This window comes from Oncorhynchus mykiss, unplaced genomic scaffold, assembly GCF_013265735.2.
Source record: "Oncorhynchus mykiss isolate Arlee unplaced genomic scaffold, USDA_OmykA_1.1 un_scaffold_119, whole genome shotgun sequence".
NCBI classification, from domain to species: Eukaryota; Metazoa; Chordata; class Actinopteri; order Salmoniformes; family Salmonidae; genus Oncorhynchus; species Oncorhynchus mykiss.
Genome location: NW_023493660.1, coordinates 170,934 through 277,914, shown reverse-complemented (window position 1 = coordinate 277,914; position 106,981 = coordinate 170,934). Strand labels below are relative to the sequence as shown.

General features: G+C 46.2%; 4 protein-coding genes across 5 annotated transcripts in view; 2 read left to right on the top strand and 2 right to left on the bottom strand.

Annotated features, from left to right (window-relative positions):
- Nucleotides 1-1,616: 1,616 nt before the first annotated feature.
- Nucleotides 1,617-5,136, bottom strand: LOC110531292 (ubiquitin-conjugating enzyme E2 D4). The gene is made up of 7 exons (XM_036972055.1): nt 4,924-5,136; nt 4,090-4,153; nt 3,807-3,838; nt 3,585-3,662; nt 3,376-3,481; nt 2,984-3,077; nt 1,617-2,775 (listed from the first exon to the last, which is right to left on the bottom strand). Exons 1-7 carry the CDS (start codon nt 4,945-4,947, stop codon nt 2,730-2,732), a joined length of 444 nt encoding a protein of 147 aa, XP_036827950.1. The 5' UTR covers nt 4,948-5,136; the 3' UTR covers nt 1,617-2,729.
- A 3,728-nt stretch (nt 5,137-8,864) lies between these two features.
- Nucleotides 8,865-12,174, top strand: LOC118947022 (putative glutathione-specific gamma-glutamylcyclotransferase 2). 2 transcript variants are annotated; one of them, XM_036972053.1, is made up of 3 exons: nt 8,865-9,265; nt 9,440-9,475; nt 10,304-12,174. In XM_036972053.1, the coding sequence occupies exons 1-3, from the start codon at nt 9,092-9,094 to the stop codon at nt 10,781-10,783; spliced, it is 690 nt and encodes a 229-aa protein (XP_036827948.1). In that variant the 5' UTR covers nt 8,865-9,091; the 3' UTR covers nt 10,784-12,174. The 2 variants fall into 2 exon arrangements, with proteins under 2 accessions (XP_036827948.1, XP_036827949.1); XM_036972054.1 differs by having other exon boundaries at nt 8,870-9,226.
- A 15,457-nt stretch (nt 12,175-27,631) lies between these two features.
- Nucleotides 27,632-99,335, top strand: LOC110514389 (thrombospondin-2). Its single transcript, XM_036972057.1, has 21 exons — nt 27,632-27,692; nt 37,838-37,891; nt 49,163-49,281; nt 50,451-50,621; nt 50,799-50,892; nt 53,565-53,735; nt 54,105-54,281; nt 54,361-54,534; nt 65,096-65,223; nt 66,198-66,332; nt 67,176-67,394; nt 69,930-70,037; nt 70,105-70,264; nt 84,581-84,699; nt 86,350-86,584; nt 89,831-90,058; nt 90,190-90,320; nt 90,410-90,550; nt 92,757-92,854; nt 98,571-98,710; nt 99,200-99,335. The coding sequence occupies exons 2-21, from the start codon at nt 37,840-37,842 to the stop codon at nt 99,205-99,207; spliced, it is 2,808 nt and encodes a 935-aa protein (XP_036827952.1). The 5' UTR covers nt 27,632-27,692; nt 37,838-37,839; the 3' UTR covers nt 99,208-99,335.
- A 4,344-nt stretch (nt 99,336-103,679) lies between these two features.
- Nucleotides 103,680-106,981, bottom strand: part of LOC110514391 (ectonucleoside triphosphate diphosphohydrolase 1) — a 69,742-nt gene continuing 66,440 nt past the window's right edge. Inside the window, exon 10 of the mRNA XM_036972048.1 lies at nt 103,680-104,080. Within this exon, the coding sequence (XP_036827943.1) occupies nt 103,874-104,080 (207 nt within the window). The 3' untranslated portion in view covers nt 103,680-103,873. The remainder of the gene's footprint in view (nt 104,081-106,981) is intronic.

The following is a 106,981-nucleotide window of genomic DNA, read 5'->3' as shown; positions in this document are numbered from 1 at the left end:
CAGGTAGGCCAGTTGAGAACAAGTTCTCATTTACAATTGCGACCTGGCCAAGATAAAGCAAAGCAGTTCGACAGATACAGCAACACGGAGTTACACATGGAGTAAAACAAACATACAGTCAATAATACAGTAGAAAAATAAGTCTATATACAATGTGAGCAAATGAGGTGAGATAAGGGAGGTAAAGGCAAAAAAAAGGCCATGGTGACAAAGTAAATACAATATAGCAAGTAAAACACTGGAATGGTAGATTTGCAGTGGAAAAATGTAGAGATAGAAATAATGGGATGCAAAGGAGCTAAATAAATACAATAGGGGGAGAGGTAGTTGTTTGGGCTAAATAATAGATGGGCTATGTACAGGTGCTGCTCTGACAGCTGGTGCTTAAAGCTAGTGAGGGAGCTAAGTGTTTCCAGTTTCAGAGAATTTTGTAGTTCGTTCCAGTCATTGGTAGCAGAGAATTGGAAGGAGGAGGCCAAAGGAAGAATTCGTTTTGGGGGTGACCAGAGAGATATACCTGCTGGAGTGCGTGCTACAGGTGGGTGCTGCTATGGTGACCAGCAAGCTGAGATAGGCGATAAGTATGAGGCGAGGGCCATCCAACAAGAGCATTGGTGGGTAGAAAATGGGGCTTTGGTGACAGTGGGGCTTTGGTGACAAAACGGATGGCTGGCACTGTGATAGACTGCATCCAATTTGCTGAGTAGAGTATTGGAGGCTATTTTGTAAATGACATCGCCAAAGTCAAGGATCGGTAGGATGGTCAGTTTTACAAGGGTATGTTTGGCAGCATGAGTGAAGGATGCTTTGTTGCGAAATAGGAAGCCGATTCTCAGTTTAGCTTTGGATTGGAGATATTTGATGTGAGTCAAAAGCTCGATTGGAAGCTTGTTAACACAGTGTCCAAAGAAGGGCCAGATGTGTACAGAATGGTGTCGTCTGCGTAGAGGTGGATCAAGGAATCACCAGCAGCAGGAGCGACATCGTTGATATATACAGAGAAAAGAGTCGGCCCGAGAATCGAACCCTGTGGCACCCCCATAGAGACTGCCAGAGGTCCGAACAACAGACCCTCCGATTTAACACACTGAACTCTGAGGCGTAGTTGGTGAACCAGGCGAGGCAGTCATTAGAGAAACCAAGGCTGTTGAATACGGTGATTGACAAGAGTCGAAAGCTTTGGCCAGGTCGATGAAGACGGCTGCACAGTACTGTCTTTTATCAATGGTGGTGTAAACAATCAGCTACTGGGTTAAGACAGCCTGATGCCCCTTGGCCATACCCAGTAACAGGGGCAGACAAGCCCCCATCACACTTTCTGTAAGACAGCCTGGTGCCCCTTGGCCATACCCAGTAACAGGGGCAAACCCATCACACTTTGTTTGATCAGTTGAGTAACCCTCTGAATCTCCACCCATTGGTCTGCACTCATTTCCCAGGGAGTGTCTTTCAGGAGTCAGCAGTTACAACTCAACTCACTGTGAGCATCATTCACTCCACTGAACATGTTGAGCCTTTACACTGGTTTAATATTTAACTCATAATAAAACTAACTCATGCTTACCTCAGGACAATTTTCCATGCTTTCAACAGCAGTAAATTAGAACACATGAACATTAATAAAAAGTGTACCATTCTTTAATTATACAAAAGTGCTAACTAAACAGCATAAGCCATAGTCATAACTGAAGCCCCTAAATCACTGTTAATGGCAGAGAATGTATTTCAATGTTTTAATGATACAAGTTCTGACTTAATGCTAAAACAACTAAAGTAGGTCCAGAATAGTTTGATACAATAAAAAAAACTGTAAAATTGGTTTGATTCCTCAATTTCCCTCTTTATGGGTGAGTCAGCAGAGCCATGAGTATGTTGTACTGTAGCAGTAGGCCACAGTATTCTGATGACTAACAGCAGGCTACAGTATTCTGATGACTAACAGCAGGCTCCAGTATTCTGATGACTGGAACAGCAGGCTCCAGTATTCTGATGACTGGAACAGCAGGCTACAGTATTCTGATGACTGGAACAGCAGGCTACAGTATTCTGATGACTGGAACAGCAGGCTACAATATTCTGATGACTGGAACAGCAGGCTACAATATTCTGATGACTGGAACAGCGGAACAGCAGGCTACAGTATTCTGATGACTGGAACAGCAGGCTACAGTATTCTGATGACTGGAACAGCAGGCTACAGTATTCTGATGACTGGAACAGCAGGCTACAGTATTCTGATGACTGGAACAGCAGGCTACAGTATTCTGATGACTGGAACAGCAGGCTACAATATTCTGATGACTGGAACAGCAGGCTACAATATTCTGATGACTGGAACAGCGGAACAGCAGGCTACAGTATTCTGATGACTGGAACAGCAGGCTACAGTATTCTGATGACTGGAACAGCAGGCTACAGTATTCTGATGACTGGAACAGCAGACTACAGTATTCTAATGACTTCCTCTTCCATTCATGAGACGAGAAACAAAAGTTCCCAAAACCAGGAAGTAGGGATAACAACAATGTACAGTTGTTGTCCCCCATATCTATCACCCTTAATGTACATATGTGCAGTGTATACCCCCTGTAAACACAAAATCATCTATAGTTCATGGGTTCACATGATAAATGTTGACAGTACAATGTGTTCCATATCACCTAAGTTTACTTTCTATTACCAGAATGTACAGTGTTTTGTGACTTTAAAAAAAATCTTCAGGAGGGCCTTTACATTGCATACTTCTGAGTCCAATCTCTTGCTAGTCTGTTGTATCTGGAAACAAAATAAATACGGTTATCTCACAATAACAATGGCAGAAATAATATGAAACAAAGTTTAAATGTCATCTCTGTTGATTTGCTATAGAATGTTCAAATATACTGCAACGATCTAAATAGGTACAGCATTATTCAAAGAATTTGGTTCCAGCAGCTCATTGGAGAAATAGGCGTAACACTTTACACAGTTACAATATACTCACTTCTCTTTGTCTAGTTTGTAGATCTGTGCTATGTCTGGAACTAAGGGGTCGTCCGGGTTCGGGTCACAAAGCAACGAACATATGGACAACAGAACTGGAAAACAGATGAAGCGACAGATGAAGTTGTGTCTTAAATGGTCATCGGCATTTCACATTCTATTCACAATCAGTGAGATTGTTCATTCGGATTTAATGATCAGGTTAAAGTTATAGAAGGGTTGTAATATTGTGATTTAATGATCAGGTTAACGTTATAGGAGGGTTGTAATAGAACATTCTACAAGTGTTGGCTGGAACAATGTTTTAACATGGAACCAGGTGTGTCATTTATACCAGTTAGCCAGCTACATTGTGTCAGCATGTGTAGTAAAGTACCAGCCCAGTTAACTCACCTTTTGATACAGTTAATGCTGGAGACCACTGGGATCGCAAAATGTCCAAGCAAATGCTCCCGTTACTGTTGATGTTTGGATGATAGATCTTTGTTGTGAATGCTACCTGTAGAAAGATGGACATGTGTTTATGTTCAATTTATCCACGAGGACCATTCTTTAGCAACAGTTTAATGATGTAATGACATGCATAACAAATCAATTCTTACCTTTGGTGGCTTGAAGGGATAGTCGGTGGGGAAGTGGATTGTGAGAAAGAAGACCCCACTTTGGTATGGACTATCACCCTAGGAATAACAGGAACAGATATACATTGTTATAAATTATGAAAAATGTACAATAAAATGAGTTCAATATCCATTCATACCTATTGTTCAGATGACCCATGTTGCAATCATTAAACACACACGTCTTTTTGAAGTCATACTCACTGGCCCCATTATTGTTGCTTGCCAATGGAACACTGGAATATAGAAAGAGAACATGTATTAGGCCTATACAACCGGCCCCTCCAGGCAGGGGCCTGTACAACCGGCCCCTCTAGGTAGGGCCTATACAACCGGCCCCTCTAGGTAGGGCCTGTACCACCAGCCCAGGTCTCTCTAGGTAGAGCCTGTACAACCAGTCCCTCTAGGTAGGGCCTATACAACCAGCCTTAGTCCCTCTCCCCTTCACCGGATATAGACTGCATTACCCTCAGAGTCATAAACTTACAGTCCTCTCCCACGGGTCCAGCAGAGCACTGTGCTGGCGGATCCCTCTGCAGGTCATGAAGCTCCTAGGGGACAAAACAAGTCAGACAAGTAGTGCTAAGGGTTACACATGGAACTGAAAGCTGTCCTTGAGGACTAGGTCAGATACATTTTACATCCACGAAATAGCTGGGTTTCTTAACATGTCCCTAGTCTTAGCTTTATTCGTAGATATATTTGACTGTAATAATGATAGGCCTACTTCATAATGCCCTGCCTTAGCTACAACCTCAAGTCAAATTAGACTAGTTATCATTACAACATGAACAGGTGCTGCACCTAAATAAGTGTATTTAGCATGAATAACTGTGTCCTGGAGAGGGGTTGAATGGCTGACAAATCTAGTTTAGACGTGGTGCCATACCATGATATGTAATGTAATGCTAAACATTAAGATTGTGGGCCGTGTTAATTCATTGTTAACTAGCCTCCTCGTATGTGTGCAGTCTAGCTCGATAGCTGGCTATCTGGTTAGGATTAGAAATGAACCAATTATCTAGCAAGCGTAACATTAACAAACAATAACTTCCGATAGATGAGGTCCGGTTCGGTGACGCTAACGTTAGTTATCCAGCCACCCCGGCACAGCCGGCCGGCCACCCTGGCACAGCTAGCCACCCCGGCACAGCCGGCCGACCACCCTGGCACAGCTAGCACAGACAGCTACCCCGGCACAGCCGGCCGGTCACCCCGACACAGCCGGCCGACCACCCTGGCACTGCCGGCCACCCTGGCACAGCTAGCTACAGCTAGCCACCCTGGCACAGCTAGCCACAATGCTAGCTAAACATCTTACCTTCTGTATTCTTTTCAGTGCCATGGTGACCAACTTAGTAAAATGCCCCTAAGTACTCGTCGACTTCGTATTTTCTTAGATGTCTATTTAATAGTATTGCTTAAAAGGTAAAGGTATTTTATTTCCCTGAGTAGATCGCCAAGACAAGGGTGTGTGTTTGTGGTTCCCTATTGTTTCCGCTTTCTGTTTACGGTCGGCTTTAAAGGGGATTTTGGGGATTGTAGTTCCTCTTCGGAAAATGTAGTTTTGTTCCAGCTCCCAGTAGCATTATGCACAATGCATTTCTCCCTTTCAACAATGATTGATTATTGAAATAACATATTTATTTCCCACTATCAATTCATTGATTATTGTATTTTTAAATAGTTTGCGTGTGTGTTTATTACTTTTAAATAAGAATAAACCTACTTGACAAAGCACATTTCATAATTTTATACTCTATATAATTTTATACTCTATTTTATACTCCTAATGTGTTGAGAGCTTCAAGTTCATTGGTGTCCACATCACCAACTAACATGGTCCAAGCACACAAAGACAGTCGTGAAGAGGGCACGACAAAACCAATTCCCCCTCAGGAGACTGAAAAGATTTGGCATGGGTCCTCAGATCCTCAAAAGGTTCTACAGCTGCACCATCGAGAGAATCCTGACTGGTTGCATCACTGCCTGGTACAGAGGGTAGTGTGTACATCACTGGGGCCAAGCTTCCTGCAATCCAGGACCTCTATACCTGGTGTCAGAGGAAGGCCCTAAAATTGTCAAAGACTCCAGCCACCCTAGTCATGAACTATTCTCTCTGCTACCGCACTGCAAGCGGTACCGGAGCGCCAAGTCTAGGTCCAAGAGGCTTCTAAACAGCTACTACCCCCAAGCCATAAGACTCCTGAACATCTAATGAAATTGCTACCCAGACTATTTGCATTGCCCCACCCCCTCTTTTACGCTGATGCTACTCTCTGTAATTATATATGCATAGTCACTTTAATAACTCTACCTACATGTACAAACAGTTGAAGTCGGAAGTTTACATACACTTAGGTTGGAGTCATTAAAACTCGTTTTTCAACCACTCCAGAAATTTCTTGTTAACAAACTATAGTTTTGGCAAGTTGGTTAGGACATACACTTAATTTTTCAAACAATTGTTTACAGACAGATTATTTCACTTATAATTCATCGTATCACAATTCAAATGGGTCTGAAGTTTACATATGCTAAATTGACTGTGCCTTTAAACAGCTTGGAAAATTCAAGAAAATAATGTCATGGCTTTAGAAGCTTCTGATAGGCTAATTGACATTTTTTTAGTCAATTGGAGGTGTACCTGTGGAGGTATTTCAAGGCCTACCTTTAAACTCGGTGCCTCTTTGCTTGACATCATGGGAAAATCAAAAGAAATCAGCCAAGACCTCAGAAAAAAAATTGTAGGCCTTCACAAGTCTGGTTCATCATTGGAAGCAATTTCCAAACGCCTGAAGGTATCACGTTCATCTGTACAAACAATAGTACGTAAGTATAAACACCATGGGACCACGCAGCCGTCATACCGCTCAGGAAGATGACGCATTCTGTGTCCTAGAGATGAAAGTACTTTGGTGCGAAAAGTGCAAATCAATCCCAGAACAACAGCAAATGTCCTTGTGAAGATGCTGGAGAAAACAGGTACAAAAGTATCTATACCCACAGTAAAAAGAGTCCTATTTTGACATAACCTGAAAGTCTGCTCAGCAAGGAAGAAGCTAAAACCCCCATTAAAAATCCCAAACTTCGTTTTGCAACTGCACACAGGGACAAAGATCGTACTTTTTGGAGAAATGTCCTCTGGTCCGGTGAAGCAAAAATATAACTGTTTGGCCATAATGACCATTGTTATGTTTGGAGGAAAAAGGGGGAGGCTTGCAAGCCACAGAACACCATCCCAACTGTGAAGCACGGGGGTGGCAGCATCATGTTGTGGGGGTGCTTTGCTGCAGGAGGGACTGGTGCACTTCACAAAATAGATGGCATCATGAGGAGGAAAATGTGTATGGATATATTGAAGCAACATCTCAGTTAAAGCTTGGTTGCAAATGGGTCTTCCAAATGGACAGTTTGGCCCTGTCCGGGGGTGTCATCGGATGGGGCCACAGTGTCTCCTGACCCCTCCTGTCTCAGCCTCCAGTATTTATGCTGCAGTAGTTTGTGTTGGGGGGCTAGGGCCAGTTTGTTATATCTGGAGTACTTCTCATGTCCTATCCGGTGTCCTGTGTGAATTTAAGTATATTCTCTCTCTTTTTTTTCTCTCTCTCGGAGGACCTGAGCCCTAGGACCATGCCTCAGGACTACCTGACATGATGACTCCTTGCTGTCCCCAGTCCACCTGGCTGTGCTGCTGCTCCAGTTTCAACTGTTCTGCCTGTGATTATTACTATTTGACCATGCTGGTCATTTATGAACATTTGAACATCTTGGCCATATTCTGTTATAATCTCCACCTGGCACAGCCAGAAGAGGACTGGCCACCCCACATAGCCTGGTTCCTCTCTAGGTTTCTTCCTAGGTTTTGGCCTTTCTAGGGAGTTTTTCCTAGCCACCATGCTTCTACTCCTGCATTGCTTGCTGTTTGGGGTTTTAGGCTGGGTTTCTGTACAGCACTTTGAGATATCAGCTGATGTACGAAGGGCTATATAAATACATTTGATTTGATTTGACAATGACCCCAAGCATACTTCCAAAGTTGTGGCAAACTGGCATAAGGACAACAAAGTCAAGGTATTGGAGTGGCCATCACAAAGCCCTGACCTCAATCCCATAGAACATTTGTGGACAGAACTGAAAAAGCATGTGCGAGCAAGGAGGCCTACAAACCTGACTGTTACACCAGCTCTGTCAGGTGGAATGGGCCACAATTCACCCAGCTTATTGTGGGAAGCCACCCAAAACGTTTGACCCAAGTTAAACAATGTAAAGGCAATGCTACCAAATACTAATTGAGTGTATGTAAACTTCTGACCCACTTGGAATGTGATGAAAGAAATACAAGCTGAAATAAATAATTCTCTCTACTATTATTCTGACATTTCACATTCTTAAAATAGTGGTGATCCTAACTGACCTAAGACAGGGAATTATAATTAGGATTAGATGTCAGGAGTTGTGAAAAACTGAGTTTAAATGTATTTGGCTAAGGTGTATGTGAACTTCTGACAAATTATTAGGACATGTAAACACCTTAATTGGCGTCCCATCAGTGTATTTAAGGTGTTTACATGTCCTAATAATTTGAAAGATTGCTCAGAAAACCAGGTGTTTTAACCAGTGTATGCTTCGATTTTGTCCTTATGGCAATTAAGACAAGCAGAGTAAGGTGCTAACATGACTATTGTATAATCTGCCTACTGCCATAATTTAATATCAAATTATTCCTGGTCATATAAACAAACTCATTGAGGCTATCTCCATTTTAAAGTAGTCCATGTTCTTCAGTAGAGCAAGCTTCCCTCTAGCGCGAGTAAAGTGAGTGCGGAACAACTGAAAGTATGTGTCTTAGAAATAGTTATCATCTACACACAAACTGAGAATTAAATATACTTCCCAAAAATAACGTTGTCGCTATGGTAGAACATTTATTTGGATTTCTGTATTTATCAGAGTACCATTATGTATGATTTGATTTCAGATGTGTCCATGTAAACATGATTATTAGGCAAGTCGTTCTTGCAAAGCATGTAAACGTTTTAATATATTATATTAATCCGACTATCCACAATAATCGCATTATATGCATGTAACCTTTCTCATTGGCGCTGCCCATGTCACAGATACAGAAACGTTTTGCAACAGAATCGGCATAATGATTACACCCCTGCTGTATCCTGTGCACGTGACGATAAAACTTTGATTTGATTTTGAGTGCAGATTGAATTTGATGATGATTGATTACTAATGCCTGGCAAGTAAAGTCTGTGCTTGCAAGTTCTGTCTGACTATCACGTGACGAGTTGCTGGTTGCTTGAGATAGAAGTAGCTGGTCGCGACATTGAGCTCCGTTGTGAATGCAGTACAGTATTAGCTGCCACTAACAGAAAAGATGGTGGTGTATAGTGCTAAAAACTAAATGTTTGACAGTACATGCTACGTGAGGTGTGACAGTTATCCAGCCAGGTGGAGGAGCAGGTACAGTAGCTATGTGGGTGTTCGGTTATGGCTCTCTGATCTGGAAGGTGGATTTTCCCTATGAGGAGAAGCGGATCGGCTACATTTTAGGCTTCAGCCGGCGCTTCTGGCAAGGCAGCACCGACCACAGGGGAGTGCCAGGCAAGGTGACGTATCTATCTGTATGGATGACTAGTGAAGGGAGTGTAAGTTTATTATTAAGTAACAGTCTATGTTGACTAGTGGTGATATCCAGCTAGCTACATAACTGCTCTACAGCATCTGAACTGTAATACGGTGACTGGAGGCTCAATGCTGTTGACCTCTAAAGGTTGTATTTATTAAAGCTCAATCAGCTCCTCCCTGTCTTCTCTTTTCAGCCTGGCCGAGTCGTGACTCTGGTGGAGGACCCAGAGGTGAGCTGCCACATAGTTACTTACACCTGTGTGTGTGTGGTAATGTAACCGGTGTGACATGGCAACTAGTCCAACACTCTAACCACTAGGCTACCTGCCACCCCATGTGCCGAATACAACAGGTGTAGTAGACCTTACCGTGAAATGCTGAATACAACAGGTGTAGTAGACCTTACCGTGAAATGCTGAATACAACAGGTGTAGTAGACCTTACCGTGAAATGCTGCATACAACAGGTGTAGTAGACCTTACCGTGAAATGCTGAATACAACAGGTGTAGTAGACCTTACCGTGAAATGCTGAATACAACAGGTGTAGTAGACCTCACAGTGAAATGCTGAATACAACAGGTGTAGTAGACCTTACAGTGAAATGCTGAATACAACAGGTGTAGTAGACCTTACCGTGAAATGCTGAATACAACAGGTGTAGTAGATCTTACCGTGAAATGCTGAATACAACAGGTGTAGTAGATCTTACCGTGAAATGCTGAATACAACAGGTGTAGTAGACCTTACTGTGAAATGCTGAATACAACAGGTGTAGTAGACCTTACATATCCAGCACAGCGTCTCTTTGGCTGTTAGCCAATCCAGCACAGTGTCGAAGCTAGCTAACAAGACCCTCCTTCCTCTGATTTAGTTATTGCACAGTTGTCGCTGCTAATTTCCATAAACCTGGGACTTTCTGAGCTCTGGTCACCCGAGCTCTTCGCCGCCAACAGTCACTGAATGTCTTCCTGTGTCTCCTTCAGTGACTGGTCTCTGGTAGTTTTATTGGTAAAGGTCGTGCCTGGTATAACTGGGCTTCTCTCTCTCACTCTCTCAGGGTTGTGTCTGGGGCGTGGCATATAAGCTGCCGTCTGGCCGAGAGCAGGAAGTGAAGTGTTTCCTTGACTACCGGGAGAAGGGCGGTTACCGCGTCATCGCAGTGAACTTTCACCCCCGACCCTCCGTGACCCCCACACGACACACTGACACTCTCCCTGAACCCAGCCAGGCTCTGCTCTACATCGGTTCTAATGACAGCCCTGACTACCTGGGTCCCGCCCCCCTGGAGCTGATAGCCAATCAGATTGTAGATGCTGTCGGACCAAGTGGACGGAACACTGAATACCTGTTTTCATTGGCTGAGGCGCTGAGGACTCTCCTCCCTGAAGACTCAGACACACACCTCTTCTCTCTCGAAGACCTGGTTAGAGAGAGACTAGCACACACACTTACTACATGTGTGTCAGTAAACCATCGCAGGGATGCTGTAGATTGTCAGTCATGTGATTGTCTCCAGGACCATTCAGAGCTGGGTTAAGGTTAGGGTTAGGACCGTTCAAAGCTGGGTTAGGGTTAGGACCTTTCAAAGCTGGGTTAGGGTTAGGACTGTTCAGAGCTGGGTTAGGGTTAGGACTGTTCAGAGCAGGGTTAGGGTTAGGACCGTTCAGAGCTGGGTTAAGGTTAGGACTGTTCAGAGCTCGGTTAGGACTGTTCAGAGCTGGGTTAGGGTTAGGACTGTTCAGAGCTGGGTTAGGGTTGGGACTGTTCAGAGCTAGGGTTAGGGTTGGGACTGTTCAGAGCTGGGTTAGGGTTAGGACTGTTCAGAGCTGGGTTAGGACTGTTCAGAGCTGGGTTAGGGTTAGGACTGTTCAGAGCTGGGTTAGGACTGTTCAGAGCTGGGTTATGACTGTTCAGAGCTGGGTTAGGGTTGGGACTGTTCAGAGCTGGGTTAGGGTTAGGACTGTTCAGAGCTGGGTTAGGACTGTTCAGAGCTGGGTTAGGGTTAGGACTGTTCAGAGCTGGGTTAGGACTGTTCAGAGCTGGGTTAGGGTTGGGACTGTTCAGAGCTGGGTTAGGACTGTTCAGAGCTGGGTTAGGACTGTTCAGAGCTGGGTTAGGGTTAGGACTGTTCAGAGCTGGGTTAGGGTTAGGACTGTTCAGAGCTGGGTTAGGGTTAGGACTGTTCAGAGCTGGGTTAGGGTTAGGACTGTTCAGAGCTGGGTTAGGGTTAGGACTGTTCAGAGCTGGGTCAGGGTTAGTAGAATATGTACCAAACCTGCCAGGTCAGTGTTACTTTTTGCGGCGTTCAAAACAACTGGGAATTCGATAAAAAACGAGCTCTGACTGGGGAGAAATCGATTTGAACGGTCATCCAACTCGGGAACTCGGGCCTCTTTCTAGAGCTCACTGACGTCATGATTTGACCTTATATTTTTACAAATTCCCAGTAGTTTTGAACGCGGCATTAGTCCTATCTCTAAGGACTGGTTTACTGTTCGAGATCTCTCACTTTCCAGCGATGTCATTTAAACCTGTCTCACGCTCCAGTGATGTCATTTAAACCTGTCTCACGCTCCAGTGATGTCATTTAAACCTGTCTCATGCTCCAGTGATGTCATTTTAAACACTTGTCTCAGTCTCCAGTGATGTCATTTAAACCTGTCTCATGCTCCAGTGATGTCATTTAAACCTGTCTCACGCTCCAGTGATGTCATTTAAACCTGTCTCACGCTCCAGTGATGTCATTTTAAACACTTGTCTCAGTCTCCAGTGATGTCATATTAAATAGCTGTCTCACTCTTCAGTCCATATAGACAGGTTGGTTATTTAGCAACAAAACTGACGCATTGAGGTAGTATGTACAGTTGAAGTCGGAAGTTTACATACACTTAGGTTGTAGTCATTAAAACTTGTTTTTCAACCACTCCACACATTTCTTGTTAACAAACTACAAACTATAGTTTTGGCAAGGAGGTTAGGACATCTACTTTGTGCTTGACACAAGTAACTTTTCCAACAATTCTTTACAGACAATTCATTGTATCACAATTCCTGTGGGTCAGAAGTTTACATACATGAAATTGACTGAGCCTTTAAACAGCTTGGAAAATTTCAGAAAATGATGTCATGGCTTTAGAAGCTTCTGATAATTGACATCATTTGAGTCAATTGGAGGTGTACCTGTGGATGTATTTCAAGGCCTACCTTCAAACTCAGTGCCTCTTTGCTTGACATCATGGGAAAATCTAAAGAAATCAGCCAAGACCTCAGAATTTTTTGTTGTTGAACTCCACAAGTCTGGTTCATCCTTGGGAGCCATTTCCAAACGCCTGAAGGTATCACGTTCATCTGTACAAACAATAGTACGTAAGTATAAACACCATGGGACCACGCAGCCATCATACCGCTCAGGAAGGAGATGCGTTCTGTCTCCTCGAGATGAATGTACTTTGGTGCGAAAAGTGCAAATCAATCCCAGAACAACAGCAAAGGACCTTGTGAAGAGGATGGAGGAAACAGGTACAAAATTATCTATTTCCATAGTAAAACGAGTCCTATATCGACATAACCTGAAAGGCAGCTCAGCAAGGAAGAAGCCACTGCTCCAAAACCGCCATAAAAAGCCAGACTACGGTTTGCATCTGCACATGGGGACTTTTTGGAGAAATGTCCTCTGGTCTGATGAAACAAAAATAGAACTGTTTGGCCATAATGACCATCGTTATGTCCGATGGTCACTCTGACAGAGCTCCAGAGTTCCTCAGTGGAGATGGGAGAACCTTCCAGAAGGACAACCATCTCTGCAACACTCCACCAATTAGGCCGTTATGGTAGAGTGGTCAGATAGAAGCCACTCCTCAGTAAAAGGCACATGACAGCCCGCTTGGAGTTTGCCAAAAGGCACCTGAAGAATTTCAGACCTTGAGAAGCAAGATTCTCAGGCCAAAGATTGAACTCTTTGGCCTGAATGCCAAGCAGAGGAAACCTGGCACCATCCCTATGGTGAAGCATGATGGTGGCAGCATCACGTCTGGAGGAAACCTGTCACCATCCCTACGGTGAAGCATGGTGGTGGCAGCATCACGTCTGGAGGAAACCTGGCACCATCCCTACGGTGAAGCATGATGGTGGCAGCATCATGCTCTGGGGATGTTTTTCAGTCGTAGGGACTTGGAGACTAGTCAGGATCAAGTGAAAGATGAACGGATCAAAGTACAGAGAGATCCTTGATGAAAACCTGCTCCAGAGCTCTCAGGACCTCATCCAAACCAGCCAGAACTTGAGAGGATCTGCAGAGAGGAATGGGAGAAACTCCCCAAATACAGGTGTGCCAAGCTTGTAGCGTCATACCCAAGAAGACTGGAGGCTGTAATCACTGCCAAAGGTGCTTTAACAAAGTACTAAGTAAAGGGTCTGAATACTTATGTAAATGTGATATTTTGGGTTTTTTTGCCAACTTTTCTAAAAACTTGTTTTTGCTTTGTCGATATGGGGTATTGTGATGTCATTATGGGGTATTGTGTGTAGCTTGATGAGGGGGAAAAAAACATTTAATACATTTTACACTAAGACTGTCAATTAACAAAATGTGGAAAAAGTCAAGAGGTCTGAATACTTTGCGAAGGCACTGTAGATGGATATACAGAACCATATCTATCATTTGGCTGTATGTATTTTTTAATATAGGCCTGTTGTAAGTGTGTATTATTGTTGCTCCACCATCTTTATTGCAAAAAGAAATACAAGTACAAACAACTTCAAGTTACATGTTATTTTGGTAATAAACTGTCCATTGATCAACACAGCAATTGATAAAACAAGACCTAGTTTGAAACACAAGTGGTTCTGAGCTTATGTCAATATTGCACAGGTAAGCTAATCATTCAAAATGTATTCCAATCACTCACGCAATACAGAAACCCAGCCTAAAACCCCAAACATGGAGAAATGCAGATGTAGAAGCATGGTGGCTAGGAAAAACTCTCTAGAAAGGCAGGAACCTAGGAAGACACCTAGAGAGGAACCAGGCTCTGAGGGGTGATCAGACCTCTTCTGGCTGTACCGGTTGGAGATTATAACTGTGCATAAGGCATAAGGCTAGATTCTTCTTCAAGATGTTCAAACGTCCATAGATGACCAGCAGTGTCAAATAATATTCACAGTGGGTGTAGAGGGTGCAAAAGGTCAGTACCTCAGGAGTAAATGTCAGTTGGCTTTTCATAGCCAAGCATTCAGAGGTCGAGAGGTGCGGTAGAGAGAGAGAGTCAAAAACAGCAGGTCCAGGACAAGGTAGCACTTCCGGTGAACAGGTCAGGGTTCCATAGCCGCAGGCAGAACAGTTGAAACTGGAACAGCAGCATGACCAGGTGGACTGGGGACAGCCAGGAGTCATCAGGCTAGGTAGTCCTGAGGCATGGTCCTAGGGTTCAGGGAGGGAGAGAGGGAAAGAGAGAGAATTAGAGGGATCATACTTAAATTCACACATGACACCTGATAAGACAGGAGAATTACATCAGATATAACAGACTGACCCCAGCCCCCCAGCACATGAACTATTGCACCATAGATACTGGAGGCTGAGAAGGGGGGATCGGGGGACACTGTGACCCCGTCCGACAATACCCCTGGACAGGGCCAACCAGGCTGGATTTAACCCCACCCACTATGCCAAAGCACAGCCCGCACACTACTAGATGGATATAAACAGACCACCAACTTACTACCCTGAGACCAGGCTGAGTATAGCCCCCACACCACTAGAGGGATATCTACCACCCTACTACCCTGAGACAAGGCTGAATATAGCTTCCACACCGCTAGAGGGATATCTACCACCCTACTACCCTGAGACCAGGCTGAGTATAGCCCCCGCACCACTAGAGGGTTATCTACCACCCTACTACCCTGAGACCAGGCTGAGTATAGCCCCCACACCACTAGATGGATATCTACCAACCTACTACCCTGAGACCAGGCTGAGTATAGCCCCCACACTGCTAGAGGGATATCTACCACCCCACTACCCTGATACAAGGCTGAGTATAGCCCCCACACCACTAGAGGGATATCTACCACCCTACTACCCTGAGACCAGGCTGAGTATAGCCCCCACACCACTAGAGGGATATCTACCACCCTACTACCCTGAGACAAGGCTGAATATAGCTTCCACACCGCTAGAGGGATATCTACCACCCTACTACCCTGAGACCAGGCTGAGTATAGCCCCCGCACCACTAGAGGGTTATCTACCACCCTACTACCCTGAGACCAGGCTGAGTATAGCCCCCACACCACTAGAGGGATATCTACCACCCTACTACCCTGAGACCAGGCTGAGTATAGCCCCCAAACCACTAGAGGGATATCTACCACCCTACTACCCTGAGACAAGGCTGAATATAGCTTCCACACCGCTAGAGGGATATCTACCACCCTACTACCCTGAGACCAGGCTGAGTATAGCCCCCGCACCACTAGAGGGTTATCTACCACCCTACTACCCTGAGACCAGGCTGAGTATAGCCCCCACACCACTAGATGGATATCTACCAACCTACTACCCTGAGACCAGGCTGAGTATAGCCCCCACACTGCTAGAGGGATATCTACCACCCCACTACCCTGAGACAAGGCTGAGTATAGCCCCCACACCACTAGAGGGATATCTACCACCCTACTACCCTGAGACCAGGCTGAGTATAGCCCCCACACCACTAGAGGGATATCTACCACCCTACTATCCTGAGACAAGGCTGAATATAGCCCCCACACCACTAGAGGGATATCTACCAACCACCACCCTACTACCCTGAGACCAGGCTGAGTATAGCCCCCAAACCACTAGAGGGATATCTACCATCCTACTACCCTGAGACAAGGCTGAGTATAGCCCCCACACCACTAGAGAGATATCTACCACCCTACTACCCTGAGACAAGGCTGAATATAGCTCCCACACCGCTAGAGGGATATCTACCACCCTACTACCCTGAGACCAGGCTGAGTATAGCCCCCACACCACTAGAGGGTTATCTACCACCCTACTACCCTGAGACCAGGCTGAGTATAGCCCCCACACCGCTAGAGGGATATCTACCACCCCACTACCCTGAGACAAGGCTGAATATAGCCCCCACACCACTAGAGGGATATCTACCACCCTACTACCCTGAGACCAGGCTGAGTATAGCCCCCACACCACTAGAGGGATATCTACCACCCTACTACCCTGAGACAAGGCTGAGTATAGCCCCCACACCACTAGAGGGATATCTACCACCCTACTACCCTGAGACCAGGCTGAGTATAGCCCCCACACCACTAGAGGGATATCTACCAACCACCACCCTACTACCCTGAGACCAGGCTGAGTATAGCCCCCACACCACTAGAGGGATATCTACCACCCTACTACCCTGAGACAAGGCTGAGTATAGCCCCCACACCACTAGATGGATATCTACCAACCTACTACCCTGAGACCAGGCTGAGTATAGCCCCCACACCGCTAGAGGGATATCTACCACCCCACTACCCTGAGACAAGGCTGAGTATAGCCCCCACACCACTAGAGGGATATCTACCACCCTACTACCCTGAGACCAGGCTGAGTATAGCCCCCAAACCACTAGAGGGATATCTACCATCCTACTACCCTGAGACAAGGCTGAGTATAGCCCCCACACCACTAGAGAGATATCTACCACCCTACTACCCTGAGACAAGGCTGAGTATAGCCCCCACACCACTAGAGGGATATCTACCAACCTACTACCCTGAGACAAGGCTGAGTATAGCCCACAAAGATCTCCTCCACCACACGGGCCCGAGGGGGCGCAAAACCGGACAGGAAGATCACTTCTGTGACTCAACCCTCTCAAGTGATGCACCTCTCCTAGGGACTGCATGGAAGAGCACTAGTAAGCCAGTGACTCAGCCCCTGTAATAGGGTCAGAGGCAGAGAATCCCAGTGGAGAGAGGGGAGACAGCCAGTCAGAGACAGCAAGGGTGGTTCCTTGCTCCAGTGCCTTTCCGTTCACCTTCACACTCCTGGGCCAGACTACACTCAATCATATGACCCACTGAAGAGATGAGTCTTCAGTACAGACTTAAAAGTTGAGACCGAGTCTGCTTCTCTCACATGGATAGGCAGACCTTTCCATAATAATTGAGCTCCATAGAAGAAAGCCCTGCCTCCAGCTGCTTAGAAACTCTAGGGACAATAAGGAGGCCTGCGTCTTGTGACCGTAGCGTACGTTTAGGTATGTACGGCAGGACCAAATCAAAAAGATAGTTAGGAGCAAGCTCATGTAATGCTTTGTAGGTTAGCAGTAAAACCTTGAAATCAGCCCTTGCCTTAACAGGAAGCCAGTGTAGAGAGGCTAGCACTGGAGGAATATGATCACATTGTTTGGTTCTAGTCAAGATTCTAGCAGCAGTGTTTAGCACTAACTGAAGTTTATTTAGTGCTTTATCCGGGTAGCCGGAAAGTAGAGCATTGCAGTTGTCTAACCTAGAAGTGGCAAAAGCAATGATACATTTTTCTGCAATATGTTTGGACAGAAAGTTTCAGATTTTTGTAATGTTACGTAGTTGGAATAAAGCTGTACTTCAAACAGTCTTGATATGTTCGTCAAAAGAGAGATCAGGGTCCAGAGTAACGCCGAGGTCCTTCACAGTTTTATTTGAGACGACTGTACAACCATCAAGATTAATTGTCAGATTCAACAGAAGATCTCTTTGTTTCTTGGGATCTAGAACTAGCATCTCTGTTTTCTGAGTTTAAAAGTAGAACATTTGCCACCATCCACTTCCTTATCTCTGAAACACAGGCTTCCAGAGAGGGCAATTTTGGGGCTTCACCATGTTTCATCGAAATGTACAGCTGTGTGTCGTCCGCATAGCAGTGAAAGTTAACATTATGTTCCAGAATGACATCACCAAGAGGTAAAATATATAGTGAAAACAATAGTGGTCCTAAAACGGAGCCTTGAACACCGAAATTTGCAGTTGATTTGTCAGAGGAGAAACTATCTTGTCTCATCGCTACAACTCCCGTACGGGCTCAGGAGAGACGAAGGTCGAAAGTCATGCGTCCTCCGCTACAAAACCCAACCAAGCCTTACTGCTTCTTAACACAGCGCCATCCAACCCGGAAGCCAGCCGCACTGCTTCTTAACACAGCGCGCATCCAACCCGGAAGCCAGCCGCACTGCTTCTTAACACAGCGCGCATCCAACCCGGAAGCCAGCCGCAATGCTTCTTAACACAGCGCGCATCCAACCCGGAAGCCAGCCGCACTGCTTCTTAACACAGCGCGCATCCAACCCGGAAGCCAGCCACACTGCTTCTTAACACAGCGCGCATCCAACCCGGAAGCCAGCCGCACCAATGTGTCGGAGGAAACACCGTGCACCTGGCGACCTTGGTTAGCGTGCACTGCGCCCGGCCCGCCACTGGAGTCAATGGTGTGTGATGAGACAAGGATATCCCTACCGGCCAAACCCTCCCTAACCCGGACGACGCTAGGCCTATTGTGCGTATTTGTAGGTATTTGGTATTTGTAGTTGTCCACATATTCTAAGTTAGAATCGTCCAGAGAGTGATGCTAGTCGGGCGGGCGGGTGTGGGCTGCGATCGGTTGAAGAGCATGCATTTAGTTTTACTTGTATTTAAGAGCAGTTGGAGGCCACGGAAGGAGAGTTGTATGTCATTGAAGCTCGTCTGGAGGTTAGTTAACACAGTGTCCAAAGAAGGGCCAGATGTATACAGAATGGTGTCGTCTGCGTAGAGGTGGATCACCAGTAGCAAGAGCGACATCATTGATGTATACAGAGAAGAGAGTCGGCCCGAGAATTGAACCCTGTGGTACCTCCATAGAGACTGCCAGCGGTCCGGACAACAGGCCCTCCGATTTGACACACTGAACTCTATCTGACAAGTAGTTGGTGAACCAGGCGAGGCAGTCATTTGAGAAACCAAGGCTGTTGAGTCTGCTGATAAGAATGCTTTTTTTTACCTTTATTTAACTAGGCAAGTCAGTTAAGAACAAATTCTTATTTTCAATGACGGCCTAGGAACAGTGGGTTAACTGCCTGTTCAGGGGCAGAACGATAGATTTGTACCTTGTCAGCTCAGGGATTCGAACTTGCAACCTTTCGGTTACTAGTCCAACGCTCTAACCACTAGGCTACCCTGAGTCGAAAGCCTTGGCCAGGTCGATGAAGACGGCTGCACAGTATTGTCTTTTATCAGTGGCGGTTATGATATTGTTTAGTACCTTGAGCGTGGCTGAGGTGCACCCCTGACCAGCTCAGAAACCTGATTGCACAGCGGAGAAGGTACGGTGGGATTCGAAATGGTCAGTGATCTGTTAGTTAACTTGGCTTTCGAAGACTTTAGAAAGGCAGGGCGGGATGGATATGGGTCTGTAACAGTTTGGCCGCGGCAGCTTTCCAATCTTTAGGGATCTCGGACGATACGAAAGAGAGGTTGAACAGACTGGTAATAGGGGTTGCAACAATCGCGGCGGTTTAGAAAGAGAGGGTCCAGATATTATGTGTACAGTGACTGCAATTCAAAGGCATCATGTTAATGTTACTACTTATCTTTGGCTGGTGGAGGTCCTGATGAACCACGTCCAGATAAAGCATCATGTTAATGTTACTACTGGTTGGCTGGTGGAGGTCCTGATGAACCACGTCTAGATAAAGCATCATGTTAATGTTACTACTGGTTGGCTGGTGGAGGTCCTGATGAACCACGTCCAGATAAAGCATCATGTTAATGTTACTACTGGTTGGCTGTTGGAGGTCCTGATGAACCACGTCCAGATAAAGCATCATGTTAATGTTACTACTGGTTGGCTGGTGGAGGTCCTGATGAACCACGTCCAGATAAAGCATCATGTTAATGTTACTACTTATCTTTGGCTGGTGGAGGTCCTGTAGAACCACGTCCAGGTAAAGCATCATGTTAATGTTACTACTTATCTTCGGCTGGTGGAGGTCCTGATGAATCACGTCCAGATAAAGCATCATGTTAATGTTACTACTTATCTTTGGCTGGTGGAGGTCCTGTAGAACCACGTCCAGATAAAGCATCATGTTAATGTTACTACTTATCTTTGGCTGGTGGAGGTCCTGTAGAACCACGTCCAGGTAAAGCATCATGTTAATGTTACTACTTATCTTCGGCTGGTGGAGGTCCTGATGAATCACGTCCAGATAAAGCGTCCGAGGGGAAAAAATTGAATGAAAAAAGTTGAGCGAGGGTAAAAAATGTAAATATAAACAGTAATTAAAAAGTACAAACCGTAAAGTTGGCAGGTAGCAAAGTAAGGTTAGCAACAAACCGCACAGCAGCACGTAAACAAGTCTACAAGTTGTGACCGGAAATGACTACAACACTAGAACTACAACACTAGAACTACAACAATTGAACTAAACTATTATAATTATTAGAACAGTAGATCTAGAACAGTAGAACTAGAACAGTGGAGCTAGAAACAGTATAACTACAACAGTAGAACTATAATTAGAGCAGTAAATATAGAACAGTAGAACTACAACAATTGAACTAAAATATTATAATTATTGGAACAGTTGAACTAGAACAGTAGATCTAGAACAGTAGAACTAGAACAGTGGAGCTAGAAACAGTATAACTACAACAGTAGAACTATAATTAGAGCAGTAAATATAGAACAGTAGAACTACAACAATTGAACTAAAATATTATAATTATTGGAACAGTTGAACTAGAACAGTAGATCTAGAACAGTAGATCTAGAACAGTGGAACTAGAACAGTAGAACTAGAACAGTAGAACTATAATTAGAAGAGTATATCTGGAACTGTAGAACTACAACAGTAGAGTTACAACTAGAACAGTAGATCTAGAACAGTAGAACTAGAACAGTGGAACTAGAACAGTAGAACTAGAACAGTGGAACTATAATTAGAAGAGTATATCTGGAACTGTAGAACTACAACAGTAGAGTTACAACTAGAACAGTAGATCTAGAACAGTAGAACTAGAACAGTGGAACTAGAACAGTAGAACTAGAACAGTGGAACTAGAACAGTAGAACTAGAACAGTAGATCTAGAACAGTAGATCTAGAACAGTAGATCTAGAACAGTAGAACTAGAACAGTAGAACTACAACTGTAGAACTACAACAGTAGAGTTACAACTAGAACAGTAGATCTAGAACAGTAGAACTAGAACAGTAGATCTAGAACAGTGGAACTAGAACAGTAGAACTACAATTAGAAGAGTATATCTGGAACTGTAGAACTACAACTGTAGAACTACAACAGTAGAGTTACAACTAGAACAGTAGATCTAGAACAGTAGAACTAGAGCAGTGGAACTAGAACAGTAGAACTAGAACAGTAGAACTATAATTAGAACAGTATATCTGGAACTGTAGAACTACAACTGTAGAACTACAACAGTAGAGTTACAACTAGAACAGTAGATCTAGAACAGTAGAACTAGAACAGTGGAACTAGAACAGTATAACTAGAACAGTAGAACTATAATTAGAGCAGTAGATATAGAACAGTAGAACTAGAACAGTGGAACTAGAACAGTAGAACTAGAACAGTAGAACTACAATTAGAAGAGTATATCTGGAACTGTAGAACTACAACTGTAGAACTACAACAGTAGAGTTACAACTAGAACAGTAGATCTAGAACAGTAGAACTAGAACAGTAGATCTAGAACAGTGGAACTAGAACAGTAGAACTACAATTAGAAGAGTATATCTGGAACTGTAGAACTACAACTGTAGAACTACAACAGTAGAGTTACAACTAGAACAGTAGATCTAGAACAGTAGAACTAGAGCAGTGGAACTAGAACAGTAGAACTAGAACAGTAGAACTATAATTAGAACAGTATATCTGGAACTGTAGAACTACAACTGTAGAACTACAACAGTAGAGTTACAACTAGAACAGTAGATCTAGAACAGTAGAACTAGAACAGTGGAACTAGAACAGTATAACTAGAACAGTAGAACTATAATTAGAGCAGTAGATATAGAACAGTAGAACTAGAACAGTGGAACTAGAACAGTAGAACTAGAACAGTAGAACTACAATTAGAAGAGTATATCTGGAACTGTAGAACTACAACTGTAGAACTACAACAGTAGAGTTACAACTAGAACAGTAGATCTAGAACAGTAGAACTAGAACAGTAGATCTAGAACAGTGGAACTAGAACAGTAGAACTACAATTAGAAGAGTATATCTGGAACTGTAGAACTACAACTGTAGAACTACAACAGTAGAGTTACAACTAGAACAGTAGATCTAGAACAGTAGAACTAGAGCAGTGGAACTAGAACAGTAGAACTAGAACAGTAGAACTATAATTAGAACAGTATATCTGGAGCTGTAGAACTACAACTGTAGAACTACAACAGTAGAGTTACAACTAGAACAGTAGATCTAGAACAGTAGAACTAGAACAGTGGAACTAGAACAGTATAACTAGAACAGTAGAACTATAATTAGAGCAGTAGATATAGAACAGTAGAACTAGAACAGTGGAACTAGAACAGTAGAACTAGAACAGTAGAACTACAATTAGAAGAGTATATCTGGAACTGTAGAACTACAACTGTAGAACTACAACAGTAGAGTTACAACTAGAACAGTAGATCTAGAACAGTAGAACTAGAGCAGTGGAACTAGAACAGTAGAACTAGAACAGTAGAACTATAATTAGAACAGTATATCTGGAACTGTAGAACTACAACTGTAGAACTACAACAGTAGAGTTACAACTAGAACAGTAGATCTAGAACAGTGGAACTAGAACAGTAGAACTACAATTAGAACAGTATATCTGGAACCGTAGAACTACAACTGTAGGATTACAACAGTAGAGCTACAATTAGAACAGTAAATATAGAACAGTACATCTAGAACAGTGGAACTAGAACAGTGGAACTAGAACAGTGGAACTATAACAGTGGAACTAGAACAGTGGAACTAGAACAGTAGATCTAGAACAGTAGAACTACAATTAGAAGAGTATATCTGGAACTGTAGAACTACAACAGTAGAGTTACAACTAGAACAGTAGATCTAGAACAGTGGAACTAGAACAGTAGAACTAGAACAGTAGAACTACAATTAGAAGAGTATATCTGGAACTGTAGAACTACAACTGTAGAACTACAACAGTAGAGTTACAACTAGAACAGTAGATCTAGAACAGTAGAACTAGAGCAGTGGAACTAGAACAGTAGAACTAGAACAGTAGAACTATAATTAGAACAGTATATCTGGAACTGTAGAACTACAACTGTAGAACTACAACAGTAGAGTTACAACTAGAACAGTAGATCTAGAACAGTGGAACTAGAACAGTAGAACTACAATTAGAACAGTATATCTGGAACCGTAGAACTACAACTGTAGGATTACAACAGTAGAGCTACAATTAGAACAGTAAATATAGAACAGTACATCTAGAACAGTGGAACTAGAACAGTGGAACTAGAACAGTGGAACTATAACAGTATAACTAGAACAGTAGAACTACAATTAGAACAGTATATCTGGAACCGTAGAACTACAACTGTAGGACTACAACAGTAGAGCTACAATTAGAACAGTAAATATAGAACAGTACATCTAGAACAGTGGAACTAGAACAATGGAACTAGAACAGTAGAACTAGAACAATAGAACTACAATTACAACAGTACATCTGGAACTGTAGATCTAGAACAGTAGAACTAGAACAGTAGAATTAGAACACTAGAACTCCCTGGTCAAGTCATCATGATGATACAGCTATAAGGACAGACTAGACAGTGCTTCCTCTAGCTGCCTTTGACAGCAATACTGTAAATTTACAGCACCAGTCAAAAGTTTGTACATATTCATTCCAGGGTTTTTCTTCCTATTTTCTACATTGTAGAATATTAATGAATACGTCAAAACAATGAAATGACACATTTTGAATCAAAAAAGTGTTGATGTCTTCATTAATATTCTACAATGTAGAAAATAGTCAAAATAAAGAAAAACCCTGGAATGAGTAGATGTGTCTGAACTTTTGACTGGTCCTGAATGTGTTCATGTTTGACTGTGCTTTGGCACCCTGGAATGAGTAGATGTGTCCAAACTGTTTGAATGTGTGTTGGTGCAAGCGTCAACATATGTAGGACTCATTACCTCTCACAGTGGAACCAGCAGATGGAAAGGAGATTGGAGAGATTAATCTGTGACTCAGCAGGACAGAACCACACACACACACACACGCACACACATACACACACATACACACATATACACACACACATACACACACACTTATAGCTAACATGGTGGTGGTGTAATAATACAACTTAGTTACTGGATGGTAATAATTAGCAAACACGTTGGGCCCCAGCTATGGAAACACGTCAATACCCCAAACACTGTGGAGAGATGAGAGGGGGGAAGAGAGAGAGAGGGGGGAGAGAGGGAGGGGAGCGGAGAGAGGGGGGGAGAGAGAGGGGGGAAGAGAGAGAGGGGAAGAGAGAGAGGGGGGGAGCGGAGAGAGGGGGGAAGAGAGAGAGGGGGAGGGGAGAGAGGGGGGAAGAGAGAGAGGGGGGGAGAGTGAAACAGAGGGGGAAGGGGAAAGAAAGAGAGGGGGGAGAGAAAGAGAGGGGAGAGAGAGGGGGGGGGAGAGAGAAAGAGAGGGGTGGAGAGAGGGGGGAAGAGAGAGAGAGGGGTGGGGAGAGAGGGAGGGAGAGAGTGAGAGAGTGAGAGAGAGAGCGAGGGGGGAAGAGAGAGGGGGGGAGCGGAGAGAGGGAGGGGAGAGAGAGAGAGGGGGAGCGGAGAGAGAGAGAGGGGGGGAGAGAGAGAGAGAGAGAGTGGGGGGAGCGGAGAGAGAGAGAGAGAGAGAGAGAGGGGGGGAAAGAGGGGGGGAGTTAGAGAGAGGGGGGGAGAGAGGGGGAAAGGAGAGAGAGAGAGAGAGAGAGAGAGAGAGAGAGAACACATAGAACAGAGTAGGGCCATCTGGCCTCTGCTATGGAAACATGTCTATACCCCAAACACTGTGGAGAGATGAGAGGGGAGAGAGAGAGGGGGGGAGAGAGAGAGAGAGAAGGGGGAGAGAGAGAGAGAGAGAGAGAGAGAGAGAGAGAGAGAGAGAGAGAGAGAGGGGGGGGGGGAGTGAAACAGAGGGAGAGGGGGGAGAGAAAGAGAGGGGGGGAGAGGTGGGAAGAGAGAGAGAGGGGGGGAGAGGGGGGAAGAGAGAGAGAGGGGGGAGCGGAGAGAGGGAGAGGAGAGAGGGGGGGGGCGGAGAGAGAGAGAGATGGGGGAAAGGGAGAGAGAGAGAGAGAGTGAGAGACAGAGAGAGAGAGGGGAGGGGGAGAGAACACGTAGAACAGAGTAGAGCCATCTGGCCTCTGCTATGACAACATGTCTACACCCCAAACACTGTGGAGAGGGGAGAGAGAGAGGGGGGGAGAGAGAGAGAGAGAGGGGGGAGAGTGAAACAGAGGGGGAGGGGGGAGAGAAAGAGAGGGGAGAGAGATAGAGGAGGGAGAGAGAGGGGGGGTTCATTTTGATAAACTCCCATTGGGTGAAATACCACAGTGTGGAATCACAACAGCAAGATTTGTGACCTGTTGCCACAAGAAAAGGGCAACCTGTGAAGAACAAACACCATTGTAAATACAACCCATATTTATGTTTATTTATTTTCCCTTTTGTACTTTAACTATTTGCACATTTGAAATGTCTATTCCTTTGAAACGTTTTTGATTGAATATTTAACTTTTGTTTATTATCTATTTCACTTGCTTTAGCAATGTTAACATATGTTTCCCATGCCAATAAAGCCCTTTTCATTGAATTGAACTGAGAGACAGAGAGAATTGTTACAAAATATATAGAGTACTGTACACACTACAATTACTTACAGTGCATTCGAAAAGTATTCAGAGCCCTTGACTTTTTCCATATTTTGTACGTTACAGCCTTATTCTAAAATGTATTAAATATGTTTTTCCCCTCGTCAATCTACACACAATACCCCATAATGACATCATAATACCCCATAATGACATCACAATACCCCATAATGACAAAGCAAAAACAGGTTTTTAGACAAATTTATGAGATTTTTGTTTGAGGGATGACAGTTTGTTTTCATGAGCTTGGCCTTATTTCTATTACAACATGTTGGGTGACTGTCATTCATATTCTATTCAGCCAGTTCAATGTAACAGTGATAGGTTTAGGTGACTGTCATTCATATTCCATTCACCCAGTTCAATGTAACAGTGATAGGTTTAGGTGACTGTCATTCATATTCCATTCACCCAGTTCAATGTAACAGTGATAGGTTTAGGTGACTGTCATTCATATTCCATTCACCCAGTTCAATGTAACAGTGATAGGTTTAGGTGACTGTCATTCATATTCCATTCACCCAGTTCAATGTAACAGTGATAGGTTTAGGTGACTGTCATTCATATTCCATTCACCCAGTTCAATGTAACAGTGATAGGTTTAGGTTACTGTCATTCATATTCACCCAGTTCAATGTAACAGTGATAGGTTTAGGTGACTGTCATTCATATTCACCCAGTTCAATGTAACAGTGATAGGTTTAGGTTACTGTCATTCATATTCCATTCACCCAGCTCAATGTAACAGTGATAGGTTTAGGTTACTGTCATTCATATTCCATTCACCCAGCTCAATGTAACAGTGATAGGTTTAGGTTACTGTCATTCATATTCCATTCACCCAGTTCAATGTAACAGTGATAGGTTTAGGTTACTGTCATTCATATTCCATTCACCCAGTTCAATGTAACAGTGACAGGTTCAGGCTATGACATGATACTCAAATGTTCCCTATACCCATCATGAAGTTGCTACAACCTAGTGAGAGAGAGAGAGGAGCCTCAGTGTGTTCTGGGAGATGAGATGTTGTTTTACCCAGAAGTCTCCTCCATAATAATCTGAGCATGAAGGGTCTCACACACACACACACACTTTTTCCATATCCCCAGTAGGGTTTCTCTCTGGGAGATATGCAGCTCTACTTAACGCCAGACAGACAGGTAAAATATGGTTCCTGTCTCACACACACACACACACACACACACACACACACACACACACACACACACACACACACACACACACACACATTACTCTCTCTCTCTCTCTCTTGCATTGTAACGCTTAACTGATGTGGGATGTTACTGTGGATCTATCTGACAAGGATTCTGAGGAGAAGTTGGGACGTTAAAACAGGACACTGAGGAGGAGTTGGGACGTCAGGACACTGAGGAGGAGTTGGGACGTTAAAACAGGACACTGAGGAGGAGTTGGGACATTAAAACAGGACACTGAGGAGGAGTTGGGACATTAAAACAGGACACTGAGGAGGAGTTAGGCCATTTGATGCAGGTAGGTCCAATGTTAGTTTGTTAGTTTGTAACATTTCTCTGCTGTTCGTGTCACTGTTTCTATAAGCAACAGAGACCATTAAAAATGTTATTTATCAGTCTATAGTGCATTCGGAAAGTATTCCGACCCCTTGACCTTTTTCATATTTTGTATGTTACAGCCTTATTCGAAAATGTATTAAATCGTTTTTCCCCTCATCAATCTACACACAATACCCCATAATGACATCACAATACCCCATAATGACATCATAATACCACATAATGACATCATAATACCCCATAATGACATCATAATACCCCATAATGACAAAGCAAAAACAGGTTTTTATACATTTTTGCAAATGTATACAATAAAAAAAGATGCAATATCACATTTACATAAATATTTAGACCCTTTACTCAGTACTTTGTTAAAGCACCTTTGGCAGCGATTACAGCCTCGAGTCTTCTTGGGTATGACGGTACAAGCTTGGCAGCGCTTACAGCCTCGAGTCTTCTTGGGTATTTATTTATTTATTTATTTTACCTTTATTTAACCAGGTAGGCAAGTTGAGAACAAGTTCTCATTTACAATTGCGACTTTGGATTGGAGAAGTTTGATGTGAGTCTGGAAGGAGAGTTTATAGTCTAACCAGACACCTAGGTATTTGTAGTTGTCCACATATTCTAAGTCAGAACCGTCCAGAGTAGTGATGTTGGACGGGCGGGCAGGTGCAGGCAGTGATCGGTTGAAGAGCATGCATTTAGTTTTACTTGTATTTAAGAGCAGTTGGAGGCCACGGAAGGAGAGTTGTATGGCATTGAAGCTCGTCTGGAGGGTTGTTAACACAGTGTCCAAAGAAGGGCTAGAAGTATACAGAATGGTGTCGTCTGCATAGAGGTGGATCAGAGAATCACTAGCAGCAAGAGCGACATCATTGATGTGTACAGAGAAGAGAGTCGGCCCAAGAATTGAACACTGATGCACCCCCAAAGAGACTGCCAGAGGCCCGGAAAACAGGCCCTCCGATTTGACACACTGAACTCTATCAGAGAAGTAGTTGGTGAACCAGGTGAGGCAATCATTTGTGAAACCAAGGCTATCGAGTCTGCCGATGAGGATGTGGTGATAGACAGAGTCAAAAGCCTTGGCCAGGTCAATGAATACGGCTGCACAGTATTGTTTCTTATTGATGGTGGTTAAGATATCGCTTAGGACCTTGAGCGTGACTGAGGTGCACCCGTAACCAGCTCGGAAACCGGAATGCACATCGGAGAAGGTTAGGTGGAATTCAAAATAGTCAGTGATATGTTTATTAACTTGGCATTCGAAGACTAGAAAGGCAGGGCAGGATAGATATACAGTAGGGAGAATAAGTATTTGATACATTGCCGATTTTGCAGGTTTTCCTACTTACTAAGCATGTAGAGGTCTGTAATTTTTATCATATGTACACTTCAACTGTGAGAGACGGAATCTAAAACAAAAATCCAGAAAATCACATTGTATGATTTTTAAGTAATTAATTGCATGACATAAGTATTTGATACATCAGAAAAGCCGAACTTAATATTTGGTACAGAAACCTATGTTTGCAATTACAGAGATCATACGTTTCCTGTAGTTCTTGACCAGGTTTGCACACACTGCAGCAGGGATTTTGGCCCACTCCTCCATACAGACCTTCTCCAGATCCTTCAGGTTTCGGGGCTGTCGCTGGGCAATACGGATTTTCAGCTCCCTCCAAAGATTTTCTATTGGGTTCAGGTCTGGAGACTGGCTAGGCCACTCCAGGACCTTGAGATGCTTCTTACAGAGCCACTCCTTAGTTGCCCTGGCTGTGTGTTTTGGGTCGTTGTCATGCTGGAAGACCCAGCCACGACCCATCTTCAATGCTCTTACTGAGGGAAGGAGGTTGTTGGCCAAGATCTCGCAATACATGGCCCCATCCATCCTCCCCTCAATATGGTGCAGTCGTCCTGTCCCCTTTGCAGAAAAACATCCCCAAAGAATGATGATTCCACCTCCATGCTTCACGGTCGGTATGGTGTTCTTGGGGTTGTACTCATCTTTCTTTCTCCAAACACGGCAAGTGGAGTTTAGACCAAAAAGCTCTATTTTTGTCTCATCCGACCACATGACCTTCTCCCATTCCTCCTCTGGATCATCCAGATGGTCATTGGCAAACGTCAGACGGGTCTGGACATGCGCTGGATTGAGCAGGGGGACCTTGCGTGCGCTGCAGGATTTTAATCCATGACAGCGTAGTGTGTTACTAAATGTTTTCTTTGAGACTGTGGTCCCAGCTCTCTTCAGGTCATTGACCAGGTCCTGCCGTGTAGTTCTGGGCTGATCCCTCACCTTCCTCATGATCATTAATGCATGGAGCCCCAGACCGAGGGTGATTGACCGTCATCTTGAACTTCTTCCATTTTCTAATAATTGCACCAACAGTTGTTGCCTTCTCACCAAGCTGCTTGCCTATTGTCCTGTAGCCCATCCAAGCCTTGTGCAGGTCTACAATTGTATTCCTGATGTCCTTACACAGCTCTCTGATCTTGGCCATTATGGAGAGGTTGGAGCCTGTTTGATTGAATGTGTGGACAGGTGTCTTTTATACAGGTAACGAGTTCAAACAGGTGCAGTTAATACAGGTAATGAGTGGAGAACAGGAGGGCTTCTTAAAGAAAAACTAACAGGTCTGCGAGAGCCGGAATACTTACTGGTTGGTAGGTGATCAAATACTTATGTCATGCAATAAAATGCAAATTAATTACTTAAAAATCATACAATGTGATTTTCTGGATTTTGTTGTAGATTCCGTCTCTCACAGTTGAAATGTACCTATGCTAAAAATTACAGACATGCATTCTAAGTAGGAAAACCTGCAAAATCAGCAGTGTATCAAATACTTGTTCTCCCCACTGTAGGTCTGTAGCAGTTTGGGTCTAGAGTTTCTCCCCCTTTGAAGAGGGGGATAACCGTGGCAGCTTTCCAATCTTTGGGGATCTCAGACGACACAGAAGAGAGGTTGAACAGGCTAGTAATAGGGGTTGCAACAATTTTGGCTGATAATTTTAGAAAGAGAGGGTCTATGAATGAAGGTTTACAGCGTAGGAACACACAGGTCGAGAGATCTGTATCTAGCTGACCTAGGGTTTTATCATTTGTCCAACAGTTGCAAGCAAGAGTTTCTATTGGACAAATTCAGGTATGTTTATCCCCGTTTCGCTCCATTTGCTTCTGTTTAATAAGAAACGTTTTTCAACAGAATTGGCAGAATGAATACACCCCTGGTCACGCGTAAACACAGTTCACTTTCATAGCAGCCACGTTTTATTCCTTCTCACATCTATGCGCTCTCCTTCTCTCACCTTTTCCCTTCGCTTATGGACTTCAATGCACAACACATCAGCTGTATGTGACCAGGCGAAAAAACCTTTCTAGGCCAAACGATCTCATAGCCGCTACACACAGCATTGTCACCATATTACCTAAAGTAACGTCATATTTAACAGAAAGTTGTCATAATTACTGTCATGTATTGTCATGTTGTGTCTTTCTGTCCTTTCCTTTCACCCTGTCTCCCTCTGCTGGTCGTACTAGGTTACCGTTTCTGTCCCTCTTTCCCCCAGCTGTTCCTTGTCTTCTCTGACTACCTCATTCACCCCTTTTCCCACCTGTTCCCTTTTTTCCCTCTGATTAGGTCCCTATATCTCTCTCTGTTTCTGCTCCTGTCTTTGTCGGATTCTTGTTTGTGTGTCTCATGCCTGAACCAGACTATCATCGTGTTTGCTGCAACCTTGTCCTGTCCTGTCGGAATCTACCTGTCCATCTGAGCCCACGTGTGTTCATCATTAAAGAAACTCTGTTTGTTAATTCGCTTTTGGGTCCTCATTCACGCACCTGACAGAAGAATCCGACCAAGAATGGACCCAGCGACTTCGGATCCTCTCCACTCAGCCGTCGAGATCCAGGGAGCGATGCTAGGCAGACACGAGCAGGAATTGTCTGCTGCTCGACATGCCGTTGAGACCCTGGCCACCCAAGTCTCCAACCTCACAGAACAGGTTCACCATCTCCGCCTCGATCCACCGGCCACTTCCAGGGCTTTCGAATCTCCGGAGCCCAGAATCAATAACCCGCCGTGTTACTCTGGGGAGCCCACTAAATGCCGCTCGTTCCTCACCCAGTGTGATATTGTGTTTTCTCTCCAGCCCAACACTTACGCCAGGAGCACTGCTCGTGTCGCCTACGTCATATCTCTCCTTACTGGACGGGCTCGTGAGTGGGGCACGGCAATCTGGGAGGCAAGGGCTGAGTGTACTAACCAGTATCAGGACTTTAAGGAGGAGATGATACGGGTTTTTGATCGATCTGTTTTTGGGGAGGAGGCTTCCAGGGCCCTGTCTTCCCTATGTCAAGGCAATCGATCCATAACAGACTACTCTATTGAGTTTCGCACTCTTGCTGCCTCCAGTGGCTGGAACGAGCCGGCTTTGCTCGCTCGTCTTCTGGAGGGTCTCCGCGCAGAGGTAAAGGATGAGATTCTCTCCCGGGAGGTTCCTTCCAGCGTGGATTCCTTGATTGAACTCGCTATTCGCATTGAACGACGGGTTGATCTTCGTCACTGAGCTCGTGGAAAGGAGCTCGCGTTCTCCGTTGCCCCCCTCTCCGCATCACTACCATCTTCCTCTGCCGGCTCGGGAGCTGAGCCTATGCAGCTGGGAGGTATCCGCATCTCGACTAAGGAGAGGGAACGGAGAATCACCAACCGCCTCTGTCTCTATTGCGGTTCTGCTGGTCATTTTGTCACTTCATGTCCAGTAAAAGCCAGAGCTCATCAGTAAGCGGAGGGCTACTGGTGAGCGCTACTACTCCTGTCTCTCCTTCAAGATCCTGCACTACCTTGTCGGTCCATCTACGCTGGACCGGTTCGTCAGCTTCCTGCAGTGCCTTAATAGACTCTGGGGCGGAGGGCTGTTTTATGGACGAGACCTGTGCTCGGGAACATGACATTCCTCTCAGACAGTTAAGGGAGTCCACGGCCTTGTTCGCCCTGGATGGTAGTCCTCTCCCCAGGATTCAGCGTGAGACGCTACCTTTAACCCTCACTGTTTCTGGTAATCATAGCGAAACCATTTCTTTTTTAATTTTTCGTTCACCTTTTACACCTGTTGTTTTGGGCCATCCCTGGCTAGTTTGTCATAATCCTTCCATTAATTGGTCTAGTAATTCTATCCTCTCCTGGAACGTCTCTTGTCATGTGAAATGTTTAATGTCTGCTATCCCTCCTGTTTCCTCTGTCTCTTCTTCACAGGAGGAGCCTGGTGATTTGACAGGGGTGCCGGAGGAATATCACGATCTGCGCACGGTGTTCAGTCGGTCCAGGGCCACCTCTCTTCCTCCACACCGGTCGTATGATTGTAGTATTGATCTCCTTCCGGGAACCACTCCCCCCCGGGGTAGACTATACTCTCTGTCGGCTCCCGAACGTAAGGCTCTCGAGGATTATTTGTCTGTAGCTCTTGACGCCGGTACCATAGTCCCCTCCTCCTCTCCCGCCGGAGCGGGGGTTTTTTTTGTCAAGAAGAAGGACGGGTCTCTGCGCCCCTGCATAGATTATCGAGGGCTGAATGACATAACAGTGAAGAATCGTTATCCGCTTCCTCTTATGTCTTCAGCCTTCGAGATCCTGCAGGGAGCCAGGTTTTTCACTAAGTTGGACCTTCGTAACGCTTACCATCTCGTGCGCATCAGGGAGGGGGACGAGTGGAAGACGGCGTTTAACACTCCGTTAGGGCACTTTGAATACCGGGTTCTTCCTTTCGGCCTCGCTAACGCTCCAGCTGTCTTTCAGGCATTAGTCAATGATGTCCTGAGAGACATGCTGAACATCTTTGTTTTCGTTTACCTTGACGATATCCTGATTTTTTCACCGTCACTCCAGATTCATGTTCAGCACGTTCGACGTGTCCTCCAGCGCCTTTTAGAGAATTGTCTTTTTGTGAAGGCTGAGAAGTGCACTTTTCATGCCTCCTCCGTCACATTTCTCGGTTCTGTTATTTCCGCTGAAGGCATTAAGATGGATCCCGCTAAGGTCCAAGCTGTCATTGATTGGCCCGCCCCTAAGTCACGCGTCGAGCTGCAGCGCTTTCTCGGCTTCGCGAACTTCTATCGTCGTTTCATCCGTAATTTCGGTCAGGTGGCAGCTCCTCTCACAGCCCTTACTTCTGTCAAGACGTGCTTTAAGTGGTCCGTTTCCGCCCAGGGAGCTTTTGATCTCCTCAAGAATCGTTTTACATCCGCTCCTATCCTTGTTACACCTGACGTCTCTAGACAGTTCGTTGTCGAGGTTGACGCGTCAGAGGTGGGCGTGGGAGCCATTCTTTCTCAGCGCTCCCTCTCTGACGACAAGGTCCACCCATGCGCGTATTTTTCTCATCGCCTGTCGCCGTCGGAACGTAACTATGATGTGGGAAACCGCGAACTGCTCGCCATCCGGTTAGCCCTAGGCGAATGGCGACAGTGGTTGGAGGGGGCGACCGTTCCTTTTGTCGTTTGGACTGACCATAGGAACCTTGAGTACATCCGTTCTGCCAAATGACTTAATGCGCGTCAGGCGCGTTGGGCGCTGTTTTTCGCTCGTTTCGAGTTCGTGATTTCTTATCGTCCGGGCTCTAAGAACACCAAGCCTGATGCTTTATCTCGTCTCTTCAGTTCTTCAGTAGCCTCCACTGACCCCGAGGGGATTCTCCCTGAGGGGCGTGTTGTCGGGTTGACTGTCTGGGGAATTGAGAGGCAGGTAAAGCAAGCGCTCACTCACACTCCGTCGCCGCGCGCTTGTCCTAGGAACCTTCTTTTCGTTCCCGTTCCTACTCGTCTGGCCGTTCTTCAGTGGGCTCACTCTGCCAAGTTAGCCGGCCACCCTGGCGTTCGGGGTACGCTTGCTTCCATTCGCCAGCGTTTTTGGTGGCCCACCCGGGAGCATGACACGCGTCGTTTCGTGGCTGCTTGTTCGGTCTGCGCGCAGACTAAGTCCGGTAACTCCCCTCCTGCCGGCCGTCTCAGGCCGCTTCCCATTCCCTCTCGACCGTGGTCTCACATCGCCTTAGATTTTGTCACCGGACTGCCTTCGTCAGCGGGGAAGACTGTTATTCTTACGGTTGTCGATAGGTTCTCTAAGGCGGCTCATTTCATTCCCCTTGCTAAGCTTCCTTCTGCTAAAGAGACGGCACAAATCATCATCGAGAATGTTTTCAGAATTCATGGCCTTCCGTCAGACGTCGTTTCGGACAGAGGTCCGCAATTCACGTCTCAATTTTGGAGGGAGTTTTGCCGTTTGATTGGGGCTTCCGTCAGTCTCTCTTCCGGCTTTCACCCCCAGTCTAACGGTCAAGCAGAACGGGCCAATCAGACTATTGGTCGCATCTTACGCAGTCTTTCTTTTCTCAACCCTGCGTCTTGGTCAGAACAGCTCCCCTGGGCAGAATACGCCCACAACTCGCTTCCTTCGTCTGCGACCGGGCTATCTCCTTTTCAGAGTAGCCTCGGGTACCAGCCTCCGCTGTTCTCATCTCAGTTCGCCGAGTCCAACGTCCCCTCCGCTCAGGCTTTTGTCCAACGTTGCGAGCGCACCTGGAAGAGGGTCAGGTCTGCACTTTGCCGTTATAGGACGCAGACTGTGAGGGCTGCTAATAAGCGTAGAACTAAGAGTCCTAGATATTGTCGCGGTCAGAGAGTTTGGCTCTCCACTCAGAACCTTCCCCTTAAGACGGCTTCTCGCAAGTTGACCCCGCGGTTCATTGGTCCGTTCCGTATTTCTCGGGTCATTAATCCTGTCGCAGTTCGACTTCTTCTTCCGCGATACCTTCGTCGCGTCCACCCGGTCTTCCATGTCTCCTGTATCAAGCCCGTTCTTCGCGCCCCCGCTCGTCTCCCCCCCCCCCCCCCCCCATCCTTGTCGAGGGCGCACCCATCTACAGGGTCCGTAGGATTTTGGACATGCGTCCTCGGGGCCGTGGTCACCAGTACCTCGTAGATTGGGAGGAGTACGGTCCTGAGGAGAGGAGTTGGGTTCCCTCTCGGGACGTGCTGGACCGTGCGCTGATCGAGGATTTCCTCCGTTGCCGCCAGGTTTCCTCCTCGAGTGCGCCAGGAGGCGCTCGGTGAGTGGGGGGGTACTGTCATGTATTGTCATGTTGTGTCTTTCTGTCCTTTCCTTTCACCCTGTCTCCCTCTGCTGGTCGTACTAGGTTACCGTTTCTGTCCCTCTTTCCCCCAGCTGTTCCTTGTCTTCTCTGACTACCTCATTCACCCCTTTTCCCACCTGTTCCCTTTTTTCCCTCTGATTAGGTCCCTATATCTCTCTCTGTTTCTGCTCCTGTCTTTGTCGGATTCTTGTTTGTGTGTCTCATGCCTGAACCAGACTATCATCGTGTTTGCTGCAACCTTGTCCTGTCCTGTCGGAATCTACCTGTCCATCTGAGCCCACGTGTGTTCATCATTAAAGAAACTCTGTTTGTTAATTCGCTTTTGGGTCCTCATTCACGCACCTGACAATTACTGCCTGCGGTCCAAACACTTAACAGACACACCCTGTCCACTCAGCCCTCAAATAAGTGGACACTTCTGATGGCGTATCATGATGTGTGACGAGTATACACTTGCAGGGCGAGGGGCGAAGGAGGCAGGAATGATTTTAAATGGACCACCATTGGCCGGAAATTCGTCACTCGTTCGTCCCGCGATGATTGTGTTTTCAGCCACCAGTAACTTGTGGGTGCTTTATAAGTGCTACAGTCAATGCAGCCACTGTGTAAGTCTATGGAAGGGGTTGAGAACCATGAGCCTCCTAGGTTTTGTATTGAATCAATGTACACAGAGGAGGACGGAAGCTAGCTTGTTCAGAAGCCACTCCTGCGTTGTCTTGGCTGTGTGCTTAGGGTCGTTGTCCTGTTGGAAGGTGATCCTTCACCCCAGTCTGTGGTCCTGAGCGCTCTGGAGCAGGTTTTCATCAAGGTTCTCTCTGTACTTTGCTCTGTTCGTCTTTCCCTTCATGCTGACTAGTCTCCCAGTCCCTGCAGCTGAAAACATCCCCACAGCATGATGCTGCCACCACCATGCTTCACCGTAGGGATGGTGCCTGGTTTCCTCCAGATGTGACGCTTGGCATTCAGGCCAAACAGTTCTTGAGAATCTTGATTCTCATGGTCTGAGTCCATTAGGTTCCTTTTGGCAAACTCCAAGCGGGCTTCATGTGCCTTTTACTGAGGAGTGGCTTCGTCTGGCCACTCTCCTGTAAAGGGTTAGGGTTAATACCCAGCGGGTTGTCATGTGCCTTTTACTGAGGAGTGGCTTCTTCTGGCCACTCTACCATAAAGGGTTAGGGTTAGGGTTAACTCCCAGTGGGTTGTCATGTGCATTTTACTGAGGAGTGGCTTCGTCTGGCCACTCTACCATAAAGGCCTGATTGGTGGAGTACTGCAGAGATGGTTATCCTTCTGGAAGGTTCTCCCATCTCCACAGAGGAACTCCTTAGGAGCTCTATCAGAGTGACCACCAGTTTGGTGGTTCCAAACGTCTTCCACCGAAGAATGATGGAGGCCACTGTGTTCTTGGGGACCTTCAGTGCTGCATACATTTTTTGGTACCCTTCCCCAGATCTGTGCCTCAACATGGTCTTGTCTCGGAACTCTACGGATAATTCCTTCGACCTCATGGCTTGGTTTTTGCTAAGCACTATTTACTGTGGGGCCTTATATAGACAGGTGTGTGCCTTTCCAAATCATGTCCAATCAGTAGAATTTACCATAGGTGGACGCCAATCAAGTTGTAGAAACATTTCAAGGAAGATCAATGGAAACAGGATGCGCCTGAGCTCAATTTCCAGTCTCATAGCAAAGAGTCTGAATACTTATGTAAATAAGGTATTTATTTTTACATTTTTAATCAAATTTCTGAAATGTCTAAATACCTGTTTTCGCTTTGTCTATATGGGGTAGGGTGTGTATAGTTTGATGAGGATTTTTATTTATTTAATCCATTTAGAATAAAGCTGTAATTTAACTAAATGTCAAAAAAAATCACGGAGTCTGAATACTTTCCAAATGCACTGTATAATTGGTGTGTGTGTGTGTATGTGTGTGTGTGTGTGTGTGTAGGGATGACACCACTGATTGCCTGGCTGATGGTGTTTCTCTGTGATCTGACAGCAGGTAATGTAATTCTGCACCCTATTTTATTTTTACCTTTATTTTACTAGGCAAGTCAGTTAAGAACACATTCTTATTCTTATTTATTTAACCATTATTTAACCAGGAAGGGCTCATTGAGATTAAAATCTATTTTTCAAGAGCGCCCTGGCCAAGATAGGCAGCATCAAGTCATTACAAAAAAATGACAGACAGACAACATGAAAAACTACAAGTAATCTAGTAAAAACCATTGAATTCGCAAGAGTATAAAACAGCAAATTAAAAACATTGACAGGTCAGGGAATCAGCCTCAAAATCCTTCATCAGTGATTTAAAAACACCAATCAGGACAAGTTCTTCCAGTTTAAAAGTATTTTGTAAGGTGTTCCAAGACGATGGCGCAGAGTGCATAAAAGCCCTTTTACCAAATTCAGTTCGGACATTTGGAACAGTTAGCAGGATAAAGTCCAGCGAACGAAGAGACGACCCACCACATTTCTGAACAATAAAAATGCACAAATAAAAAGGTAGTAAACCCAAAATGGCTTTGTAAATAAAAGTATACCAGTGACTGAGCCTACGAGTGACTAGAGAAGGCCAGCCAACCCTGGTATACAAAGTGCAGTGGTGCGTAAGGGTTTTGCAGTTTAAAATAAATCTCAAAGTGCCACGATAAAGAGTGTCAATTGATCTCAAACACTGAGCGGAAGCATTCATATATAAAATATCGCCATAGTCTAGTATAGGCATAAATGTAGCTGATACTAGCCATCCTTCTGGCTTCAAAAGAAAAGCAGGCCTTATTCCTAAAATAAAATCCCAATTTCAGCTTCAATTTTTTTGTAAATTGTTGAATATGCAATTTAAAAGAGAGGCCATCATCAATTAAAATTCCAATATATTTATATGAGGTTACAACCTCTATCTCCTTGCCCTGACAGGTAGTAATAGGTGAAAGGTTCAGAGGTCTATTTCTTGCTTTAGAAAACACCATTAGTTTAGTTTTGTCAGTATTGAGGATAAGCTTCAATTCACACAAGGTATGTTGAACAGTATAAAAAGCAGTTTGCAAGTTCTGGAAAGCTTTTGTAAGAGACGAGGCACAAACAGTAAATAACAGTATCATCAGCATAAAAATGAAGTTGTGCATTTTGGACATTTTTGTCTAAATAATTTATATAAATAGTGGATAAGAGAGGACCAAGTACAGAGCCTTGGGGCACACCATTCAAGACATACAATTTAACCTGTCTACGATACTGGTTCCCAATTGGGAATCAACCCTCCCACGTTCAGCTGAAACGGTGGCGCATGGAACGCAAAAATATTCTTAAAATTATTTAACCTCCACACATTAACAAGTCCAATAGCTCAAATGAAAGATAAACACCTTGTTCATCTAGCCAGCAGTCAGATTTCTAAAATGTTTTACGGCGAAAACATAGCACATATATATGTAAAACCACCACCAGACACAGCTCATTTGAATAGCCAAAACATGCAATCAACAAACGCAGGATTAAAAAATAAATCGCTCACTAACCTTTTGAAAATCTTCATCAGATGACAGTAATATGACATGTTACACAGTACATTTTTTTTTTTCAATAATATGCCATTTATATCCATAAATGTCCATTTACAGTGAGTTCACGTTCAGAAATTACTCAAAAATGCCCGCAGGAAATCTATGTAGCGCGGCAAGATAACGTAAATAGACATCATAAACTTTGACTAAATATACATGTTCTACATATAGTTAGAAAGATACACTGCTTCTTTATGCAACCGCTGTGTTAGATTTATTTTTAACGTTACAGAAATCGCACACTATTCCATATGCTGAGACAGCGCTCAGTTCCAAGCTACATTTCTACGTAATGTTGGAGTCAACAGAAACACAGATTTAAGCATAAATATTCCCTTACCTTCGATGGTCTTCGTTCAGAATGTTCTGGAAGGCTTCATACTTACCCAATACATCGTTTGGTTTCAAGTCTTGCGTCTTTGTATTAGCTACTGCTAATAACATCAGCTGAAATGCACCCAAAACGTCCTCTGGTCCGGAAAAGTTGCGCATCAAAACTTCAAAATTACATATTAAATGTCGACTAAACAGGTCAAACTAAGTGCAGAAGCAAGCTTTATGATGTTTTAGACACGCAAAACAAACTTCAATTCAATCGGCCATCGTCTGCCCTTCTCTTGAGTGCTGGAACAAAGGAATGGCTGGGACCAATTCGCGCCCATACGCACAGCCTATTCTCTCGTGGCACGCACTAATTTCACTCCCATAGGGTCAATTCTTGCGGGATTTGAACGATTCAAAGCTCTACTGAAAGAGGACATCTAGCGAGAATCTATCTAGAAGAGATAGAAAGTGTCCCCAGAATCATAACTGGTTGGGAAGGGTGGGGGCCATGACGTCAAAGTTGCTCCAACTTTCATGGCCACAAAAACTAGTTTGGAAGAATGCCTGCCCTGTGAGTTCTGCTATACTTACAGACATAATTCCAACGGTTTTAGAATCTTTAGAGTGTTTTCTATCCAATAATAATTTTTATTTGCATATATTAGCAATTTTTGACAGATTTTTTTTCCAGTTTACTAGGGGTACCCAATCTCTCCAAAGGGGGCGTATGTCTGCCATATCCTTAACAGGTTTTAACAGACATAAGCCCATCAAATTGAGTGCACTGCGTTCTATCAGACAGATAGTTAGCAAACCATGCAACTGCATGCTTCGAAAGACCTACACTCGACAATCTCTGCCTTAGTATAGCATGATCAACTGTATCAAAAGCCTTAGAGAGATCAATAAAAAGTGAGACACAGTGCTGTTTTTTGTCAAGGGCTGATATCATTTAAAACCTTCATGGCTGCTGTAATTGTGCTAGGCTTCTTCCTGAAGCCCGATTGGTACATTGATAAAATAGAGTTAGTAAATAAAAACTATTTTAGCTGTTCACTTACAAGGGTTTCAAGTATTTTCTATGACGGCCTAGGAACAGTGGGTTAACTACCTTGTTCAGGGTCAGAACAACAGATTTGTTCCTTGATCTCAGTGATTCGATCTTGCAACCTTTCAGTTATTAGTCCAACGCTCTAACCACTAGGCTACGCAGCCTATACAGCAATCTGTGTGCTGTGGCATAGCTCCGGTCCCGTAGCGCCGGTCCCATAGCTCCGGTCCCGTAGCGCCGGTCCCATAGCTCCGGTCCCGTAGCGCCGGTCCCGTATGGCCGGTCCCGTATGGCCGGTCCCGTATGGCCGGTCCCGTAGCGCCGGTCCCATAGCGCCGGTCCCATAGCGCCGGTCCCATAGCGCCGGTCCCGTAGCTCCGGTCCCGTAGCTCCGGTCCTGTAGCGCTGGTCCCATAGCTCCGGTCCCGTAGCGCCGGTCCCATAGCGCTGGTCCCGTAGCGCTGGTCCCGTAGCGCTGGTCCCGTAGCTCCGGTCCCGTAGCTCCGGTCCCGTAGCCCTACGCACACACAGTAAAAGGCACATGACAGCTCGTAGCTCCGGTCCCGTAGCGCCTGTCCCGTAGCGCTGGTCCCGTAGCTCCGGTCCCATAGCGCTGGTCCCATAGCTCCGGTCCCGTAGTGCTGGTCCTATAGCGCCGGTCCCATAGCGCCGGTCCCATAGCGCCGGTCCCATAGCTCCGGTCCCATAGCGCCGGTCCCGTAGCGCCGGTCCCGTAGCTCCGGTCCCGTAGCGCTGGTCCCGTAGCTCTGGTCCCGTAGCGCCGGTCCCATAGCTCCGGTCCCGTAGTGCTGGTCCTATAGCGCCGGTCCCATAGCGCCGGTCCCATAGCGCCGGTCCCATAGCTCCGGTCCCATAGCGCCGGTCCCGTAGCGCCGGTCCCGTAGCTCCGGTCCCGTAGCGCTGGTCCCGTAGCTCTGGTCCCGTAGCGCCGGTCCCATAGCTCCGGTCCCGTAGTGCTGGTCCTATAGTGCCGGTCCCATAGCGCCGGTCCCATAGCGCCGGTCCCATAGCGCCGGTCCCATAGCTCCGGTCCCATAGCGCCGGTCCCGTAGCGCCGGTCCCGTAGCTCCGGTCCCGTAGCGCTGGTCCCGTAGCTCTGGTCCCGTAGCGCCGGCCCCATAGCTCCGGTCCCGTAGCGCCGGTCCCGTAGCTCCGGTCCCGTAGCGCCGGTCCCGTAGCGCCGGTCCCGTAGCGCCGGTCCCGTAGCGCCGGTCCCGTAGCGCCGGTCCCGTAGCTCCGGTCCCGTAGCGCTGGTCCTGTAGCTCTGGTCCCGTAGCGCCGGTCCCATAGCGCCGGTCCCGTAGCTCCGGTCCCGTAGCGCCGGTCCCGTAGCGCCGGTCCCGTAGCGCCGGTCCCGTAGCTCTGGTCCCATAGCGCCGGTCCCGTAGCTCCGGTCCCGTAGCTCTGGTCCCATAGCGCCGGTCCCGTAGCGCCGGTCCCGTAGCTCCGGTCCCATAGCTCCGGTCCCATAGCTCCGGTCCCGTAGTGCCGGTCCCATAGCGCCGGTCCCATAGCGCCGGTCCCGTTGCTCCGGTCCCATAGCGCCGGTCCCGTAGTGCCGGTCCCGTAGCTCCGGTCCCGTAGCGCCGGTCCCGTAGCTCTGGTCCCGTAGCTCCGGTCCCGTAGCGCTGGTCCTGTAGCTCTGGTCCCGTAGCTCTGGTCCCATAGCTCCGGTCCCGAGGTGCCTGTCCCGTATGTAGCATTTTCCCAGCCTCTCCCACTGCACCTCCCCTCCCCCTGTGCTTCTCAATTAACCCTAACCCATTTTTCCAGCCTCTCCCACTGCACCCCCCTGTGCTTCTCAATTAACCCTAACCCATTTTCCCAGCCTCTCCCACTGCACCCCCCCCCGTGCTTCTCAATTAACCCTAACCCATTTTCCCAGCCTCTCCCACTGCACCCCCCCTCCCCCTGTGCTTCTCAATTAACCCTAACACATTTTCCCAGCCTCTCCCACTGCACCCCCCCTCCCCCTGTGCTTCTCAATTGTGCACCACTGCTGTGACTTTTTTAATCCCTAAGTCACTGGGCTCTGTGAACTTTGCCAAGTTGGCAACGCTGATGCCTCTAAATCACCTGAATGGAGTCAATCAGATATCTGCTTGTTACCGCCATGTGCTGATAGATAAAGGCCAGACTCTATAAGGTTAGCAGTCTTATGCCACGATTTTTCTGTCCCAGACAACATTTCTACATTGTGGGAAAATTCTTTGGTCACAAACAATTGTCATCAGAATGTTTTTGCATTTATTGTGTAGTGTGGCTGGTTTTACGAGCCCATCCCAGTGATTGACCAATAGAAACACGGCTGGCGCTGTGCACGCACACAATAATATGAGTATTGTGAAAAGTCATATTCTGTCACGCCTTGACCTTAGAGATCCTTATTATTCTCTGTTTGGTTAGGTCAGGGTGTGAGTCGGGTGGGAAAGTCTATGTTTTCTATTTCTTTGCTTTTTACCGAGTGTGGTTCCCAATCAGCTGTCTATCGTTGTCTCTGATTGGGGATCATATATAAGTTGTCATTTTCCTTTTGGGTTTTGTGGAGGTGTTGTTTTCTGTTTAGTGTCTGTGCCTGACAGAACTGTTAGCTTTCGCTTTGTTATTTTCTTTGAGTGTTTTTTGCTAATAAAAATCATGAACACTTTCCACGCTGCACTTTGGTCCACTCCTTTCGACGAGAGCAGATTCATATAATAGTTGGATTTAAATGTTTACAAGAAGAACGATTGAACCAATAATCTTGTTTACATGACAAGTCTGAAATCAGGCCAATTTACAGGATTTTGAAAAATTCGCAAAATCTCCAGTCTAAATGATGGTTCTACCATGTTATTTTGGGGAAACCGATTTGATTCTGAGTTCGAACATATAAAGTTTGTCTGAGAAAACTATTTCCATTCACTTCACTCGTGCATAAACAGAGGGAGGCTTGCGCTGCTGGTGCTAGCACACGCTCAGAACTGAAGCAGATCAGACAATCTGGCAAGGTTGATATTAAGATTTGAATTTGGTAACATTGCACAGTGTGACATGAGATAATCGTAAAAGACTGAATCCGAGGTACAGTCTGCAAAGGCCTTAAAAGGAAGGAGCACAGATACGCTGATAGGTAAGAGGGAGGAGCACAGATACGCTGATAGGTAAGAGGGAGGAGCACAGATACGCTGATAGGTAAGAGGGAGGAGCACAGATACGCTGATAGATAAGAGGGAGGACACCTTTACTATCCATAACACCTTCACTATCCATAACACCTTCACTCTCCACAGCACCTTCACTCTCCACAGCACCTTCACTCTCCACAACACCTTCACTCTCCACAACACCTTCACTCTCCACAACACCTTCACTCTCCACAACACCTTCACTCTCCACAACACCTTTACTATCCATAACACCTTTACTATCCACTATCCATAACACCTTTACTATCCACTATCCATAACACTTTCACTATCCATAACACCTTTACTATCCATAACACCTTTACTATCCACTATCCATAACACCTTTACTATCCACTATCCATAACACCTTCACTATCCACTATCCATAACACCTTTACTATCCATAACACCTTTACTATCCACTATCCATAACACCTTTACTATCCACTATCCATAACACCTTTACTATCCATAACACCTTTACTATCCACTATCCATAACACCTTTACTATCCACTATCCATAACACCTTTACTATCCACTATCCATAACACCTTTACTATCCATAACACCTTTACTATCCACTATCCATAACACCTTTACTATCCACTATCCATAACACCTTTACTATCCACTATCCACAACACCTTCACTCTCCACAACACCTTTACTATCCATAACACCTTTACTATCCACTATCCATAACACCTTTACTATCCACTATCCATAACACTTTCACTATCCATAACACCTTTACTATCCATAACACCTTTACTATCCACTATCCATAACACCTTTACTATCCATAACACCTTTACTATCCACTATCCATAACACCTTTACTATCCACTATCCATAACACTTTCACTATCCATAACACCTTTACTATCCATAACACCTTTACTATCCACTATCCATAACACCGTCACTATCCATAACACCTTTACTATCCATAACACCTTCACTATCCACTATCCATAACACCTTTACTATCCACAACACCTTTACCATCCATAACACCTTTACTATCCATAACACCTTTACTATCCATAACACCTTTACTATCCACTATCCATAACACATTTACTATCCACTATCCATAACACCTTCACTCTCCACAACACCTTCACTCTCCACAACACCTTCACTCTCCACAACACCTTCACTCTCCACAACACCTTCACTCTCCACAACACCTTCACTCTCCACAACACCTTTACTATCCATAACACCTTTACTATCCATAACACCTTTACTATCCACTATTCATAACACCTTTACTATCCACTATCCATAACACTTTCACTATCCATAACACCTTTACTATCCACTATCCATAACACCTTTACTATCCACTATCCATAACACCTTTACTATCCACTATCCATAACACTTTCACTATCCATAACACCTTTACTATCCATAACACCTTTACTATCCACTATCCATAACACCTTTACTATCCACTATCCATAACACTTTCATTATCCATAACACCTTTACTATCCACAACACCTTCACTCTCCACAACACCTTCACTCTCCACAACACCTTCACTCTCCACAACACCTTCACTCTCCACAACACCTTCACTCTCCACAACACCTTCACTCTCCACAACACCTTTACTATCCATAACACCTTTACTATCCACTATCCATAACACCTTTACTATCCATAACACTTTCACTATCCATAACACCTTTACTATCCACTATCCATAACACCTTTACTATCCACTATCCATAACACCTTTACTATCCATAACACCTTTACTATCCACTATCCATAACACCTTTACTATCCACTATCCATAACACATTTACTATCCACTATCCATAACACATTTACTATCCACTATCCATAACACCTTTACTCTCCACTATCCATAACACCTTCACTCTCCACTATCCATAACACCTTTACTATCCACTATCCATAACACATTTACTATCCACTATCCATAACACCTTTACTCTCCACTATCCACTATCCATAACACATTTACTATCCACTATCCATAACACATTTACTATCCACTATCCATAACACATTTACTATCCATAACACTTTAACTATCCACTATCCATAACACCTTTACTCTTCACTATCCACTATCCATAACACCTTCACTCTCCACTATCCATAACACCTTTACTATCCACTATCCATAACACATTTACTATCCACTATCCATAACACCTTTACTCTCCACTATCCACTATCCATAACACATTTACTATCCACTATCCATAACACTTTCACTATCCACTATCCATAACACCTTTACTATCCACTATCCATAACACATTTACTATCCACTATCCATAACACCTTTACTCTCCACTATCCATAACAACTTTACTCTCCACTATCCACTATCCATAACACATTTACTATCCACTATCCATAACACATTTACTATCCATAACACTTTCACTATCCACTATCCATAACACCCTTTACTATCCACTATCCATAACACATTTACTATCCACTATCCATAACACCTTTACTCTCCACTATCCACTATCCATAACACATTTACTATCCACTATCCATAAAACCTTTACTCTCCACTATCCACTATCCATAACACATTTACTATCCACTATCCATAATACATTTACTATCCATAACACTTTCACTATCCACTATCCATAACACCTTTACTCTCCACTATCCACTATCCATAACACCTTTACTCTCCACTATCCACTATCCATAACACATTTACTATCCACTATCCATAACACATTTACTATCCATAACACTTTCACTATCCACTATCCATAACACCTTTACTATCCATAACACCTTTACTATCCACTATCCATAACACTTTCACTATCCACTATCAATCAAACCTTCACTATCCATAACACCTTTACTATCCACTGTCCATAACACCTTTACTCTCCACCATCCATAACACCTTTACTATCCACTATCCATAACACCTTTACTATCCATAACACCTTTACTATCCACTATCCATAACACCTTTACTATCCACTATCCATAACACATTTACTATCCACTATCCATAACACATTTACTATCCACTATCCATAACACCTTTACTCTCCACTATCCATAACACCTTCACTCTCCACTATCCATAACACCTTTACTATCCACTATCCATAACACATTTACTATCCACTATCCATAACACCTTTACTCTCCACTATCCACTATCCATAACACATTTACTATCCACTATCCATAACACATTTACTATCCACTATCCATAACACATTTACTATCCATAACACTTTAACTATCCACTATCCATAACACCTTTACTCTTCACTATCCACTATCCATAACACCTTCACTCTCCACTATCCATAACACCTTTACTATCCACTATCCATAACACATTTACTATCCACTATCCATAACACCTTTACTCTCCACTATCCACTATCCATAACACATTTACTATCCACTATCCATAACACTTTCACTATCCACTATCCATAACACCTTTACTATCCACTATCCATAACACATTTACTATCCACTATCCATAACACCTTTACTCTCCACTATCCATAACAACTTTACTCTCCACTATCCACTATCCATAACACATTTACTATCCACTATCCATAACACATTTACTATCCATAACACTTTCACTATCCACTATCCATAACACCCTTTACTATCCACTATCCATAACACATTTACTATCCACTATCCATAACACCTTTACTCTCCACTATCCACTATCCATAACACATTTACTATCCACTATCCATAAAACCTTTACTCTCCACTATCCACTATCCATAACACATTTACTATCCACTATCCATAATACATTTACTATCCATAACACTTTCACTATCCACTATCCATAACACCTTTACTCTCCACTATCCACTATCCATAACACCTTTACTCTCCACTATCCACTATCCATAACACATTTACTATCCACTATCCATAACACATTTACTATCCATAACACTTTCACTATCCACTATCCATAACACCTTTACTATCCATAACACCTTTACTATCCACTATCCATAACACTTTCACTATCCACTATCAATCAAACCTTCACTATCCATAACACCTTTACTATCCACTGTCCATAACACCTTTACTCTCCACCATCCATAACACCTTCACTATCCATAACACCTTTACTCTCCACTATCCACTATCCATAACACCTTTACTCTCCACTATCCACTATCCATAACACATTTACTATCCACTATCCATAACACATTTACTATCCACTATCCATAACACCTTTACTATCCACTATCCATAACACCTTTACTCTCCACTATCCACTATCCATAACACATTTACTATCCACTATCCATAACACATTTACTATCCACTACCCATAACACCTTTACTATCCACTATCCATAACACCTTTACTATCCACTATCCATAACACCTTCACTATCCATAACACCTTTACTATCCGCTATCCATAACACCTTCACTATCCATAACACCTTTACTATCCACTATCCATAACACCTTTACTATCCACTATCCATAACACCTTTACTATCCACTATCCATAACACCTTCCCTATCCATAACACCTTTACTATCCATAACACCTTTACTATCCATAACATCTTTACTATCCACTATCCATAACACCTTCACTATCCATAACACCTTTACTATCCACTATCCATAACACCTTTACTATACATAACACCTTTACTATCCACTATCCATAACACCTTTACTATCCACTATCCATAACACCTTCACTATCCATAACACCTTTACTATCCACTATCCATAACACCTTCACTATCCATAACACCTTTACTATCCATAACATCTTTACTATCCACTATCCATAACATCTTTACTATCCACTATCAATCACACCTTCACTATCCACTATCAATCAAACCTTTACTATCCATAACACCTTTGCTATCCACTGTCCATAATACCTTCACTATCCATAACACCTTCACTATCAATAACACCTTCACTATCCATAACACCTTTATCAAAAACAATGTTAAGAAAACTCTGTCTGAACACACAGATAAAGACAGCAGGAGGCTTGTGGATCTGGTTTGGGTTAGCTCTGATTCTGCGTGTGTGTGTGTGTGTGTGTGTGTGTGTGTGTAGGGGTGGAGCGTCCTGAGGTGATGTGTCGTCGGTCCTGTGAGGAGCTGAATGATCTGTTATCAGAGCTGCATGGCCTCCACATCGTTACCACTAGTCTGCTGCACGACCTTCAGAGAGCTGTAAGACACACAGACACATACAGACAGGGTTGGCTAGGTTACTTCCTAAATGGAATTCGTTACAGTTACTGGTTACCTGTCCTAACTAGTAATCAGTAATGTAACTTTTGGATTACTCAAACTCAGTAACGTAATCTGATTACATTCAGTTACTTTTAGATTACTTTCCCCTTAAGAGGCGTTAGAGGAAGACAACAATGTATGTAACCAATTGAACAACATCTATTGCAGGATAAATTAATGTTAATGTTTACATAGCTGGCCATATATGGATGTTAAATTTTACTTTATGGATTGGTTAAGTAGGCTTCTTCTAACCCATCGCTTTCTACTACATATAATAAGACGATTAAATGATATCTTTACATTAAAAACCAAAGTCTTTCAGAATTCTACTCATTCCAATAAATGTTATACCCCTTGATTTTCAAGAACAGGACTTGGAAATATGGAAGTATTGATTAGCCTAATAGTTTTACCTGAGCATGACCCACCTGAGCATAGCCAGCCCTACTCTGTTGTTTATGATTTAGTTGTCATGGAGAACTGAATGGGCTCATTGATTAAAGTTGAAAAATAAATGCCTCACTCATGGAATGGCTTTGAGCACTACTGAAAAGTGCTATTTACATGTGAATAATGAATGCAATACGCTTAATTTGCTACAGGCCTATTGTTGAACTTTGTGTTGGTGACACTTTGATATCTTGATAATATGCAGCTGTTTAAAGGGCAAGTCCACAGATGAAACAATAACAAAAGGGTCTCCCCGCCTCTGTTTTGGTAAAAAGCTGAGGGATGGGCCTGGAGAAATGTAACCACTCTCAGATTAATAGACAGAGCTGTGGATGCAAGGACTGACCATCCAGGATATCAACACTATTGTTTTAACCATGTTTTGAGGCTGTACAGTGTTTGATTACATTTAATGTTTACAAACATTGGAGGGTAAAAATATATATCTTGGGTTCTCATGGAGTGTGACGCACACACACACACACACACACACACACACACACACACACACACACACACACACACACACACACACACACACACACACACACACACACACACACACACACACACACACACACACACACACAGCATCAGTACTAACCATAACCAGATCCACAAGCCTCCTGCCGTCTTCATCTGTGTGTGTTCAGACAGAGGAGAATGAGGCATTGCGTGAAGCTCTCTCTGAGCTGGGCAGCAGTTTGGACAGAGAGGGAGGAGGAGAAGATGATGAAGAGGAGAGAGTGTGTGTGCAGGACGGACGTGTGTATCAGCGGAAGGAGGACTGGGTTTCAGACAGCTGCACATTCTGTACCTGCCAGGTAAACACACACACACACACACACACACACACACACACACACACACACACACACACGCTCAACTCTTGAGTCAAGATATCTCTAGGCCCTTTTGCTTTACTACTGTGTGTGTGTGTGTGTGTGTGTGTGTGTGTGTGTGTGTGTGTGTGTGTGTGTGTGTGTGTTGTGTGTGTGTAGGAGGGGAAGGCAGTGTGTCGGCAGGTCACCTGTCCTCCAGTAATATGTTCCAGTCCTTCCTTCACTGAAGGGGAATGCTGCCCTGTGTGCCTGGGTGAGATATCTAAACACATTCACTTAGTCTACTGTATTTCAAATGATTATTTCAGAAGTCATATTTAGTCAAATCAAATTGTATTCGTCACAAGCCCTGAATACAACAGGTGTAGACCTTACAGTGAAATGCTTACTTACACGCCCTTAACCAACAATGCAGTTTAAAAAATACGAATAAGAATAAGAAATAAAAGTAACAAGTAGTTAAAGAGCTGCTGTAAAATAACAATAGCGAGACTATATACAGGGGGTACTGGTACAGAGTCAACGTGCGGGGGCACCGGTTAGTTGAGGTAATTGAGGTAATATGTACATGTAGGTAGAGTTATTAAAACCTCTCTGGGATATTTGGGACAGTAGCGTCCCACCCCGCCAACAGCCAGTGAAAGTGCAGGGTGCCAAATTCAAAACAACAAAAATCTCATAATTAAAACTCCTCAAATATACAAGTATTTTACACCATTTTAAAGATACCGTTCTCATTAATCCAGCCACAGTGTCTGATTTAAAAAGGCTTTACAGTGAAAGCACCACAAACGGTTATGTTAGGTCACCACCAAGTCACGGACTGGAGAAAGACTGGAGTCACAAAAAGTACAGAGGTAAAATTAATCACTAACCTTTGATGATCTTCATCAGATGACACTCATGGGACTTCATGTTACACAATACATGTATGTTTTGTTCGATGAAGTGCATATTTATATCCAAAAATCTCATATTACATTGGCGTGTTATGTTCAGTCGTTCCAAAACATGCAGTGATTTTGTAGAGAGCCACATCAATTCACAGAAATACTAATATTAAACATTGATAATAGATACAACTATTATACATGGAACTTTAGATAAACTTCTCCTTAATGCAACCGCTGTGTCAGATTTAAAAAAAACGTTACGGAAAAAGCACACCATGCAATAATCTGAGTACGGCGCTCAGAGCCCAAACCAGCCGAAAAATATCCGCCATGTTGTGTAGTCAACAATAGTCAGAAATAGCATTATAAATATTCACTTACCTTTAATGATCTTCATCAGAATCCACTCCCAGGAATCCCAGTTCCACAATAAATTTGTGATTTCTTCGATAATGTCCATAATTTATGTCCAAATAGCTACTTTTGTTAGCGCATTTTGTAAACAAATCCAAAGTCATGAAGCGCGTTCACTAGGAGCAGACGAAATGTCAAAAAAAATTGTTACAGTCCGTAGAAACATGTCAAACGATGTATAGAATCAATCTTTAGGAAGTTTTTAACATAAATCTTCAATGATGTTCCAACCGGAGAATTCCTTTGTCTCTAGAAAAGCAATGAAACAAGAGCTAACTCTCTCATGACCGCGCATCACGAGCCCGTGGCACTCTGCCAGACACCTGACTCATTCCCCTCTCATTCAGCCCCCCTTCACAGTAGAAGCCTGAAACAACGTTCTAAAGACTGTTGATATCTAGTGGAAGCCTTAGGAAGTGCAACATGACCAATATCCCACCGTGTCTTCAATAGGGGCTGAGTTGAAAACCTACAAGCCTCAGATTTCCCACTTCCTGGTTGGATTTTTTTCTCAGGTTTTTGCCTGCCATATGAGTTCTGTTATACACACAGACATCATTCAAACAGTTTTAGAAACTTCAGAGTGTTTTCTATCCAATACTAATAATAATATGCATATATTAGCATCTGGGACTGAGTAGCAGGCGGTTAGTCTGGGCACCTTATTCATCCAAGCTACTCAATACTGCCCCCCAGTCACTAAGAAGTTAAAGTGACTATGCATAGATAATAACAGAGAGTAGCAGCGGCGTAAGAGGGGGGGGGGGGGGGGGGGGGGGGGGGGGGGGCAATGCAAATAGTCTGGATAGCCATTTGATTAGATGTGCAGGAGTCTTATGGCTTGGGGGTAGAAGCTGTTTAGAAGCCTCTTGGACCTAGCCTTGGCACTCCGGTACCGCTTGCCGTGCGGTAGCAGAGAGAACAGTCTATGACTAGGGTGGCTGGAGTCTTTGACAATTTTTAGGGCCTTCTTCTGACTCCGCCTGGTATAGAGGTCCTGGATGGCAGGAAGCTTGGTCCCAGTGATGTACTGGGCCGTACGCACTCCCCTCTGTAGTGCTTGCGGTCGGAGGCCGAGCAATTGCCATACCAGGCAGTGATGCAACCAGTCAGGATTCTCTCGATGGTGTAGCAGTAGAACCTTTTGAAGATCTCAGGACCCATTCCAAATCTTTTCAGTCTCCTGAGGGGAATCAGGTTTTGTCGTGCCCTCTTCACGACTGTCTTGGTGTGCTTGGACCATGTTAGTTTGTTGGTGATGTGGACACCAAGGAACTTGAAGCTCTCAACCTGCTCCACTACAGCCCCGTCGATGAGAATGGGGGCGTGCTCGGTCCTCCTTTGCCTGTAGTCCACAATCATCTCATTTGTCTTGATCACATCGAGGGAGAGGTTGTTGTCCTTGCACCACACTGCCATATCTCTGACCTCCTCCCTATAGGCTGTCTCATCGTTGTCGGTGATCAGGCCTACCACTGTTGTCATCGGCAAACTTAATGATGGTGTTAGAGTCATAGAGTCGTAGAGTTTGTATACATATGTGTGCGTATGTATATGTATTTGTTTGTGTGTGTGTGTGTTTGTGTGCATGTGTGTGTGTGTTTGTGTGTGTGTATAGGGTTGGGAAGTGAAGATGGATGGTCCCCATGGTCGGAGTGGACGGAATGTTCGGTCACCTGTGGGCGTGGCTTCCAGCGGAGAGGGCGATCTTGTGATGATGTCTCCACGTCCTGTTCTGACTCCTCCCTCCAAACCCGCAGGTGCACCCTGGGAAGTTGTGAAAGCCGAGGTGAGTTCACCAATAACTCCTGTAGTACAGCTAGCTCCTGTAATACACATTATGGTTAGCTACGTCGTTGTATTTATTTATGATACTCTTTGAAGATGTACGGTTTCAGACATGTTAGGAAGGTGGGGTTGGGACTCTGCTGACGTTAGGCTGAAGCTCATTCCACCGTTGAGGTGTCAGGACAGAGAGGATCTTTGACTGGTCTGGGGGGGGGGGGGGGGGCTGACCCTCATATGGGTGGGAGGGCCAAGAGACCAGAGGTGGCAGAATGGAACGCTCAGGTTTGGGTGTTGGGTTTGAGCAATCATTTCCCTTTTATAAAAATGTGTGTGTGTGTTTGTGTGTTTGTGTGTGTGTGTGTGTGTGTAGTCCATGGGAACGGCGGCTGGGGCCTGTGGTCTCCGTGGTCTGCATGTTCTGTGTCGTGTGGTTCAGGTCTCGTTGTGCGTGTTCGACTCTGCAACTTCCCCCTCGCTCAGCGCAGGGGCAGCGGCTGCCGTGGCAACACTACAGAGACACATCCCTGTGACGCTACACCCTGTCCAAGTGAGAACACAAACAAACAAACCAGATGACTGCTATTGTTGATGTTGGATTGACTGATACACTGTCTGTGTGATTATAGTTGTCGGGGTCTGGGGACCGTGGTCTTCCTGGTTACCATGCAGTGTGTCGTGTGGCAGTGGGCTGATGATTCGTCAGCGGGAGTGTTCTAACCCCGCCCCCCGGCATGGAGGCAGGAACTGTGTGGGAGAGACGGCCGACTACGCAGCCTGCGATACACAACCCTGTCCAATAGGTAGCATACATAGGATGACAGAGAGGGCCAAGAACCATTATTCCACTGACAACATAGTTGCGAACAGGAACAATCCAAGTAAACTATGGAAGTTTTTGAAACAGTTAGGATACAGTACAGATAATTTATCCATAACAGTCTAAACTAACATATGGAATTGTTTTAAGATTGTCATACCAAGGATAATTTAGCTATTTGATTTGGAATTTTAGGACCCCTTTAGTATAAAAAAAACATGTAAAAAATGATTTGATGAAACATTGATTTTGGCCTTTCTGCTAAAATCAAATCAAATGTTATCGGTCACTTACACATATTTAGCAGATGTTATTGCGGGTGCGGCTAAATGCTTGTGTTCCTAGTGTAACGGTCTTCTTCCCGGGAAGGAGAGGAGGACCAAAATGCAGCGTGGTTATTGTTAAGCATCTTTAATAAAGACGAAAACGTAAACACTATACAAATACAAAATAATAAACCGTGGCAAAACCGAAACAGTCCTAACTGGTGCAGAGAACACAGAGACAGGAAACAACCACCCACAAAATACCCAAAGAATATGACTGCCTAAATATGGTTCCCAATCAGATACAACGATAAACACCTGCCTCTGATTGAGAACCACTCTAGGCAACCATAGGCCTACCTAGACAACTACACTGAACACAACCCCATAAATCGAATAAACCCCTAGACAAGACGACACACAATAAATCACCCATGTCACACCCTGGCCTAACGAAAATAATAAAGAAAACACAGATAACAAAGGCCAGGGTGTGAAAACTAGTTCCAACAGAGCAGTAGTACCTAACTAAATGCTTGTGTTTCTAGCTCCAACAGAGCAGTAGTACCTAACTAAATGCTTGTGTTTCTAGCTCCAACAGAGCAGTAGTACCTAACTAAATGCTTGTGTTTCTAGCTCCAACAGAGCAGTAGTACCTAACTAAATGCTTGTGTTTCTAGTTCCAACAGAGCAGTAGTACCTAACTAAATGCTTGTGTTTCTAGCTCCAACAGAGCAGTAGTACCTAACTAAATGCTTGTGTTTCTAGCTCCAACAGAGCAGTAGTACCTAACTAAATGCTGCTGTTCCTAGTTCCAACAGAGCAGTAATATCTAACTAAATGCTTGTGTAACCAGCTCCAACAGTCCAGTAATATCTAACTAAATGCTTGTGTTCCCAGCTCCAACAGTGCAGTAATATCTAACTAAATGCTTGTGTTCCTAGCTCCAACAGTGCAGTAATATCTAACTAAATGCTTGTGTGCCTAGCTCCAACAGTGCAGTAATATCTAACTAAATGCTTGTGTTTCTAGCTCCAACAGAGCAGTAGTACCTAACTAAATGCTTGTGTTTCTAGCTCCAACAGAGCAGTAGTACCTAACTAAATGCTGCTGTTCCTAGTTCCAACAGAGCAGTAATATCTAACTAAATGCTTGTGTAACCAGCTCCAACAGTCCAGTAATATCTAACTAAATGCTTGTGTTCCCAGCTCCAACAGTGCAGTAATATCTAACTAAATGCTTGTGTTCCTAGCTCCAACAGTGCAGTAATATCTAACTAAATGCTTGTGTGCCTAGCTCCAACAGTGCAGTAATATCTAACTAAATGCTTGTGTTTCTAACTCCAACAGAGCAGTAATATCTAACTAAATGCTTGTGTTCCTAGTTCCAACAGAGCAGTAATATCTAACTAAATGCTTGTGTTCCTAGTTCCAACAGAGCAGTAATATCTAACTAAATGCTTGTGTTCCTAGTTCCAACAGAGCAGTAATATCTAACTAAATGCTTGTGTTCCTAGTTCCAACAGTGCAGTAATATCTAACAATTCACAGCAATACACACAAATCCAAAGGTAAAAGAATAGAGTTAAGAAATATTTAAATATTAGGACGAGCAATGTCGGAGTGGCATTGACTAAAATACAGTAGAACAGAAGAATAGAATAGAATATAAGATGAGTAAAGCTGTATGTAAGATGTAAGAAGGGTTTTATAAATACATTTAATTGATTGATTGTATGTAAACATTATTGAAACGTAATTGAAGTGACTAGTGTTCCATTATTAAAGTGATTCCAAGTCTATGTATATATGCAGCAGCCTCTAATGTGCTAGTGATGGCTATTGAACAGTCTGATGGCCTTGAGATAGAAGCTGTTTTTCAGTCTCTGCACCTGTACTGACCTCGCCTTATGGATGATAGCGGGGTGAACAGGCAGTGGCTCGGGTGGTTGATGTCCTTGATGATATTTTTGGCCTTCCTGTGACATCGGGTGGTGTAGGTGTCCTGGAGGGCAGGTAGTTTGCCCCCGGTGATGCGTTGGGCAGACCTCACCACCCTCTGGAGAGCCCTGCGGTTGCGGGCGGTGCAGTTGCCATACCAGGTGGTGATACAGCCTGACAGGATGCTCTCAATTGTGCATGTGTAAAAGTTTACGAGGGTTTTAGTGGCCAAGGCAAATTTCTTCAGCCTCCTGAGGTTGAAGAGGCGCTTTTGCGCCTACTTCACCACACTGTCTGTGTGGGTGGACCATTTCAGGTTGTCAGTGATGTGTACGCTTAGGAACTTGAAGCTTTCCACCTTGTCCACTGCAGTCCCGTCGATGTGGATAGGGGGCTGCTCCCTCTGCTGTTTCCTGAATTCCACAATCAGCTGCTTTGTTTTGTGGATGTTTGGTGGGAGGTTGTTTTCCTGACACCACACTTCGAGTGCCCTCACCTCCTCTCTGTAGGCTGTCTCGTCATTGTGGGTAATCAAGCCCACTACTGTTGTGTCATCTGCAAACTTGATGATTGGGTTGGAGGCGTGTGTGGCCACGCAGCCATGGGTGAACAGAGAGTACAGGAAGGGGCTGAGCATGCACTCTTGCGAGGTCCCTGTGTTTAGGATCAGCAAAGTGGAGTTGTTGCTCCCTACCTTCCCCACCTGGGGCGGACAGTCAGGAAGTCCAGGACCCAGTTGCAGAGGGCAGGGTTCAGACCTAGGACCATGAGCTTAATGATGACCTTGGAGGGTACTATGGTGTTGAATGCTGAGCTATAGTCAATGAACAGCATTATACATAGGTATTCCTCTTGTTCCTCTTGTTCCTCTTGTCCAGATGGGATAGGTCAGTGTGCAGTGCGATGGCGATTGCATCGTCTGTGGATCTAAGCAAATTGAAGTGGGTCTAGGGTGTCAGGTAAGGTAGAGGTGATATGATCCTTAACTGGCCTCTCAAAGCATTCATGATGACAGAAGTGAGTGCTACGGGGCGATAGACATTTAGTTCAGTTACCTTTGCTTTCTTGGGTACAGGAACAATGGTTGACATCTTGAAGAAAGTGGGGACAGCAGACACGTTTAGGGAGAGATTGAATATGCCCGTAAACACTCCAGCCAGCTGGTCTGCGCATTCTCTGAGGACGCGGCTATGGATGCCGTCTGGGCCGGCAGCCATGCGAGTGTTAACATGCTTAAACGTCTTACTCACATCGGCCACGGAGAAGGAGAGCCCACAGTTCTTGGTAGCGGTCGGTGGCACTGTGTTATCCTCAAATCGGGCGAAGAAGTTGTTTATCTTGTCCGGAAGCAAGACGTCGGTGTCCGACGTGGCACATTTTCCCTTTGTAGTCTGTGATTGTCTGCCTTTAGGTACTATGCCCCCAGCCACATACGTCTCGTGTCTGAGCCGTTGAATTGCAATTCCACTTTGTCTCTGAACTGACATTTGACATGTTTTATTTTCTTACAGAGGGAATAACTACACTGTTTGTATTCTGCCATATTCCCAGTCACCTTTCCATGGTTTAAATGTGGTGGTTCGTGCTTTCAGTTTTGCGAGAATGCCGCCGTCTATCCACGGTTTCTGGTTTGGGTAGGTTTTAATAGTCAGTCTGTCACGTTCTGACCTTTATTTTCTTTGTTTTGTCATTATTTAGTATGGTCAGGGCGTGAGTTGGGGTGGGCAGTCTATGTTTGTTTTTCTATGATTTGGGTATTTATATGGTTCGGCCTAGTATGGTTCTCAATCAGAGGCAGGTGTCATTGGTTGTCTCTGATTGAGAATCATACTTAGGTAGCCTGGGTTTCACTGTGTGTTGGTGGGTGATTGTTCCTGTCTCTGTGCATGTATAGTGTATAGTGTCTATATTAAAGAACCATGAATAACCACCACGCTGCGCTTTGGTCCGCCTCTCCTTCACTTCAAGAAAACCGTTACAGGACCACCCACCACAACAGGACCAAGCGGCGTGGTGAAAGGCAGCGGCAGCAGGAGCAACAAAGTCTGGATTACACGACGTGGGAGGAAATAGACAGGTGGGCGGTCGTCCCAGGGAGAGTGCCGGAGCCCGCCTGGGATTCGCTGGAGCAGTGCGAAGAAGGTTATAGGAGAATGGAGTTGGAGAGACGAGCACGGCGACGCGGACGGAAGCCCGAGAGTCAGCCCCAAAAATGTCTTGGGGGGAGGCACACAGGGAGTATGGCGAAGCCAAGTAGGAGACCTGCGCCAACTTCCTGTGCTTACCGGGGGGCTAGAGAGACCAGGCAGGCACCGTGTTATGCTTTGGAGCGCACGGTGTCCCCAGTGCGGGTGCATAGCCCGGTGCGCTACATTCCAGCTCCGCGTATCGGCCGGGCTAGAGTGAGCATTGAGCCAAGTGCCATGAAGCCGGCTCTACGCAGCTGGTCTCCAGTGCGTCTCCTTGGGCCGGCTTACATGGCCCCAGCCTTGCGCATGGTGTCCCTGGTTCGCCTGCATAGCCCAGTGCGGGCTATTCCACCTCACCGCACTGGCAGGGCGACCGGGAGCATTCAACCAGGTAAGGTTGGGCAGGCTCGGTGCTCAAGAGCTCCAGTACGCCTGCACGGTCTGGTCTACCCAGTACCACCTCCACGCACCAGCCCTCCGGTGGCAGCTCCCCGCACCAGGCTTCCTGTGCGTGTCCTCGGCCCAGTACCACCAGTGCCAGCACCACGCATCAGGCCTACAGTGCGCCTCGCCTCTCCAGCGCTGCCGGAGTCTCCCGCCTGTTCGGCGCTGCCAGAGCTCCCGCCCCTCAGTCCAGAGGCGCTAGAGCTCCTCATTCCAGAGGCGCCAGAGCTCCTCAGTCCAGCGCTGTCAGAGCCTTCCTCTCCAGCGTTGCCGGAGCTTCTTGTCTGCCCAGCGCCATCTGAGCCACCCGTCTGCCCAGCGCCGCCTGAGCTGCCCGTCTGCCCAGCGCCGCCTGAGCCGCCCGTCTGCCCAGCGCCGCCTGAGCCGCCCGTCTGCCCAGCGCCCCCTGAGCCGCCCGTCTGCCCAGCGCCGCCTGAGCCGCCCGTCTGCCCAGCGCCGCCTGAGCCGCCAGTCTTCCCAGTGCCGCCAGTCTGCAAGGAGCCGCCAGTGCCGCCAGTCTGCAAGGAGCCGCCAGTGCCGCCAGTCAGCCAGAGGCCGCCAGAGCCCCTCAGCCCAGAGGCGCCAGAGCCCCTCAGCCCAGAGCCCCTGCCCCTCTGTCCAGAGCTTCCGCCCCTCTGTCCCGAGCTGCCCCTCTGTCCAGTGGGGTCATTGAGAAGGGTTGCCATGTTTAGAAAGCCACGGAGGTGGACAATAAGGCGGACTAAGACGATGGTGAAGTGGGGTCCGCGTCCCGCGCCAGAGCCGCCACCGCGGACAGACGCCCACCAAGACCCTCCCCTATAGGTTAAGGTTTTGCGGCCGGAGTCCGCACCTTTGGGGGTGGGGTACTGTCACGTTCTGACCTTTATTTCCTTTATTTTGTCATTATTTAGTATGGTCAGGGCGTGAGTTGGGGTGGGCAGTCTATGTTTGTTTTTCTATGTTTTGGGTATTTCTATGGTTCGGCCTAGTATGGTTCTCAATCAGAGGCAGGTGTCATTAGTTGTCTCTGATTGAGAATCATACTTAGGTAGCCTGGGTTTCACTGTTTGTTGGTGGGTGATTGTTCCTGTCTCTGTGTTTGCACCAGATAGGGCTGTTTTGGTTTTTTCACATTTCTTGTTTTGTTAGTTTATTCATGTATAGTGTCTATATTAAAGAACCATGAATAACCACCACGCTGCGTTTTGATCCGCCTCTCCTTCACTTCAAGAAAACCGTTACACAGTCACTGTATTTGTTATTAATCGTTACACAGTCACCGTATTCGGTATTCTCAGAGGCTGAACGACAATAAAAACTGAACGACTAAAAAGCACCCTGAGGAAAAGCAAAGTGAAAAATGTGTGTTTTAAGATCTCCACAGTTTCCACAGTTTCGGTCCCGGTCAGGTTCTCTGGCAGGCTATTCCAGAGGGTGGGGGCATAGTAACTAAAGGCTGCCTCTCCATGCCTCTTGGTCCCCCTCAGGTTCTCTGGCAGGCTGTTCCAGAGGGTGGGGGCATAGTAACTAAAGGCTGCCTCTCCATGCCTCTTGGTCCCCCTCAGGTTCTCTGGCAGGTTGTTCCAGATGGTGGAGGCATAGTAACTAAAGGCTGCCTCTCCATGCCTCTTGGTCCCCCTCAGGTTCTCTGGCAGGCTGTTCCAGAGGGTGGAGGCATAGTAACTAAAGGCTGCCTCTCCATGCCTCTTGGTCCTAGGCTTTGGGATAGTTAATAGGCCAGTGCCAGAGGACCTGAGGGACCTACTGGATACATAACTTTTTTTTTTTTTTTTTTTTTTTTTTTTTTGTGAATTTTACCCCTTTTTCTCCCCAATTTCGTAGTATCCAATTGTTGTAGTAGCTACTATCTTGTCTCATCGCTACAACTCCCGTACGGGCTCGGGAGAGACGAAGGTTGAAAGTCATGCGTCCTCCGATACACAACCAACCAAGCCGCTGCTTCTTTAACCTGTTAGAGCTCTAGGGGCGCTATTTCATTTTTGGATAAAAAACGTTCCCGTTTTAAGCGCGATATTTTGTCACGAAAAGATGCTCGACTATGCATATTCTTGACAGTTTTGGAAAGAACACTCTGAAGTTTCAGAATCTGCAAAGATTTTGTCTGTAAGTGCCCCAGAACTCATTCTACAGGCGAAACCAAGATGATGCATCACCCAGGAATTAGCAGAATTTCTGAAGCTCTGTTTTCCATTCTCTCCTTATATGGCTGTGATTGCGCAACGAATGAGCCTACACTTTCTGTCGTTCGCCCAAGGTCTTAGCAGCATTGTGACGTATTTGTAGGCATATCATTGGAAGATTGACCATAAGAGACTACATTTTCCAAGTGTCCGCCTGGTGTCCTGCGTCGAATTCGGTGCGCAATTGCCAGCTGCTTCTACTTTACCATTTGATTCAGGGGAGAAAGCATGTGTCCAAGAACGATGTATCAATGAAGAGATATGTGAAAAACACCTTGATGATTGATTCTAAACAACGTTTGCCATGTTTTCAGTCGATATTATGGAGTTAATTTGGAAAAAAGTTTGCGTTTTGAGGACTGAATTTATGGATTTTTTTTGGTAGCCAAATGTGATGTATAAAACGGAGCTATTTCTAATACACAAGGAATCTTTTTGGAAAAACTGAGCATCTGCTATCTAACTGAGAGTATCCTCATTGAAAACATCAGAAGTTCTTCAAAGGTAAATGATTTTATTTGAAGGCTTTTATGTTTTTGTTAATGTTGCGTGCTGGATGCTAACGCTAATGCTAACGCTAAATGCTAACGCGAAATGCTAACTCTAGCTAGCTACTTTTACACAAATTATTGTTTTCCTATGGTTGAGAAGCATATTTTGAAAATCTGAGATGACAGTGTTGTTTACAAAAGGCTACGCTTGAGAGATGGCATATTTATTTCATTTCATTTGCGATTTTCATAAATAGTTAACGTTGTGTTATGCTAATGAGCTTGCTGATAGATTTACACAATCCTGGATACAGGGGTTTTTTCATAGCTAAACGTGACGCAGAAAACGGAGCGATTTGTCCTAAACAAATAATCTTTCAGGAAAAACTGAACATTTGCTATCTGAGAGTCTCCTCATTGAAAACATCTGAAGTTCTTCAAAGGTAAATGATTTTTTTGAATGCTTTTCTGTTTTTTTGTGTAAATGTTGCCAGCTGAATGCTAATGCTAAATGCTACGTTAGCCATACACAAATGCTTGTTTTGCAATGGTTGAGAAGCATATTTTGAAAATCTGAGATGACAGTGTTGTTAACAAAAGGCTAAGCTTGAGAGCTAGCATATTTATTTCATTTCATTTGCGATTTTCATGAATAGTTAACGTTGCGTTATGGTAATGAGCTTGAGTCTGTATTCACGAACCCGGATCCGGGATGGGGAGATCAGAAAGGTTAACACAGCGCACATCCAACCCGGAAGCCAGCCGCACCAATGCGCCGGAGGAAACACCGTGCACCTGGCCACCTTGGCTAGCGTACACTGCGCCCAGCCCGCCACAGGAGTCGCTGGTGCGCGATGAGACAAGGACACCCCTACCGACCAAGCCCTCCCTAACCCGGGCGACGCTAGGCCAATTGTGCGTCGCCCCACGGACCTCCCGGTCGCGGCCGGTTACGACAGAGCCTGGGCGCGAACCCAGGACTCTGATGGCACAGCTGGCGCTGCAGTACAGCGCCCTTAACGACTGCGCCACCCGGGAGGCCCTGGATACATAACTTAGAAGCATGTCTGTATTGGGGTGCACAGTCGTGGTTTGATTTTAAACCAATAGTGGAATATTACAATTATTTCTAAAACTCACAGGCAGCCAGTGCAGAGACCTTAAAACCGGTGTAATGTGTGCTCTCCGTCTGTTCTTGGTCAGTACCCGTGCTGCAGCATTCTGTATGTTTTGCAGTTGACCAATGGCTTCCTGGGCAGACAAGACAGGAGGGCATTACAGTAGTCAAGCCTGCTGTAATAAAAGCATGGATGAGTGTCCTTGTATCAGTCTGAGAGAGAAATGGCCGCACCTTGGCAATGTGGTAAAAAAGCTATGTTGGTCACATTCCTAATGTGTGATTGGAAATGTAGTTCAAACCTAGGTTTTTACCTGGTGTTTTATCTTTATTATCCGTGAATTTAAATGTGTGTCCAGATTCTCTCTCTGTGCTTTGGCTCCAACAATAAGTACCTTGGTCTTGATTTAGCTGGAGGATAAATGTGAGCCATCCAAGTAGTTAAATCACTAATCCAGTGTAATAATTTATTCATAGAGCTAAAACAAACAATACAGATCCATCTCAATGGTGGCATTGGCAGGGGCTCTTGTTCAGTGCCACTTTATGCATGTTCTTCCTGGTACAATAGTGCCCCCAAGATCATTAAAAACAAACTGCAGACATCTCAGAACTAATTAGTTAGTATTGTTCTTAGACTTCCAGTACATACCCATCTTGACCATTTGCACTTTGAAAGCCTCCTCCTCAAAGTGGATGAGTCTCTGTCAGTCTCTCTCCTCCTCAAAGTGGAGGAGTCTCTGTCAGTCTCTCTCCTCCTCAAAGAGTCTCTCTCCTCCTCAAAGTGGAGGAGTCTCTGTCAGTCTCTCCTCCTCAAAGTGGAGGAGTCTCTGTCACTCTCTCTCCTCCTTAAAGTGGAGGAGTCTCTGTCTGTCTCTCCTCCTCAAAGTGGAGGATTCTCTGTCAGTCTCTCTCCTCCTCAAAGTGGAGGAGTCTCTGTCAGTCTCTCTCCTCCTCAAAGTGGAGTAGTCTCTGTCAGTCTCTCTCCTCCTCAAAGTGGAGGAGTCTCTGTCAGTCTCTCCTCCTCAAAGTGGAGGAGTCTGTCAGTCTCTCTCCTCCTCAAAGTGGAGGAGTCTGTCAGTCTCTCTCTTCCTCACAGTGGAGGATTCTCTGTCAGTCTCTCTCCTCCTCAAAGTGGAGTAGTCTCTGTCAGTCTCTCTCCTCCTCAAAGTGGAGGAGTCTCTGTCAGTCTCTCCTCCTCAAAGTGGAGGAGTCTCTGTCAGTCTCTCTCCTCCTCAAAGTGGAGGAGTCTCTGTCAGTCTCTCCTCCTCAAAGTGGAGGAGTCTGTCAGTCTCTCTCCTCCTCAAAGTGGAGGAGTCTCTGTCAGTCTCTCTCTTCCTCAAAGTGGAGGAGGTTTGTCAAGGGTTGTCTTGTTCATCAGATTGTCCACAGTATGGTCCCCAAGCACCTTGAAACAACTCTAACTTGGTCAGGGATAACAATAACTATTCCACTAGAAGGAATGAAACCAACACTGTTCTTTTTAGATTTAAGAGTGGTATGCGAAAAGATACCTTTTTGTACTCACCTGCCATTCTTTGGAATAGTCTTCAAAAATAACTTGAAGTTCATATTCTCCATGGTCGGTTTCAAGTTCTCAATGAAAATAATCTCTAAATAGTAGCATGTGTGAAAAGAGAGGAGTATGCCTACAGTATGTGGGAGAAAATGCCTACTGTGTTTTCTATTGTGTAGAAGTTATTGCCGTATGAATATTAGGGATTGATTGTTGAATATATTAGGGCTGAATAAGACAAGGGTGATGTACCTGTCCAGAGTTGGTTATTACGGAACTCAATTATATTTCTGTCATTGTTTGTGTCCACTACCACTGGAGCGCTCTTGTCTGTTTTAACATTTTACAGTCAATTCTACCAATCATACTCTTTGGCCTTCCTCTCTCTCTCTGTGTAGACAGCTGTCTTTCTAGGCCCTGCTTCCCTGGGGTCTCCTGCCACTCTGAGACTGATGGCTCATGGGAATGTGGGCCCTGTCCACTGGGTTACCATGGAAATGGCTCTGTCTGTGAAGACCAGGATGAAGTAAATACACACACACGCACGCACACACACACACACAAACACACACACACACACACACACACACACACACACACACACACAACCTCTATCTCTGTGTGAGTAGTGTGTCTAGTGTGTGTTGCAGGGTCTGTGTGACCTTTCTCCTGTCCTACAGTGTGTGTTGCCAGGTGTGTGCTCTCCCCTGTAGTGTGTGTTGCAGGATGTGTGTAACCTCTCTCCTGTAGTGTGTGTTGCAGGGTGTGTGTAACCTCTCTCCTGCAGTGTGTGTTGCAGGGTGTGTGTGTAACCTCTCTCCTACAATGTGTGTTGCAGGATGTGTGTAACCTCTCTCCTGTAGTGTGTGTTGCAGGGTGTGTGTAACCTCTCTCCTGCAGTGTGTGTTGGAGAGTGTGTGTGTAACCTCTCTCCTAAAATGTGTGTTGCAGGGTGTGTGTAACCTCTCTCCTGCAGTGTGTGTTGCAGGGTTTGTGTGTAACCTCTCTCCTACAATGTGTGTTGCAGGATGTGTGTAACCTCTCTCCTCTAGTGTGTGTTGCAGGGTGTGTGTGTAACCTCTCTCCTGTCCTGTAGTGTGTGTTGCAGGGTGTGTGTGTAACCTCTCTCCTACAATGTGTGTTGCAGGGTGTGTGTGACCTTTCTCCTGTCCTACAGTGTGTGTTGCAGGGTGTGTGTGTAACCTCTTTCCTGTCCTGTAGTGTGTGTTGCGGGGTGTGTGTGTAACCTCTCTCCTGTAGTGTGTGTTGCAGGGTGTGTGTGTAACCTCTCTCCTGTAGTGTGTGTTGCAGGGTGTGTGTGTAACCTCTCTCCTACAGTGTGTGTTGCAGGGTGTGTGTGACCTTTCTCCTGTCCTACAGTGTGTGTTGCAGGGTGTGTGTGTAACCTCTCTCCTGTCCTGTAGTGTGTGTTGCAGGGTGTGTGTGTAACCTGTCTCCTGCAGTGTGTGTTGCAGGGTGTGTGTAACCTCTCTCCTGTAGTGTGTGTTGCAGGGTGTGTGTGTGACCGAGTGTGTGAACACAGACCCAGGGTTCCACTGTCTCCCCTGCCCCCCCCGATATCACGGCAACCAACCCTACGGTCTCGGACTGGAAGACGCCAACAACACCAAACAGGCCAGTGATGGTGTGTGGTGTGGTGTGTGTGGTGTGTGGTGTGGTGTGTGTGGTGTGGTGTGGTGTGTGGTGTGGTGTGTGGTGGTGTGGTGGTGTGGAGTGTGGTGTGGTGTGGAGTGTGGTGTGGTGTGTGGTGTGGTGTGTGTGGTGTGTGCTGTGGTGTGGAGTGTGGTGTGGTGTGTGGTGTATGGTGTGGTATGGTGTGGAGTGTGGTGTGGTGTGTGTGGTGGTGTGGTGGTGTGTGTGGTGGTGTGGTGGTGTGGAGTGTGGTGTGTGTGGTGTGGGGTGGTGTGGTGTGGTGTGTGTGGTGTGGGGTGATGTGGTGTGTAGTGTGGTGGTTTGGTGTGGAGTGTGGTGTGTGGTGTGGAGTGTGGTGTGTGGTGTGGAGTGTGGTGTGGTGTGTGTGGTGTGGAGTGGTGTGATGTGTGGTGTGTGGTGTGGTGTGGTGTGTGGTATGGTGTGGTGTGGTGTGTGTGGTGTGGGGTGTGGTGTGGTGTGTGTGGAGTGGTGTGATGTGTGGTGTGTGGTGTGGTGTGGGGTGGGGTGGTGTGGTGTGTGGTGTGGTGGTGTGGAGTGTGGTGTGGTGTGTGTGGTGGTGTGTAGTGTGGTGTGGTGTGGTGTGTGTGGTATGTGTGTGCGTGTGGTGTGGTGGTGTGGTGTGGTGTGGTGGGGTGGTGTGGTGTGTGGTGTGGTGTGGTGTGTGTGGTGTGTGGTGTGTGGTGTGGGGTGGTGTGGTGTGATGTGGGGTGGTGTGGTGTGTGGTGTGTGTGGTGTGGGGTGGTGTGGTGTGTGTGTTTTGACTGTAAGTGTGTGTTGTAATTATAAGTGTGTTTCTGTGTTTAGGTCTGTGAGCCCCACAACCCCTGTAAAGATAATACACACCGTTGCAGTCAGCATGCGGAGTGTGTGTACCTGGGCGTGGCGTCTGAAACTGTGTATCAGTGTGTGTGTGGCGTTGGCTTCGCTGGGGACGGCTTCCTGTGTACTGAAGATTCTGACCTAGATGGCTGGCCCAATCATATCCTTCCCTGCCACCACAACACAACCTACCACTGTCTACAGGTACACACTAACACACAATTAGGCACACACCCAGGCACACACACATAACATATCACTCATTCACACACTCTCACATACACACACACATAAATGCATCACACACTCACACACATAAAGCATCACTCACACACTCACTCACACACACAACCCACCCCCCACACACACATACATAACTCATACACATACACACATATATAACCCATACACACACACGCACATAACTCATACACACAAAAATAACTAATACACACACACACACACACACACACACACACACACACACACGCATACATAACTCATACACACACACACACACTCATACACACACACATAACACACACACACACACACACACACACACACACACACACATAACTCATACACACACACACATAACTCATACACACACACACACACACACACAACTCATACACACACACACATAACTCATAGACACACACAACTGTATACGCTTAAGATTCACTTCGAAATAGGACGTCCGTCTATGTACCGAGGATGTAGGGGGATACCTTTTAAACCTGCCACTAGGGGCAACAGTGAGCACTATTACCATCAAGTAGGTTTGGAGTTTACTAGGCCGTTGTGGAAGGGGATGGCAGATGTGTGTACAGATAGACAGAACACTTCCACGTCCCACCACTGGGGAGCAGCATACACTAGGCAAGGTGCTGAGAGGGACAGTCAGTAATTGGTCACAGGAGTGAGAGAATGGGATTGGCTTTTGTATGTATTATTATTATTATTGGACTGGCCTAGCTATCCCTGGACTGTGGTTAGCTATCTCCTAGCTATTCCTGGACCGTGGTTAGCTGTCTCCTTGCTATCCCTGGACCATGGTTAGCTGTCTCCTAGCTATCCCTGGACCATGGTTAGCTGTCTCCTAGCTATCCCTGGACCATGGTTAGCTGTCTCCTAGCTATCCCTGGACCATGGTTAGCTGTCTCCTAGCTATCCCTGGACCATGGTTAGCTGTCTCCTAGCTATCCCTGGACCGTGGTTAGCTATCTCCTAGCCATCCCTGGACCGCAGCTAGCTGTCTCCTAGCTATCCCTGGACCATGGTTAGCTGTCATGGTTAGAAAGGAAAGAATATGGCACAACAACAAACCTGCCAAGAGAGGGCCGTCCTCACGGACCAGGCAAGGAGGGCGGGCATTAAACAGAGAGGCAACAAAGAGACCAAAGATAACCCTGATGGATCTGCAAAGCTCCACAGCGGAGACTGGAGTATCTGTCCGTAGGACTACTTTAAGCCGTACACTCCACAGAGCTGGGCTTTACAGAAGAGTGTCCAGAAAAAAGCCATTGTTTAAAGAAAAAAATAAGCAAACACATTTGGTGTTCGCCAAAAGGCATGTGGGAGACTCCCCAAACATATGGAAGAAGGTACTCACGTCAGGTGAGACTAAAATTGAGCTTTTTGGGCCATCAAGGAAAACGCTATGTCTGGGGCAAACCCAACACCTCTCATCGCCCCGAGAATACCATCCCCACAGTGAAGCATGGTAGTGGCAGCATCATGCTGTGGGGGTGTTTTTCATCGGCAGGGACTGGGAAACTGGTCAGAATTGAAGGAATGATTGATGGCTGTTAGTGTAATTTAATTATGCCAATGTGCTTTCATCAATTGAAAACCCTTAATCTATTTTATGAGAATTTCTAAGATTCTTGTTTGCATAAAATAGACGCAGACCAGTCTTTCAATAATAGGTAACAGAATTTATTCTCGGAGCGCGCTCCCACTTAATCACGAGCAACAGTTTATATACAGATCATGACGTCATTTCATTGCTTTAACAGAATCCCCTCCTCTCGACCGGGACAAAGTGAGGTGAAAAGTTCATTCTAACTTACTAACACACTCCCAGGTAACTTTTGACCCCTCAACATTATCGATCACCACTGAGCTGACAGTTTTAATTAACAGAAAACCTAGGAATGCACTCACTGACTTATCTAAAAACCCCAGAGCTAAGTTTCTGTAGGTTCAACGCTAGGTTAACGACCTCATTTGTTTACACAGTCCCCAACCCATTAGTTTCTTCCTAGTTGGAATGGTGTTCATTAACTTTAATTACTCCGTGTCACACAATCCCTTCTTATGAACTCATATTGTTAATCAGATATAATAAAACAGAGTATAAGTTTTACTTAGTTACAGTTCCATTTAAAATGATTTGTTCAGTCATTTAATCATCATTTTCCCAACAAGAAATGATAAATATTTTGCATCTTCAAAGTGGTCGGCAGGTGTAAATCAAATGATACAAACCTCCCCAAAATCCATTTTAATTCCAGGTTGTAAGGCAACAAAATAGGAAAAATATCAAGGGGGGTGAATACTTTTGCAAGGCGCTGTATGTGTGTCTAACACCATGCTGGGCTCACTGCTACTTACGGCCATGTAAAATAGACAGGTTATGGAACAATTAGTCAAGCCCAGAACCCCTACAATAACATTTGATTGATTTGATTGAATATATAATAACTGAGCTGTATTGTGATTGACTAACAGGATAACTGCCCCGCCCTGCCAAACTCCGGACAGGAAGACCTTGACAATGATCGCCTTGGAGATGCCTGTGACCCTGATGACGACAACGACGATGTCTTAGATGAGAGGGTGAGGGTGAAGCTTTGTGTGTGTGTTTCTGTGTGTGTGTTTATTCCATTGTGTGTATGCTCCCTAGGATAACTGCCCTGGACACTACAACCCCCATCAGTTTGACTCTGACAGAGATGGAGTTGGAGACCGCTGTGATAACTGTCCCTTCACCCCCAACCCTTTACAGACTGATACAGACAGCAACGGAGAGGGAGACGCCTGCAGTATCGACATGGATGGAGACGGTTTGTTTGTGTTTGTGTTTGTGTGTGTGTGTGTGTGTGTGTGTGTGTGTGTGTGTGTGTGTGTGTGTGTGTGTGTGTGTGTGTGTGTGTGTGCAGGGCTGGGTAGGTTACTTTCTAAATGTTATTTGTTAGAAGTTACCAGTCCAAAATTGTCATCTGTAAAATAACTTTAGATTACCCAACCTCACTAAACTTAATCTTATTACTTTCAGTTACCTTTGGATACTTTCCCCTTAACAGGAGTAGATGAAGACACAAAGCATCCATCAAATGCATTTGGTGTCATCATAGTGGTCTCTGATTGGTGGTCATCATTTGGTGTCATCACAGTGGTGTCTGACCTGTGGTCATCATTTGGTGTCATCATAATGGTCTCTGATTGGTGGTCATCATTTCGTGTCATCACAGTGGTGTCTGACCTGTGGTCATCATTTAGTGTCATCATAATGGTCTCTGATTGGTGGTCATCATTTGGTGTCATCACAGTGGTGTCTGACCTGTGGTCATCATTTGGTGTCATCATAGTGGTCTCTGATTGGTGGTCATCATTTGGTGTCATCATAGTGGTGTCTGAGCTGTGGTCATAATTTGGTGTCATCATAGTGGTCTCTGATTGGTGGTCATCATTTGGTGTCATCATAGTGGTGTCTGAGCTGTGGTCATCATTTGGAGTCATCATAGTGGTCTCTGATTGGTGGTCATCATTTGGTGTCATCATAGTGGTGTCTGAGCTGTGGTCATCATTTGGTGTCATCATAGTGGTCTCTGATTGGTGGTCATCATTTGGTGTCATCATAGTGGTGTCTGAGCTGTGGTCATCATTTGGAGTCATCATAGTGGTCTCTGATTGGTGGTCATCATTTGGTGTCATCATAGTGTGACGACCCTCCCACTCTGTCTGCCGTATTCTCTCTTTGTTGTTCCCTTATTAGGATGCTGGTGGGCGGAGTTGGGAGGGTCGTCAGCTACATGGGAAACACCTGGGCCCAGGTGTTTCCCAGGATAAATACACCACTTCCCCATTCATGGAGGAGACTCTCTCCATGCAGACAATTTGATAGTTTTTTTTGTTGTGTTTCTTGGTGGTTTTTGGTTGTTTGCTTTAGCACCTTTCAAAACCCTGCATTATCACATTCATGCATGGAAAACACTCACTTACATTACTGATTACTGATTACACACACCATTGTATATTTTCCTTAGTTGCTTTAGTTAATAAATATATCTTTTGTTACTCCTTATCTCCACGTTGTCTCCCTTTTGTTACGGGCTTTGAGCCGGTTCGTGACAAGTGGGGGCTCGTCCGGGATCTTTGAACTATTGGTTTGGGAGACCGTGGAGGTACGTGTTTGGTTTGCATATTGTGTTTGAGTTTGATAGGCCCAGTATTGGTTGCCTTTGTTGTTTGGGTTGTGTGCTGTGTTGGAGAGAGTATAATGGTTAGTTTCCAGGCCCTGCCTAGCCTGGAAACGTTTGTTCTACTTTCTGTTGGGACATCAGTCTGAGGTGAGTAATCGGCTGTGTACCTCAGTGGGAGATTTGGGTAGGGTAGTGGAACTTGCTACCTGGAGCTATAGCCTTTTTCCCCTGATAGGCTTAGCGACATGTTTCATTTTTTTGGGAATATGTTGGGCATGGTTAATGTTTGTTATTTTTGTGTGGTGTCTGTGGACTGAGCAGTTGTCTCGGGGGCACATCCGTGGCTTGGTGGAATTTGCCAGCATGCTGGGGAGTTTTTCCTTGCCAGCGGGCTACAGTGCGTAAATTCCCACCGTAAATCCGCACGAAGACTAGGGTTGAGTTATTGTAGGTTTTGGGGAAGCTCCATATCTCATCTCTCTTCTGTGGTGCTCAGGGTGATTGTCAATTCTCGGGTTGTGGTCTGGTGTGCTCAGCAGAGGGGAAGAGCGAGATTTTTTTTTTTTTGTAACTATGGCGTCTTATATAGATGAATTAATTTGCTTTCCATCGGAGGATTTGTTAGATTTAGGTACTAAAGAACAGCTGTTGAAGGTCGCTGAACACTACAAGGTTGAGATTAGTGATAAACGTCTAAAGAATTCTATTAGGTTGATATTGAAGGCCAATCTGATGGAGAGTGGTATTCTTGAAGTTACCACTGGGCCAGAATTTGTCGTCTCCCCATAACGTTACAATGGCCATTCCATCGGTTAGTCCTAGTAGCCTTCTTTTTGAACAGCAGAAAGAACTGCTTCTGTTACAGCTGGAGCATGATCGTGAGAAGAGAGAGCATGATCGGCAAAATGATCGTGAGAAGAGAGAGCTTGATCGGCAAAATTATCGTGAGAAGAGAGAGCATGATCGGCAAAATGATCGTGAGAAGCTAGAGCATGATCGCGAGAAGCTAGAGCATGATCGTGAGAAGCTAGAGCATGATCGCGAGAAGCTAGAGCATGATCGTGTAAGGTATGAAAAGGAATTGGCATTTAAACAAGATATGGAGCGTGCTAAAATCAAGTTGCAACAAGAACGTATAGAGTTGGTTAGGGAAGGAAAGATCTCAGGGGAGAGTTTGTTTTGGGAAGGTGATCCAGATTTACCTAGGGGTAGTTCCTCTTTTGGTCGTGCCCCAGAGACATTTGATATTGTTGGGAACTTACGGTTATTGCCTCAGTTTAATGAAAGGGATCCCGAGACATTCTTTTCGTTGTTTGAGCGTGTTGCTGACGCTAGGAGTTGGCCTGATTCTGACCGCACTTTAATGTTGCAGTGTGTGCTGACTGGTAAAGCGCAGGAAGCATATTCAGCTCTTAGTGTACACGACAGTGCCAATTATGATGAAGTCAAAACAGCTGTGTTGCAGATTTATGAATTGGTCCCTGAGGCTTACCGCCAACGATTTAGAACTTTAAAAAGGGATGAGAAGCAGACTCATGTTGAGTTTGCGCGACAATTATCTTTACAGTTTAATCGCTGGTGTTCCGCCTCTGCAGTTGTGACTTTCCAAGGGCTGTGTGATCTGATTATGTTAGAGCAATTTAAGGACACAATTCCTCATCGTATTGCCACGTATATTAACGAACAGAAAGTAAAGAATGTCGCTGAAGCTGCGGTTTTGGCGGACGAGTATGTGTCGACTCACAAAAGTGTCTTTGCAGAGCACCGTATTCGGAAAGAGTGGGGGCGTTCGGATAGATTTGGGCTTTGCTCACCGAGATACTTTGGTTCACGGGCAGAGTTCTATTCAACTAGGGTTGAGCCTGACTCCCATGGTAAAGCTGACTTTGGGCAGGCGTGTCACTACTGTCAAGGCTGGTTCACCAATTACTTTGCAGACAGAGTTCAGTGTGTCAAATCGGAGGGCATGCTGTCCGGTCCTCTGGCAGTCTCTATGGGGGTGCCACAGGGTTCAATTCTCGGGCCGACTCTTTTCTCTGTATATATCAATGATGTTTCTCATGCTGCGGGCGATTCCCTGATCCACCTCTACGCAGACGACACCATTCTATATACTTCCGGCCCGTCCTTGGACACTGTGCTATCTAACCTCCAAACGAGCTTCAATGCCATACAGCACTCCTTCTGTGGCCTCCAACTGTTCTTAAACGCTAGTAAAACCAAATGCATGCTTTTCAACCGTTCGCTGCCTGCACCCGCACGCCTGACCAGCATCACCACCCTGGATGGTTCCGACCTTGAATATGTGGACATCTATAAGTACCTAGGTGTCTGGCTAGACTCTAAACTCTCCTTCCAGACCCATATCAAACATCTCCAATCGAAAATCAAATCAAGAGTCGGCTTTCTATTCCGCAACAAAGCCTCCTTCACTCACGCCGCCAAACTTACCCTAGTAAAACTGACTATCCTACCGATCCTCGACTTCGGCGATGTCATCTACAAAATTGCTTCCAACACTCTACTCAGCAAACTGGATGCAGTTTATCACAGTGCCATCCGTTTTGTCACTAAAGCACCTTATACCACCCACCACTGCGACTTGTATGCTCTAGTCGGCTGGCCCTCGCTACATATTCGTCGCCAGACCCACTGGCTCCAGGTCATCTACAAGTCCATGCTAGGTAAAGCTCCGCCTTATCTCAGTTCACTGGTTACGATGGCAACACCCATCCGTAGCACGCGCTCCAGCAGGTGTATCTCACTGATCATCCCTAAAGCCAACACCTCATTTGGCCGCCTTTCGTTCCAGTTCTCTGCTGCCTGTGACTGGAACGAATTGCAAAAATCGCTGAAGTTGGAGACTTTTATCTCCCTCACCAACTTCAAACATCTGCTATCTGAGCAGCTAACCGATCGCTGCAGCTGTACATAGTCTATTGGTAAATAGCCCACCCATTTTTCACCTACCTCATCCCCATACTGTTTTTATTTATTTATTTTTCTGCTCTTTTGCACACCAATATCTCTACCTGTACATAACCATCTGATCATTTATCACTCCAGTGTTAATCTGCATAATTGTAATTATTCGCCTACCTTCTCATGCCTTTTGCACACAATGTATATAGACTCCCCTTTTTTCTACTGTGTTATTGACTTGTTAATTGTTTACTCCATGTGTAACTCTGTGTTGTCTGTTCACACTGCTATGCCTTATCTTGGCCAGGTCGCAGTTGCAAATGAGAACTTGTTCTCAACTAGCCTACCTGGTTAAATAAAGGTGAAATAAAAATAAAAATAAAAAGGTTCAGGTCATTGGAAAAACGAATGTCCACTTCTCAGGTCAAAGGGTGCTTACACTAAATCCAAGCCTACCGCGTTAGCTGCACCTGTTCCACATCAGTTCACTCATGACTCATTTCTTCAGGCCCAGGAGAATGTGAAAGTCCATATTGATCCAGACTATTTATCTTTCATTACGGAAGGTTTTGTGTCTATGTTAGGAAGTAAAGACCTAGTGCCAGTGAAGATCCTGAGAGACACAGGTGCCTCTGAATCATTTGTGTTGGAATCTGTGTTACCCTTTTCTGCTAAGACTGATTCGGGGAATAGTGTTCTAATTAGGGGAATAGGTTTGAACACTCTGTCAGTTCCATTGCATAAACTGATGTTGGATTGTGGGCTGGTGAAGTTGTTGTGGGGGTGCGTCCTTCGTTGCCTATTGAGGGTATCGACGTTATCCTTGGGAATAACTTGGCTGGTGAGTGTGTATGGCCTGTCGTGTTTCCATCTCGAGTGGTTTCCACTAAGCCGTCATTTGTTGGGATTCCTGATGAGAGTGTACAGAGTTTGTTGAGAGTGTTCTCTGCGTGTGCAGTGACACGTTCTATGAGCCGTGGCGAACTGGTCACTGCGCCGACTAATGATAATAATACAAAGTATGTCACTGTTTTCCCTGTTATTCCGTTATCTGTAACCCGCTCAGATCTAATTAATGCGCAACGGGATGACCCCACGTTAGAAGAGTTGCGTGACCAAATTGTGCCTGTAGAACAGTTGGGAGATGTCGCCCATGAGGATGTCCTTATGAGAAAGTGTGTGTCTCATGATAGTTGTTTTCTGGGGGAGGCAATTAGTCAGGTTGTTGTACCAGTTAAGCTTCGTGAGTTGGTGTTGGAAAACGTCCCGCAGCGACGTTGCTGGACATATGGTGTCATGTACTGTCATGTTGTGTCTTGTCTCTGTCCTTTCCCTTCACCCTGTCTCCCTCTGCTGGTCGTTGTTAGGTTACCTTTTCTCCCCCGCTTTCCCCCAGCTGTTCCTTGTCTCCTCTTGACTACCTCGTCACCCCTTCTCCCACCTGTTCCCCTTTTCCCTCTGATTAGTCCCCTATATCTCTCTCTGTTTTTGTTCCTGTCCTTGTCGGATTCTTGTTTGTTGTGTTTCATGCCTGAACCAGACTGTCGTCATGTTTGCTGTAACCTTGTCTTGTCCTGTCGGAATCTGCCGGTCCGTCTGAGCCTACCTATGTTTGGTAATTAAAGAAGCTCTGTTTAAGTTAATTCGCTTTTGGGTCCTCATTCACGCACCGTAACAGAAGAATCCGACCAAGAATGGACCCAGCGACTTCGGATCCTCTCCACTCAGCCGTCGGGATCCAGGGAGCGATGCTAGGCAGACACGAGCAGGAAGTGTCTGCTGCTCGACATGCCGTTGAGACCCTGGCCACCCAAGTCTCCAACCTCACAGAACAGGTTCACCATCTCCGCCTCGATCCACCGGCCACTTCCAGGGCTTTCGAATCTCCGGAGCCCAGAATCAATAACCCGCCGTGTTACTCTGGGGAGCCCACTGAATGCCGCTCGTTCCTCACCCAGTGTGATATTGTGTTTTCTCTCCAGCCCAACACTTACTCCAGGAGCACTGCTCGTGTCGCCTACGTCATATCTCTCCTTATTGGACGGGCTCGTGAGTGGGGCACGGCAATCTGGGAGGCAAGGGCTGAGTGTACTAACCAGTATCAGGACTTTAAGGAGGAGATGATACGGGTTTTTGATCGATCTGTTTTTGGGGAGGAGGCTTCCAGGGCCCTGTCTTCCCTATGTCAAGGCAATCGATCCATAACAGACTACTCTATTGAGTTTCGCACTCTTGCTGTCTCCAGTGGCTGGAACGAGCCGGCCTTGCTCGCTCGTCTTCTGGAGGGTCTCCGCGCAGAGGTAAAGGATGAGATTCTCTCCCGGGAGGTTCCTTCCAGCGTGGATTCCTTGATTGAACTCGCTATTCGCATTGAGCGACGGGTTGATCTTCGTCACCGAGCTCGTGGAAAGGAGCTCGCGCTCTCCGTCGCTCCCCTCTCCGCATCACTACCATCTTCCTCTGCCGGCTCGGGTGCTGAGCCCATGCAGCTGGGAGGTATCCGCATCTCGACTAAGGAGAGGGAACGGAGAATCACCAACCGCCTCTGTCTCTATTGCGGTTCCGCTGGTCATTTTGTCACTTCATGTCCAGTAAAAGGCCAGAGCTCGTCAGTAAGCGGAGGGCTACTGGTGAGCGCTACTACTCCTGTCTCTCCTTCAAGATCCTGCACTACCTTGTCGGTCCATCTACGCTGGACCGGTTCGTCAGCTTCCTGCAGTGCCTTAATAGACTCTGGGGCGGAGGGCTGTTTTATGGACGAGACCTGGGCTCGGGAACATGACATTCCTCTCAGACAGTTAAAGGAGCCCACGGCCTTGTTCGCCCTGGATGGTAGTCCTCTCCCCAGGATTCAGCGTGAGACGCTACCTTTAACCCTCACTGTTTCTGGTAATCATAGTGAAACCATTTCTTTTTTAATTTTTCGTTCACCTTTTACACCTGTTGTTTTGGGCCATCCCTGGCTAGTTTGTCATAATCCTTCCATTAATTGGTCTAGTAATTCTATCCTCTCCTGGAACGTCTCTTGTCATGTGAAATGTTTAATGTCTGCTATCCCTCCTGTTTCCTCTGTCTCTTCTTCACAGGAGGAGCCTGGTGATTTGACAGGGGTGCCGGAGGAATATCACGATCTGCGCACGGTGTTCAGTCGGTCCAGGGCCACCTCTCTTCCTCCACACCGGTCGTATGATTGTAGTATTGATCTCCTTCCGGGAACCACCCCCCCCCCCCCGGGGTAGACTATACTCTCTGTCGGCTCCCGAACGTAAGGCTCTCGAAGATTATTTGTCTGTAGCTCTTGACGCCGGTACCATAGTCCCCTCCTCCTCTCCCGCCGGAGCGGGGGTTTTTTTTGTCAAGAAGAAGGACGGGTCTCTGCGCCCCTGCATAGATTATCGAGGGCTGAATGACATAACAGTGAAGAATCGTTATCCGCTTCCTCTTATGTCTTCAGCCTTCGAGATCCTGCAGGGAGCCAGGTTTTTCACTAAGTTGGACCTTCGTAACGCTTACCATCTCGTGCGCATCAGGGAGGGGGACGAGTGGAAGACGGCGTTTAACACTCCGTTAGGGCACTTTGAATACCGGGTCCTTCCTTTCGGCCTCGCTAACGCTCCAGCTGTCTTTCAGGCATTAGTCAATGATGTCCTGAGAGACATGCTGAACATCTTTGTTTTCGTTTACCTTGACGATATCCTGATTTTTTTCACCGTCACTCCAGATTCATGTTCAGCACGTTCGACGTGTCCTCCAGCGCCTTTTAGAGAATTGTCTTTTTGTGAAGGCTGAGAAGTGCACTTTTCATGCCTCCTCCGTCACATTTCTCGGTTCTGTTATTTCCGCTGAAGGCATTAAGATGGATCCCGCTAAGGTCCAAGCTGTCATTGATTGGCCCGTCCCTAAGTCACGCGTCGAGCTGCAGCGCTTTCTCGGCTTCGCGAACTTCTATCGTCGTTTCATCCGTAATTTCGGTCAGGTGGCAGCTCCTCTCACAGCCCTTACTTCTGTCAAGACGTGCTTTAAGTGGTCCGTTTCCGCCCAGGGAGCTTTTGATCTCCTCAAGAATCGTTTTACATCCGCTCCTATCCTTGTTACACCTGACGTCTCTAGACAGTTCGTTGTCGAGGTTGACGCGTCAGAGGTGGGCGTGGGAGCCATTCTTTCTCAGCGCTCCCTCTCTGACGACAAGGTCCACCCATGCGCGTATTTTTCTCATCGCCTGTCGCCGTCGGAACGTAACTATGATCTGGGTAACCGCGAACTGCTCGCCATCCGGTTAGCCCTAGGCGAATGGCGACAGTGGTTGGAGGGGGCGACCGTTCCTTTTGTCGTTTGGACTGACCATAGGAACCTTGAGTACATCCGTTCTGCCAAACGACTTAATGCGCGTCAGGCGCGTTGGGCGCTGTTTTTCGCTCGTTTCGAGTTTGTGATTTCTTATCGTCCGGGCTCTAAGAACAGGGGGGAATTGTCTGGGGAATTGAGAGGCAGGTAAAACAAGCGCTCACTCACACTCCGTCGCCGCGCGCTTGTCCTAGGAACCTTCTTTTCGTTCCCGTTCCTACTCGTCTGGCCGTTCTTCAGTGGGCTCACTCTGCCAAGTTAGCCGGCCACCCTGGCGTTCGGGGTACGCTTGCTTCCATTCGCCAGCGTTTTTGGTGGCCCACCCGGGAGCATGACACGCGTCGTTTCGTGGCTGCTTGTTCGGTCTGCGCGCAGACTAAGTCCGGTAACTCTCCTCCTGCCGGCCGTCTCAGGCCGCTTCCTATTCCCTCTCGACCGTGGTCTCACATCGCCTTAGATTTTGTCACCGGACTGCCTTCGTCAGCGGGGAAGACTGTTATTCTTACGGTTGTCGATAGGTTCTCTAAGGCGGCTCATTTCATTCCCCTTGCTAAGCTTCCTTCTGCTAAAGAGACGGCACAAATCATCATCGAGAATGTTTTCAGAATTCATGGCCTTCCGTCAGACGTCGTTTCGGACAGAGGTCCGCAATTCACGTCTCAATTTTGGAGGGAGTTTTGCCGTTTGATTGGGGCTTCCGTCAGTCTCTCTTCCGGCTTTCACCCCCAGTCTAACGGTCAAGCAGAACGGGCCAATCAGACTATTGGTCGCATCTTACGCAGTCTTTCTTTTCGCAACCCTGCGTCTTGGTCAGAACAGCTCCCCTGGGCAGAATACGCCCACAACTCGCTTCCTTCGTCTGCGACCGGGCTATCTCCTTTTCAGAGTAGCCTCGGGTACCAGCCTCCGCTGTTCTCATCTCAGTTCGCCGAGTCCAGCGTCCCCTCCGCTCAGGCTTTTGTCCAACGTTGCGAGCGCACCTGGAAGAGGGTCAGGTCTGCACTTTGCCGTTATAGGACGCAGACTGTGAGGGCTGCTAATAAGCGTAGAACTAAGAGTCCTAGATATTGTCGCGGTCAGAGAGTTTGGCTCTCCACTCAGAACCTTCCCCTTAAGACGGCTTCTCGCAAGTTGACCCCGCGGTTCATTGGTCCGTTCCGTATTTCTCGGGTCATTAATCCTGTCGCAGTTCGACTTCTTCTTCCGCGATACCTTCGTCGCGTCCACCCGGTCTTCCATGTCTCCTGCATCAAGCCCGTCCTTCGCGCCCCCGCTCGTCTTCCCCCCCCCCCCCCCATCCTTGTCGAGGGCGCACCCATCTACAGGGTCCGTAGAATTTTGGACATGCGTCCTCGGGGCCGTGGTCACCAGTACCTCGTAGATTGGGAGGGGTACGGTCCTGAGGAGAGGAGTTGGGTTCCCTCTCGGGACGTGCTGGACCGTGCGCTGATCGAGGATTTCCTCCGTTGCCGCCAGGTTTCCTCCTCGAGTGCGCCAGGAGGCGCTCGGTGAGTGGGGGGGTACTGTCATGTACTGTCATGTTGTGTCTTGTCTCTGTCCTTTCCCTTCACCCTGTCTCCCTCTGCTGGTCGTTGTTAGGTTACCTTTTCTCCCCCGCTTTCCCCCAGCTGTTCCTTGTCTCCTCTTGACTACCTCGTCACCCCTTCTCCCACCTGTTCCCCTTTTCCCTCTGATTAGTCCCCTATATCTCTCTCTGTTTTTGTTCCTGTCCTTGTCGGATTCTTGTTTGTTGTGTTTCATGCCTGAACCAGACTGTCGTCATGTTTGCTGTAACCTTGTCTTGTCCTGTCGGAATCTGCCGGTCCGTCTGAGCCTACCTATGTTTGGTAATTAAAGAAGCTCTGTTTAAGTTAATTCGCTTTTGGGTCCTTATTCACGCACCGTAACATATGGGGGTGAGGAAAACCTACAATCGCATTTTAAGACATTTCTTTTGGCCTAGATTAAAGAGGGATTTTTCTGATTTTATCAAAACTTGTCACACCTGTCAATTAACTGGTAAGCCTAATCAAGCTATTAAACCGGTACCATTGTTTCCTATTCCTGTACTCAGCCAACCTTTTGAGTATCTGATTATTGACTGTGTGGGTCCTCTGCCTCGTTCTAAAAAGGGTAGCAGTTACCTGTTCACTGTGATGTGTCAGACCACTAGGTCTCCTGCTGCCTATCCTCGCCGATCTATCACAACTAAATCTGTGTTAAAAGCTTTGACTCAGTTTCTCTCATTGTTTGGAATCCCTAAGGTCATTCAGAGTGATCAAGGATCTAATTTCACCTCTAATCTGTTTAGTCAGGTTCTTCAACAGCTCCATATTAAACACAATTTGTCTAGCGCCTATCACGCGCAAAGTCAAGGAGCACTGGAACGTTTCCATCAAACTCTTAAGTCTTTGTTGAGAGCTTATTGTACTGAGATGGATAAGGATTGGGAGGAGGGGTTGCCTTGGTTACTGTTAGCCGCTAGGGAGGTTTCACAGGAGAGCATGGGTTTCAGTCCAAATGACCTTGTGTTTGGAAATCGGGTGCGTGGACTTTTATCTGTTCTCCAAGATGACTGGAAGTCTCCCGAGCCTCCTCAGTCCCTGTTATCGTATGTGTGTGATTTCCGGCGACGGCTGTATGCCGCTGGTGAAATGGCTAAAGAGAAGTTATCTTCACAGGAGAGGATAAAGGGCATATTTGATCGCCGAGTTGAGCCTCGTCACTTTAGTCCGGGTGACCAGGTTCTTGCTCTGCTGCCAATTGTTGGTTCTCCTTTTCAAGCCAAGTTTCAAGGTCCATATACAGTGTTGCGCCAGTACACTGAGCAAAATTATGTAGCGGCCACTCCAGAACGGAGGAAAGCACACCAGCTGTGCCATGTAAATCTGTTAAAACCCTATTATGCATGTTCCTCTGAGACTGAACAGTGGGATTCTACAGAGGACGCTAAACCTGTTCTTTTGGCTGATACCGTTGTTTCCTTGGGTTCTTGTCGTGCTAGATCTGTGCATGAGGAGGAAGATGTTCCTGGTCCTGACGATTGTATATTGCAGGGTAGATTGAAAAATTCAGAAACACTGGAAATCTTAGACAGTCTTCTCACTCACCTACCTGTTGATGGGCGGAAAGAGATGGTTGGTCTGCTTCAGAGATTTCCAGGTTTGTTTTCTGATACACCTACACGTACAAACTTAATAGAACATGATATTGACATTGGAGATGCTGACCCCATTCGTCAGCGGTTCTATAGAGTTTCTTCAGAGAAACTACGTTGTCTGGATGCTGAGGTCAAGTACATGCTGGAGAGTAAGATAGCAGAGCCTTCTTTCTCCAGTTGGGCTTCTCCCTGTATCTTGGTCAGTAAACCGGATGGAACAAACCAATTTTGTACGGACTACCGTAAGGTAAACAGTGTCACTAAGCCAGATTAATTTCCTCTTCCTCGGATGGAGGACTGTGTTGATCAAGTCGGTGCAGCTAAGTTTGTGAGCAAATTTGACCTGTTAAAAGGCTATTGGCAGGTGCCACTGACGACTAGGGCACGTGAAATCTCTGCCTTTATTACACCCTTTGGTCTGTACTCGTATTCGGTTATGAGTTTCGGTCTGCGTAATGCACCTGCGACTTTTCAGCGACTTATGAACAGGGTTGTCGCCGGTCTGACCGGGTGCGCTGTTTATTTGGACGATGTAGTGATATATGCAGATACTTGGGAAGAACATCTGTCCCGTATTCAAGCCTTGTTCGAACGTCTGGCTGCGGCTCGCCTCACAATCAATCTGGCTAAATGTGAGTTTGCTCAGGCAACCGTTACATACCTTGGAAAAGTGGTTGGGCAGGGTGAAGTGCGTCCTGTTCGGGCGAAAGTGGTGGCTATTGATGCTTTTCCATCACCAACTACTAAAAAGGAACTGATGCGTTTCTTGGGCATGATTGGTTATTACCGTAGTTTTTGTAGTAACATCTCTACTGTGGTCGCTCCCTTGACCGATATGCTGAAAGCTAAGGCTGTTTACGTTTGGTCTACTCGTTGTCAACACGCTTTTGAAGATGCAAAGAGGTTGCTTACCTCAACTCTGGTGCTGGCTGCTCCTCGCATGGATTTGTCATTTACCTTGCAGGTGGATGCTAGTCATGTGGGGGCAGGTGCAGTTTTGCTGCAAGCAGATGTGTCTGGGGTTGAGAGGCCTGTTAGTTTATTTTCCAAAAAGTTTAACGATTATCAGTTGAACTATTCGGTTATTGAAAAGGAAGCGCTAGCACTCATTTGGGCCCTACAACACTTCGAAGTGTATGTCGGGTCGGGGGTAGTACCTATTGTGGTCTACACCGACCATAACCCCCTCACTTTTTTGAGGTCCATGATGTGTCCAAACCAGAGGATAATGCGATGGTGTTTATTTTTACAATCATTCCATCTCGATGTGAGGCACATCCGGGGGACTGAAAACGTGATTGCTGATGCGCTCTCTCGTGCGCCCTGTTCCTAAATGTTTACGTGACTGACCATTGTTTCGTATATTCATGTTCTCTCTGTCCTGTCTGTTCCCTCCTGGTCTTGTTTTCTTCTTTCCTCTTAAATGTTGCTTCCTGTGCGAAGGTTGCTGAGGTTTGGGGAGGAGGTTGGCTGGGGCAAATTGTAAGTGTGAACACGTAACCCCTCATCAATTTGTGGCGCAGAAGCTGTGTCAATTTGGAACTCAGAGGTTGGTATTTTGTTCCGGGGTCCTTGTTGGTCCCCGGTCTTATGGGGGGGAATGTGACGACCCTCCCACTCTGTCTGCCGTATTCTCTCTTTGTTGTTCCCTTATTAGGATGCTGGTGGGCGGAGTTGGGAGGGTCGTCAGCTACACGGGAAACACCTGGGCCCAGGTGTTTCCCAGGATAAATACACCACTTCCCCATTCATGGAGGAGACTCTCTCCATGCAGACAATTTGATAGTTTTTTTGTTGTGTTTCTTGGTGGTTTTTGGTGGTTTTTGGTGGTTTTCCTTAGTTGCTTTAGTTAATAAATATATGTGTGTGTGTACACCACTTCTCCATTCATGGAGGAGACTCTCTCCATGCAGACACTTTGATAGTTTTTTTGTTGTGTTTCTTGGTGGTTTTTGGTGGTTTTCCTTAGTTGCTTTAGTTAATAAATATATATTTTGTTACTCCTTATCTCCACGTTGTCTCCCTTTTGTTACGGGCTTTGAGCCGGTTCGTGACAATAGTGGTGTCTGACCTGTGGTCATCATTTGGTGTCGTCATAGTGGTCTCTGATTGGTGGTCATCATTTGGTGTCATCATAGTGGTCTCTGATTGGTGGTCATCATTTGGTGTCATCATAGTGGTCTCTGATTGGTGACCTGTGGTCAGACTCGCTCAGGTGGAACAAACTTTAACTTGCAACTTTTTTCAGAGCTGAATTGAATGTCATTGAGAACAGAAAGGTGTCAATGTATTTTTTTTTGGTGCAAAAATTATTTCTGAAATTAAAAGTAATTCTAAAGGTATTCATGTCATTTTTCAAAATTATCTGTAATTTGATTACAATATATTGGTAACTGATTAGTGTGTGTCCCTTCCGGTCCTAAAGCATACAGACATACACAACAAGGAAATTACTCATGTAGCTTTAGTCTCACCCTAACCCATTCCTTCACATGGTAGATGTGTGTGTGTGTGTGTCTGTGTTTGTGTAGAAATGCTGAACGAGCATGATAACTGTCCCCTGCTGTATAACACTGAGCAGAGAGATACAGACCTGGACGGAGTGGGGGACCAATGTGATAACTGTCCTTTCGTGCACAACCCTGCACAGGTACGCATGCACTCACACACTCACGCATGCACACACACACACACACACACAGATTAAAACCAGACACCGTGGTCTATAGATTAAAACCAGACACCGCGGTCTATAGATTAAAACCAGACACCGTGGTCTACAGATTAAAACCAGACACCGTGGTCTATAGATTAAAACCAGACACCGCGGTCTATAGATTAAAACCAGACACCGCGGTCTATAGATTAAAATCAGACACCGCGGTCTATAGATTAAAACCAGACACCGCGGTCTATAGATTAAAACCAGACACCGCGGTCTATAGATTAAAATCAGACACCGCGGTCTATAGATTAAAACCAGACACCGCGGTCTATAGATTAAAACCAGACACCACGGTCTATAGATTAAAACCAGACACCGCGGTCTATAGATTAAAACCAGACACCACGGTCTATAGATTAAAATCAGACACCGCGGTCTATAGATTAAAACCAGACACCGCGGTCTATAGATTAAAACCAGACACCACGGTCTATAGATTAAAACCAGACACCGCGGTCTATAGATTAAAACCAGACACCACGGTCTATAGATTAAAACCACACACCGCGGTCTATAGATTAAAATCAGACACCGCGGTCTATAGATTAAAACCAGACACCGCGGTCTATAGATTAAAACCAGACACCACGGTCTATAGATTAAAACCAGACACCGCGGTCTATAGATTAAAACCAGACACCACGGTCTATAGATTAAAACCAGACACCACGGTCTATAGATTAAAACCAGACACCGTGGTCTACAGATTAAAACCAGACACCGCGGTCTATAGATTAAAACCAGACACCGCGGTCTATAGATTAAAACCAGACACCACGGTCTATAGATTAAAACCAGACACCACGGTCTATAGATTAAAACCAGACACCGTGGTCTACAGATTAAAACCAGACACCGCGGTCTATAGATTAAAACCAGACACCGCGGTCTATAGATTAAAATCAGACACCGTGGTCTACAGATTAAAACCAGACACCGCGGTCTATAGATTAAAATCAGACACCGCGGTCTATAGATTAAAACCAGACACCGCGGTCTATAGATTAAAACCAGACACCACGGTCTATAGATTAAAACCAGACACCGCTGTCTCCAGTTTAAAATCAGACACCGCGTTCTCCAGTTTAAAGTCAGACACCGCGGTCTCCAGTTTAAAACCAGCTGGCGCGCTCACCAGTTTAAAACCAGCTGGCGCGGTCTCCAGTTTAAAACCAGCTGGCGCGGTCTCCAGTTTAAATCCAGCTGGCGCGGTCTCCAATTTAGAGCCAGACACCGAGGTCTCCAGTTCAAATCCAGCTGTGGTGGTCTCCAGTTTAAAGTCAGACACCGCGGTCTCCAGTTTAAAGCCAGACACCGCGGTCTCCAGTTTAAAACCAGCTGGCGCGGTCTCCAGTTTAAATCCAGCTGGCGCGCTCTCCAATTTAGAGCCAGACACCGCGGTCTCCAGTTTAAATCCAGCTGGCACGGTCTCCAGTTTAAATCCAGCTGGCGCGGTCTTCAGTTTAAAGTCAGACACCGCGGTCTCCAGTTCAGCTCAATAATATGAACAAAGTAGTAGGGACCTTTTTGGACTGCAGTATTGCTAACCAGGTGTGTTTGTCTGTTTTTGTGTAGACTGATTCAGACAGTGATCTGGTTGGTGATCACTGTGATGATAATGAGGATATAGATGAGGACGGTCATCAGAACTCCCTCGACAACTGTCGCTACGTTGCCAATAGCAACCAGGTTGACCATGACAGGGATGGCATTGGCGACGCCTGCGACCATGATGATGACAACGATGGTATCCCTGATGACCGTGACAACTGCCGACTTGTGCCGAACGCTGACCAAATAGACGCAGACAGTCAGTACGCACGCACACACACACACACAAAAGGTCCCTACTACTTTGTTCAGATTGCTGAGCTGAACTGGAGACCATGCCAGCTAGATTTAAACTGGAGACCGTGCCGGCTGTTTTCAAACTGGAGACCGCTCCAGCTGGTTTTAAACACACACACACACACATACATCAGCATGGGCGCGCAAAGCCATGCTCACATATCCTGATTAGTGACCAGAAAGCCCCTGTTTTCTTTTCTCTTTACCAGAACAATTCTGGGGATTTAATTGATCATGATCATATTCCAGCGAGACCTAGTTTGGGTTATAACTCTATTCCTCAGTGGTGGGACTGACTATGTCTACAGATGGCTGGGTTATAACTCTATTCTTCAGTGGTGGGACTGACTATGTCTACAGATGGCTGGGTTATAACTCTATTCCTCAGTGGTGGGACTGACTATATGTCTACAGATGGCTGGGTTATAACTCTATTCCTCAGTGGTGGGACTGACTATATGTCTAATGATGGCTGGAACATCTCACTACCTTCAGCACTTATGGGATGAAGATGTAACATATTTGGGTGAATGAATGCTAGGGCTAACCCCAACCCTAACCCCAACCCTATAACACCAACCCCAACCCTCTAGCCCTAACCCTAATCCCAACCCTCTAACCCTAACCCCAACCCTCTAACCCAACCCTATAACCCTAACCCCAACCCTCTAACCCTAACCCTAACCCTAACCCCAACCCTCTAACCCTAACCCCAACCCTCTAACCCTAACCCCAACCCTCTAACCCTCTAACCATAACCCTCTAACCATAACCCTCTAACCATAACCCTCTAACCCTAACCCTAACCCTCTAACCCCAACCCTCTAACCCTAACCCTAACCCTCTAACCCCAACCCTCTAACCCCAATCCCCTAACCCCAACCCCAACCCTCTAACCCCAACCCTCTAACCCTAACCCCAACCCATACAGGTAGGGTTAGGCTTGCTCTGGACTCCAGTGAACTGACAATGTGACATGATATCCCCAGTTGATATTGACTGTGAACATGAATGACTTTCAGCTCAAAATGTTGGTTTTAAAACGCTGTTTATTTCTGTATGTTATGTTTTGAAAATACAACAGCGTTTATTGCTGTAATGACAGGCTACATTTGCGCAGGGATTGTGCTTATTCTCCCTGTGCGTGCATGTGCCGGGGTCGCAAGCTTTGAACCACTCCTTTTTGGGGGTCAAAAGGTTGGGTAATCACTGAGTTACCAAACAGATTGCTGATTTGCTGTACAGCTAGGATCAGGTGCTGTGCAAATGTCAAATTGTAGGGAGAGAGGATTGCCATAAATAAATATGCAGATCCAAAAATTGTTTGGTCAACAAGAATTTGCATGGTTTGCTTTGAAAGCTCACCATCAGTTTGGCATCAAGCAACAATTACTAGCATAGACCTACTGCTCTTTTGGTATGTCAACATTTCTTGAAATTGATACTTTATTTATGAAGCTTTCCATTGGAAACTGTTGAATTAAATTATTACATAATCAAAATGTGTTTTAGACAAGATAATGAAAAGGGCTGTCTGGTAGCCTCAAAAAATAGAAGATGTTGTTACCTTGGGACTAACTATACGGTTCTATCTGCATAGTTCTTAGATATTGACCATCAAAGTGTTCACATCTCAGAACTGTTTTGTAGTGAATTCTTCTTTCTTAAGAAATGTATTATGATCATCAGACAAATTACTGTCATCACTGAACAACAATGTGACAATATAATTTACTTTAACATTTCTGACAGTGTAGTGTTTTTCTGCTTGCATACCATTATTGCTGGCTAGATTAGCCTACACCATACTTAGAGGGAGATGGACCAATCAGAACACGTCTTTGCCATCTGTATTTGTTCAGGCCAGTGATTGGATTGCAGATATAATCATATAGCACCACGTTCAAATGGGTTTATGTAGATAGAACCTTCTAGTCCCAAGGTCTCCACTTGTGGATAGAACCTTCTAGTCCCAAGGTCTCCACTTGTGGATAGCACCTTCTTGTCCCATGGTCTCCACTTGTGGATAGAACCTTCTTGTCCCATCGTCTACACTTGTAGATAGAACCTTCTAATCCCAAGGTCTCTACTTGAAGATAGAACCTTCTCGTCCCAAGGTCTCCACTTGTAGTTGAACAAGTCATTGCATGTATATATTTTTTTACTCGACTTGAAAAAATGTGTGACTCGACTTACTCTTAGAATGCACGACTTGGCCTGGACTCGAGACTCGACCCGTTCTACTTGGGACTCGACTTGAGACTCGTACCTTGTGACTTGAAACTTGCTTGTGACTCAAATAATAGTGACTCTGGCACACAAACACACACATATACACAAACACATATACACACACACCACATTATTAGTGTGTTTGTACCGTTATCAGTCTCTGTAAGGATGACTTTGATAATGATATTACTCTCTCCTCTCCCTGTCTCTCTCTCCTCTCTCTCTCTCTCTCTCCTCTCCCTGTCTCTCTCTCCCTGTCTCTCTCTCGCTCTCGCTCTCTCTCTCCTCTCCCTGTCTCGCTCTCGCTCTCTCTCTCTCCTCTCCCTGGCTCGCTCTCTCTCTCCTCTCCCTGTCTCGCTCTCGCTCTCTCTCCTCTCCCTGTCTCTCTCTCGCTCTCTCTCCTCTCCCTGTCTCTCTCTCGCTCTCTCTCCTCTCCCTGTCTCTCTCTCGCTCTCTCCTCTCGCTCTCTCTCCTCTCGCTCTCTCTCCTCTCTCTCTCCCCTCCCTGTCTCTCTCTCCTCTCTCTCCCCTGTCTCTCCTCTCTCTCCTCTCCTTGTGTCTCTCTCCTCTCCCTTTCTCGCTCTCTCTCTCGCTCTCTCCTCTCCCTTTCTCGCTCTCTCTCTCGCTCTCTCCTCTCCCTGTCTCTCTCCTCTCCCTGTCTCTCTCTCGCTCTCTCTCCTCTCCCTGTCTCTCTCTCGCTCTCTCCTCTCGCTCTCTCTCCTCTCGCTCTCTCTCTCCTCTCTCTCTCCCCTCCCTGTCTCTCTCCTCTCTCTCTCCCCTCCCTGTCTCTCTCTCCTCTCTCTCCCCTGTCTCTCCTCTCTCTCCTCTCCTTGTGTCTCTCTCCTCTCCCTTTCTCGCTCTCTCTCTCGCTCTCTCCTCTCCCTGTCTCTCTCCTCTCCCTGTCTCTCTCCTCTCCCTGTCTCTCTCCTCTCCCTGTCTCTCTCCTCTCCCTGTCTCTCTCCTCTCCCTGTCTCTAGATGATGGTCGTGGTGATGCTTGTCAGGATGACTTTGATAATGACAGTATACCAGATGCACTAGATGTTTGCTCAGAGAACAGTGGTATTGGAGTTACAGACTTCAGGAAGTTTCAGACGGTTCTGTTGGACCCTCGGGGGACCACTCAGTCTGACCCTCTGTGGGTGGTTCGAGGACATGGAACCGAACTGCTACAGACTGCAAACTCTGACCCTGGCATCGCCTTGGGTACGACCCCTAACCTCTTACCTAAGATCGCATTAACGCTGATCTGGGTGGTGTTTGTGTAGTTTTCATGTGCGTTTGTGAATGCGTGTGTGTGCCTGCGTTTGTGAATGTGTGTGTGTGTGTGTTCTCAGGTTTTGATGAGTTCCGTGCGGTAGACTTCAGTGGGACATTCTACGTGAACACAGACCGTGATGATGACTATGTAGGGTTTGTGTTCTCCTTCCAGTCCAGCAGACGGTTCTACGTTGTCATGTGGAAACAGGTCAGTCAGGAGTACACACACACACTGACCTCTGACCTCTAACCCTGCCCGGTCAGCCAGGCCTAACTTCTAACCTCTAACCCTGCCAGGTCAGCCAGGCTTACTGGGAGAAGAGTCCTTCCAGGGCATTTGGGAACGCTGGTGTCTCTCTCAAAGTGGTCAACTCAAGCTCAGGCCCTGGGGAGGCCCTCCGCAACGCCCTGTGGCACACAGGAAACACCATACAGCAGGTACACACAGGAAACACTACACAGCAGGTACACACAGGAAACACTATACAGCAGGTACACACAGGAAACACTATACAGCAGGTACACACAGGAAACACTATACAGCAGGTACACACAGGAAACACCATACAGCAGGTACACACAGGAAACACCACACAGCAGGTACACACAGGAAACACAATACAGAAGGTAGACACAGCAGGTACACACAGGAAACACCACACAGCAGGTACACACAGGAAACACAATACAGAAGGTAGACACAGCAGGTACACACAGGAAACACCACACAGCAGGTACGCACAGGAAAAATTATACAGCAGGTACACACAGGAAACACTATACAGCAGGTACACAAGGAAGCACCACACAGCAGGTACACACAGAAGGCACACACAGGAAACACTGCACAGCAGGTACTCCAGGAAACACTATACAGCAGGTACACACAGCAGGTACACACAGGAAACACCACACAGCAGGTACACACAGGAAACAACATACAGCAGGTACACAAAGGAAACCCCACACAGCAGGTACACACAGGAAACCCCACACAGCAGGTACACACAGGAAACACCACACAGCAGGTACACACAGGAAACATTATACAGCAGGTACACAAGGAAGCACCACACAGCAGGTACACACAGAAGGTACACACAGGAAACACTACACAGCAGGTACTCACAGGAAACACCACACAGCAGGTACACACAGGAAACACTACAAAGCAGGTACACACAGGAAACAACATACAGCAGGTACACAAAGGAAACAACACACAACAGGTACACACAGCAGGTACACACAGGAAACACCACACAGCAGGTACACACAGCAGGTACACACAGGAAACACTACAAAGCAGGTACACACAGGAAACAACATACAGCAGATACACAAAGGAAACAACACACAACAGGTACACACAGCAGGTACACACAGGAAACACCATACAGCAGGTACACACAGGAAACACCACACAGCAGGTACACACAGGAAACACTATGCAGCAGGTACACACAAGAAACACTAAACAGCAGGTACACACAGGAAACACCACAGCAGGTACACACAGCAAATACCACACAGCAGGTACACACAGGAAACACCACACAGCAGGTACACACAGGAAACACCACACAGCAGGTACACACAGGAAACACCATATAGCAGTTACACACAGGAAACACCATACAGCAGGTACACACAGGAAACACCACACAGCAGGTACACACAGGAAACACCACACAGCAGGTACACACAATAAACACCACACAGCAGGTACACACAGCAGGTACACCCAGGAAACACCACACAGCAGGTACACACAGCATGTACACACAGGAAACATTATACAGCAGGTACACACAGGAAACACCATACAGCAGGTACACACAAGAAACACCACACAGCAGGTACACACAGCAGGAACACACAGGAAACATCATACAGCAGGTGCACACAGCAGGTACACACAGGAAACACCACACAGCAGGTACACACAGGAAACACCATACAGCAGGTACACACAGCAAATACCACACAGCAGGTACACACAGGAAACACCACACAGCAGGTACACACAGGAAACACCACACAGCAGGTACACACAGGAAACACCACACAGCAGGTACACACATGAAACACCACACAGCAGGTACACACATGAAACACCACACAGCAGGTACACACAGGAAACACCATACAGCAGGTACACACAGGAAACACCACACAGCAGGTACACACATGAAACACCACACAGCAGGTACACACATGAAACACCACACAGCAGGTACACACAGGAAACACCACACAGCAGGTACACACATGAAACACCACACAGCAGGTACACACATGAAACACCACACAGCAGGTACACACATGAAACACCACACAGCAGGTACACACAGGAAACACCATCCAGCAGGTACACACATGAAACACCACACAGCAGGTACACACAGGAAACACCATACAGCAGGTACACACAGGAAACACCACACAGCAGGTACACACAGCAGGTACACACAGGAAACACCATCCAGCAGGTGCACACAGGAAACACCACACAGCAGGTACACACAGCAGGTAGACACAGGAAACACCACACAGGAGGTACACACAGGAAACACCACACAGCAGGTACACGCAGGAAACACCATACAGCAGGTACATACAACCTATGTGTGTGGGTCTTTAGGTTCGCACACTGTGGCACGACCCCAACAACATGGGCTGGAAGGACTACACTGCCTACCGCTGGCACCTCATCCACCGACCCAAGACCGGCTTCATAAGGTACTTAACCTCCAACCCATAACTCTAACCCTAACCCCAAAAAGGCCAAAAAGCCACTGCCCTGGCCTGGCCTGGGACAAAAGCCACTGCCCTGGCCTGGTACCTCCATATGCATATAGGGCTTGAGAGGACACATACAGGCCTAAAGGTCATCACTCAATATCCAGGAACAGGCCTCTATCTGGGCATGACTTTACACACACAAGCCTATTGGCCCACACACACTACCCGGGTTACAGGCCTCTCTCTCCGGGCATGAGAGGACACATACAGGCATAAAGGCCTTAACTCCCTATCCGGGTTACAGGCCTCATCACTCAATATCCAGGAACAGGCCTCTCTCCGGGCATGAGAGGACACATAAAGGCCTATAGGACCTCACTCATCACCCGGGTAACACCCCTATATTTCCGGGGATGAGTCCAGCAGGATACACCCCCCACCTCCACAACCTCGCACATCAGGTGAACCAGGGCACCCACACTTAAGCTCCCTTCCCCGGACTATAAAGCATATAGCCGCGCTGTTACGAACCCCGTGCACCTGTTGACCCAAACCGGATGTCGTGCACCTGGTCACCCTAAGGCCACACTAATGGGTTACCAAGTGCTGGTGGTACTTTCCAGGCGGGCACCCACCTTTTTTAGTCTGCTTGCCCACTCTCTCTCTGGGCCTATGGACTCTGGACTCGGGGTTACCAGGTGCCGGTGGTACTTTCCAGCCGGGCACCCACCTTTTTTAGTCTGCTTGCCCACTCTCTCTCTGGGCCTCTGGCCTCTGGGTGACCAGGTGCCGGTGGTACTTTCCAGCCGGGCACCCACCTTTCTTAGTCCGCTTGCCCACTCTCTCTCTGGGCCTCTGGACTCTTTCCCTTTTCTGTATACCTGGTAACCCATTTGTATTGAAGGATGAAGGTAGAGGAAGACGCCTTCCGTCCCGAAAGAAGATTGGGCGCTCGATCCCGATACGAGCTTTAAGATACGCTATTGGAGCTGGAATTACCGCTGCTGCTGGCACCATACTTGATCCTCGTTAATGGATCCTCGTTAAAGGATTTAAAGTGTACTCATTCCAATTACAGGGCCTCGAAAGAGTCCTGTATTGTTATTTTTCGTCACTACCTCACCGAGTCGGGAGTGGGTAATTTGCGCGCCTGCTGCCTTCCTTGGATGTGGTAGACATTTTTCAGGCTCCCTCTCCGGAATCGAACCCTGATTCCCCGTTACCCGTGGTAACCATGGTAGGCACAGAAAGTACCATCGAAAGTTGATAGGGCGGACATTCAAATGAGACGTCTCCGCCACAAAGGCCGCGCGACCGGCTCAAAGTTATCTAGAGTCACAAAAGCGGCCGGGGCAACCGAGATTGGCCCGCATGGGTTTTGGGTCTGATAAATGCACGCATCCCCGGAGGTCAGCGCACGTTGGCATGTATTAGCTCTAGAATTGCCACAGTTATCCAAGTAACGTTGGAGCGATCAAAGGAACCAGAACTGATTTAATGAGCCATTCGCAGTTTCACTCTACCGGCCGTGTGTACTTAGACTTGCATGGCTTCATATTTTAGACAAGCATATACTACTGGCAGGATCAACCAGGTAGCCACCCACAACATAGAGGTTGTACCTGGTCGCACTAAGCAAAGAACAACCAGGGACCGGTCCTATCCCGTCAGGGGAGGAGGCCCTGGTGCGATCCACCGTGCGCCCAGCGGGAGGCCTTGAACTGCCCATGACCGAGGCCACAGGTGCCGGGGTGCCGCTCGAGAGGTCTCTTGTCTAGCTGGAGGGTACATTCGGAACGCCATCAACCGGGCAAAAACAGAACCACAACCTCGGTCAGACCGCTTGGGTCAGCCGGGTAGGTCCACTTTAAAGACAGGGTTTGAGAATATGTGTCTCTGGCACCGATGCGTTACGGGATGACCATCACCACATGCTTCGCAGCCTGGGCGTGTCGCTCCCCGCACCGGAACACCAATGAAGGGCCACTGGGTCAGACAGTTTGGCTGGATCTCGCACGAACGGTGCGCGGCTGGAGTGTATTGAAATAGGGGGTCAATCATCTCTGAAAGGGGCTCCCCCGATAGAGGCCAATCCACGTGGGGCTGGAGGAACAATCCATCAGAACACCAGCCAAAGGCCGGCCGATAGAGGCCCTCCCAAGTGGAAAATGGATGCAAATCGGTCAGAGGAAATTACACTGGCTGGACAACAGAGGAGAACCATGGAGACGCACCGTGAACCAAGAGTGGGACTGGACTGGAGAGCTAGCCCTCACCGGGGCTAAACAACCACCAATCGGTCGCCAAAGGGACGGGCACCTTCATTGGACCAGAACCATGGTCATTGATGAACCAAACCCACAAGGTAATAGCTAGGATAGAGCACCTGCCCAGGCCAGAGCTCAATATCCTCCCACCACCAAGCTGGGAAACATAGATCAAAAGTTAGGACAAATCGGGCGCCGAAGGGGCTGGTCAAACCACCAAATCGGTCTCCGGCGGAAAAGGTCCAAAGTACCATGGTTCCGAGGGGCTCATATCCCTCAATGTCCATTACTCATTTTCTATTCGGGCTGAGCAGTTTGACACCACCCCCGTCTCTCTAGGACATGGAAGTCTTGTTGTCAAAAACCAGGTTTCTGATTTCGCGCCGGTACCTGTCTGGTCCACCCGCCACTGAGTGTGTCATTAACGGGCAGGCCAAATTATCGACATAAGCCCTGAACCTCATAGGGCTTCTGTGTCTGCGCCATTGGGGGTCAAATTCAGGTACACCAAAACGTGAATAAATCAAAAAGTACATCTCCAATCTGGATGGGGTTTTTTTTTGCACGAAAGGGCACAGATAGACGAGCATTTCCATTGAATTAAAACCGTTTTTGTATGAAACATTTTAATAGGAAATCGTGTTTTACGTTTTGGGGAAAAAAGTGCACGTTACAGGGCGCATAGGTGCCTGTGGATAACTTTTTTTGTACATGGTGTAATTGTTGCCCATCACGAGAGAGGGTATGAGCCGAAATTTGGGACCTCTAGCCCTTCAGGAAGTATTTTTAATAATTTTTTGAAAATTAGTCCCAAATTGTCACAGCCGTGCACCTGGTGATTGAAAATCGGCACCTGGTAACCCAAAATGAAACACGGTTCTATATGCATTTACCAGTGTTCCAGATATCCATGCCCGCTATGGGAACACCCTACTACGGCCCTCTATCAATGGGGGCCGTCCTGAGTGCTTTATGGAAGGTTTAAAATATTTTTGTGGATGCGGATTAGGATATACCTCTGTGAAACTGGTGATTGAAAATAGGCTCCTGGTAACCCAAAAATAAAAATACGGTTCTAAATACATTTACCCATGCCCCCTATGCCCCCTATGGCAGTAGCATACTACTGGGGAAAATTCACTGGAGGGCGCCAAAGGTACATGTATGGAGGTTTCAAAAATAGTTGTGAAAAGTCCAAACATTTCAATTTTTTTATTTTTTATTTATGTTTTATTTGCAACTGGTGATTGAAAATAGGCACCTGGTAACCCAAAATGAAACGCATTTTAAATCATTTTAATGCATAATGACACAAATACGAGGGTGAATTTCAAACAAATATACCTCATTTAATCAGTTAATCATGGATTTATTTGTCCCTCAATCAGTGTCCGGGCCCGGCTGGCATTTTTGGGCAAATTATGGTACCGGTAGTGCCGTGCCTGCGTTTCCAGAGAGTGACACATATGGTCAGCCACAGTTCCCCGGTCTGTAACCGATCCTTAGTTAAAGTTCAATGTGGCAACACTTCGTCGAATTGTACCGGTCACTTTACTTCCAATGCCAAACTCTGCAAATATTTGGCCCACATAATCACACAGTTTACCATACGGTTGACCACGGGATGTGATAAAGAAGAGTTCTGTGTCTGAGGTCATTCCACTCAGATGAGGCCTGATCTGATGGAATCGTTTAAGCCAAGTGTATTCCTCCTCACATATAACAATTCTGCACACCCCGAAGCTATAGTTTGTTTTGTGGCTCGCAACGCACATCTGATAACCCCCACCTTCCGGGGTTACTTCAGTAAAATCACTCTCACTGAACATGGTGACTGGGGATCGTCGAGTGCCATTAGATATGGCCAACCGGGTGGACATGAGAGCTGCAAACCTACGCCTGTCAGAGCAGGTGGCTCTGACCTCCAATCTACTGAGAACTGAAGGAATTGCTTGATTACTTAGCTCAACAAAGCATTTTAACTCTGCAGCGCTGAGCACCTCGACCCTGCAGCGTTTGCTAAATTTTGCCCTGTGCGTTGCCTGGCTCTGCCGCGAGTCCCTGTTCATCTTTGCCAAGCAGAGTAACATCTTTCGAATTCCACTGACCTTAGCTTGCATACCATTTGGCCGGAACTGAATAAGATAATGTTCGAACATCGGCTCGGTACATTTTTAACGTGGATGGTGCCAAACCACGGTCATCACATTGGCCATACCACTCAGACACGTCTGTAAGTATCCAGAAAACACAGTCCTTCATCGGCCTTGCCCTCTGACATAATGCGGAGGAATTCCCGTACTCGGGATATACTTGTGCGACTATTGTCAATTTGTTTAACTGAAGGGTTTCTACCCGTAATATAGTGTTCATATTGAGTCAAAATTGCATTACTCCAAACCTCAATTCTGGACGGCACGCCGCAGTCTTCATCACTCTCGCTCTCCGTGGAAGTCGCCACTACGCAGCTTTGCTCCCTCGGTTCCGAGCACGGTTCACTACCGACCTGACTGGTTGGCTGCACCGCTGCCGACGCACCCGCCGCCTGCTCACTCTCGTCCCCCAGCTGCTGATCCACCACCGCTGACTGCTCACCCTCGTCCACCAGCTGCTGATCCACCACGGCTGACTGCTCACCCTCGTCCACCAGCTGCTGATCCACCACGGCTGACTGCTCACCCTCGTCCACCAGCTGCTGATCCACCACGGCTGACTGCTCACCCTCGTCCACCAGCTGCTGCTCCACGGACAACTCACTTTCAAAACACTGCAAAATCACAGGGTTCTCCAGCCGCGGTTCAACACCGTTGTCAGGCTGCATATACTGCCCTGATTCGGGCTGCTGTCTCTCAGTCGAAACCCGGCTAGATTGCATAGCATTCGTCCATTCCATAGTACCGGACTTAAGTGCATGTACAGACTTGAAATGTCGGTCTAGCCGCACGATATTCTGCTTGGAACAAAGCCCACAGTCGTGTCTTGGTCTGCTGCTCATAGCTTCTCTCTCCTGCCTTCCTCCGTGTCTCTGTTTGCTCCACCGAACAACCTAACCCTAACTAACTCTAACCCTAACTAAACCTAACCCTAACTAACTCTAACCTCTAACCCTAACTAACTCTAGCCCTAACTAACCCTAACCCTAACTAATCCTAACCCCAACTAATCCTAACCCTAACTAACTCTAACCCTAACTAGCTCTAACCCTGACTAACTCTAACCTCTAATCCTAACTAACTCTAACCTCTAACCCTAACTAATTCTAACCCTAACTAACCCTAACTAACTATAACCCAACAGTTACTCCTATCCTCATCCACCTACCCAATACTGGCTTCATTAGGTATCTAATTAACCTCTGAACTTTGGCATCTAACCTCTTTGTGTATGTGCAGTAGTGGTGTTTGATGGTGTCTCTTCCAGCTGAATCGGGGTGTGTGTGTGTGCAGGATAGTGGTGTCTGAGGGCAGGTCCATCCTAGCTGACTCTGGGCCGGTGTATGACAGAACTCTGGCTGGAGGGAGACTCGGACTGTTTGTCTTCTCACAAGAACACATCCTCTTCTCTGACCTCAGATACACCTGTAGAGGTGAGACACACACGCACACACACGCACACTCTCTCACACACACACACACACACCCTCTTCTCTGACCTCAGATACACCTGTAGAGGTGAGACACACACACGTACATACACACACACACACACACACACACCCTCTTCTCTGACCTCAGATACACCTGTAGAGGTGAGACACACACACACGTACACACACACACACACACACACACACACACACACACACACACACACACACACACACACTCTTCTCTGACCTCAGATACACCTGTAGAGGTGAGGCACACACACACACACACACACACACATACATCCTCTTCTCTGACCTCAGATAGGTGACACACACACACGAACATACACCCATACAAATACACAGACGCACACGTACACCCACACAAACATACATACACACATGCACACCTACACAAACACACAGACACACACACACGTCAGTAAAGTACATTTTTTGTGTTTTTCTTCTCCCAATCTCTTCCAGATAACTGAGATCTGTTCATACTGAGATAATGCTGCACCCCTCCGTCCTCCTCCAGTCCTCCCTCCACCAGTTCACCCTCCTCCAGTCCTCCCTCCACCACTTCACCCTCCTCCAGTCCTCCCTCCACCACTTCACCCTCCTCCAGTCCTCCCTCCACCACTTCACCCTCCTCCAGTCCTCCCTCCACCACTTCACCCTCCTCCAGTCCTCCCTCGACCAATTCACCATCCTCCTGTCCTCCCTCGACCAATTCACCCTCCTCCAGTCCTCCCTCGACCAATTCACCCTCCTCCAGTCCTCCCTCGACCACTTCACCCTCCTCCAGTCCTCCCTCGACCACTTCACCCTCCTCCAGTCCTCCCTCGACCACTTCACCCTCCTCCAGTCCTCCCTCGACCACTTCACCCTCCTCCAGTCCTCCCTCGACCACTTCACCCTCCTCTAGTCCTCCCTCGACCACTTCACCCTCCTCCAGTCCTCCTTCTACCACTTCACCCTCCTCTAGTCCTCCCTCCACCACTTCACCCTCCTCCAGTCCTCCCTGCACAACTTCACCCTCCTCCAGTCCTCCCTCCACCACTTCACCCTCCTCCAGTCCTCCCTAGACCACTTCACCCTCCTTCAGTCCTCCCTCCACCACTTCACCCTCTTCCTGTCCTCCTTCCACCACTTCACCCTCCTCCTGTCCTCCTTCCACCACTTAACCCTCCTCCAGTCCTCCCTCCACCATTTCACCCTCCTCCAGTCCTCCCTACACCACTTCACCCTCCTCCAGTCCTCCCTGCACCACTTCACCCTCCTCCAGTCCTCCCTCCACCACTTCACCCTCCTCCAGTCCTCCCTCCACCACTTCACCCTCCTCCACTTCACCCTCCTCCCGTCCTCCCTCCACCACTTCACCCTCCTCCAGTCCTCCCTCCACCACTTCACCCTCCTCCAGTCCTCCCTCCACCACTTCACCCTCCTCCAGTCCTCCCTCCACCACTTCACCCTCCTCCAGTCCTCCCTCCACCACTTCACCCTCCTCCAGTCCTCCCTCCACCACTTCACCCTCCTCCAGTCCTCCCTGCACCACTTCACCCTCCTCCAGTCCTCCCTGCACCAATTCACCATCCTCCAGTCCTCCCTCCACCACTTCACCCTCCTCCAGTCCTCCCTCCACCACTTCACCCTCCTCCAGTCCTCCCTCCACCACTTCACCCTCCTCCAGTCCTCCCTCCACCACTTCACCCTCCTCCAGTCCTCCCTCCACCACTTCACCCTCCTCCAGTCCTCCCTCCACCACTTCACCCTCCTCCAGTCCTCCCTCCACCACTTCACCCTCCTCCAGTCCTCCCTGCACCACTTCACCATCCTCCAGTCCTCCCTGCACCAATTCACCATCCTCCAGTCCTCCCTCCACCACTTCACCCTCCTCCAGTCCTCCCTCCACCACTTCACCCTCCTCCAGTCCTCCCTCCACCACTTCACCCTCCTCCCGTCCTCCCTCCACCACTTCACCCTCCTCCAGTCCTCCCTGCACCACTTCACCCTCCTCCAGTCCTCCCTGCACCACTTCACCCTCCTCCAGTCCTCCCTAGACCACTTCACCCTCCTCCAGTCCTCCCTGCACCACTTCACCCTCCTCCAGTCCTCCCTGCACCACTTCACCCTCCTCCAGTCCTCCCTGCACCACTTCACCCTCCTCCCGTCCTCCCTCCACCACTTCACCCTCCTCCCGTCCTCCCTCCACCACTTCACCCTCCTCCCGTCCTCCCTCCACCACTTCACCCTCCTCCCGTCCTCCCTCCACCACTTCACCGTCCTCCCTCAACCACTTCACCCTCCTCCTGTCCTCCCTCCACCACTTCACCGTCCTCCCTCCACCACTTTACCCTCCTCCAGTCCTCCCTCCACCACTTCACCCTCCTCCAGTCCTCCCTCCACCACTTCACCCTCCAGAAGTTAACCTGAAAGTTAAATATTTGTAATATTTTTTTTGAATTTGGTGCTCTGCCATTTCACCGGATGTTGTCAAATCGATCCCGTTAACTGGATTTGAGCCATAATAAGTTTTAACCTGCTCATATAGTCAATACATACCTGTTCTAAACCTGCTCATATAGTCAAAAGTAAAAACATCTTCTCTGTTACAAAACTGTTATAAACCTGTACATATAGTCAACACAAACCTGCTATACACCTGTTCATATAGTCAATACAACCCTGTTATAAACCTGTTATACATCTGTTACAATCCTGTTCTAAACCTGTTCATATAGTCAGTACAAACCAGTTATAAACCTGTTCATGAAGTAAATACAAACCTCCTATAAACTGTTAAACAACTTCTCTAGGCTTGGGGGTGCTATTTCCACATCTGGATGAAAAACGTGCCCAAAGTAAACTGCCTGCTACTCAGGCTCAGAAGCTAAGATATGCATATAATTGGTAGATGTTACAAATCTCTTTTGGCCCGACAGTCTAGGGGGGATGGCAATGAGACCCGTAAGATGACTCATGCAATTTAAAATAGTGACAAAGTGAGAACGAAATAACCACGACTACTGAAATCTACCGTCAAACTCCGGGTTTATTGGAAAACACACGGTAATGGGGGGAGCAGGAAAAGGGGCTGAGGTAGACCCAACGAAAGGACCAATAAGCATCCAAAACACCCCTAAGCTAGACTAGCCTATTTCAACAACAGCTAACTAACTAACCAAAAATACAGTGGGTGGTCCGCCCAGTTCTAACTAGTGTATTTAACAAAGTTTACCTACGGGTAGTGTATGCCCATGGGCGACTTGTCTTGGTTCCCCCTTTTCCCACCAGCAAACAAACAAACACCATAACCAAAAACAATACTCACAGGTGATGACAAAGTGATATGGAGGTGCTCAAACAAAAGAGAGGTCAATACACAAAGAGAGAGTGAAACAGAGAGACATACAGACACCTACAGGATTTGAGCCATAATAAGTTTTAACCTGCTCATATAGTCAATACAAACCTGTTTATGAACCTGTTCATATAGTAAATACAAACCTGTTATAAACCTGTTCATATAGTCAATACAAACCTGTTATAAACCTGTTCATATAGTCAATACAAACCTGTTATAAACCTGTTCGTATAGGCAATACACACATTTCATAAATCAATTATAAACATGTTGTAAAGGTGTTCATATAGTCAATACAAACCTGCTATAAACCTGCTATAAACCTGTTCATATAGTCAATACAAACCTGTTCATTTAGTCAATAAAACCCTGTTATAAACCTGTTCATATAGTCAATACAAACCTGTTATAAACCTGTTCATATAGTCAATACAATCCTGTTATAAACCTGTTCATATAGTCAATACAAACCTGTTATAAACCTGTTCATAAAGTCAATACAAACCTGTTATAAACCTGTTCATATAGTCAATACAAACCTGTTATAAACCTGTTCATATAGTCAATACAAACCTGTTATAAACCTCTTCATTAAGTCAATACAAACCTGTTATAAACCTGTTCATATAGTCAATACAAACCTGTTATAAACCTCTTCATTAAGGCAACACAAACCTGTATTGCATTATAAGGGTTGTTTTATTTGACAGAATATAGTATTTTGTTAACTATTGTGTGTTCTACTGAGGGTGGGCTTCTGGGAGATAACGCTGACAGGAGATTTACGATGTCTTTGGGTGAAAAAACCTAAAGAGCATTCCAGAGAATGAGGTAATGTTTCTGTTCTATACCGTAGCAGGGAGAGTAGCTGCTGACTTGGCAGGAACTAATGGGGATCCATAATAAACCCCAGGAAGAGTAGCTGCTGCCTTGGCAGGAACTAATGGGGATCCATAATAAACCCCAGGAAGAGTAGCAGCTTCCTTAGCAGGAACTAATGGGGATCCATACTAAACCCCAGGAAGAGTAGCTGCTGCCTTGTCAGGAACTAATGGGGATCCATAATAAATAAAATAAACCTCTTATAAACCTGTTCACATACAAAATATGAACACATTGTAAACCTATTATAAACGTCTTATGAAGTCAGTACAAACCTGCTCTAAAGCTGCCAAAACAAAACTGTTGTAAATCTATTATAAACCTGTTAAAATCTGTTCATATAGTCAATACAAACCTGCTATAAACCTGTTCAAATAGTCAATACAATCCTGTTATAAACCTGTTCATATAGTCAATACAATCCTGTTATAATCCTGTTGTAAACCTGTTAAAATCTGTTCATATAGTCAATACAAACCTGCTATAAACCTGTTCATATAGTCAATACAATCCTGTTATAAACCTGTTCATATAGTCAATACAATCCTGTTATAAACCTGTTCATATAGTCAATACAAACCTGTTATAATCCTGTTATAAACCTGTTATAAATATTTTATAAACCTGTTCATATAGCCAACACAAACCTGTAATAAACCTGTTATACACCTTTTATAAACCTGTTCATATAGTCAATCCGTAATTTTTACATCATTTGAATATGTCAGGTGAGTATTTAATTTGAACATTCTTTCAAAGAGACAGTAAATGACAGTTTGTTTTATACATCTGAACTTTACTGGAGAATAAGAAGCATGACAACATGAGATACATTTTATAAACATCATGTTCACATAGTTCACACACACACACACACACACACAGTGTCCTTATGGTGTCCAGCGTGTCTATATCATCTGTGTCTGGGAGTTGCGGCGCGGCCTCAGGAATCGGAAACAGAGGAAGAGGAGGAAGAAGAGGAGAAGAGAGATGAAGAAGAGGAGGGTGACGTAGCCGACGTGAGGAAGAGGAGGAGTGTCTGGAGCCTCGGCTGGAATCATATTGGTCAGATTCAGCATGTAGCCCAACGTCCAACCTGCATCACTACCTGAAATCTACACACACGCACACACACACGCAAGCACACACGCACACGCACACATCACAGTCAGTGTTGAAGATATATTTCAGAAAGTCAAGAGAACATTGTTTAGGTCATGATATTGAATCTAAATGATTGGTATTTTGGTATTTTATTAGGATCCCCATTAGCTGTTGCAAAAGCAGCAGCTACTCTTCCTGGGGTCCACACAAACCATGAACTACATGGACAGAACTAAATAAATTTAAAAAAGGCACACACAGCCTACATATCACTACATACACACAAACTATCTGGGTCTAATAGGGGAGCGGCGTTGCGCCATGAGGTGTTGCTTTATCTGTTTTTTGAAACCAGGTTTTCTGTTTATTTGAGCAATATGAGATGCAATTATGGCTCTATATATTACTGTACGCTTTATGGAATTTGTTCTGGATTAGAGGACTGTGAGAAGACCTCTGGTGGGGTAAGTGTGTGTATGGTGCACTACTGTATGGTGCACTACTGACACAATGATGAAAATAATCATGGCCTCTAAAACATCAAGCTGTATACTGGACCCTATTCCAACTAAACTACTGAAAGAGCTGCTTCCTGTGCTTGGCCCTCCTATGTTGAACATAATAAACGGCTCTCTATCCACCGGATGTGTACCAAACTCACTAAAAGTGGCAGTAATAAAGCCTCTCTTGAAAAAGCCAAACCTTGACCCAGAAAACATCAAAAACTATCGGCCTATATCGAATCTTCCATTCCTCTCAAACATTTTAGAAAAGGCTGTTGCGCAGCAACTCACTGCCTTCCTGAAGACAAACAATGTATACGAAATGCTTCAGTCTGGTTTTAGACCCCATCATAGCACTGAGACTGCACTTGTGAAGGTGGTAAATGACGAGGCTCTGCATCTGTCCTCGTCCTCCTAGACCTTAGTGCTGCTTTTGATACCATCGATCACCACATTCTTTTGGAGAGATTGGAAACCCAAATTGGTCTACACGGACAAGTTCTGGCCTGGTTTAGATCTTATCTGTCGGGAAAGATATCAGTTTGTCTCTGTGAATGGTTTGTCCTCTGACAAATCAACTGTAAATTTCGGTGTTCCTCAAGGTTCCGTTTTAGGACCACTATTGTTTTCACTATACATTTGACCTCTTGGGGATGTCATTCGAAAACATAATGTTAACTTTCACTGCTATGCGGATGACACATTAGCTGTACATTTCAATGAAACATGGTGAAGCCCCAAAATTGCCCTCGCTAGAAGCATGTGTTTCAGACATAAGGAAGTGGATGGCTGCAAACTTTCTACTTTTAAACTCGGACAAAACAGAGATGCTTGTTCTAGGTCCCAAGAAACAAAGAGATCTTCTGTTGAATCTGACAATTAATCTTAATGGTTGTACAGTCGTCTCAAATAAAACTGTGAAGGACCTCGGCGTTACTCTGGATCCTGATCTCTCTTTTGAAGAACATATCAAGACCATTTCAAGGACAGCTTTTTTCCATCTACGTAACATTGCAAAAATCTGAAACTTTCTGTCCAAAAATGATGCAGAAAAATTAATCCATGTTTTTGTAAGTTCTAGGTTAGACTACTGCAATGCTCTACTTTCCGGCTACCCGGATAAGGCACTAAATCAACTTCAGTTAGTGCTAAATACGGCTGCTAGAATCCTGACTAGAACCAACAAAATGTATCATATTACTCCAGTGCTAGCCTCCCTACACTGGCTTCCTGTCAAAGCAAGGGCTGATTTCAAGGTTTTACTGCTAACCTACAAAGCATTACATGGGCTTGCTCCTACCTATCTCTCTGATTTGGTCCTGCCGTACATACCTACACGTACGCTACGTTCACAAGACGCAGGCCTCCTAATTGTGAAGCACAAGCATTTCGCTACACTCGCATTAACATCTGCTAACCATGTGTATGTGACAAATAAAATTTGATTTCATTTAATTGTCCCTAGAATTTCTAAGCAAACAGCTGGAGGCAGGGCTTTCTCCTATAGAGCTCCATTTTTATGGAACGGTCTGCCTACCCATGTCAGAGACGCAAACTCGGTCTCAACCTTTTAAGTCTTTACTGAAGACTCATCTCTTCAGTGGGTCATATGATTGAGTGTAGTCTGGCCCAGGAGTGGGAAGGTGAACGGAAAGGCTCTGGAGCAACGAACCGCCCTTGCTGTCTCTGCCTGGCCGGTTCCCCTCTTTCCACTGGGATTCTCTGCCTCTAACTCTATTACAGGGGCTGAGTCACTGGCTTACTGGGGCTCTCTCATACCGTCCCTGGGAGGGGTGTGTCACCTGAGTGGGTTGAGTCACTGATGTGGTCATCCTGTCTGGGTTGGCGCCCCCCCTTGGGTTGTGCAGTGGCGGAGATCTTTGTGGGCTATACTCAGCCTCTTCTCAGGATGGTAAGTTGGTGGTTGAAGATATCCCTCTAGTGGTGTGGGGGCTGTGCTTTGGCAAATTGGGTGGGGTTATATCCTTCCTGTTTGGCCCTGTCCGGGGGTGTCCTCGGATGGGGCCACAGTGTCTCCTGACCCCTCCTGTCTCAGCCTCCAGTATTTATGCTGCATTAGTTTATGTGTCGGGGGGCTAGGGTCAGTTTGTTATATCTGGAGTACTTCTCCTGTCCTATTCAGTGTCCTGTGTGAATCCCACATATGCTCTCTCTAACTCTCTCTTTCTTTCTCTCTCTCTGAGGACCTGAGCCCTAGGACCATGCCTCAGGACTACCTGACATGATGACTCCTTGCTGTCCCCAGTCCACCTGGCCGTGCTGCTGCTCCAGTTTCAACTGTTCTGCCTTATTATTATTCGACCATGCTGGTCATTTATGAACATTTGAACATCTTGGCCATGTTCTGTTATAATCTCCACCCGGCACAGCCAGAAGAGGACTGGCCAC

What these genes read in the sequence shown, in the direction of transcription:
- LOC118947022 (XM_036972053.1), top strand. Translation starts at nt 9,092, where the DNA reads ATGTGGGTGTTCGGTTATGGCTCTCTGATCTGGAAGGTGGATTTTCCC. An exon ending in GGATGACTAGTGAAGGGAGT is followed by an intron (nt 9,266 to 9,439) that starts GTAAGTTTATTA and finishes TTCTCTTTTCAG; the next exon opens with CCTGGCCGAGTCGTGACTCT. An exon ending in CTCTGGTGGAGGACCCAGAG is followed by an intron (nt 9,476 to 10,303) that starts GTGAGCTGCCAC and finishes TCACTCTCTCAG; the next exon opens with GGTTGTGTCTGGGGCGTGGC.
- LOC110531292 (XM_036972055.1), bottom strand. Translation starts at nt 4,947, where the DNA reads ATGGCACTGAAAAGAATACAGAAG. An exon ending in CACTGAAAAGAATACAGAAG is followed by an intron (nt 4,154 to 4,923) that starts GTAAGATGTTTA and finishes TTTGTCCCCTAG; the next exon opens with GAGCTTCATGACCTGCAGAG. An exon ending in TACAAACTAGACAAAGAGAA is followed by an intron (nt 2,776 to 2,983) that starts GTGAGTATATTG and finishes TTTTGTTTCCAG; the next exon opens with ATACAACAGACTAGCAAGAG.
- LOC110514389 (XM_036972057.1), top strand. Translation starts at nt 37,840, where the DNA reads ATGACACCACTGATTGCCTGGCTGATGGTGTTTCTCTGTGATCTGACA. An exon ending in CAACCTACCACTGTCTACAG is followed by an intron (nt 67,395 to 69,929) that starts GTACACACTAAC and finishes ATTGACTAACAG; the next exon opens with GATAACTGCCCCGCCCTGCC. An exon ending in ACGTTGTCATGTGGAAACAG is followed by an intron (nt 90,321 to 90,409) that starts GTCAGTCAGGAG and finishes TAACCCTGCCAG; the next exon opens with GTCAGCCAGGCTTACTGGGA.